General features: G+C 37.0%; 1 protein-coding gene across 2 annotated transcripts; it reads left to right on the forward strand.

Annotated features, from left to right (window-relative positions):
• The first annotated feature begins 12,461 nt into the window (after positions 1-12,461).
• On the forward strand, positions 12,462-109,495 carry GLRA3 (glycine receptor alpha 3). Of its 2 annotated transcripts, XM_076336494.1 has the most exons (10): positions 12,462-12,589; positions 33,619-33,746; positions 40,279-40,346; positions 63,681-63,904; positions 66,850-66,932; positions 82,683-82,820; positions 97,016-97,230; positions 98,834-98,980; positions 104,799-104,918; positions 108,702-109,495. In XM_076336494.1, exons 1-10 carry the CDS (start codon positions 12,462-12,464, stop codon positions 108,969-108,971), a joined length of 1,521 nt encoding a protein of 506 aa, XP_076192609.1. In that variant the 3' UTR covers positions 108,972-109,495. The 2 variants fall into 2 exon arrangements, with proteins under 2 accessions (XP_076192609.1, XP_076192610.1); XM_076336495.1 differs by lacking the exon at positions 104,799-104,918 and having other exon boundaries at positions 12,477-12,589.
• The last annotated feature ends 34,684 nt before the right edge of the window (positions 109,496-144,179 follow it).

Here is a 144,179-nt window from a genome sequence, read left to right on the forward strand (position 1 = left end):
AACTTTAAAAAACCCATAAAACCCTCTGTTAATTACCTTTACTGGGTAGCCGTACCTCTTCAGCAGGTTAGGGCATCAGAAGAGCATATCTGATCTGTTCTTCCTAATGTAAAGAAAAGAGCAGTAGCTGGGTCCAGGTTTTTTAGTTACCTTGTAAAGAACTTAATTTAATTCACTTGCTGAATGTCTGATTCTGCCTGTAGTTGCACAAGCCTCTGTCTGCAGTGTGAATTAGAGCAGAGTGGTGGGGGCTGTGGTTAAGAAGAAATAATCTGGAGACACTTTCCACCCCCAGAAGTGGTTTTTTTTGCAATATTTTATTATCAGAAATACTTCTCAAAACTCTTCTTTATAGGAGATAAATATTTGTTTCTTTAGGAAGTTTATGAATTTTAAACATATTTTGTATAAACATCTTAGATTTTGTTTATACTTTGACATGATTTTTATTAAAGTTTAAAAAAGTAGTATCCATCATCAATAGATTGTGCTTGTGTATGGTGCCTGTATGAACTGGCTGTTCAGCATTCAAAATAGAAGAATAATGTACATAACTCACATATTTTTGTACTACACATTTCTGCATTAATAAATATGTATTAGTACTAAAAAACCAAATTAAATTCAGTCAGGCATATCAAGTTGTTTAATACTTCTAGTTTGAAAACTAGACGCGAATCTATAACATTGAAGCTAACATGAGAGGAATAAGCCAATGGAGAATATATTCTTTGAGAGTTGCCATCACTAGCATATTTTTTTAAATCATCAAAGCATGGATATGGATACAATGAGCTATATACAGCGTTGCTGAGACTTCACAGCCTGGCCTTTTGTAGGATCAAAGTAGGTGTAAAGCACTACCATCTGAGAACAGAAGCTTTTCATACCCACTTTTCAACACACTTTCATGGAGACTTTTCATTTTCCTAGAAACCTACAGGTTTCCAGCAACTTGTGCAGCAAGATGTCAGGGAGCTGCAAGAGCTGGCTGACCCTGGAGGGAAGGCGAGCCAGGGGCCAAGGGCACACCCAGTGCAAGCCATGCCCTCTCTGACGGTGGGCAGTCCCACAGCACCCAAACAGGGTGGTCACAGTTACATGCCAGTAACAGGGTCCATCAACAGCGCCAGACATGGAAAGGGGTGAACCAGGTCCAGGAGGGAGATTCATCAAGGGGCAGCAGGAGATGGGCCAAAGAGGGGACTGAAGGAAAGGCTACAGCACAGGTCCAGCCAGGAGCAGCAAAAGACATGACTGGAGGCTGGCACACCTACAACCTAGCTCAGGCTGGGACTGAAGGATCAGTCTTGAGCTTAAATGGGGCTCCTGGGCCCATGTGCAGTGTTGTTCTGCACTGAGGAGGCGCTGGTTCTTTTAGGAACTCAGTAAGAAAGTCACCGACAGTTAAAACTCGTTAACGAGTTTATTAAGTGAAAGGTGGAAATAACGGAAAAAGTGATAGCAATCTTACATCCCTCCTGCTGCTGTGTGTGGCTGGAGGCCCCAGATGAGGCTGTGTCAGGGTCATTAATGCCCATTAGTGCACTTAGGAGCCTGACATGAGTGTACAGGATCACACCATTCAGGGCACTCGTTGAAAGGCTGGAAATTTTACTCCTTGCCTACTCAGAATTCCCTGTCATTTGAAATACATCACATAAATTAAGGTCAGTTAATGAATCTTTAAGTAATAGGAACACTAAGGTTTGAAGGCTGTCACACAGCTGAACTGGCCTTGCTGCAATCTGAAATATGCATTGAAAGAAACAGACTCCATCTTTCTTGCATGCTGACCCCCTTTTCAGGCTGCTGTCAACCTTATCAAACTGTAGGAGCATCTGTGTATCTACTCATGCTTGGGCTGATGTTTTCAGTAGGCCAGAAAAGCAGCTAATGACTAAAGCAATGAAAGAGTGTGTCTCCCAGTTCTGCACATTAGGCATGTTTGTCCTGACACAACTGCAGGTAGAGCAGGGGCAGACAAGAGAACCTTGGCTGCTTTGCTCTACCACCTGGAAACTCAATATAGAGTTATATGGACACTAAAACTGGCATGAAACTGAATAGAGCAGCTAGACCACACCAAGAAATCTTGCCCTAGAGTTTTATACATAGACTTAAGTCATCATCAGTTACTGATTACTACAGTACATTTCAGAATGTGATGAAATTTTTGATAAATTGTTTTAACTTAAAAGCCATTGAATCCAGTAGATTTCTTGAGCTCTGAAGAACATAAATGAAGGACAAAGATAAGCAAGACACCTAAAGTAAAATCTAACAAGATGGTCCAAAACATATGAACAGGGATATTTTTTGTTTATTTTCTATTTGGTTCCAAAAGAATACTGCATATGTCCAGAATATTGGAAAAGTTATTTTTTTAGGAAAGTACTAGGACCATTCTATAAAGTCCTGAACTGACCTTAGGCAGAATTTTGCATTTTATTCTCATCATTTAGTTCTGAGAAAAAGAAATTCAAACTGGAAAAAAAGGCGAGAAAAGCTACTCAGGAGACTGCAACAGCTTGGTTCATTTAGTAAATGCATTTCCTGAGGTAAACACAAAGGAAGGAAAAGAAGAATACTGTCCAAAACCCCACAAACAAACACAAAAACCAACTAATCAAACAGAAAACCGTATGTGAATTTAAACTTGCCAGGAATAAATCAGGGTTTGAAATTAGAAAAAAGTTTCTAATCGTCAAAGCAGTGAGATGCTACCCCTCTAGGAGCAGCAGCAGAAAAAGGGTTAGATATTTTTACAATGTAACTTAGATTTGTCAAACTGTGGATGACCTTACATGGTGCAATTACCCAAAATAGCTGTGGACTAAACCTAATGCCTCAGAAGTCAACTTCCAGACCTATGTTCAGCTTCACAGTACGCACAGAAATACCACTGCACTGAAGAAACAAAGGTTCTCATTAAGTAGAGGAATTAATGCTATGCAAGCAGGTGTATATCCCGTTCCCTTCCCACCACCTTGCCTACATGACTAATTACGCCAAGGCAGAACACCACAATAACATGGTTATTGGCATTGACAAATTATTTCAAGTATCTTTATAGATTACTACACTGAATCAGGTAGAATCATAAGTAATATCAAACACTTCTTTCAGTATATTGCTGCTCGGACCATTTTGAGAGCAGACTTCATAGGGCAGTCCTCTCTGTCTCAGACAGCAGTTTCCAATTCATAGTCAAGCCTACTGAAAGCACTCTGTGTGAAAATAGTTAAGTGGAAGCTAGGGTAAACATAAAGTGAAAATAAGACAAAATAACCATAACCATGATTAATCACTGACATTTAAATGCTGTGTTACTTTTCCAGTTTTTAATGCATTGATCACATTTAGCAGTAGTAAAATTAATATACAATAATAATAATACTTAATAACAAATTCCACCAGTAAACTATGCCACTATAAGACTATACTGAAATCAATGTGAAAAGGGAAGTTGCTAAATGTAGAACATTTACTTTGTAATGGAAAATTTTCAGTCTTTTGCTAATACTGTTGCAATCCTTTTTCTTCAAGACCTGACGCCAATGATGAAAAAGATTTATGTGAAGTTGCTTGCTATTACCTACATAATTTTGAAGTATCATGCACAATTGACTTGTTTTAAATCCTTCTTCTTGACAACTATGGATTCAGATCAAGAACAACTGTTGCCTTTTTATAGAAACTAAGATTTTAAAGTCCAGTTGACTCCAGCAAAAGGAAAAGGAAGACATTAACAAGGATCACTAAAATGAAAGTATTGGTCTCTGACTTAGAACATGAACATATTCAAAATCTTGTGAGCTATGAGGTATTTTATGGTTTATCCAGATTTAATGTATTATGCGATTAAGGGCTGGGCTTACAAGGGTTGAGGAACATCGCCCTGCTTTCGGCTGGGATAGAATTAATTTTCTTCCTAGTAGCTAGTACAGTGCTGTGTTTTGGATTTAGGATGAGAACAAAGTTGATAATGCACCGATGTTTTAGTTGTTGCTGAGCAGTGCTTACGCTAAATCAAGGATTTTTCAGCTTCTCATACTGCCCTGCTAGCAAGGAGGCTGGAGGTGCACAAGAAGCTGGGAGGGAACACAGCCAGGACAGCTGACCCAAACTGGCCAAAGGCATATTCCATATCATATGATGTCATGCTGAACAAAAAAAATGGGGGGAATTGGCTGGGGCTGGTAGGGGGGGGGCGCGGCTGCTGCTCAGGATCTGGCTGGGCATCGGTCGGCAAGTGGTGAGCAATTGCATTGTGCATCACTTGTTTTGTATATTCTTTTATCATTATTATTATTTTCCCTTCCTTTTCTGTCCTATTAAATTGTCTTTATCTCAACCCACAAGTTTTACCTTTTTTCTGATTCTCTCCCCCATCCCACTGGGGGGAAGTGAGTGAACGGCTGTGTGGTGTTCAGCTGCCTGCCGGGTTAAACCATGACAAACATTCAAGCTGAAACTGGGTCTTAAGCCCAAGTTTGACTTTTTATTCTTTCAGGCTCTTTTCACTAAACTTATTCTGCAACAAGTCTGAGGGAGATGCATTCACCTTCCCTTGAGGAAGTTCTCACTGGTACTCCCACATTTCTCTGTGAAAACATGTCAGCACTCTTAATGACGATATAGTTCACAACTTACCTTAGCGGGATTGCTCACATGAACACATTTTCAAAAATCCTGAGGTATTAAGTCACTTGCTGTAAAAGGAATGTACATTAGGGTGTGTTATAGCAATACTTTCTGCTGATAAAATATCACTTTACATACTACGTCCATTTTTCCAAATTATTATAACTTATATACTGCCAAATGGAAATGTCTAATAGGTCAGTTGCCATAGAGAACAATAAGGGATGATCTCACTTTGATCTGTTGTTCAGTTTCAGGGATAATGTTCATTTGTGGTATGTCTTGAAAGAGCTTCCAAGTGCAGGATTCTTGAGCAGGCTGGTGAAGAGGGAAGGTCAGAGAGAGGGATAGTCACACCTCAGTGTAAATGATCCAGTTGTCCAAGCCCTTATAAACAAGTCAAAATATGTTGTCAACCATTCATTCCATATAAAAAGTAATATGTATATAAACAATTTCATGTAATTATCACAAAAAACCTACGCACTTTCCAGCAAATTAATTAGCTGAAATAGGTCCATAGATGTCAAAATGTGTTTAAGAAGAGCTACTCAGGAAAAAGTGGTCAAAAATAGTTTGTTTTTCAGTCACAACTCTGAAAACCAGTTTTGAGTAACAGTGTTTATAAAGTAACAACCAGCTACCAAACTAAGCTACCCGAGGTCTTACATTTTGGAATCACTTCCTGGATTGTTATAAAAGATCCCCTACAATTTATTGAAGTAATACAGGAATTCAAAGAGTCATTGACAGTTTGTATAGCTCATAATCTTATTAGATTTATGTCTTTTCTCTGTCCTTATGCTAGATGTAGCATATACAGTCAGTGCAAACATTGGAGCTAGCGCAGACCATAGCAAGAGAGAGGGAGGACAGTTAGTGGGCGATTTTCCACTTTGGTCTACATCTTTAAGATTCACTCTCTGCCTAAATTCATACCTGTGTTTGTTAGCTTTCAGAACGTGCTGCAAAATCTGTATACTCTCCAGGATGAATGAGAAAACCGGTGTAAAGTATGGCAGGATGAGAAAATCTGGGCTCCCAGGTTTGATTTCTTCCATTTCACGTATACCTCCTGTCACTATGACTTTGCTGCATCTGTTCATGGGCACTGAGAAGTGCTTATTTGAAAGGTTTGGTTTTTTTTTTTTAATTTTAATGTAAAATACTCCAATAGAAACAAAGGTAGTCCAACACCAGCAGATTTCGAAAATGCCATATCTAAACCCCTGCCTTTAAGCACAAACACCAATGCAGCCTAAAATATAAACCACTGAGGTGTCCTCATAATAATTCCACTCATTACAAGACCCACGCATTTTCACCTGTATCATTAAAATGGTCTCAACACATACTATGTTTTACACATGCAAGCAATCATATTTCTAGCATCAAAATCCATGGCAGTTAATTTATACAGATACAATTTTCTCCTCAAAGTTACTTTTTTGTATGCAAAACTATTCCGTGGGCAAAGAAAAAAAGAATAACACTCAAAAAAATGGAAGAAACTTAAAGTTTCGCACTGGGAAAATGGCAGGCTACTCTGGATATTTAAGCATTGTTCTGCTATGATTACAAGGAGTAATTAAATAAAAAAAGAGGAGCTCTTGCTAACTAGCAGGAACTGTCTCCCGTGAGGCTTGAGCCAGCAAAACATTCACAGGGCTGCTGACTCCAGCAGAACCGCTCACTTGCTTTGAGCTAAACAGTGTTTAATGGATTGAAGCCTTGATTAATAAATGGAGCTAATAACAAAGTATGAAATTAGTTTGAAAATCTTTCTGCTTTTGATTGGTCTCTGTGCACAACGGTTCACAGGCATTTCTGCTCCTTTTTTAGACCACTGTTTGTTCTGTTCTTTTTTGTAAAACATAGAGAAAATACTAACTTCCCATTGACTCTCATTATCTAACAGAAATTTTGTTTATAAGCACATAAAGAAAAGACCAGATTTTGCTCCAAGGCAGTCAAGACACAATAGTGAATATAAACATATCAGCTACACCTCAGCACTTCTTTTCAGTGACGACTGCTTATGCAGTACAAATTTACACTGAATTTATATCCTTGCTTAGTTGTCTTCATATAAAGTGAATACATATGCACACATTTTGTAAACATAATGACTAATATTTAATAATAATGTTCTATTTAGATATTAGACAATTTCAGGGTGGTATTTTTATGTATATACCTGTTATTTACAAGACTGTGTGGTTTTTCATTGAAGTTTCCAATCTGTTCTCCCTGTATCAATATATTTTCCAAATTCTGCTGTATATACATTTGATATGTACATGTGTTACATTATTACTCTGAAATATACCACTCTTACTGACATTGGATGAGCTCTAGCACTGAGAGTAAAATATAGACCATCTATCTGCATTTTAATTTCTGCTACTACTATAACCCACCCGTACCCCACCCTGAGATTAGCTTCTCATATAGTTTAGCACAGATCTAAAGAACATGATGGATAGAAGAACATCAGTTGCCACTGGAACTGGAGAACTCCATCTGAATTAAGAGAATTAAGGCTTAAGATAGAAGGTGCTTGAGAAGAAAAATTATCTGAAGAAAAACGCATGCAATCTGTTGGTCATATCTCAGTTTGTTAAAAGGCAAATAATTTAATTAACCATGAAGTAGAAACAATTTCTTTGTATGCATCCAGAAACTAAATGCAACAGCCAACAGTTAAGCAAACCAGACTAAAAAGTCTATTTATTTTAGTTGCTCCAAGACTTGCTTTTGAGGTAACACATTTTGAAGAATGTTATGTTACAGCCTTGTTGTGCGCACCTATATTTCTTAAGGAGAAAACTCCCCACTTTATTTTCAGAGACTGAAATATGTTTCTAGGCCTTTTGTTGCTTATTGAGGTATACTGAACAACTACATTTTTCTTGTTAGTGACTTTACTCCCATATTTTAAAGTTAGCCTTTCTATTTTAGGATTGTTTATCAAAAAAAAAATCTATTCTATTTGTAGTTTTGTGTTTAGTAATAGGTCAAAGCCTGGGGGGTTTCACACTTGAATGAATTACATCCTGGGGAATCCTGTGTACTGAGAAAGCCAGATTAATTGACATAATCAAACATGTCTCAGTAAAACCGGGATCTAAAACTACGGTGATGTCATATCCCATCACAACACCCTCTTAAAATGCTGGAATGTTCAATCTGGCAGTACAAGTGTGGTAAAGACTACATACGTGAGATCTTTAGTCTTTACCATTATGATATATGTGGTTTTCAACTCTGTCAGCTTGGAAGCCGATCTAATGTTTGTAAGGTCAATTTATTGCTTTTCTAAGAAAGTAAATAACTTCAACTTTGTAGCTGAATATATCCCGACAAAACAATGTGGGTTTATAGATTCATATGTTTTAACACTGGAGCCATCGCTGATTTGAACTTCTGAATCTCAAGGCTCATCAAATTTTACCCAGCGGCTTCTGGATCAAACTGAGAACATACAGCTGACCTAGATTTAGAGACTTTAAATGGTGATCAGTTCTGCTCCCTCTTTAGTTGTTTCAATCTTTTATTTGCTTCAAAGTAGGATTTTTTTTTTCTATTCTGAATTCATCTTTTATCAGGTTCCAGTCTTGCTAATTTACTACCTCTACTTATTTAAAAAATTACCTTAACTTCACATTCTTTTTTCCATCATGAAGGTGTCTAAAGGCACCTCTAAACTTTTCTGTTTTTCACAAGCTAAACTGCTTTAGTCTTATGTTAGAAAAGTATTCCAAACTGTAATGTGCTTGTAGCTCTTTTCAGAAACCTTTCAAATTTGTCAGCAGTCTTCTTACAGAATGATTATTTAAACATGCTGAACCATAACATGTTCCAGGATTGGGCACACTGAAATGATAATAACAGCTTCTCACAACTACTACTATGATTAGTTTGTCTTAATATTCCACAAGGAGCCTGTCACACCAAAAAGTACATTCAGTAATCCTTCAATCCATATCTGCACATTGGCTTCTCTGTATGAATACTCTTGAGTAGCTAGCTGCACGATCTTGCATTCAGTTGTATAAATTGTGTGTTATTAAAGTGAGCTACTCTATCAAATTGACCTATGTTTATCTCTTGCTGAATACAAATACACAAAGTTTTTCAAGTATCCCCGTTTTGGGGACAAAAAAAAGTAAACTACGCTTATGATCCACATCAGGATCATCTCTTTCCAGTAACCTTAAAGCATTTTTGACGCCCAGGCTATTCCTGCCGAACATCTCTCAAGCTCATAAATACAAGTGGCTTACTTTCAAATATGCCTAAATACTGTTTGGACCAGAGAAAGAGTAGCTATACAGCCTGCTGGTTATGAGGAGAAATAGATATTGTTATTAACATATTTTGGTGAAAACTTTTTGTTTCAACATACTAGTGTTTTCCATCTGTAAAGAATATGCTTTAATTAGCCTCTAATACTACTGAAAGTAAATTATACAGCTCAGCTTTGTACACATATGGTATCCACATACCAGCTATCATGTTTTGAACGGTGAGCAATATTTTACGATGTTGTTATCCAGGTAGATGAGGCATATATAAATGAACAGCATTAATATTTGAGACAGATTCATACCATGGTGACACTAGATGGATTTCATTTTTAAAATGGATGTTCAAACAAGTCTCACCTTTCAATTTACTGTATCTACCAGAAGTATCAAGAGATACCATAAAGATTGGACATAGCCATCTGTTCAGCTTTGTATAATAGCAGGTAAGTCTACCAGTAGTGATACGGAAAGAATAAAAAGATGGTAATTAAAACAATAGTGAATTAAAACACTTAAAACAATTAGGGACTATTTTATCAAAGCTTGTGATTAAAAACTAAGTATGCTTCTATGCTTCTAATCTCATTGAAGTCAACAGTATGTGCTTGAGCGCTTTGTTGAACTGGAACTTTTCATAAATCAAGGCGAGTTGTTTGAATCTACTCAGAAGACAGCATTTTATATATTCAACACTACCCATACGAAAATTTTCAAAAGCTTGAAAACAACATTCTATTAGGCAGAACAAAATGATGCAACAGCAAAGTTGCTACTTAAAGCACAAGCAAGTGGCGGTTTTCCCACTGGGATTTTGAGAAATTTGAACTCTGCATGTCTAAAGTATAGCCTATATTTATAATTAAAAGAACTGTTCCTATTGGAGAACTAGAGAGTTCATGCTGGTAGTTTTAACTAATAGCATAAGAAAAATGCAATGAAATATATGAAATGTTAGACCAATTCACTGTTGAAGTACGTAACACCCAAAGATAAACAGCTCCTGGAGAAGCAGCCTCACTACATACTTATTTTAAGGGGAAAGATAAGGATCAACAATTCTGAATATACAAAGGAAGTACTCTACACTGATTCTGTAGAGCACCTGCACTGACAGACTGTCCTTGAGAAAATAGAGGGACTCTTTAATTTGTTTGCTATTATGTTTTCAGTTAAGGGTTTAAACAGGTTCTTTTCATGATCGTTGTTGCCACCCAGGGCGACAGGGGGAGGGGGGGGGGGGGCGGGGGAGAGAACAAGAACAAAAGGATAAACTATTTGCAAAGTGGACCTAGAAGCTTAAGAGTACTGAATACAAAGAGTCCCTGAATTTATGTAACCACTACTAACAAAGAAAAGTTCAGGGAACAGAGGAAATAAGTTAGTGATATTCTAGTACATTCTTCAGCCATACACTTGATAGGTATCAAGAAAGAAATCCAAAGTGGATCTAAAATGTGTGGTAGGCATTATTATTTAGTGATACCTGCTGGAACAACCTTGCAGAAGAGCCAAAAAAAGAATAAGGATATGGCAAAAATGGAAAACAGAAGTTAAGAACTGAGGTGAAAGCTACATGTGGGATATTTTTGAAACAAAAAAGACCATATACCTGGAAGTGGAACGTGATTGCCTCTAAAGACTTCTAATAAAATACCCTATTTCTAACATGCACCCTATCCTTGCATACAAGGAATGCATAAAACCCGTTTCTTCTGTCCTGCATCTCCTCTACTCAATGATCTTTTAATATCTTTTTTTCTATTTGGTGTAAAAATTTGTTCTATATTTCATTCTCTTTCTATCTTCCTTTTTATGTAATGAGTTTATTATACTTCCCTCAAATTTCAGTTTCTTTTACTCTGCTTCATGTGCCTAATCTTGCTGAACCTTTGCCTTTTTCCGCATCTGCTTCCTTCTTCAGCACTTGAGCTTTCTATAGCTTTTTAATAGTTTAAATAAGACTCTGGCCTGAGATAATGATGTAGGCTGTGCAACCAGTGGAGCTGCACAAGTAGTGGGGCTGCTATCTTACACAAATTAGTGGCTATAGGAAAAAGCAAGCCAGCAGATTATAGAGGCGAGCACTGCGAGGGGGATATGCCCAGCCAGGTACATTTCACATATGCAGAGATCTGTCCCTGAACTGCTCCCAGATTTCTCCTTCCATTGGCTCTCCCAGACATGATGTGGGTGTTCAAAGGCCACTGCCTTCTAGGCTCGCAGAGTATTCCCACTCTACAGTCTCAGACATATTTTCGTCTTCTGTCCCTCTCCAGGTATAGCCCTTCCTCACATATCTTTCATTTTATTTCATGCACAAGCCATACAGATTCCAAGAATTTCTCAAACAATATTTCTCAATATCAACTCAGAAATCCTTACCCTTTTCTAATGCAAGCAGCTTCTGGCTTGCATGAAATGTTTGGTTTCTTTAACAGTAACTGTAATCATCTCACTGTCCTGCTGTCACCTGTACTTGTAAACTCATTCTCTGTTCCTCTCTCTTCTCATGAATAACTTTCCTGTTTCCCTCTTACAACGTCCTTTCCCTTGTTCCTTCCCATAACCCCTTCCACTCTCCTCCCCCGCCAAACTTTCCAACTCTTTGGATTTCCCTATTACTCTGCCTTATGGCACTAGATCATCTCTCTTTTCTAAAAAGTGGAGTGGAACAGGATATATATTTCCTGTGTCCATCAGCACTGTACTTTCAAAGAAGAAGAGGCTGAAATACAGAGGTGGGTTTTTTTCCCCCCATTTCCTACGGAAAAGCATACCACCAGCCCTACAGGCAGAGCAGAGTAACTCCCACCCGTCTTTCCCCAATCCTTTCCGAGACCCAAGGTTCAGTGAATTCACCCCAGCTCTTGAAGGATAGCTGTCCTGTGCAGGCATCACCCCACCACCCCTCTTCCCGCAGGAGGGAAGGCTCTCAGGCGGGGCCCATTCTGAGCACAAACATCAATCACGAGCCCCGGCGAAGCCCTTCCCCGCGCCGCCGGCGGGGCCGTCTCCCCTTCCAGGGGCAGACCCTTCAGGGCGCCCCCTCGCCGCCGCCGTCCCCGGTCCCGCCCCGCCGGCCTCCGCGGCGGCAGCGCGCTCCGGGGGGGGCGGCCGGGGCCGGCCCCCGCCCTGCCTCCGCGCCCGCCCCGCCGCCGCCGGGGCCGCGGCGACCCCCGCGCCCGGGATGCGGCCGGCGGCGGGGTGCCGGCTGCTGGCAGGAGCCGGGGGCAGGCGGGCGGGGAGGTGGGCTCCCGCCGCCGCCGCGGCTCGGCGCCGCCGCCGCGGCTGGGATTAGGCTCCCGCTCGGCTGCGATGCGGAGCGGCGGGGCCGGCGCGGCGGCGCCCAGCGGGAGGGCGCGGGTCGCCGCCGGGCACTAGGCGGGCGGCGGGCGCGGAGCCGCCGGAGCTCTCCAGGGTGCTGGGGCGCCGCCCGCCCGCGGGGAGCCGCGCCGCTGCCCTCGCCCGCCGCGCCGCGCCGCGCCGCGCCGCGGAGCCCCGCCGATGCCTCGGACGCGACCGCTCCAGGGCTCCGCGGCGCCTCCGAGCAGCATGGCCCGCTGCTCCATGGCTCCATGGCTCCGCGCGGCTGTCTCGGGATTTTATCTGTGGGAAGCCGCCGTACTGCTCAGGTGAGTTGTTTTCTTTGGGGAAGCAAAGGTCCCCCCGCCGGTTTTCTCGGGCGGCTGAAATGCCCGGGACTCGCGCAAGGAGTGGCCGCGGTCACTGCCTTTCCTCACCACTAACGCCCGGCTACCTTCGGCAGCCGGGCTGTGGCCACGGAAACTGAATGCGTGGGGTCCATGCTTCGCAAATGACTTCGTAACATTGCACTGCCTCGAATTTGATTTCGCATTTTGCGAGCTGAAGGCTGTGCATTTCCTTCACCTGTTCACAGTTAGGGTTCCCCTATTTGATCTGCGAATTTTATCACTGTTTTTAGCAGGAAATGTAACATTAACGATCCTGAAAATTCTTTGGGTGCAAACTGACTATACATAAAAGTTACGGAAGACGATCTGAGTTGGGAATGTGTAGACTTACTTATTACTATAATTTCTTTTCAGTAAAAGGAAAGCGAGGGATTGCATTAGGTCATAGAAGTCTTATACAGAAACAGGAGAAATGATAGCTGGGTGAACAGAGGCTATGGTCTACAGAATTTCTCTCAAGAGGGAAAGCGTTTGCTGTACCCCTGGCAGTCCAGGATTTGTATTACGAAAGATAGCAACATATCCATACATTATGACCTGAGTAGAAGGCTGAGGTTCATACGGCTTTTTCTACTTTCTGCCCAGCACACTTTTTCTAGCTAACGTTATGATAGCAATGCAAGCATTCTTTTAATACATAGCTCTGGAAGTGTGGTGATAGCAGGCTAAAATAAACTTGAATCCTCTGTTTAAAGGCGAGGGGGAAACTTAAAAAGAAAAATCAGACATGTAAAGAAGCAGACTTCAATGTCGTCATGTATTCACTGCTGAGGCAGAGTTGGCCATGCTTGTTATCAACAAACATTCTAGCTCTGTATCACAATAAACAGACTATGGCACATAACATGACAATGCCAGACTATTTTAATGATCACATCGTTCCTTGACAAAGATAAAAAAGGAAACTTGAATTTGAAAAGTGGTTCTCCAAAGAGAGTTTGGGGATTACATGGAAGGGATTTATAACCACAAAGTTAAAACAGTAGCGTGCAGTGCCCCACAATAATGGCACACTTCACAGGTGCTCACAGGTTCATAGCAAATCTTTCCTTTTTGAAGGTAGTTTAACGAGCTGTTTTGTATCAACATATGTAATGTATCAATATCGTTGTATCAACATATGTAATGTAAATAGTTTATAATGTGATTTTTATTGTAGTTGTGCCAAAAGAAAGAGATTTTAAGAAACTGGGTCACATGGTATGGGATTAATTGACACTGTGAGGAAAGAGTAAATGCATGTATATTACAGTTTAAATTTTCCAGTTGCATTAAGAATTTAATGTTCAGAGTAGATGACCAAACCCCTGTGTAGTGTAGGCAATACAAGCGCTACTGTGCAATTATTATTCTATTTCATTGTACTTATAGGAATTATTTTTCCTCTGCATATTATTTAAATGCCATCCTACTGTTGAATGATTCAGCCTTTATTTTAATGATATAAAAACACATATTATATTCCAAGGGAAAAAAAAGTGAAAAAGTAAGTTTTGGAAAGCATACAGGTATTTTGCATCATATAATTCTGGACTAACATTTAATTGTTTCAAAATGTATACAGGCATCTTATTTTGCATAAATTCAAATTATTCTGTTCAATGTCCAAATAATTGTTGTACAGATTTTAGACACGAAAATCAAGGGTTTAAGCACATAGCACTCTATTATGTTTTCAGTGATATGTTTGAGGACTGGGAGAAAAGCTATAATCAGACCCAAAATAAAAAAATTATTATTTATTAATGACTGCCAGGCCAAGCCTCAGTGTGGTATTGAGAAGAGGGTAGAGATGGAAAAATGAGGGTAAAAGCTAGGGAAAAGAATTTAATGGAGCTTAAAAATAACTGTAATTCACTACCAAAGAAGGAAAATAAACACTTCTAAGATATGGTTTGAAGTTATAATAATCTCTAAGACTGAGTATTCCTCTGAGTTTTCATTAAAGTAATAGTGTTAACAAAAATTCCTCTGGATTTGCCTGGATTCCAAGAGGTCATGCTGAAAGCACGATCATGTTTGTACAGTCAACACAAAGATCCTATTTATGAGTCAGTTTTATGACATCTCTCAAACTTGCAAAAGCACCAGCACAGCTCTGTTAGAACTACACTGCCAGGGACTTGCCAGGGACTCTGCTTTCTCCTTAGAGAGTATGGTATACGTATTTTATATGGAGACCTGTGTATGGGGAAAGCACAGGATGAAAAGGTAGGTGGCACTGTGGAAATGCAAAATAGATTCTCCCTAGATGATATTTCTTTAGTTATCCATATTAGCATAGACCAAGAATCATGCTACGACTAGGTTATTGCCTCTTTCCCTGTTCAATTCACTACGCCATTGGCCTTGTATTGAAGGAAACAGTATCACAGACAGCTAATTGCACTTAGAGACCAGATTCCTGTGGAAAAAACCTCCATGCGACCAAACTCTGGGGCATGTCTGAGCTCACAGTTAACTGATTTTGAAATTATTCCTGCATTGCATTGCAAATTGACTTCAGATGAATAGCTTTAAGAAGCAGAAGTCAATATCCTTTAAAACAGCATTAGTTCCCCCAAATAATGAAAGAGAAAAAAACAACAGCTAAAAAATATTAAATCTGACATATCATCACAAACATCTTTGCAAATAAAGATTTGCAGATGTTCTAAGACTTCAGTAGCTTATTAATATGTTCAGAATTATACCTACAATACTATTCAAGAAATAAAACTGACTGTTAAAATCAAGATGTGAATAAAATAGGGTGTGAAAGAAAATGTAGTAATTCAAGATAAGAGCACTGAGGCACAGTACCTTTCCTCAGCAGCCCAGACCCAATTTGAAAAGATAGTTTCTGTGGGATAAATCAGTCGACAGACTCCAAGTCCTAATGAAAAAGATTTGATATGTGTCAGGGAGCAGCAAGGGAAGGGAAGGGAAGCTGGGAGTTCAGACTCACAGCAAAGCAGGCAGGAGCAGGGTCCTACCAACAAAGTTTGCGGTCCCACAGCACCTGTGCGGCGGCAGAGCAGATCCAGTCCAAACAGTTCAGATTGCCAGGCAAAGTTGGTAGTGATGAGGCAGGTCCAAAGGCAAGCCAAAAAGTCAGGTCAGCAGATCAGGCTCAGGATCAGAATTAGGAAGATACAAGGCTGGGTGAAGGTGTACTTGCACAGTAGCTTGCACAGAGACCAAGAGCATCTCCCCAGCACTCCGGGGGCGGGGGGGGGGGGGGGGGGGGGGGGGGGGAGAAGCAAACAAAGAAAAAAGCAAACGAAGAAAAAAGAAAAAAACAGCTCCTGAAGGAAATGTGCTTAGGGTCCTTATAAAACGTTAGGAGGAGAGCATCGGGGTTCCCTTGCAGGATGTACTCATAGGCAGGCATTGTACTTTCCAAAACTCAGACAAAAAGGAAGTGGGTTTTTTTGTGACCAAGAATATGTAATTCAAATTCGCTCGTATTTCAACTATGCCAGTGAAAACACTGAAATCCCTTTGAACCAAATATGAGTTTTGTCACAGGTATGAATTTGATCGGAACTTTTACTATCCATTCTATATTTCTATAAAAAACAATTATTTTTGTAAGTGACTACCATATTTATAAATTTGAGAAAGAATTATGTGTAGATTTTTGAGTTTATAATGTTATAAACTGTAAGAAAATTTAATAACAAAGATATTTCAATTAAAACCATGAATCTTTCAATTCTTACTCTGCTAGTGACATTTTCTTACTTTTCAACCTCTTCTAATTAATTCCTAGCCAACTGATGCTAACAGCAACTGAAAGCAAGTAATATTGTGAGATAAATGCTGTGCTTCTGTATGATGAAAAATGTAATAGCTCCTCTATCAGATTAGTCTTGTCCAGATATCCTAGGAATCATGATAATTAGCAAAAATGAAAATTTTTATAAGATGAGAGCTTCTTATTTTAACAGATTTAGAATACAAGCTTCAAATGACCTTACTGCGTATTATGTAATAATACCTATAGGGAATGATTCCCGCAAATCAGCTTTTCTCAAGGAATGAGCAACGAAGAGCTCTTCTGTGTGGTGTTGCATCTTCTCCTTTTTATTGCTTTTCCTACTGATCTTCATGATGTTTGTTGGAAGAATCAGTAAAAGGAGATAGGAACTAAAAAGGAGTAGTTTTTCTTTCACTGATATGTAGGCATTGTGAACAGATCAAGTAAAAGGCACCATTTTCAGGATGAGTATCAACTACCAGCAGAAAGGGAACATCTCAGAGAGCAGGAAAAGACACAGCTAGAAACTATGTGTAACAAGAATGCAGGACCAAAGCAGAAGAATGAGAAGAGCATCAGGAAGCAGAACAGTCTACACAGTAAAGTCAAGAGAAAAGAAGGCGAGAATCTTTGAGAGTGTACCTTTTTCTAGCACAGACTATAATCCATTATTTTTTATGGCTTCTGAAGCAATACGATCCTTCCTGACTGATGTCTTTAGATGCTGTGCCAATACAGATGTTAAGCAGTGTGAGTAAAAAGAAAGAATGAAGGAAAAAAGTACAAAAATAGACAGCACGTAGTTATAAAAGTATAAAAGAATGCATTTTGTTATTACTCTTCCAGTCACCTGCCTAATGAATTGCTCCAACATTATTCAACAGCAAACAGGGTAATAAAACTTGGTGTACATTGCAGTGGACTTTCTACATAATGAACACTTCCTATATAATTTTCCTATACCACATACCATCCTGTTATTCCTCTAGCCCTACCACAGGTGTACAAAATGAGCAGGGACAGGGGGGAGAGTCAGGGCTATTTCCAGGTAGGAACTTCCCTAAGGAAGATCAGTCCTCTTCAATATTGTTATTACCGAAACTTCTATTTGGTGACATGAAACTAGCGAAATGCAGTTTCCAAGGGAAAGAGTTTGAGTCTACAGAAAGTGTAGAAAAGTTCAAGGAGACTCTGGCCTGCGATAATCATGTGGTCACTGATGGGGCTGTTGAAATAGTGGGGCTGCACGAGTAGTGGGGCTGCTGTCTAATACAAATCAATGGCTATAGGAAAAAGCAAGCCAGCAGATTATCCTGAGACTGTTTCAGTGAAACAATAAAGTGAGTAGAAAGCAACCACGGGAGTACTAAATTATCTCAGACTGTGAGGTTGAGTTAATTGCTATTAACCTGTATGTGATTCTTACGGTTAAAACTAATTTAGGAAGGGTATCATAAGCAAAATCAGTATAGCTATGACATTTAAAAAAACAAACTAGGTTTTTTCCTCTTCCTGATTAAAATTCAAGCTGCAGTTATAGCTACATAACCTACTGTCTTAAGATTTTCCCTTTGTTGCATTCCATCTTTGATATAAAGTATATATATAAAAATAGCTTTGATATAAAAAAAAATTGAATATGCTACCCATCTCACCATTGCCCAAGGCTTCACATACTATGTACAGTTTGCATAAGACTCCACTATGTCTAGAACTTATCTCCAGTTTCTTAAAAAATAATTTTTTCTCCCTTTCAGAATTTTGAAAGGTAAAATATGAGCCTAATGTAACCCTAAATAGCATCTCTGGGGATCCGCAGGTACCAGAATATATCATTTCCAAGATTATTTTCTGTAAAATTGGCTGTTTGCAAATTTGTATAATTTTTACCAACAATTAAATTTAATTGACTTTAATTTCACAACTAACCACTCAGCAGAATTGCCTAGTAAATGCAGCATGGTTCTTCAGAAAGCTGGGGTTTTTAAAAATTATTATCACTTTACATCTTAGTGGGTGACTGCAGATCCTAGGGAGTTTTATTGTGAAAAGTTGGTTTATAATGTTCTGGGATACAGTGGGACTTGATTATTAAAAAGATCCTTAGATTTTGTCCCACCAAGACTTTTAATTTCATAAAGTTTTCAAAACTGCACTGTCATCTGTTAGATTCAGTAATGCACAGGAGCGTCCATGCTCTGGGCATATGCAAGCTAAGACATATTCATCTGCAGGGACCAACTAAACTTCCAGTTTTGTGAGCAACATACCTGCTGGCTGAGGGTGCCCTGCTGGATAAATAAAATAAATGTCACAAAGTGTTAACTTGCTGGCAAAAGTAGAATAAAACCTTGCATTTTTTGAAGGGAAAAATAAAACTTTTGAAGTCGGTCATGACTAAAGCACTGACTTCACACAGCTAAATTACAACTAACTACAGTATTCTAAGGTAAATGTTAATTCTGTGCCTAAGCATCTATATAACGCCTCCATGATGGGATGAGCATCTCAGCAATGTTTTCCTTGATGCTATCAGGTCAGATCTATTACTTCTGACCCAGCGGTATTAGAACTAAAATCAAAATGGGCAGATTTCAGCATCACATCTGGACTACATCCCATAAAAGACTTTTTTTGAAATCCATAGTGGGTTTTTTAATTGTTTTATTCTGTCAGAAAAAAATGCTTTATGTAAAATTTCTTTTTTTTTTTTTTCAAAAAAAAGGAAGCAGATTTATCAGTCTGCAAGATTTATCAGAGTTTGCTTTAACTCTTAATTTGCAAGAGTTAAAGTAAAATAAACTATCTTCTCTTTTCCTTCAGTTCTTGTACACTGAAAATTGGATACTCAATTGTTTTGAACAGGATATTGCGATTTTTTACAACACAAAGTGAATATGAAATGCACTCACTTAAGACAGTAATCCATGATTACAAACAGTACAATACAGTAGAGAACTGGAATTAAAAATGCTATTTGCAAGCAGTTTCTCCATACATGTGTTAAAATTTTACCCCCAAAACTTATCCCAAAATTCTAACACTGTGCAAATGAACTCTAAGAACGTATCTATGTCTTTAACTATTTTTGTTGTTCCTGTACACAGGTCTTTGGATGTACGAGTACTCAAATTTTCACCTGTAATCAAAATGTGAGCACAAATGCACTTGTTCAGGTTCCCTAAGTAATGGTTAACAGAATGGCCTTTTCCATCCTTTTTAACAGTGATGACTCCTTCAGAAGATGAAGTGTCTATCACATAATAAAGTCTGGAACGCATTCGGTCATGGTCTTTCCCTCACCCAGCACATTTCCATTTGTTTATATGAAGCTTATAAGACTCAGATGATAATTAAGGGCATGCTGGATATGTGGCATAAGCAAGACTAGTATAGCAAAGACAAAGCATGTATCTGAGGGGAAGTTTAAACACCACTTTCTGCATGTGAAAGAGAATGCGTGTGTGTGTAGTGGACCAGGATAATTTTGGTGGAAACATGAAAGGCTAGCAGCACTGTTTTTTAACCGTCACATTATTTTCTCTGACTTATTCAGTAAGGAATATGCTTCAGTGCATGCATTAGGAATACTGGGTTCTGTCATTATGTGGCATGAATCCTGCCACTCTCATCATCACCCTGAAGCTCAACCCGGTTGTTCCTTAAAGAAAATCTTACACTGAATTATTATAGTGTTGATTCTGGATAGAATTAATAAAAATGAAAAAGTTACCTAATCAATGTATCTCACGTAAATTAACACAGTTGGTTGAACATCACCATTCCTGTCTCACAGAAAATTCCAAAGCTCTGAAAAGGTTTTATAGCCTTTTCAATGCATAAAAGGAAGTTTAAGTTGCAGAAAGCAGGAAAATATCTCTGTCAATTCTGTGAGGGAGATGTTCAGAGAAGTTTTTGAAAATTAGAACCTGAGACCCCACCTTCAGTTCCCATCGACATTAGAAAACTGGTTGTGGCTGACAGAATAGAAAGGACACTGGACAACGTTCCACCCAAGCCTGCCAACATTTCATTAAAAAAACATTGAAACAGATATGTTTCTGTAAAACTCTATTTCAAGAAATCAGTATTTTTCCAACTAGAAATATTTTGTCTTAATTGAAAATTCTTAATCAATAGTAATTACACAGTAGCTACACTATAATTAGCTGACTAATCAAAATAAACAATTTCATGAGAAGTGTTTTGGGAAAGAACTTTATATTGCACTGAGTTCTATTTACTGATAAGTTTTGACTTGTCTGGGCTGTAGTCCTGCTTGTTGAAATGCTTTATTTTAAGGTGAGTGACTCTTCAGGCTATATTCAGCCTTTCTCTAACTGAACTTAATCAAACTTCTTTTGGAGAAAATGTCTCATCTTCTAAACAGCCATCTGACATGCTCACTGAAGATACAGGACAACACTGTTGTACTGGTGATACAAGCAGAGCTTCCCTAAGGCAAATGGAATAGTGTTTAATTGAATTGTGCTTCAGTCTTCACAAACCCTGGGGTTTTAATTCAAAATCAAATGTTTATGTAGTTTTGATAAACCCAACCATTTCATTCTATTATAAGATTTTCTGTGAAGACTTTTATGAATAGTAAAAGAATTGTCTGAGAAGCAGCATACCAAAGAACCTCAGTTTTCAGTTTCAGTTATGGTTTTCAACTCATGAAAGTGGATTTTTAAAGCAAAACAAGGCAAAGGAAGAACAGAAGACATGATATTCTAAATGGTCATTAATTATGATTAGGATAAATATCTTTTTTCCACAGATGCACACTTCAGTGGGCACTGCTCCTGTTTATATTGAGTGAGAGTACAGCAACCTAGTGGATGCAAAGTAAGCTGATGGGGCGATGCCACAACCATAGTAAAATATCTAGGCAGTGAAATTGAACTAGAAAACACAGTAATATGCTGCTCTACAATTTAAAGGACATTTTTGGGATGCATTCAAAATACAGGATCAACCAAGCAGCTACAATCTGTAGAATTCTGTTTTCAATATTCACAGGTTGCTCCTAGATTTAGGAAGAGTTTGCCTTGGGAAACAATAGTTTGCAGTTTTTAGCCAGGCAAAAGTCTAATTTTAATTAATTCTCCTTTCAATCTAGTGTTGCCTCATTGACATTCATTGAATTACTATTCATTATGGTGGTGAAAGACACCAGTCAGTTCCTACACAAGTTCAAGTGGTTAGAGGAATCATCCATTAATCACAAAAAATAAATGTAATTGTTCATCTCTGACATGCTTTTATAGAAGGGCATCTGGTGTTATAAAAGACAATATTCTGAAATTATTTTGCTTGGTCATTTTGAAACCTATCCATTACTGCAATAACTTTTCTTCATTATTCAGTTAATATGCAATTTAGTCTTTATAGTGAGATAGTAATGCAAGTTCAGACTACTATAAATTAGTGATTTACAGTTTCGATTTTCAAAGATATTCCATTCATTTTATCTAAGAATTATCTGTCTAAAAAAAACCCCAAAACAATTAATTGAATTTTGGGAAGATCTGACTATCTTTAATTTGAAATTAAAGTTGTCAAAAACTTAACCCATGCAGTAGGTCTTTGGAATAGTGAGAGATTTGTCAGAATTTTAATATTTGAAACATTCTCTGCTCCTTGTATAGCTGTTTGAGTCAGCTTTCTCTCCAAAAATGTAGGTTGAATAAATTAAGAAACAGCAAGAAACTAGGACCTGAGTTTAGAACATTTATAAAAATAAGGTATACAACAGATACAAAAGACTACTAAGAAAGTAGGTGTTTCTGGGAAAACAATGAACAAGTACTCAGATTACAGTCATAATTCATAAAATGTCTTAAGAAAATTCACATGTTGCATGGCTGAAATTGGCAACAACAAACTTGTCTTAAACAAGAAAGAAAAATTAGAGGGACAACCTGTAGTTTATTGACTCCATATCTTAATTAAGCTAGAAAGCCATGCCCATAGGATTATGAAGAATGCTGACAGATTAGTTTTCTTCCTTTACTCTAGGAGATTTTTTTTTTTCCAAAGGAAGGGTAGTAAAGCATTGTGCTTATATGTACCAAGTCACAAACAAAACCAAGTATATACAAATTTAGCCTCATCTAGAATATAAAGCCCTTTGACCTGTAGAATGGTGATCAGGTCAGAGTGACTTAATGAGAAGACTTAAAACCCTATTATTCTCTTTTTTTTCTCTCTGTTAAGAAAAGCCGAAAAACTCCACTGCAGTCCAAAGATTTTTTAAACTATAGTACATAAAGTAAATAAGCTATAAACATTATACCATTTTACTTCCATGACAAACAGGACTGGACAAAGACTGTAGGGCTGGAGGAATTCTCAACTGTATTAATAAAAGGGAAAAAAATATGACACCATAAAGGTATTAGGAACATCATAATAAAATGCTTGTAACCATTGCCTAACCTACAAAGAGCACTAAAATGCAATGTTATTTCAGTCACTAAAACAGAAAAATTAAATGTTCCCAAACCTGAAAGAAAAGACATTTTCAATAGTTGCGTTGAAATGCAATCCCATATATTTTTCACGTAGTTTTCATTTCTAACCACTAAAATAATAAAGAATGGATAATTAGTGATCTTAAAATGGAAATTTATTGTTGCACATAAAAATTGTTACTTTGGCTGAAATTGCGTCCTGATGTAATGCTACTTATCTCTGCAACATTATATCAAAAATTTAATGATCATTTGAACTTATTCAAAATAAGAGGATAAAATGCAACTAGAAAAATCTAAAACTGAAAAATCAGTAGAAAATCTAACTTGTCATGGAAAATATTTTAAATTCTCCTGAGGATTTTTCTTAGAAAATGCCTCTTTAAAATGTTGGTGATATAAAGCTTCTGCTCCTGTTAGTTGAAGTGACAGTCTTTTTTCTGGCAAACGTGAGTTAAGAGTTCTGTGCTTCTCTCTGATCTGATAAAATTATTATTATCTAAAACATTACAGGATATGAAAATCTGCATTTTCATTGCATTAGGAACCAACAGCTTCGTAACCTATGACAAATAAAAGAAATCTCATCTTTAACTAGCAAGCAACATTTTATCCTTCATTTGCTATCTTTGGGTTTAGTACATGTCACCCTCTTCCACTACTCTTTCGCCATTGGAAACTCACTTTTCTTTTTTGTTTTTTTGTTGTCCCTCAAAATGAAATTAATTTATTCACCTATAAACTCAAGTAGAATTATTTTTGTGCTGGAATAGAAAGGAGTTGGAAGGAAATTATCTCCTTGCATTAACCTTGAACTGTAGAAGAAAGTAATGTTACCTAATTCAGCCATCTAAACTAGGAGTTCAGTTACCCTGGGTTCACAATATAGATAATGTAAAGAGATTGAGTCTTCCAAAAGATAATTCAGAGAAGGAGCTGAATTTTGAGTCTTGTTTTGCTCCTCAGAAGAAACTCCTTCTGTGTGAGCTAGAATGGGACAGCAGTGACAGCCGAATCTGTGTTTCACATTCAGGACTGGATCTGTGCAGCTGTGACCCTCTGACACAGCTCCTGGCTTTCCAGAATGGTCCTGGCTTTTCATGAATCAATATTGTTGATGAATGGCCTCCAATAAGAGAAATCTATTTGTCTTCTGTTTTCTGTAAAGGATTTTAATTTCCAGTAGAGTGAAGAGATTGCTTTAAAATTTTATTGCAATTTTAAAAAATATTTGCTTTAAAGATATTTATCCCCCCTTCTGAGCTCCCATTCCACAATATTTGCCTCATCTAACCTGATCTCCTTCTATGACAAGGTGACCCGCTTAGTGGATGAGAGAAAGGCTGTGGATGTTGTCTACCTAGACTTTAGTAAAGTGTTTGACATCGTTTCCCACAGTGTTCTCCTGGAGAAACTGGCTGCTCATGGCTTGGATGGGCATATGCTTCACTGGGTAAAAAACTGGCCAGATGGCCGAGCCCAAAGAGTTGTGGTGAATGGAGTTAAATCCAGTTGGCGGCCGGTCACAAGCGGTGTTCCCCAGGGCTCAGTACTGGGACCAGTTCTGTTTAATATATTTATCAATGATCTGGACGAGGAGATCAAGTGCACCCTCAGTAAGTTTGCAGACGACACCAAGTTGGGCGGGAGCGTTGATCTGCTCGAGGGTAGGAAGGCTCTGCAGAGGGACCTGGACAGGCTGGATCGATGGGCCCAGGCCAACTGTATGAGATTCAACAAGGCCAAGTGCCAGGTCCTGCACTTTGGCCACAACAACCCCATGCAGTGCTACAGGCTTGGAGAAGAGTGACTGGAAAGCTGCTTGGCTGAAAAGGACCTGGGGGTGCTGGTTGACAACCGGCTGAACATGAGCCGGCAGTGTGCCCAGGCGGCCAAGAAGGCCAATGGCATCCTGGCCTGTATCAGAAACAGTGTGGCCAGCAGGAGTAGGGAAGTGATCGTGCCCCTGTACTCGGCCCTGGTGAGGCCGCACCTCGACTACTGTGTTCAGTTTTGGGCCCCTCACTACAAGAAGGACATTGAGGTGCTGGAGCGTGTCCAAAGAAGGACATTGAGGTGCTGGAGCATGTCCAAAGAGCGTGTCTGAGAGAATAAGCTAAGTAATGAAATGAAATATCTATTGGACCATCATAATGCATGCAAAGCATCGTATAACAAAGAAGGGCTGGAGCGTGTCCAGGAAGGGCTGAAGCGTGTCCCTGGTGAAGGGTCTAGAGAACAAGTTTTATGAGGAGCGGCTGAGGGAACTGGGGTTGTTTAGCCTGGAGAAAAGGAAGCTCAGGGGACACCTCATCGCGCTCTACAACTACCTGAAAGGAGGTTGTAGCGAGGTGGGTGTCAGTCTCTTCTCCCAAGTAACTAGCGATAGGATGAGAGGAAATGGCCTCAAGTTGCGCCAGGGGAGGTTTAGATTGGATATTACGACAAATTTCTTCACTGAAAGGGTTGTCAAGCATTGGACCAGGCTGCCCAGGGAAGTGGTTGAGTCACCATCCCTGGAGGTATTCAAAAGATATGTAGATATGGTGCTGAGGGACATGGTTTAGTGGTGGACTTGGCAGTGTTAGGTTAATGGTTGGACTCAATGATCTTAAAGGTCCTTTCCAACCTAAATGATTCTATGATTCTGATTCTATCTGCAAGGCTTTCAAAAGTTAAAATTGTTTGTTGAAATAAAACACAGAGAATTTAATTTCTATTCTGACACAGCTATCTCAAGTAGCCAGTTTAAACACATCACACCTCAAAAGAACGTCTGTGTCATGCTATTTGACTGAACAAATGCATTTTAATGACAAACTCTGCAAAAATTTGGAAAAACCTTAGTTTTATTCACAAAAATCAAACAAATTAGTATTGTTTATGCTTTACATTGATATTTTATTTTTTTTGCCTAAAACTGAAAGCAGTTTTTATCTTTCTGAAAGAGCAGGATTTATTATTTTTGTACAAACAAAGAAAACACTTTAGTTTGGACGGACTTGAGGCCTTCAGTGGTCTTTCTTGTCAACACTTGTTGGTTTTTTATTTTAAGCTGTCACATTCTGGAACATTCTTCTGTCAAAAAGGTATTTTTGTCAGGTTTACGTTCATTCTTGGAATAATGTGTGGAAGTTCTATATACTATAAACTCTGGTCTTGTTAGTCCTTTACCTACTTTAATTAAAAGATCAGATAATTAGAGACACCCCCTTTACAACAACAAAAAAAGCCTATGCTTCTGACCTCTTCAAACATAACGTTTGCTTTTCCCATTAATCCTACCAAATACATTTTATGAAGAGATCCATATTACACAGAAGAGTGTTTAAAGACTGTCTTCATATGACTAAATCTTACTGCCACAATCTTCAAAATGCAATTATCACGGCACTCAGATGATCAGACACCACCAATTTGAGGATCATTTCATTTCAGCAGACCTTGTTAATTACATGGTTACACTGCATAATTTTTGTTTTAAAATTGATGAATTCTATCACCATTAGTTAGTTACAGAATCAAGGGAAGTAGTCATGAGATTAATTCAGCTAGCCATTATTGGTGAACCAATGAATGAGTACCAGTTCAGATCAATTTACTGAAATGCTTTTGTGGATTGCTGTTTGTGAGATGCAACTGAGTGCATATTGGCTGGCTGCTGTTTCTGCTTTCCTTATGAGCATGTAATTAATTTCCTTGAGCTTCTCCACAAAGCTTTTTAATGTAAAGTGCATTAAAAACATTCAAACATCAGCTGGACAGAATGGACCACAAACACAAGATCCAATTGCTCCAGGGGTTTGGCCACATTTGCTGTCTGAGAGAATAAGCTAAGTAATGAAATGAAATATCTATTGGACCATCATAATGCATGCAAAGCATCGTATAACAGTTCTGTAGTATGCATTGTAAGATGAAATACAAAACTTCTACCTCTCTGAATGGCTAAGATGGATTGTGTTTGAGATGAAGGAAATAATTTATGATCAGATGAGAAAAATAACTAAGCCAAATATGACAGTAACTCGGTGTTAATATAAGATTTTCAAGATAAAATACATAGATAGTTTAACTATGGAAGGAAGAAAATGAACAAACCATCTAATTCAAAGATAATTTGTATCAATTGTATTCAAAAGTAAGTTAGTGAAACTCTGGAGACTGCTCTCAGAATAACTTGGATAAATTAGGGGACTGCTCTAACTTGGACTTGGAAACTTCTCTCTGGGAAGTTTCCAGTGGAAGGTATCATTACAGCACATCATACTCTATCTCTGTCATCCACCTGTAGCAGCAACAAACCGGGAAGAGTCAGCAAATGGTGTAAGATGTAATTTCTTCCTTCACCTCTTGTCTATACTATTCTTATTAAGCCCTTCTGGAGGGCTACAACCTTTCTTATACAAAAGTTGACAGTAGCCCATTACTTCTTTTCTTCAATATTTTCAAATAAATAGACATACTTCTAAGGCTGAAACAACACACTGAAAGTGATTTTTAAGAACCCACCTTGAAGATGAAAAGTTTAAAAGAGAGAAATCAGTGAAAAACAGTACTTTCTGTGGCACACAAATGACAAAAGTCTCAAAGGCAGTATGATTGAAATTACTTTTGAAAATATACTTTTTAAAATAAAGCATATATAAAGTTCACTTTCATTTGTAAAGTTCCTTTCCTTTGTTTGTGCTTTGGTAAAAATGCGCAGAAGTTTGGGGCAGATAGAAAAGAGACAGCTTATGAGTGATTCTCACAGTGATTCTTCAAAAACACATGGGAAAGCAATCTGATTTTTGTAGCTTTAAATGTTTTAGAGAAAGAAACATTTGTGGAGATTGTGAAATTCCCTTTGAAGAATTTTTCTCAATCATTTTCTTTTGGAGGAAGGGAAGAGAGTGAGGTTTTCTCTCACAAACATGCCTACTTTAAATAGACATTTCAGGAGCACAGATTCATGACCCATGTTTTCTCTTGCTAGCTAAATTGCAAGCTGCTAGATGAGATCTCCCATTTAAATTCTGTAGATGTTGGTGCTCTGGCTGCATAGCTATGTTAACTATATATTTTATTCAGAGTTCTGTAGTAGTAATTATTTTAAATAATAATGCAGAGGGGTTAGAAAAAAAACTGAGTCCCATCACCTGCAATCACAGTCATACATGTCACAACATCCTAATATCTAGCTCCATCTTGAAACACACAGGGCTTTTCTATCTATGCTCAAAGTGCTAAACTATTCCTGAACTGAAGTGCTTCAGTGGTTGAAAGCCTTTTAATTTATGGTCTAAATTTATCCCTGGCTTCTTCATCTCCGTTTGCTTTCATGACAACGTTATCATTTAGCTTAAAATTCTTTCCTCTTTGCAGGTGCATGTCATAGATAGAATATTAGCTCATTTTTTCCTAGTAGTGGTCAATCTCTAATTTTTTAAGCTGCCTGTAGTTTATGGACAGCTGAAGTGCAGTTTCCATTCTGGAGCTTAATTCCATACTGTGCAAGGAGCTGATGCTCATACAACTGCTGGGTAAGTCAAATACCCAGCTGTGAAAGGAATTGAGCAAAATGGGCCAACGTTACCACACATAACCTGCAACCCAGATTACAGGTTACAGCACAGGCAACTGCAAGCTTGCAACCCAGCCCCAGCATAGAAAGACCCTGAGAAGACACCATTTTCCACTTTGAACTACGCCCATTGCTTCCCTTCCTTAAGCTTTTCATGTCTGTAAAGTGTATTTTGGCAATCTGAAGATTTCTCCATGAGATTTGTAATGTCTATTCTGAATTTAAGCTACTTTTCTATATATCATAGGTCATTCCTTTTCACCGAGCTAGCCATATATGAAACACAATACCTTATATTTTGCTAAATTGTTTCTTCCAGAAAGCTGTACTGTCTTGGCTGGTATAGTTTGATCTTCTGTTAAGTCACCTTTATTATTAAACTGTGTGCCTAAATTCCCATTTGAATTTGTCTGTCTCTCATTGATTTTTCTTCTGCCTTTCTTCTTTAGATAAATGTCCGGCAATTTCTGCCCCTTTGAGGTATTTATACATTTCAATCATGCTATTTTTCAATCTTCTTTTTGATAAACTAAGCAGATTGAACTCTTAAAGTCTCTTACTTTAAGAAAATTTCCCTAACTCTCAGATCATGGTTTAGTGGCTTTGTTCAGTACCTTTCCTAATGCTTTAATGTCCTTTTAAGACTTGGACATGGACTTTGATGCAATGTCCCAGAACTGGTCTCATTAATATCATATAAAATAATAAATGACCTTCATGCTTCTATTCACTCTTTCAATCTTTCCACAGCACTGGATAACACAGTAGTGCAGTGAGAACTTTAACACAACAGTGCTGAGTCATTCAACATGAATTCTGAATCCTTCTTCAGACTCAACTGCTTTCTCCAACTCTGCCCACATTCCCAATTCATATCTCTCTTAATATCCTTCCTCTGTCTGTTTTAAACTGTTCTACTTAAATGGACTGAACTTAAGAAATGGGTTATTTTCTTGCCTTCATCAATATTTATACCTCTGTCAATTTTTTTTTTTTGCAATTCTTAGTTTTAAACCATCAATTATTTTGTGTTTTCTTTCCAGATCATAGATGGCAGTGCTGAACACCATTCTTACTACAACTCCCTGCAGTAGCTTTTTGTCTAGAATTTAGGATGTGGGTGCTGATCTAGAGAAGCTGCATCTTGGCTGTGCCGGGCTGCTTCTTACTCTCTAACATTTATATCCCACTGTAAGCGTCTTCAGCTTGACCTAACAGTTTCTGCCTCACGTATGACTTTTGGTAGGTCACGCACTGTCACAGACCTATGATTCAGGATGTTTTCCTATCTCAGTCCATGAAACTCCAACTTGACAGTCTTGAAGGCATGACGCAAAGCTCATCTCTCCTCAGATTTTAGTTGAGCACTGATTTAACAGACAGAATAGACCAAAGACAGGAGTAATTATAGTCCTGGTGATTCTAATTTTCTGTTCATGCCTAGTTTTGTATAACAGCTTATTTGGAACAAAAATTCTTACCCAAACTTTTGATGGTGTAAATTCAGCCAGTCACAAATTATTTTTTGACTACATCGTTTGACAATATTTTCCATTTTTTTCTTGATTTTTGTCCACTATCTTAGTTAAAAAATTTCTTTTTAATTGTTTGGCAAGGCTTAATTTACATTGTAAAGGTGTTCAGGATGCATTCAGGAAAGTGAAATAAAGTACTGCTTTAAGTCTGAAATTGGAAAATGGTTTAAATCTTTATAATTGTTAGTAATATTTACCAATAGCCCACAAGAACAACACAGAATCACCACCAGGGCTACCATTCTTGTTGGTAACTTCTCCTGGTAAAATATGAATAGACCAGAAGACTGGGAGGTTATAATCTCTCTCCAATAAAAGACTTCAGCAACGGGAAGCCTTCACTGCCTCTACCTGTGAACAAAAATGTACAGCTTTCCTTCTTGGTAATTTAAAATTCCATAATGACTTTATGCTAATCACAAGTCTATTGTAGCTTACTTTTGAATGCACCACAGGATAAAAGTTTTGCTGATATTAAATTCTTATAATTCTGCCTGTGAGAAAATGCATGCACAAATTCTTTAAAAAAATGCAACAGGTCAGAGTAAATTCCCTCTAGAGTTGCGCAAAGCCACTCCTGGAATTATGAAATAGTTGTGTATCAAGGAGGAAGCTATGTGCATTAACACTAAAAGGAGCTAAATTCATACTTTATGAAAGGAGAGTAATTTTCTCTAACCACTTAGCCAGAGGCTTATTTTTCAGAGGCAATGTACAATAAAACTGAAGACTCCTTACCATGAAGAATTTTTATGTTAATTTGTAAACAGAAAACTCATACTTTTCCAGGTAGGCCTTCCTAAAATCCACTGCCTTACTCAGGTTTTACTATATTACCAAGTCTTGGTCTTTTTTAACTAGAAGAGTATTCCATAAGTCAGCTTGGATAGATAGTATTATTTGTCCAACAGTATTCTTTAAATACATGTTTTCAATTAAAGGTAATTTGAAAGGGCAAAATTCTGCAGTGCTCAACCAGCTTTTGCTCAGTAACACACCAAGCTGAGAAAAAGAGAAAACATTCCTTGAACAAATATTTAGTTACAAATTACAGCTGATTTCTAAAATAAAACTTGCTTATACCTAATGTATTAATTATGCTGAATATATTGTTTTCAGAAGCAGGCAATAAAATTATTCAAGATATTCTGAGACTTTTAATCAATTAATGAAAGCAAATATTAATGATAGCATCATATAAAAAGGTAAATGCCACTTTGAGAAAATCCAATCACGGCAATTACTGTTTTTCCTATTCACTATTAGTTACCTTGATTTCAAAGTACTCTATTCCATGGCAGCCTTTAAAAGCAACAACCAAAAGTACAAGAAAGGTTTAGAAAAAGTTTGAGAAGTGAAAAAAGGACAAACAAACAAATCCTCCATTCAGAGAAAGTGGTTGATATTGAAGCTAACAACGGGCCTTTCTATATCTGTGTCCTGGAGAATTTATTTATATCCAGAATAAAAAATAGGATATATATATTGTGTAGTATAGGAATTCCATATACACTATTGAATAGAAATGTAACTTTCTTATACAAGACTATTTTATATATATATATGTATTTACACAGTATCTTGATTCTCCTGCCTTGCAAATAGATAAAATCCAGCAAAGTGTAATTAGAGACTCATATTTTATTTGCTTTATAACCACGTATGATGTTTTCAGAAATATAAATTACTATGAGTTGCAATAATGTGATGAATCAGATACATTCAGAATGATTGATAATGAAAATAATGTCAGAGGCCAATAGGATAATTTCAAATTGAACTAGAAAAAGAATATGTTAAGTACTTACTTTCTCAGAAAGGGAAATACATTTTCCAGCTCGGGGAAGAGATAAAGAACTAGGTTAGCTACTGAAGAAGATTAAAGAAACATTTTTACTGAAGGATAATACTGAAAGAGATACCAAAGTATTCAGAACAATTTAGAAATATCCAACAATTTAGAAATTTATGAACAATCTAGAAATATGGAAATGAAATTACACATAGAATAGAATAAACACTAGACAAGAAAATAAGCAGAAGGCTTAATTTTTAACCCTCTGATTTCAGTTAATATTACAATTAAAAGACTTAATTGCCGGTTTAAATTAAAATATGAGTAAACCGCAGCATTCTAGAGGTTTCTATGTTCATGTTCTGTGTGTCCTCAAATTTGTAACACTCAAGACTTAATATGAAATAATTTTTTATTTAAGATATTAAATCCAAATTTCAAATTTGAAGACAGATTTTTTAGTAGACCTTCTAAATGGAAGTTGCCATAAAACTGTAACTTTTCATGTCCTGAGTAACACAGTCTTGGGAGAAAAAAATGGCATTCCCAGTCTGCACTTAACATGGCATCTGCATACACACATACCTGTATGGAATTTTTCCATTTTGGAAAAAATCCATCCATTGTTAACAAGAAAAGTTCAGCATAGGCTTTTTATGAGATAGAAAATTCCTAAGAGTTTTACATTATTCCCTGTGTTTATTTCTAAAGAAAGGCATATTTAAGCACTGTTAAAAGAGTGACTTGGCATTAATAGGAGACAATGAAATGGGTAAGTAAAAGAGATTCACATCCTTGTGCAATAGATTTTTTACTAGATTTCAGCACAAACAGGAAAAGCTCTTTATTTTTTTTGAGACTCCATAAGCCACAAATGGTTTTACTTGCACTATGTATCACAATGTTACTCAAACTTTTATTTATATATATATTTACTGACTATGTTGTTTTTTCAATGTGTTGGCCAGCACTTGAATAAGAGTTCCACAGCAATAAAGACCTTTTCTTCGGGTCCACATGGCTGATCGTGGTGCTGATACTTTTCTCTCTTGGCATGTGCAGAGCACACTTTAGAATGTCAGTGGGAGTTCTGCATACGTATGGAGAGGAGGCTATAGGAGATGACATTTGCCATCTGGCCCTGAGATGAAAATTTTGCCCTAAGATAGTTCCTTCAGTAAGTTATGGGGTTTTTTTCCACTGCAGCAGTCACTTTTGTTTTAACAGAAAACAAACCTCTAAGACAATGTTAAAGAATACCATTTGCCAAGAGACTGTTTGGTATGTTGTATTATGTTTAAATATCAACATAAAATATTGGCTGGACAAAAATTGGTGGTGGTCGTACTATTCTATGAAAGATCCTTACTACTTTTTCTTTTTTTTTCCCCTGATCTAGGCTTCTATTACACCACACCCAGTTAAACAGACCAATCTTAGAGTAGACTCCAAATTATGACATTGCACATGCACAGCTATTTGTGTAGATGACATTATTTAACTGTGATAATGGATTGATTACTGTTGACTGGCAGTGTTAATCTCCAGAAGTCCTGAGGAAGAGGTAACAGCAACCTCTAACAATGCAGCTTAGGAAAATAAAATTTGCATATAAAATGACCGATATAAAAAGAACTTACTGCTTCCATTTCTTTGCTACAACTATTTTTGAAGCATAAACTAGTTTGAAAGGCAATATTAGCTTTGCTATTTTCCCGTTCATACAAGAATTAACTAAGTGATTGACTGTGTAAAATTAAAGTTTCCCTAACAAAATCTCTAACAAAATGTTTTGTTCTGTTTTGTTTGTTTGTTTGTTTTTCCTTGCTGTTAGCTTGGTAGCCACAAAGGAAACAGACAGTGCAAGATCTCGTAGCATGCCAATGTCGCCATCTGATTTCCTGGATAAGCTAATGGGTAGGATGTCAGGCTACGATGCAAGGATCAGACCAAATTTCAAAGGTAATTTCAAACCTAAACTTTCAGGTTTTCAGTATTTCAGTATGTCTTCTCACAGAAATGCAGTTTCTGGAACAAATATGAAAATGAATAAGTACACTTACTGGGAAAAAAAAAGTGCCTTCTTTTGCCTTTCTTTGCTATGACAGTTCATTTCAGTAGCAATATGCTCTATTCCTGTCACTTTCACAGCTGCCCAAATGCAGACCTTTTGAAAATATAGCTTATCACTAGATTTGAATTGTCTAATAGGGGTTTTTGTTTGTTTGTTTGTTTCTGAAATGCTTGTTAATGGATTCAAATTCCCACCTTGGACTACCATAGCCTGAAGCAGTCCAGAAAGCAAGTTCTGTGAAAGACAAGCCAAACCCTCATACCTGCCTGATCCTAACTAAAAGGAAGAGTGTGTTAATGACATGACCATCAGAGTCAAACTCAAGAGAGCTTATCTTAGTTACTGAATCTATCACCAAATTCTCCTGTGACATTAGGTTCCTCACTCCTGTGCCCCAGTTCTGCTTTGAAATGGCAAAAGGGACTATCTTTCCTCTTGTTCCTTTCCCTGTTCTCAGTTCTCCACTGAAACTGCAGGTTCTCAACACCTGGAATTGTCTCTTGGTGTGTGCCTTTTATGCACTTATCACAAAGGAGATTCAAACAAGACAAAGGAGATTCAAGGAAGATTGGAAGTCCAAAATTTGCAAATGCAATGATTACATCTTCCGAGGGTCTTAGCACAAACCATATTATCCAGACTCAGGCATGCTAAAGTAGAGTATTTAATGAAGGATTATACAAACTATATTATTATACAAATATACAAACTATTATACAGACAAATACCACCCCTTCTAACTTTTGCCATTGGGGAAGTTTAGAAGTTTAGTCTTCTTTTTTTAGAAAGCAAAGAGTTCCAATAATATAGTGGAATTATATTTAACTCTTTTTCTGAATCTTTAAATCAAGTTATCAGTCTTTAAATTCTCCAGAATATAAATTTTTTTTAAAGAATAAATCTACTGTGATTAAAAATTATATTATTCTTACTTTGCCTTAGCTGCCTCCTCCTATGCCTATCTTCTTGTGTCCAAGAGATTCTCTTAGCTCTAACATTTCACTATAGGGCGGGTTTTACTCCATGTTTACTACAAAACTTTTCTTTCAAGTAGACAGGCCTTCCTCCTCTAAGTCATCTGTCACTGCCTTTCCATCTTAGTTCTTATTCAGCACTAAATTTTATAATTTTTTGACATGTCCAAGTCCCAGAAACTTAAGTGGTTATGACTCTAAAGCCATTGCCATTTGCTGTTTTTGACAGAATTTGCCCAGACTGATTCATAAAGATCAAGTAAGTAGTTTGTCAAATGCCTTCCTCACCAGTAAGCCATAAACAGTTGGTGCTGTATATATAAACTTATTACCCAGAATTTACTGCAGCTGGAAAGTCTTTGCTTTTAATAAGTTAGCAGTACCGGTATTTCTCAGAAAATGATAAACATGCACTGGAAATTCAAACACACTGCTGAAAGATTTACAACACTGATCAATATCCCTGATGACCGTACAGAATAAGTCCCTTGGACTTTCCTTGCCAGAACTACTCTGAAGAATGTTCCAATGCCTGGCTTCCTGGAGGGTTAATGTATCAAACAATATTTGCAAGGTAATGCAAAACACTGTATTTCTAAAATCGGTAGCTCTTAAATTATTTTTGCTCCTTATTATCTTGACTCGTTGCCACAGTATACTCTTTAGCATGCAAACTGCAGTTTCAACCTAAGGTAAAGCTGTGCTGGGCAAAAGACCTCAGGCAAAATATAAGCACTGCAGTTTTTCTTCTTTCTTCTTTGAGTCTCCTGAAGTCCTACAAACAAGTGTTTAAAAATGAGGAGCTTACAGCTTAGCAATTGATTCGGGGATTGGATTTTGGAGCTTGTCATGGACACCATGCAATCACAATCTTCTGATGGGGCTACAGTGAAGAATAGGCAGATGGTTTAGAGATTAGCGAATTCAATACAGTACATCTTGAAAGAATAACTCAAAAGACTTAGAGCCTTGTTTTGTAACTATTGAAATTTAAAGAGACAAAACCTAATTTGACATTGTTCTTTTTCAAAAAATGCACATTCTAAATATTCTAGACAGCTATGCAGTTTGAACAAATCTGCCCAGAATAATTCAGATCTATCATTAAGAATAAGTATCTCCTTAAATGACTTTGCCACTTTCTGGTTAGTTTTATGGGTCCTAGAACAAGCGCTGGGGCTTAATGCCTTATTGAGTTTTTAATCTGGCAACAGTTTTAAAGAAATAGAACGAGGACTAATAAGAGAACTCAGACAATCATTTTAACTCATTTGTTCTTCCAATAAAATTCCTATGTAGACAAGATTTTTAACTACCATCTTTTAGTCATAATTAATCTTGGTCAATAACACATTATTATATATTTTGTCTGAGTGCTCTGCTTTTGGATAAGGAATTCTGCATATCTGGTCTTGTTCAACAGAAGTAATAGAGAAGATTATTGGTATTTATTAAGCTATGGAATAAAACAGAAAATTAAGAACTCTTGGAAAATCTTTGTTCCAGTTGCAAAATATTTTTATTTCCAGTACATCAAACCCATAGCAAGGTGCTTCTCTTACTCAGCTGTTCCACATCCCAGACTATATCTATTCCTGCAAATATGGGAAATACTTCACTGTCTTTCAAATTTGGACACAATTACATAATCTATATGTAAAAATTGTCACGGCCTCAAGATGCTCAGAATTAACCTGATACAGAAGAGGTGTTATATTCTTAAATCTATACAGTCCAGATTGTAACCTTTGATAACAATCTATTAAGGTGGAAATTTGGGGAATTTCATATGAAAGTGTAAAGTGTTCTTTGCCCTAGTATCACCAGACAATAATCGGCAATCATTAGTTTAGGAACTTCTTAAGCCAGAACTTAACTGAAAAATTAATTTACATAAATATGTTCTTCTGATCACTTCTGGAAGTTGTTTATACTTTTGGCCTTTCCAATATTTTATGGCAATAAAATCTTCATGTTTTGGAATAGTGAAAAGTATCATTTTTTGTTTGCTTTGAATTTGATGACTATTTTACTGATTTTATTGCCATATGACATATTGAGAAATGGAGGAAAAGGATTAATTCCTTTTGATCTTTACAGAATTGTATGCTTACATAGCGCTCCCTACCGCATCCCTTTTCCAATGTGAAGAGTTCTGTTCTACTTAAGCTGTTTTTGTGTGGCAGCATTTCATAGAATTTGTGATCCTTGTTTACCGTCTTGACATCTCTTTTCTCCCTAATATATCCTTTTGAGGTGGACAGAGGAGAAATTTTGAAGGATTCAAGACAGAAGTTCATGATCTACTTGTATGGTAGTCCATTTTTTTAATGTATTTCTTTGCATTCTCCTATCTTTATTGATTACAGAGCATGCTTCCAGAGAACCATCCATAATTAATCTAGCCTCTCTTTCCTATGTGGAAATCATTAATTTGGAGCCCATCAGTAGGAATGCGTAGTAAGGATTATTTGGCATTTGACTGATACAGAATTTCGTCAAACATTTCATTGCTTGATAGCTCAGTATTTTGTGATTTTTCTGCACCTCCTTGCAGTCAGCTTTATATACAACCACCCTAAATAATCTTATACCAGAAGCAAAGTTACATTGCTAGATATTCTTTTTGAGGTGATTAATATTAAACTACAAAGATTCAGTGCAGATCCATGGGGGAACTCACCAGCAATCACCTCGCACGTTGAAAAATAGTTATTTATTCCGAACATTAAATAACCTTAAAGCAAAAGGTCTATAAGAGGACTGTCTCTCACTTCATCAAGACTAATATCCTTAAAAAGCCTTTGACAAAAGATATGTTGAAAAGTTTTTGAAACTCCAAATAAACTATTTTAATTAAATTAATTATGTATTACAGCTAAAATTAATATTTATTTAAGTTAATTAGATTACCTTTGTCCACATGCTCATCAACTCTTTCAGAGAGCTTCAGTAGATCTGAGAGATGTTATTTCAGCAAAAATAGTATTAATCTATATCTCTTAATCATAACAGTTCTCATCATTTCTACCAGTTTGGCTGGTACAGAGGTACGGTTTACAGGGATAAAGTTCATTGTCAATGTCATCCACCATCATACCTGGAGTCTGTTTTTCTTTTTTAATTCAAGTTATACTTGCTGGACATGGTACACATTTCCACTGATAAAAAAACTCATACAGGTGATAGCTGACTCACAGTCATTCATATTTCCACAATTTTGCAAAGATTTTTATAGCGTCTGGCTTGATATCACCTCAGCCTGTCAGTTTGTTCCTGTTCATTTAGTCTGAAATGTCTACTACAGTCCTCATACAAATCTTCCATCAGAATGGCTCCAGTATTTGACACAGCTAGCAACTGGAGACAAATGCTGCTACAAAGACTTCATTTAGTTTTTCTGCTCTGACCTTCTTCACTTTCATGGATAGTTTTGTATCTTAATCATCTTCTCTTGACTTCACCTTCCAGGTCTTGGCAGGATTCTATTTTTAACGCCTTGCAGATAGTTATCATTGTTAGCTTTTCTGTCTCTAGTGAGTTTCACCTCTATATTTCCCCCGTCTTTAATTTATGTTCAACTTGCCTGAGTTCCTGTGTTTGAATATGACTTCCAGTTTTAACAGCTTCATTTATGCTTCTTTTTGACCATATTTTGGGAAGTTCATTTTTACTTTCAGCACAGTATCTTTAAGTAATGTCTAAACCATTTGCAAGCTGCTTTTAGCTTCTCCTTTTGTGCTCTTTTTAACTAGCTGTTAACTGTATTTTTGTAATGCTGCTTTTGAAATTAAGCATCAACGTTGTAGTGATTTAGGGTTTTTTCTTTATAAAAGAAAATGTTTGTTGATACAGAAAACTTACACCTTGAAGCATAGTATTATTTTAAACAAGATAGTATCACACCGTTTGAAACGATGACAAGTGCTACAGCATGAAAGTGTTTGAAAGGAAAGCTGCCTTGCAAACAAATTATCTGACATAGCCACGAAGTACAATTTTCTCTGTGACAGTTTTTAGTGACTCTGCCTTTGTTCATCTCCCCTGGTTTGTTTTTTTTTCCCTTGATCCTTTTCAGGAGTTGTCAATGCCAAGCTTTTACTGGATTCTAAGAAGTATTGGATATGCTCAACAGCTCTAAATAATTAACCAAATATCAAAGTGAAAATAGTGTCAAAGTGACTGCAGAGTGATACCGCCTTACCTGAGAATTTTACATGATGAATTACATCCATAGGTGTAGTCTTGTGTATTACAATGACTGACGTACACGTAGTGATGTTTTGTTGCAGTTGCCATACGGTACTTCAAAACAATTATTGCCTTGAGGAAAGGAAGCTGGATGTTCCAAATTGTGTCCTGTTGGCAGAATTTTTAATGGTGTTCTGATTCTTCAAGTATTTAATGTCAAGTTCATTGGTCACATTAGATTTTGCTAGTTGCAAACTACCAGCAGTGGCAGAGCAGCTTCTTACTTCAGCGACCCTAAAAAAGAAATATTACATGAGGGTTTGTAAGACTAGTCCTCAAATTCCAGATATAGATCTTTCATTATTAGTGACTGCTTACACCTGCAAAAAGAAATCAGGTTCTCCAATGCTGAACTGGATTATTGATATAAGAATATCAAGGTGCAGGAGGGTGACAGAAAAACCTTGTGATGGAAAAACCTTGTTTCTGCTGTACACAGACTGAAATTGATAAGAAATAATGGAGAAGTTAGCATGTTCTACCACAATGCCATTTTTAGAAAGACTTTCAGAGAAATAATTTAAAACCTTTTCCCTGAAGAGACAATTCATTGTTCAGTTATCATGACGACTGCTCTGCCACTACTGGTGCTTCACAAATGCAAGGTAAGACAGAACAACAGTTGACTGTAGACCCATGGTAATGGAAAATTCAGTTTAAATGGATTCTTAACCATTTTGTGAATTTAAGAGAAATGAGAATATAATCTGTCATTCTTTCTTATCCACATTTGTTCCTGTAAGCAGTAGAGATAAGAGCAGCAATAATGTATTTCTGTTACCAGTGATGACAGATAATATTAAAAGTAGCAGCTGCCTTGAGTAAGAAGGGTCACTTTTTTCCCTAATTGTTGTAAGAAGTGACATACATTGCTCACTGAAATGCACATAAAAATATGAAATATATATTTCAAATGGGATGTTGATTTTTTTTTGCATAGAATCATCTGTGCAAGTTTATAATGAACTTTCTTTTTTTTATTGCTAGAACTGGTCAGTCAAGTAGTGTACCTTTGAGAAAAATCAAAAGGAAAATTATTAGAAATTATTCAATTTAAGTTTGCATTAAATGAGTTTTGAATGTATCATTATTTCCTCCTAAGTCAATAAACATTGTTTCATAATGGTTTATATTTTACAGTCACTCAATAAGCAATGATTCTGGAACAGGGACTGGTGTGTTTTTTCTTTTGCAGGTCCTCCAGTTAATGTCACTTGCAACATATTTATAAACAGCTTTGGATCCATTGCAGAGACAACCATGGTAAGATGTTGTTTAAACAATGTTTAAACAATGTTTAAAGTTCAAGTTAAATATGTTCAATGAGCTCAAAAGCTAGCTAGGGCTTCTCTTCACCTGGAACTAAATGAAGAAGGAAATCCACTTCTGAGAACAGAAAGTGAGAACATTTAATTTGGCAACTGATTTTTTCTAAGAGAAAATCCATCGTTATACCATCAAACACACAAGTAAAAGTAAAGCCAAGGGTTGGTTATTTTATTTCTCCGTAAGTTTTATTTGACAGTTGTAATGAACTCATTATTTTCAATTAGATAGGCATTAGTTCTATAGTGTTCCACCTTTCTAACCTCAAAAATGTCAATTCATTAAGTTGCTTTGTTAATAATATCTTATAATTTCATTATATACAATGCATATGGGGATTTATACTTTATTAAAAAAATCCTTGTTCCATAGAGCTATTGCACAGAGATAATAGAATAACTACAATGGTGATCCGATATATAAAATTTCATTATGAATTCTAAGAGTGCGGTAAATATAAGCGGATTGCACACTTTTTGTACCTACACTTACAATTGTCTATTAAAGAAAGGCAGAAGATAGAGTACAAAAAGACTGGAGACTTTAAGGAAATAAGGGGAAAGAGAGGTCAAAGTCTAAAGATAGTAAAACTAGATATTGAACTGTGAAATGACAAAAAAAAACCTTCAATAATCTTATTTAAGAGGTGAAACATATATGCTAATAACTTGGACCAGAGATTTACTCATTAAAATTTAGTGAGAGAGGAGATATAGGCATTCTTTCTCCATACAAGTGCCTCACATATTTTGAAGAAAGGCAAATAAACAACTTTAAAAACAGTTACATAGTAATTTGGGGACAGAGAGGGTTAAAATATAGAGAGATGAAGGGAGAACTGTGGGAGTTTGTAAGATCCAAATATAGTAAATACTCTGAAATCCCAACAATTTCAGAGGTCAGGATACAGACTTGGAATGACAGAACACAGACTAAAAATAATTGGTATAGCCAAAAAAAAAAAAAAAAAAAAAAAGATAAAGGAATAATACTAAGCAAAAGCCATCCTTCTGAATTACCAGTAAGAGCAAAAATGAGACCTTTGAATGTAGCCGAGGACCTGTAGTTAGGAAATCAATAGCACAAATTCATAAAGTCAAATGCTTATGCCCCTTACCTCCAAAGTGGTATTCACAGCTGCCTGATCTTTACCTGCCTTGGAACATAGTGGTATATGCTACTGAAAGAGGCAGATTATTTTTTTCAGGTAGAAAATTACTTTAATTTGTATTTGGGCGCCTTGCCAGATTGCAAATCCCAAACAGATTGACATGGCATCCAAGGAGTTTTATTCAGGTTCGACCAGAGGATTAAGCGATGCCCACATGATTAGAATAGTATTCCACAGCTACTTTTTAATGGCTGTATGGGTGAATCTGGTGCAAAGCAGGAGACAGACCACAGAGTCAGTAAAGTGCAAAGATCCAGCAATTAGATCACTATAAAAAAGGATATTTAGAAAACTGAAGTTGCTACCACTTAAAAAAATTTTCCTGAAATCGGGAAGAGGATGCCTGAGTTCACATCTCAAGTGTATTTTCTCTCAAAAAAATTACAATTATAAACATTTCCTTTCAGTACAACTTAGTAAGTTAGTACAATACTTCTATCTTATAATGAAATTACATTCTATTCTGTGTTGCTTTGAAAGCCGGTTAAAACAGTCGAGATAGACTACAACCTGATCTGTAACAAACAGTTCCAGGTAGTATGTTATAGAAAATACCAAACCTGGTTAGAACCACAGGGTTTTTCATTCTATCAATTATATGCATTCAAAAACTGGACAACTAAGCACAAGCTTGACCTTAGGACAAATGCTGCCTTCACGATGCTGGTATTCTGTTTAAAATGTATTCACTGATACAGTTCAATTGCTTATGGTCAGCAGCTGTTGACCTCTCAGAGACTCAAGTCTTCCTTTGCAGAAGAACCAATGTTTTTGTGTAGATAGGACTTTCATTTGTGTATTTTATTAGCTTTACTTCTCCCCAACACTGAAGATGAACATCTTCCGAAAAACATGAAAATCTTTCTATCTTAAAATTACAATTAAGAACATCTTGCATTATTTTACAATCTGAAATTCTGCATTGTTGAGCAAAAGTCAATTCACTGCGGTTCGGTATTTTACCCATTGTCACTATTTTACCAATTTTATTTACTGTAGTCCTTAAAATTCAGGTAGCTATGTCTTAAGATTTATTCTAAATCTTTACACAGAGAAGGACTTATTAGAACAATGTATTAGACTCAAAAAAGGACTTTTATACTCTTGATAAATACTTTTTTCCAAACTGTAAACAAAAGACCTTAAATAAGCGACAAGTGCAAAATAAAACCTGGCCACTCAGTGGTACCTTGAAGTCTCGCTGGTACTTAAAACTACTAGCTGAATAATGGGATATGCATATAATCCATTAGCTTTAAAGAAGTCCGAGTACATCAACCCACGTCCTTCACTGTTAATTGTTCTTGGCACTGTCAGTCTCTTTCTTTTTCTCCCTCTCTGGTTCTCCAAGTCTGTCACTGATGACCAAAATCTTTGAGCTCCCTCTGCTGCCTCGGTTATGTATAACACAGTAAACAGTTACAGAAAAACAATGGGTTAAAAAAAACCAAGATCGGCTGCAAAATAGCCCGATGCCAACTTCATATTTCCGGACTTTATAGTTCTCAGTAAGGAAGAGGAGTTTGTCAGTGTGCAATGGGAACTTACAGTGTGAAGCAGGAATCGGCTTTCGGGCAAGCGGATTCTCTTAAACCCATCCAGGCCTGTTTACTGTTGTACAGTGGGGTCTAACAGGCCAGGAGAGACAGCCAAACCAAAAAAGTAGCTTAATTTGACTTACAGCTTGTCACCTCTTTAAATTGGTTCGTTCGTTCTTTCTTTTTTCTTGTTTTTTACATTTCTTTCAACTTATTAGAGTATAGGTTACAATTATTTCATATCCCCTTTCTTTGTCCCAAAAGACAAATTAGATGGTTCATAGTGGGGAAAAGGCATGCCACCTCTTGCTGGGAAGCTGTGATGCTAGTTGAACCTAGGTAATTTTAAGTGATCATATGAGGAACTTAATTTATGTCATGTATGTTCTGAGGAGGCGGAAAAAAAATAAATCACATAATTAAAACCAAACTTTCATCATTGGCACCACTTAGGGTCCAGCCTTGCCAATCTTTCTATGTTACTGAGCCAAATGGTAGTACCAGATCTGTATATGTCTCGATGATATTCACAAAGGGAGGATTTCACACTCATCCTCTAGCCAAGTAAAACTCTTACTGCTTTGCACACATAAAGGTCCAGTCTTTTGTTTTTTACATGTTGTTATTATTCTTTTTTTCACATAAGGATTTAGAAATCTTAAAGAATAGCAGGAGATTAAAAAATGTGGAAGCCCAGAATAAAATGACTATTTCATTATATGAAATTAAGATAACATAATTAATATACATTAACATCTGGAGTTTTTTATTTAAGATAAACAGCGACGTACCTAAGCACACAAGACCTTAAAAATCATGTAGAGTTAAATGTATATTGGCAATATCGGAACCATATCCTACAGGAAACCAAATCATTTTCTTTTTGGTGCACTGGAACTTAAATTTCCGTTTTTATCAGAACATCTTCAAAAGTTCCTTACAGAGTTTCTCTTTGCAGCTCAAGCTGTGCTCAGCTTGTATTTGCACTGTATCTCCTAATGCTAAGAGATTTCCTGATTGTTAAGAGCAGTGTCATATATATTGTTGGCAGTTACCAACAAAAAAGAAAAAAGAATATTCAGTCTTACAGGGTGAGATTACTCTCATCAATGCCAACATTTTCAACTACAAATGTTCAGAGACAAAATACTGAATACATGAAGCCAAGGCTACAGAGTAGTTAGGCTACGGGGCAGGTAGTAGGCCATACCAAAAAGCCTCCTTTTATTCTAGCAAATATGACTGACCAACTTCCTCAAGGTTTTCTGAGTTTTAAAGGTCAGGAACAACACTTTGATCTTAATGCAGATTTACAGCAATATTTACTAAGTATGTATTAATATCCTTAGCATAATGCATGTGCTAAAAGTGCATTGAAAGGGATGCTCACTGAGAGACCTAATGGCAAATGACAACAGTGCAGACAATAACACATTAAAAAGCATATGTCTGTTATTTGTTCCTGCCACATTTTTGCTGATGGGTATTTCTTGATTCGGTCTGAAAAGAACTGTGTATCCTGAATGTTGTTAGGAAGCAGGTGATAGATCTTTCTGTGCTCCCAGCACTAATGAGATTATCTTACATTTACAAATGAAATGTGCTTTTAACCTGCATTAACACATTTTTAAGCCATCATAATTACTCTCCTTTCACGAGTCACAGCTCTTTAATTTCATTAGCTTCATTTGTCTTCAAGTGAGCATTTCTGTTTATGTTCTATTCTACCTATTCTAGGCTGTCTTTAAATAGAGTACTTGAAAGGAGTGTTCACTTATATACATTGCAAAACTTAATGCTGAAGAGTTTCACCAAATATTTTTCCTAAATGAATCATTTAGTTGATTATCTTAAATACAAGGAAATATATGCCTTCCTTTGGTGAAAATATGCTGAAAAATTCTGTGTAATGGATATAGCAATGTGTTAATACTGAAGTGACAGGCAGAATTGCACAATTTTTATCTCAGATGAGTGAACATGCAATAAAGACCGCTTTACAGTTTCAAAATTACAAAAAAACTTCAATTTTTTTCCCTATTTAACAATTAACTCCCTTCTATCAAGGCACAGAGAAGTCAACAGATTGTTATTGTATGAGCTTGGAAGGCGGATTATTTAACATCCTTTATTTTATCATAAACTTGCCTCCGCCACCCTGAGCCTGGGTCACAGAGTCAGGAGTAGACAAAGGTTTTTCAAACTCTAGCGGGTCTACAGCTGTCCAGTTTGTTCCACGACCAGATTAATCCATGCAAAACCCCCTGCTGAACCTGCATTCTAAGCAGGTAACATCATATCACCCTCCCCAGACACAGCATCTATTTTCCATATTGTACGGAAATTCTATAGGATGCAACAAAAATGTGCTTGAAAAATCACACTGCGATGCATACAGCGTATGAATTAGCAAACAAATAGCATCATTTATTTTCAATTTTTTTTAAAAAAAGACCTATATCAGTTGGTTTTATGAGCAGCAGTGGAAAACATTGTTTTATGCAGTTCTGCTCTGAAACTTTTAGTCTAGGATAACTTTTTAGAAGGGAATCTTGGTTTTCAGATGTTGTGTGGTGGAAGGTATCAGGTAAGACGCTGGCTGGTATTACAACAGCGCAACAGCATGATGAAGCAGAGAGGGACAAGGAAATGTTAGACAAAGGTAGCACAGCCAACTCCCGTCCGTCTCACCGAGTTACAAGGTGTGGCATGGTACCAACTGCTTGCAACAGCTGATCAAGGGTGCATGTTGCATATTGTGTTGAGGAGAAGAGGTGTTTTCAGGTGCCTATCAAGAATGAGACCAATTGGAGCTGTGCATAAAAACATGAGGGTCAAGTATCTGGTTTGCTGATAAACTGTAATAGATGGTGCAGCAGATGGATCGGTTGGGTGACGCTACGCGTAGAAGAGGCTAGTACAGATGATACTGCACATAATGGTTTTCAGGCACCAATAGCTGAATTTCCAAATCTGGAGAAATCTGGTTCCCTACTAACACTGAAAATCATCCTTACACAAGAAGTCAGAAATGAGGAGAAATGATCTCACTGTGTTTATCTCCTGGCCTCTGGGAAGATTATGAGGATGACTCTACCTTTTCCTAACCTTCTCTTTCTGTGTTATAAGATGAGAATGTTCCTGTGTTCTTTCCTGGCATCTATACTGGTGTTTTTTCTCAGGAAATAACTCCAGCCTTTTGGGCTCCTTTTATGACTCTGAAAAAGTAAAGGAAATGTCAGTTTTTCCCTTTTGATTCCTTTGATGATTTATAAATGCTTCAGAAAAAAATAATAGACAGTGTTTGGATTGGATCATTCCAGAATTAAATTCCAGGAATTTGGGCAGCAAATGGGCTTTGCACTGAAGAAAATAGTTTTTACTATTATGTTCATTTTAGGTTTGGACTAGCAAAAATGGCTGATTAAATTGATTTTTAAAAATCACCAGAAGCTTTGCCTTTGCTGGAGTTAATGGCCATTGCAGAAGCTGGTGGCAGGCTTCTTTCCCTGGCCCCTCAAGCCAGTGGTTTTTAAACTGTTTTCAGAAGCAACTCTCCAGTGAGTTATTAGGGAGCAGTAGTGTTCATTCCTTGGTTAATAGAGTGTGATCACGTTATTTGAGAAAGAGGCTCAGTTTCAGGGATGGTTTCCACATATTTCATATGTTTGAAAGCCAGTATATTCAACATGGATATACAGAAAAACAGAAATATAAACTATGAATAGAGACATGACAGAAAAAAAAATGAATAAATAATCTTGTCTTATTAAACATTAGGTTAATCTTTCTTGTTTGTCACTGTAAAACAGCAACAAACCAACTCATGACCAAGTCTTAGGTTTATTTTAAATAGCATCCTGAGGCCAAATTCTGCTGAAAGCTCTAGAGATATAGTGCAATCTTACCTAATAACAGAGTGCACTTGTCTGAGAAAATACTGGAAAAACAGCAAGGTCTTGTTTTCAGGTCTCAAAACCTGCCGTTTCTAGATATCCTTTCAATGATTTATGAAGAATTGAAACTTCCTTTTTGAAAGGAAATTACTTCATGCAGTCAACATCTCTAGATTGACTGTGAAGTTACAATCACTAGAATAAGTGATAGTGTAATGATGAAAAGCTGCTTGAAAAAGTTTCGGGCATTTTCAATAGCTTTAGATGAAAGTACTGTCATAGAGGATCCAGCTCAGTTGTTAGTGTGTATTTGCAGTATTATGGAAATTTAAAAGTGATACAAGAACTGAAAAGGACTATATTCTGTGCATGAACAAATCATAGGTCTGAAAATATATCAAGTATCTACAGTAAAGCAGAAGTTCAAACTGACGGTTTTCACTGACACCAGCCATGTAATGGGCACAAACAGAATAAAGGTGTGGTCCTTTTGCAAAAACAGAATCCTTTAAAGCAGAATCTAGAAACATAATATACTGGAAGGTTTCCACAACGAAATACTAAAATTCCCATTTCAGTTGTTCTGATTTGTAAACTTCATTTTTGTGGTTGTGACCCATAATTTATTTCAACATTTTTTGGAAGAAGATTAATTGGAATAAATTTTATATTTATCCCAGTAAGGCTTGGTGGCTGAGTCACAGCCAAGTTCTGTAATGTTCTCTGGAACTTGGAGCTGAAATTCAATGGGATCTTTATGCAATATGGAGAATAAATATCTAAGTCAGAAATAAAGACTGCTGGTTTCGTTTAACTTTCCCTACTGATATGAATAGATCATCTGGATCTTAATACCCATCTGTAAGGGTAACATGACTAATTTCAGACCTGTGTGGTTCTGTCAAGGTTTCCAGACATAAATTTTATTACTTATTGTCAACAGACAAGAGGTAATCTCTTGTTTCCCAACATGGAAGAACAGTGTTTCTAGACTATGGCACGTGCAGAAGACAGGCACTCTGCGCTCATGTAGAAAAGCTGCAGTGGAGACTGGCAACAGGTTTGCTCATTTCAAAGCAGACTGTTCTTTCCTGATCCTATTTTTGTGGTGCCTGAAGATGCAGTTCCATATCTACAAATTAAATTAACTAAAGAGAACTGCATACAGATTTTTAAAAAACAAACACTGATAGTCTTCGCTTCCTAAATTTTAGCAGGTTTTTGTCATTCAGTTTAACAAAAGACTAAGACATGATGCTTTAACACTTTAGTACTCTTTGCCAATACATAAATCCACAAACAAATGTTTTCATTAATGAACAACAGCAACAACAAAATGTTAAATGTTAAATGAAATCTCCAAGATTCTTCATGAAAAACAACTAGTAGTTTATAGTCCCAGCTGTCACATAAAACATGGAAAATACTCCACTACCTAAGGCCTAGTGCTGAAAGCTGAGCGGCTGTACCCATTTGTTTGAGCTGGGCATCCACAAAATCGCTCTTCAGTTACCACCAGATGCATACAATACCTTCTGCTTTGACTTCGTAGTCCTGGGAGAAATGTCAAATCAGGTATACAGCTATCAATACCAACTTCAAGTCCCAATTCTGTAAACGTTTTAGAACATGTCAGTCAGAGTTTGTTTCACAGGTCTAGGGAACAGGCAGCGGTGGTAGTCTTACACTTGTATGCTGGGCAATGTTTTCTTAAATTCTTACTTACAATAGGGGAAATCTAGCTTCAAATATTTTTTACCTCATTTGAAGAAAAGACTGAATCCAGGCCTGCAGTTGCCTTAGTACTCTAAGCCTAGGAGTAACTGTTCTGTTTCATCTAAAATAGATAAATACTTATCAGGATAGGTGTTATAATCAGCTCTTCCAAACATATAGGAAATAATTTTATCATTCTCTCTGGTCTGTTTTAACAAACATTCTTAAAGATTTTCAAAACACTTTTTACAATACGGAAAGCTGACCAGCTCAATTTAAAGACACCAAATTTTCCATTTCCTCATAGCCGCATATTGCAATTATTAGGAACAGAAGACTGGAAGGGACCTCCTACGTCATCAGTGCAAGCACTTGCTACTGCAGACAATTTTGCTTTATAATCCTATTCATCACCTGTTCTAATGTTGTCTAAAACCCGAATGGTTTCTTTACATGCCAGCCCTTATGAAAGGTATTTCCAGAGTCTTCATCTCCTCATTCCAAGGGAGACTTAGCCTTTAGCCAAATTTTTACATCCTGTGTTTAGCTATACCCATCTGATCTTGTTCTAGAAAAGCTGGAGGAAAGTTCATGCCTCTTATTACCTCTTACCTGTGCTTGCTGCCATTGATTCTTCTTTCTCTGACTGCTCTTTTTCACTTAAAGGAAAAGCCATGACATATACAGCACTGCACTATGAAAGCCTATGGCATTACTCCCATCCCTCCAGCATTTTCTTACTTACCTTTACATTTTTATATTAGTCTTTTCAATCTGTTTGAATAGCAGCTACCAGGTTAGCTGTTGCTAAAAGTCTATATCCTGCTATAGCAATTACACAGCAAAAGCTGTGAAGATAACTAATTTGCAAGCTGAGATCTACTCAGTCACTATTGTAGAAAATCTGAGGATCTGTGAAAATAAGATTGTGGCACCACTACATAGCTCTGTTCGTATTGTATGAGGTATGCTGTTTATGAAGGTTCATATTTTGTTACAATCATACAAGAAGATTAATTCCATTGAGGTTATGATTATCTAACACTTATGATATTTCTTTAATTTAAAAGGACACAGATACCAATGTAAAGACATTGTAAAAAAATTCAAAAGACTAGCAAAAAGAAATAATTTTTCAAATATCTTTAATGTAGCTGCTTCGTGTTATCATGGAATCACAGAATAGTTTGGGTTGGAAGGGACCTCTAAAGGTCATCTAGTCCAACCCCCAGGGACATTTTCAACTAGATCAGGTTGCTCAGAGCCCCGTCCAACCTCACCTTGAATGTTCCCAGGGATGGGGCATCCACCCACCTCTCTGGGCAACCTCTGCCAGTGTTTCACCACCCTCAGCATAAAAAATTTCTTCCTTTTATCTAGTCTAAATCTACCCCCCTTTAGTTTAAAGCCATTCCCCCTTGTCCTGTCACAACAGGCCCTGCTAAAAAGTTTGCCACCATCTCTCTTATAAGCCCCCTTTAAGTACTGATAGGCTGCAGTAAGGTCTCCCCAAAGCCTTCTCTCCTCTAGGCTGAACAACCCCAACTCTCTCAGCCTTTCTTCACAGGAGAGGTGTTCCATCCCCCTGATCATTTTTGTGGCCCTCTTCTGGACCTGCTCCAACAGGTCCGTGTCTTTCTTATGCTGAAGGCTCCAGAGCTGGACGCAGGACTCCAGGTGGGGTCTCACCAGAGCAGAGTAGAGGGCCAGAGTCACCTCCCTCGACCTGCTGGCCACGCTTCTTTTGATGCAGCCCAAGATACGATTGGCCTTCTGGGCTGCGAGCGCACATTGCTGGCTCACGTCCAGCTTTTCATCCACCAGTACCCCCAAGTCCTTCTCGGCAGGGCTGCTCTCAATCCCTTCATCCCCCAGCCTGGATTGATACCGGGGGCTGCCCCGACCCAGGTGCAGGAACTTGCACTTGGCCTTGTTAAACCTCATGAGGTTCACACAGGCCCACTTCTTGAGCTTGTCCAGGTCCCTCTGGATGGCATCCCGTCCCTCTAGCATGTCGACTGCACCACTCAGCTTGGTGTCATCTGCAAACTTGCTGAGGGTGCACTCGATCCCACTGTCCATGTCATTGATGAAGATATTAAACAGTACCAGTCCCAATACGGACCCCTGCGGGACGCCACTCGTCACCAATCTCCATCGGGACATTGAGCTGTTGACCACTACCCTCTGGTTGCGACCATCTAACCTATTCCTCACCCACCAGACAGTCCACCCATCAAATCCCTTCCTCTCCAGTTTAGAGAGAAGGATGTTGTGAGGGACCGTGTCAAAGACCTTACAGAGGTCCAAATAGACGACATCTGTAGCCCTTCCCATATATGTATTTAAGCAATGGAAATTACTCTCATCATGATATATGGGGATTTTTCCTTAACTCCCATTAACGCTAATAGGAGTTAAGTCCATAAATCCCCATCTATCTCTGTAAGAATATAGCCTTTCTCCTCATTTTTGCATGAACCTGCAATTTACTAATGCTTCATTTACAGAAACAAAAGCTACAGTCAACTTTAGAATAACTGTTAAATGAACCTGAATTAAGAAAATAAAGCATTTTCAGATTGTCACCTTTGTTCCTAATTTCTGTTCTTGAGTCTAGTAAATATGTGCTGGAAAACCTCTCCGCTACAAACACTTTACATGAAGCATTAACCTTGAAATTCTTTCCTTGAATAAGTTGGAGTTATTCTGGCATCATTTAAAAATTCAGTTCTGCTCTCATGTCTTCATTCTATTCTGAATACTTGGTATTTCATGCACTCTGGGTGTGTGAAAGAGCTGTGCACTCAGTGTTTTTATACATCATACCCAGTCTGTAAAGACATATCCTAAATCATATCCAAAAAAGTTGAAACCATTTTATACTTTAAAATTAAACAGTAAAATTATACATTTTATTAAAAGAATTTGTAAGAACCTGTTTTCTACATAGCCTTTTTCCTTTTGCAAGGGAATACACAGCATGCTATCAAATATGGTCATTAACAACTGGTAGAACAAGAGGTATTACAAGACTGTGATTCAGGCTTTAATGTTCTTTAAAAGCCAAAACGATCACAGCAAAGGGTGTGCTGATATGCATTTTTTACTGACTTCCCCTTCCCTATATCATTACTGGCTTTACAATGATGGTGCCAGATCTCTTTCCCCTCCCCCGCCAAATCCCTCTAGATTCTCATGCCAATTTACACCATAGTAAAACTCAGCATCTCTCAGACAGTTTGGTTTTTTCAACCGCACAAAATAACCCTTCTGACTTCAGGATCTGTCTCACTTATCACGTAGTCCTCAGCGGGCCCGGTCATCTCCTACAGCACAGAAACTGGGTTCTGTACCTTCTCTCAATCTCAAAGTACTTTTCTTTGTCCCTTCAGCTAGTTAACCATCTTACCCAGGAAGTGCTACCCTGCCATCTAGATTCACCAGACAGGTGTCTCTAGACAGGGATCTACAGATTGTCACCTTCCTCCCTCTCTCCAAAATGCAAGTAATCCCAGCTCACAGGCTTCTCTGCTCCTCTGCCTCTAGCGCTCCAGCTTGCAGAGGCTTTTACTTCCTCAACAACTTCATCCAGGGCTTTCGACACAGGGAAGCCAACAAAAATCAGCTTCCTCTAGCTGCAGCCTTCTCCACACTTTGGAAAGGTCCCAACTTGCAAGCCTCTACAAAACATTATCAAAACCTAGGAGCAAATTTAATCCCATATCCTTCTTTCCCAGAAAAAAAACCAGCCAGCTACCTCCTCAAGGCATTTCTTGTTGGAGGCTATGAGCCAGTGTGAACAGATATTGATCAAACACTTTATCACAATCATGAAGATACTGAAGGTGAATTAAAAACAAATATATTGAATACACGTAACTGAGAAAAAGTATGTATTCACTATTTCTTCTTTACCTGTTTTTAATGACAAAACAATAATCTTCAGAAGAACTTCTGGGGAATCTGAATTTATTCCCTTGCTTTAAAAAATAAGCAGTCTTTTGCCTGATCTTTCAGTCAGTAGATTTCTTTTTCGTTAATAGATTTCCAAAACGTAAATTTATAGGAACATATGAAAGCTAATTTATTGGCATAACAGGATTAGTTGAAGAAGATTTCTAGTCTGCTTTCCACCTACAAACATTGTGTGCTACAATATGTGGGTTCTCTCACAACCTTCTTTTTAGTTGCTCTATCTTCTTTTAAAGATTTAAATTGAATGAGGGTTTAGCTACTTAACTCCTACTAGGATTGAAGGGATAGAACACTGAAAATTTGATGTTTCTAGTCAGTCTTTCTTAGTTCCCTGTTTTGCAATATTTTTTCCTTATTTTTGTGAACGTTATGAAACTGGCTACTCTACAGTTTCAGAAAACTGAATATATAAAATACATATATAAAATATAAAATATATTTGCGTGCCTTGATGTAATGTATATTATATATAATAGATAATACATATATATAAAACAACACTTTTCAAAATATATGTTTATACTTTACACTGGTTACGTCTTTCATTCATTTTGGTTAATTTTACTGCAATTTTTAGATATTTATACTAGACCTTACAGTGTAACAAGACTGTTTCCCAGCTTAGCAAAATGTAGGGAAAATGTTTCAGATTTGTGTCTGTGACTACTGTTCTGGTATGACTGTAGTATTACAAACCACAGTTTTTGAGATCTATCAAAATAAGGTAGGACTGGCTTTTCAATGAGTAACCACTACTTCCACCCCCTTCATCATCGACCTAGTGGAAGCCCATGAACTTGACATTTCTTCTTTCTCCCTTGCTACTCGTCTAGGCCCACACGCACTGGTTCACAAAGTTAATTTCTTCATGAAAGGAGCAGGTTAGCAAATGGATACTGAATTGTGTTTGTGCCTATTCAAGTTTTATTTAGTTCCCTAAGTGCATTTAGTGTTTTTAGAGGTGGCCTTAATAATCCCTAAGAGTCCCTGGGTTATCTAGGCTGGTAGACATATCATAGGATTGCAGGACAAGTGCATCTTTTTGAACCAGCAGCTGAAAGGCAGAAAATCTTAGGGCTTTTCAAATACCACTAGATATCTTTGTGTAGACAAACAAATTGTTCTCTTTCTCCTCAGTACTGGTACAGTTCAAATCCACATTAACTTTTATGTGTTGCCATAGCATCGGTGTAGAACCTCTAAAACAACATGATTTTCCTGACAGACTTCTTGGTGCGCTTCATGCCTATCAATAGATTTACAGATAACTCATATCTAATCAAGTTTGTTTAAAGTTAGAGATACATCTCTTCCCAGAGCCCATTTTAGCAGGTGTTTAAGCTGCTGGAGTTGGCAGGCCCGGCTTCTGGACTTGAACTAGTTCAGCTTTACCTTTTATTGTACCCTATTTACCCTATCCTAGACAATGTCATATTTACCTTCCAACAGAAGGAAAGCTTCAGGGAAAGTTAGTATGGAATTCTCAAATTCCTATTTGATCTAATTAGGTTATATTTCCCTGAGGAGATGAAACAGAGGATGATTTCAAATGCGTTTTCAATAAAGATTTCTACTATTAGCCCATTCAGTCATTCATTGAAACTAGTCATATTTTAAGTGCTAACATATAAAATGTATTAATAACAACACGGAATATATAGTACCAAAAATTCATCTGAACAAATGAATAATCTCAGAAAACCTCAACTTTTCATTTAGCAAGGAATACCTTCTGCTGTTAGAGCAAAAGCATCTTCAGGGACACATCCTTTATCTGCAGAAAAAAACCCAGAATCTTTTGTCAACTGAGAACATGGCAAAGATCAATGAAGACACAGGCTTAGTGCATGATGTTTGTTCATGTAATTGTCATGTCCATTTTCACCTAATCCCTTATACTACTGCTTGAAAGTGCCAACATTTTAAAAGCCCCTGAGCTAAAGCTTAAAAAAGCAATTACATTGAACAAGTTGCAAAATGTGATTTTAGTGTAATGCATTAGGAGTTGGGAACACACAACTTCCATTAAGAATGGAAGTAATATATTCAATTATATGCAATTAATAAATATCCTAGGACATGCAGTAAGAGCTGTGACAAACGTTATTATACAGCATGTCAGTACTGTGTTTAATTAATTTTTTTTAAGAGTAAACATCCTAGATATTAACTAGCTTTTGCTTTTGATATGATGATTAGTGAGCACAGAAACTAAAATCCAGCCATTGCTACTGATAATAAACCAGAAAAAAACCCAACACTAAAATTAATTAAACCTGTCCATTTTGCAATGTTTCCATCCTAAAACCTGTGGAAAATAACTTGGTTTTTGTAGCACACTGTTGGATTCAATAGATTTTGAATGCTTTGTAATGAAGACAAGGGAGTCAGAAGCTAAAAATGAAGGACTCCTCACAGAAACTACTGGCTATATTCTTCTTTTAGCTATGGGTTGAATGACAAAGACTGATAGCACTGTACTAATAAGCATCCTGTAAGTGACCCCATACTTTCAGTAAGGGAAAGACTGAACTGGAGTAGTGACAGAACAGTTCTCATCCTCCAAACCATTAACAGTGATGGTGAATATTACATTACTCAACCCAGAAGAAAAGAAAGTAAGTAACATTCGTCTGTCCCAGACAGAACGTTAACAGACACCATACCACTTCAGAATCCAAGGTTATGAAAGCAGGTGACACAACTAGGAAGAGCACTTGGTGCACAAGTAGTGTACATACTTATTTGCTGAACTCTGAATTTTGATTTTGTAAGGCAATCTGAGACATCTGATATCACAAGCAGCAATTTTGAAGTCCTAGTTTTAGCTAGTTCTTTGCCAAGTAAGTTCTAGTTCTATTGACTTCAATATGACAATTGCTGGGCAGTTATTGGAGTCAAACACTGCAAAGGAATTAGAAAAAATTTAAATAAAACTAACAAAACTATTCACAGGACACCCACATGGATACTTAGTAGTTCAGAAGCGTAAGAAAAACAAACAAAACCAACCAATCAAACACAAAACCAAACAAAAATCCCAGAAAGATTAAAAATATTAACGAACACCTTAAAATCTGCTTTTATACATCCATGGACAAACAAAGAGAGAGCTTTTCATCCAAAATCCATCAAAAATCTTTTCTGAATAGCTCAAATAATTTCCTAGAGCTTCCTGAGATCAGAGGCAAGTTAGCCCTCACCCAAATCCCCAAACCATCTGGCCTGTCCTACTCAATGGAGGGGGTAAAAGCACCCACCATTTTCAAACTAGTCTAGGATTAGAACTTTTATCCAGGAACCGAACAGCCCTTACTGCTCATCCTTAGCCTGCAAGGGCTCAAATCTAGAGATCCTAATCACCAACAAAGTGCTTAGCCAACTAACTTGAGGCAGGACTAGACAGGAAAGTTTTCCATGTCTTCGTGTATGGAACTGCATACTTGCCCTTACACAGCAAAATTGCAAGATTCACAGGATTAGAAAGAAAAATTGCAAGAGGAAGGCTTTCTCCTAAGGCCCATCGATGATGACACTCCTTTCTGAGGGAGGAATCCTGTGGTTGGAAAATTCACGAAGTTGCTTCTTACTGAGGGAGTGGTGCAGTACTCCCAGCATCTCTATGGGTTGTGTAATTCCAGAGTGAGAACAATAAGGTCACCCTTAGTTTTACCCACTGCCAAAATCAGTTCTGGAAAAAGAGCTTCCACGTATGAAATTATCCAGGGACAGATCATCAGGAAGGATTTTGTGAGTCAGACAAACTCTTTATCACAATCAACAGCGTATCTACATTGCTTCTTGTAATAAATGCCCTACAGCTATTCAGTACAGAAAAGCATGTTCTTAGGGTTGTTTGGCATTAGTCAAATCTTGTTCCTCTGACACAGATTTGACGTGTCAATTAAAGTTAAGTACTCAGCGATCAATTTAAATCACAGTTAATTTCTCTTTAGCTGCTATGGTAAATCTCTGACAGATTAATGAGTTACAGTTAATGGTGGAGCATGGAGTCTGTCGCAATTTCTTTTCACTTATTAATTGAACTGCCATACAGCATAGATATATTCACTATCCTTGCTGCAGTTCAGACCTGTAATAATGCAAAGATGTAATAAAAAACAGTCCCCTTATTTGCAATAATAAATTATGCCAGTGAAAAAATCACCAATGTTTATTAGCATGATAAGCAAAAGGATGAGCTGTTTCAGTCCAGCCTAAATTTATTGATAATTAAGGATGTTCTTGTCCTTAGATTTAAAATGTTTCCTTCCTCTAATATTTACCCTTCAATATATTTACAGATGGCAATCAAGTCATCAATCAAGTCATAATACAAGTCCTTTTTATTACTGGTTTAAAGAAATCAAACTTTTCCTGTCTACTCTCACAAAACTGGCTATCCTGTCCAGTCCTATATCGTCTTTTTCTGCACCTTCTTCTATATATTCTTTTTCTGAACATGCATGACTACAAATGAGGCCTCACCATAAATAATCCCAGTAATCATGGAATTCCAGCTATTAAGCATAAGGAAATACAGGGAATCCTTCAGATTACACAAACTATATTTACATTTCTCAAATGTCAGTGTGAATTTCAAAGGTATTCTACTTTGATTTTGCAATGACATTGGTAACCTGCATGGAAAATGACTTACTAATCTGAGGGGCTTACTTAAATTTAAATATTTGAGTTTCTATACTGGGAAAATTTCATCAAAGGCATATTGAAATAATTAGCTGAATAGCTTTTGGTCCAGTCTGAAATTTTCAGGTATGCAAACGAAAACTAAGGAAATTCCATCAATTTACCCAAAGTAATTAGGTTACCTAAAGTGCGGCCATAGTGCTTACGGCCAGTGAACAAATTTAAAAGGGAAAGATGTTATCACCACAAAGTACTAATATGGCACAGGGCATCCTGTCTAATTATACTAACCAAGGTGGCAATAAAAAGCATGACAAGTTGCATGTTTTTCAGAGACTGAAATAGCAATTTTAGAAAATCTCACCAGTAAAAATTAAAACTATTAATGTGTTGTGTAACATAGTAGCTTTTCATCTACAACAATGAGAACAAGAAAGCAAACTTGAGAGAGAAGACAACTATGACAAACAATCTGTATCTGTCAAGTCCCCACATTTTACTACTTTTGTATCAGTATAACAAAACCCAAAATCATCCTTCACTTTTTGTGACATTTTCTAAAGTAAAAAAAAAAAAATAAAATAATTCTAGCTATGATAAACCAGAAAAGCATATGTTGCAAGGAGAAAACTCATTGTAGAAACTGCAAAATAAAAATGTAAGTATTATGTTTTTACTGCTGTCCCATAGCAGTATCAAATTTAGTACTATACTGGATTCTGCAGAACCCATCTGGTTCAGAAAATAACCATTTTCTGCTTAGTTTTCCATTTTATCTTCCAGTTGTGGAGTTAGTCTTAAGTCTAAATTTTATTTTCCACTGTATTACATAAAAATTAAAATAATAAAAGGTAAAATTGCTAAGGGCTTTTAATTAGCCTGTTGCAAGCAACCTATTTAACAAATTACATCAAGATTAAGAAGTCAAAGTATTTTGAAGATAAAATGCATAAGGCAAACGTAATATTTTGTAGAATAAAGGCAAAAGATGTTTTTCATTTACCAAAGGAACAAAATGGAAAATGAAGTGATATATGCTCTACAGCATTCCTTTTTAGGTTGGTGTACCAAGGATGCTATACTGAAATATGAAACTACTAACACCTAGTACCTGAGCACCTGATAACTCAGCACCTGATAACTTTTTTTTTTTTTTGCAGGGGGGGTGGGGGGGTGGATAGAGGGAAAGGAATGGTAACACACACACATAACTGTATGACCAAATACTCTCATTCCCTATGGGGTGATAAACTAATTCAATAAAACAAATAGCCCACTATAGTTACAAAATTATACTTAATTTGAAGTGTCTTTTCAAGACATTGGTTACTTTTTAGGCCAGGATTCCCTTGGGTCTTATTCTTCCGGATACGTATTCCTCTCCCTTGTAACATCTACTGAAATCATTTAAATTATTCCCTGTGCCCCTGTGCCTCTAGTAGTTCCCTCTAGTTCTGCCTTCCTTTTACTCCAAGTCACCCTGCTAATTTTCATTTCTCACTTCAGCCTTCATGTGAGCAGGTCTGTCCAGTACCTCTGTGATAACTTCTTGGTACAGAGGATCATATTCAGCTTTCATTACAACAAAGTAAATTCCAGTCCATGCCATTGTCTGCAAAAAGCTTTTCCAGCATTATGTCCAATGGAGCTGTCAGCAACAGCCATAGAAACCTGGAAAGGGAGAAATCTAACCATTGGGGGCTATTAGTCTGTGTATGCATATAATCATATAATCATAGAATCATAGAATCATTAAGGTTGGAAAAGACCTCTAAGATCATCGAGTCCAACCGTCAACCCAACACCACCATGCCCACTAAACCATGTCCCTAAGCGCCTCATCTACACGTCTTTTAAATACCTCCAGGGATGGGGACTCAACCACTTCCCTGGGCAGCCTGGTCCAATGTTTAACCACTCTTTCAGTAAAGAAATTTTTCTTCATGTTCAATCTAAAACTCCCCTGGTGCAACTTGAGGCCATTTCCTCTCATCCTGTCACTTGTTACTTGGGAGAAGAGACCAACACCCACCTCACTACAACCTCCTTTCAGGTAGTTGTAGAGAGCGATGAGGTCTCCCCTCAGCCTCCTTTTCTCCAGGCTAAACAACCCCAGTTCCCTCAGCCGCTCCTCATAAGACTTGTTCTCCAGACCCCTCACCAGCCTCGTTGCCCTTCTCTGGACACGCTCTAACACCTCAACGTCCTTCATCTACCTAGTAGATAATCTACATAGTAGATAATCTACAAGTACAGGTCTTTGCTCTTGGTTGATTTTCAAGCACTTGCAATACATGTAGTTACTAAAATTAGTAAAAATATATTTAAACAAGTCTTTACATTTTTCCTATGATTTGGCGGAAACTTAATAAACAAATCTTTATATTTTAGACTTTAGTAAATGCATCTGCTTTCTATGCTATTTTTTACGACTTCACCAGAAACTCAAGTATTTTTCAATACACATCTTTAATGGACATGAACAAAAAATTGCCATAGTTATCAGTATAAAACAAAAATCTTCACAAGAACAATATTTCTCATAGCGCCTTCAAATTTCCTCTTAGCAGTGTTCTCAGAAAGTCCGTAAGATTTCCATGTTAAAATTCTACAGTGAGATAGAACAAATAAAGCAAGAATCATTTGACTACATTATGCAAAAGACAAATCTAGATTTCATTTAAATGGATATATTAGTCAAAATTATAATAGTATTTGGAACTGCAATAGGTAGAGCTCTGGAAGATTATTCATTTATGCATGAAAATTTGATTATTTGTTTCAAATGGCAGCATTCAAAAATTATGAGAACAGGTGATAGGCAATGTTCAAATGAAGGGCATATTTTGGAAATTTGCTTTTCTCTCTCTTTCTCAGATCTAGAAGGATTGCACGACAAGTGCCTATTAAAAAATGTGTTAAAGAAACCAGTGAGAGTCATGCAATTAATATCTTGAGTATTTGTGCAAAAGTTTCTGTAAGACAGTCTAGCTATATTCTGTATGTTATGGGAATATAGATGTCTGTATCAGTATAATGAAGAAGAAATCAACATATTCTGTAAGTATTTTAGATTTCACTGTGTGCTCGAAATTGCTAATCAAAACGTTAGTACTGGAGTCCATAATGGCCTCAGCCTCAGTATGGATAGCAAAAAGCAATTAGCTGATGTCCCAGTTTTGATTTTATTGAGCCCTATGAAGCAGATGAACAGTATCCTGACCCTCTAAGAATGTTCACTCTGTGGCTAAGGGTTTCAAAGGACAGTGGAGCAAGGGCAGACCCATAAATCAGTCTCATTCTGTAGAACCAGAGCACAGCAACTGTTCAGACGATGGCAGCCTTGAGGTTATAGAAGTGGCTGTGGAAGTCACCGCAACTTAAATGATGATTTCTCTCTCCCCTCAAGGAACATCCCCAGCACAGAGTTATTTGAATTAGGAGTCACACTTCCAGGCAAGTGGCACGTGAGAATAGTAATCCTCTTGTAGGAAAACAAATCAATTCTGGCAGTTTAATTCGGGTCTCTGTGTTTGCATCAAACAACCCTACTTGTTTAAAGCAGTTAAGCCTTATGCTCACAACGTGTCATTATAAACTGAGACCATGAATACTTGTCCTTCATGCAATAGCAGTCAAATATATCTCTTTGCTTTTGATAGATTAGGAATTTTTTTAGTGAATAATGAGAGCTAATTTAAGTCAGAATTTTCAGGGGAGAGAACAATGAAAAATAGGTTCAATTGCTTCAATGAAAAATTTAACTAGGATTTTTTTCATCTTAAAAGCTGGAAACAATTTAAACCAATAAACTTTAGGCAAACTGACATACAGAATAGCTTAATATAACCTAGAACAGATTCCTCCATTTGTCTTCCTCCATTTTCCATTTTCATTTCAACTTTCTGCTATGCATTTTTCACCTACTCTGTCTCATACATATGAGAAGTCCCTTAATCCGTAAGTAATCCCATTCATAAACTCATCATATTCTACAGAGAAAAGTCAAATAGATAGACATACTTCAGGTTATACAAAGTAAAAGGTAAAGCTTGGGTTTGGCTGAAGTGCAGATGAAGTCCTGAGGGCTGCAGTGCTCACACCCAGTGCCCCAGGTTTAGAGCTAATGTTTCCTTCAGTGCAACGTAGTCCACATGTTGGAACAGGCAGTAAAAGCCGTCACTGCTCCCACATCCTGCTTCTTCCTGGCCTTTTTTGATTTTATACAGGAGTTTGGAAGGGGAACTGGTACTACATGGTACTTGGGATATCATGCAAAGAAATAAGGGTATTTCAGAGGGTATTATGTCCTCTTGCTGCATGGAAGACACCAAAAGCTCAGTTCTATGCACACTGAGGCACAAGCTTGTCTAAGGGTTTTGGCTTACTTTAGGAAAAAAAAAAAAGAGGCTTGTTTCTACATCTGTAAAGTACAAACCCCTGGCTCTGGTTTCATCATGCCATGGTGCTAATTATGAAAAATACCAACAGCTTCCTTCAAGAACTTTTTATGGCTCTTGAGGCTGTCAATAGCTGTGATGAAAAAGAAGGGAAATTTCTTTCAGTCCCTTTCTGAAAGGGGGGTTAACAAATTAATTAACAATTTAAAAAAAAAAATTTTTGATTAACAAATCCTATGCTTTTTTTCACCTGGCATTTAATGTTATATGCTTCCATTTGATCAGAGAGCCCTTTTCATGTCTGCTGGAAACAATAATCTGAATTAATTTCATTCTCCAGGTGTAGTTTTCCACTTACTGGTTTTGTCTTGAAAATTTATAAGGTTATATGAATATAAAATCCTCTACTGGGACTTTCTCTACATGATACGCAGTATTTTCTGATTATCAAGCAACAAATGCTTGGTAAGCATGTTTTTAGCATATTTGGCTACCCTTGTTCAAGCTCAATAATTAAATTGACCAAACGAGCAGGATGCTGAAGATATAAAAAACTATTTCTCATGAGTAAATGTTGCATATTGAGGTTCCTGTTATTCTTTATTATGTCTGTTGGTATCATTTTCACAACTGTATGGTTACATGTTCCAAGTTTCGTAGGACCAAATATTGATACGACATTGGAATTTCAACAGTACCCACAATTTCTACACCAGTGGGGTTTTAACTAGTTATTCTAACCACTAATAAATACCACCCATAGTTATTGGCCAAATTCTATTGCTCAGCCTTGAACATTTCATTTCCCGTTCTGTCTCAAAAAGTTTTCTTTTTAAAATTGATTTTCATTGTCTTCTTTAACAATAAACAAGTGATGTTATTTACTTCTATTACATTTAGAAGTGTCACGTAAGCTCTGACAACCAGCTCCCATTTCCCTTCTGCAACTAATATGTCTTTGTTTCTATTTTATTTTTATCTTCTTTCATTAATGCAGTAGTGCAAATAATGAGGAAAATCATATTATGACTGTTAAAAGTATAGTCCCTATGTCCTTATGCTCAGTGTCTCAATTCTCTCAGTTCTTGATATAATTTAATGAGATGCTAATATGCACTTTTATTAAAAACAAACATTTTCATCTTTCAGAGTGGCAAAGTTTTAAGAAAGTGTGCAGCCATAAATACAACGTTGTCTCTGACAGAGAGTATATACAACTCCAAAATTACTTCCAGAAGTTTAAAGCACTCCACTTGTCTTTCCTATAAAAATACGTTTCATTAAGACAGGACTATCTGTAGGAATTAAGGTGACTCCACTTAGCTCCACTAAGCTCATTTATCATAAGGAGTTATATGATCTCCACGATATTTGAATAGAGAAGAGACATGTCTTTCTCATACAGCTCTATGGCAAGGTACTTCTCACAAAATTTTCAATAGGGAACTGAGGCACAGAAAGTCTAAGTGGTGTGTCTAAAATATGTAAGAATTAGAGAGAGAGAGAAAAGAAATTAATTGAGGTTTCCTTCCAGTGGGACAGATTCTCACTGCCTAGGAGAGGGAAGTGGGAATGCCTCTGCCAGGAGTTGAGCAGGAAAAGGTAACTCCATAAAACTCTTTTTATGCTTCTCTCATTTTGATTTCAAGACAAAGCTACTGTAGGGGTAGAGTTGTACGGAGTTGTATGAACTGTACACAGAGGTTGGATTTCCTTAGCTTAGGATTTTTTCAATTGCCCTGAAATACATCTTTATTCTTATCCATTGTGTCCCCACTAATACAAATAAGTATCATGCTGGTATTCAGCTAAGTAATTCTTTTGTCATCCATAGATGGACAGGGGATTACATGGCTAAGAAATGAAATAAAAGCTAAATCCCTATGCTTGATAAAGCTTTGCTTGTTTTCTCTTTCATTCAGGATTACCGAGTGAACATCTTTCTCCGTCAGAATTGGAATGATCCACGCCTCGCATACAGTGAATATCCAGATGACTCTTTAGACTTAGATCCATCCATGCTGGATTCAATTTGGAAACCTGATTTGTTCTTTGCTAATGAAAAAGGTGCCAACTTTCATGAAGTTACAACAGATAATAAGTTGTTGCGAATTTTCAAAAATGGAAATGTACTTTATTCCATCAGGTGAGTCTCTAATCAAATGATTTTTTTCAGATAGAAGCTGAAAGTGTACCTAAGAATTGCTAATGGAGATTTTCAGTTGCTAGTCATGCAGAACTATCACTAAAGTAAATGTGAGTTTTGAACACAGAGCTTTATCGTCATTACTGTTCATTGTTAATTATAAAATAGAAAATGATCCCTCATTAGGAATATGCATAGTGAAAATAATAAGAAAAGTATCTTTTCCATTTTAAAGTACAGATACTGAGCCTAGAGGAGCTAGGACACTTGCACAGAGCAAATAATCGTGGGGTATTATAATTTGAGCTGGCCTATGTATGAGTTTCACATGCTGTAGCTTCCAATGTCATGACAATCCAATGTTATTTCTTTTTCACCTTTTTGGATACTGCAGTTGCACTTCAACATGGAAACATGACCTGTTTGAGGAAACATGAGATTTAAAGAATAGTTCACTTACTGCTGGAGATGGAGAGAAAAGTGGAAAGTAAACTTTTGAAAAGGTTTAAGAAGCTGTAAGCAGCAATCACATATAAGTATTGACAATATCTAGTTATTCTACTCCTTTACTCTTCTCCCTACTTTTATTAATACAGATATTAGTAGGCATTTTACCACTATCTTCAAAAACCTGATCTAATGAGAGACACATTGAATATATGTATACTAATGCCCCATTAGACATGATATAGGTTTGGTATTAATACAGTGACCTACTTGTGCAAAATGTTACACTTTTCAAAATAAGTATACTTCTTGTCCACTTAGTGTTTTGCTTTGCATGTTTTTATGATACTGCATTAATGGCTAATTGGATTTTTTGAAGAGACATCAGGAATCTGTAAAACAGTTTGTATACTAAGAGAAAAAGAAAATGTTTGTGACTTGCGTGGATGTATCAGTGGCAAGGAAGTCTCCTTCCTCCCTCCTTCCAGTGCAAGTGGGCAGCGTCTTGTCAAGCTTACACCAGGAGAAAGGGTTAGGTTAAAATTCCTATAAGCATTTCATATCCAAAAGGAGGTTAGTCTGCCAGTCTGGGAACATAATCCTTCTTCAGTGTCACAACATGTATTCTGTCACTAGAAACAGATGGAAAGCAAGTAAAAAGGATCCCTTCCCCGGACCCAAGTATAAAGTAGAGCTAAATCAATTATCTCCAGACTGTCTGATTCACCCTGAGAGGCACTGGCAGTTGTTCCACTCTAATCAAATAACTCCTCCTCTTTGCCCCATTCCCTCCAGAGTCATACAACACAGAGTATAGACATCACCGCTCAACTGAAGCAAGTTTGGATTGCAACTTCAATAGAATTCAGATCAAGTCCATGGTCACATGAAATGGGGGAAAAAAAAGAAACATGAGAAATATTATAATATTAAATTATAAAAGCAAACATTGACTGTGATGAAAGCAGATGCCAGATAGCTCCTGTGTTTCTTATGGAGCCAGAAAGTTTATGTTGCCATGATTTAATTAAGAACTATTACAATTTCTGAAACAGATTTAAAATCATACAATTGGCATCTTACTGAGTTTGTATGTGAATTTGAGTCAGTTAAGCTTTTGATCAGGGGAGACATGCTAATTGCTAACGTGCTGATATTAAAAGAAAAAAAAAAGAAGATTTCTAAATTTGTTTTTTCCTTTCATTCCCTAATGTCTCCTCCTCCCCTAATTGCATTGGAACAATTCAGACAAGAAAATAATGAGAAGGTTCCAGTTCCTGATTCAAAGAACACTTAATATAAAATACTAAAATATTTACTGAAGCACAAAGTAAAGTCCAGGTGCCTCTTCTCTGAAATGACTTGCCATGTTACTAGCCTACTAGTCAGATTTTGCATTTGGAACCATTTTTAATAGCATGGGAATATGGCCAGGGTCCAAGTTTCCTCCTTGGACTCTCCCCCTGCAGCTCTGTCACTCGCAGGCTAAAGTGGAGTGACACTTAGCCACTGGAGAGGGAAAAAGTAGGGTAAAAGAAATATACAGCCATGCTTGCCGCCTACTGCCCATTTCCCTTTAGCCCCAATGCCAAGAACAGGGGAATGGGTTTAAGAGCAGGGGATTAGAGCACTGCCATTCTAGAAAAGCCATATGTGTAAGGAATTGAATTCAAGCTCCTCAGGTTTTTGAAGAAATTCTGTCAACTGAACTGATAAATGAATATGGGGCAAAATTTTCATGCAAGGCATTTTCTAGCAAGAAGAAAGGTGCAGTCATGACCCTGAATGATGAATGGGTGCCTAAACATGGCCAGTGAGGGAAAACATGTGCCTTTACCTCTTATATTCTTCTTTCTCATTCCTCCAAGAAGTACCACTCTAAAGATAAGTTATTGTATTGATATAAAATGTAAAAATACCTCTTTTGCCTATAGGTTGCAAGTATTTCACAGGAAGTATCAGGACTAATGTGAAACACAGCTGCGGTTCAAAATAACAGGCATATTTCAGACTACCATCAATATCATAAAATGTTATCATCTTAAACCTTTGTGTTGACAATTTAAACACCTTATTTTAGGACAATAACACATAAATTACTTTGCCACCATGATTCACAGCTGACATCTGTTATGAAATTCTTGCAAATATGGGTAAATTTTATGTCAAGCATTTGAAATACTGTAACAGTACAATAATTCTGCTGTAGCACAAAAAAGCATTCTGTGGTTGCATTCGTTTAGACTTCACATAAAGTTAGGCAACCCTATTGAAAAATGTGTTTTTTTGAAAATCTGTAATAACTTTTTTCCACATTGTCATACTAGGCTGAGCGAATGAAATGGGTTCAGCTAATATACATCCTTTCTGAGAGCTTTCTAATGAAAAAATGTATTTTCTTCTATTTCTAATGACTTCCAGTGTTTTCATGCATTTTTCCTGTGCAGTTCTATGGCATTTTTGTGGTATATTTTTAATATTTTTTTGTGTTCTTCCAGATTGACTTTAATACTGTCCTGTCCGATGGATCTCAAAAATTTTCCAATGGATGTGCAAACATGTATAATGCAGCTGGAAAGCTGTAAGTTTGAGTAATGTACTATTCTATAAATACTTTTGTTGGGATTACAACAACTATGTAGGAGGTAGAAAGACCCGTTGTAGTGGTACAAGAACAAATTTTTTAAAAAGAATCCTCTATTTTACCAAAAGAATCTGTGAAACATGCATGATTGTCAAAGGAAGAGATTCTTTCATCCTTATTTGTACTGAAAATCAACAAATTTGTGTAAATCTAAAGTTATTACTAAACTTAAATACCCAGTGCCAGTTTGCCTTTATGCAAAATTTATGCATATGGGGATTCACCTTTAAGTCTTCCTTGTGTTCACACATACAGGGGGACAGTAATATGGGAGTAATAACAGAGTGAGAATAACTTGAGGGTGATTTATGTGATTTATGTGACTATCCTGAAATTGATAATAACTCAGTGTCCTTAAAAGCTGGAAACAAGACAATATATACTGAGTACCTGCTCTTCAGATTCCTGCCCTAGTTCTTCAGCATGCTTACATGTTATAGCTACGTATCTGTAGCTTTTACCTAATCATCCTAGAAGGGAATAGGGAAAGGATTTACTACAAGGGAGAACTGTAGAAGATTGCACAGCATATATATGTAATATATGTATATATGTATATGCCCATGTACCTACATAAGGTATGTCACTTACACAGCGCTCACCCCCTCAACTGGGGCAGCACCTTGGATCAGTGGAACACCCCCCAGAAAATCTTGGGAAGGGCTGTAGAGCCCTTGCATTATGAGAAGGAAGAAGTCCATACAAGGTATCATGTAGCTAGGGATAAAATGTGAGCATGATCTGACCATCAATGCTAACACTAGAAAAATTTCTAGCATCTTCCAGACTCTGGGCTTAAAGGCATTTGTAGTAGCACAGATAGCTTGACATTGAAAACACCCAGCAAAACACAGAAAGAAAAAAAGACCTGATAGCTTTCTAGTGCAGAGAAGGTCTGACAGTTTGACCAAACCGGTGTTACACTAGAATTTCAATGGAAAAAGTGAAATTACAACTCCATGTGTTTTAAATAATCTCATCATAAAGCCCTATTTGCATTATACACAAATATCCTGAGGAGAGCAGAGGAGAAGGTAAAACCAGCTTACACAAGACAGGCTTTGCAGAATTATCTTTTAGTTAACAGCAATATTTTTTATGTGAAGTAAAATTAGCATTTGTTAACTCAACCCATTATATTGTACTTATCATCTCCCTTGATATCTCACTTAGAACATAAAAGAGGATGGAAAGCATACAGCAGCTATGCCATTTCAAGGCACACACACAGACAAACAAAAAGACAAAACCAAAGGTTCTGTCTGATGCTATCATCTGAGCTACCACAGGATGTGTGAGGAGGAAGGCACAGATATGCATTAAATTCTCATTTTTCTTGTTATATGAAATATTTGGGAATTGCCTTTTCCCCTGAAAATGAGAGGACTTTGGAAGAGATTCCTAGCAGAAAAATCCTCCTAATGATGTGAAGAACAAAAAAAAAAAAAAAAAAAAAAAAAAAGCAAAGCATTCTTTGAAAGATTCCAGCAATCTGAAGTCTCTGACAATGACAGGGGAAAAAGCATTGTGGTTTGACTCCAGTCGGCAACCAAGCACCACACAGCCACTTGCTCATCCTCCCCCTGCCCAGAGGGATGGGGGAGAGAATTGGAAGAGCAAAAGTAAGAAAACTCATGGGTTGAGATACGAACAGTTTCATACTTGAAATAATAATGTAATAATAATAATAATAATAATAATAATAATAATAATAATAATAAATAAAAATTGTAATGGAAAGTAAAACGAGAGAGAGAGAGAGAGAGAAACAAAAAAAAAAAAACAGGGATAGAAAAAAAACCAAGTGATGCAACCACTCACCACCCACTGACTGACACCCAGTCAGTCCCCGAGCAGCGATCGCTGCCCCCTGGCCAACTCCCCCCAGCTTATATACTGAGCATGACGTCATATGGTATGGAATATCCCTTTGGTCAGTTTGGGTCAGCTGTCCTGGCTGTGCCCCCTCCCAGCTTCTTGTGCACCTCCTTGCTGGCAGATTATGGGAAGCTGAAAAGTCCTTGACTTAGTATAAACACTGTTTAGCAACAACTAAAACATTGGTGTGTTATCACGTTATTCTCATGCTAAATCCAAAACACAGCACTATGCCAGCTACTAGGAAGAAAATTAACTCTATCCCAGCTGAAACCAGGACAAACAAATAATAAGCACCCATCTTAATGTCAGATCTAGATTTACAGTTTTAGGATCGATAAGTAAAATATTTCAGAAAATAATTTTCTGCATATAGAATGAACATACTGGATTATTTGAAATATATTATAGATATATATATTATAGATATATATATTATATATATTATAGATATATATATTATAGATCAGAAACAAACATACATAATTTGATTAAAGTATTTCTTGGGTTTTTTCTTCTTTTACTGGAACAAAGTATCATCTAAGAGAAGGGGGAGGTAATTATCTATCAGTCAGTATGTCTGAACTGTTTGTTGTATGGATAATGGTATATTTTTACAAAAAATTGCAGGGTGAGTATAAAAGCCAGATCTATCGTTCATTACAATGGACAGATGATAATATTATGCTTTCAATATGAGGGTGGTGGCTGAATGTGACAGCAGAAATTTTCTTGACTAAAATTGAGAGAGAGTTATTTGCTGCAAATGTCAAGGAATTTAGGGCAATATTATATATTCAGCATTTTATCAAAACTCCACAGTCAACCCAAGCGGATAATCCTACTAATAACTTATGCCACCTTTATAATTAATCACATTAATCATAATGTGACTAAATAAAAGGTTAATATGAGGCAGTTGTATCAGACTACCTACAGATGGCAGGTATATTCACTATATATAATTATGCTTCAAACAGAAAGTATCATAGTGTTTGACTGAACAAGCAAAAGGTATAATTTAAAAAAAAAAATGTGTTTAAAAAGTTATTAAATTATTGCTTTAACAACTTCATAAAACTCAGCTGTATTTTTCCTCTCTTTCAGCCCTTGTGAGGACAGGTCATACAACAACTGAGCATTCTTGAACAAACAGGCATCTGTTTTGCTTTACAGAAACCTTGCAGGAGCTCACAATTCCCACAAACTGCACCACAGGGAACCAATACTTATTAGTTGAACAGCACTGTAGATGTTCTACTGTATTTTCCAGTAGAGCATTTTTCACTGAAGTCGTGTTTTTAATCATTCAGTTCAGTGGGAGTAAATTCCCTGCTGCGCATTCACAGAGTAGAAAAAGGCAACGTTCACAAAAGAAGAGCAGAACAAAATACAAATGAGTGCTTCAAAATCTAGTTACAGAGCAAGATCAAATTTTATTTCATAAGGAAGTTACAAGCAATAAAGCTTTCCCCGTATCGCCTTGCCTAGTTCTATTTTACCTGTAAATCCAGACATTGAAAAATAGAGACTATGGGCAAAGTAGCTGGCCTGAGGCAGAAAATTTTGCAGCCCGTGGGAGCTCTGTCTATACCTACATGTCTGATAGCAGAATAACCAGTTAGATTTGCAAGAACAAGACAGCAGTTCCCTGAAACCGAGAGAAATTACTTTGGGACAGATCCGAAGAGGATAGGCACAGTGACATAACTTCCAAGCTCCTAGACCTTCAAGAGCAGGAATTCACCTGCCCAAAACCAGTTTCTCTATACAGGAAGTATAGGAAGGGAAATAGACACCTTGGAGGAATACCAAAAATATCTACATGCTGGACAGGAGAGTAACTAGATTAAAAAAATATTTTATATGAGTCTGACGAATTTCCAGAACTTAGAAGAAGGTGAGCAGAAACATTCAAATTCCAGAATCTTTGGCTAAGAACGGGCATCCATTTCTCTTTAAAATTATAGAATAAAAAAGGAGGATGGGTGCATTTAGCATTTTCCCAGGCTTCAGAACAAATCTCCTGAGGTAAGAACTGACATAACCCTGAGAGCCTGAATCCATCCAAGAATCTCTAATTTCTAGGCCACAGTGTCATATTCTTCTGTGGCTGGCCGGCTTACATTTTTTGGTGCACAGTGAGACAACTTAAACAGGGGGATCGAAGCACTAACCGTGGTGGTTGGTGCACTGTCCAGGGAAGTGGAAGATGTGGGGTTTCAAAACAGAGAATACAGTCCTCTCGCGTCCTGAGTAAATGATCTGGTCAGCAGGCTGTGTTATAAAAACCAAAGTGGTTGCAGGAGCAAAACAGCAGCAGCCATGCTTCCCGATGTTTCTTTTTCAAGTGATCATAATTGTTGTTTTTTCCACTGAGTGCCAAGTTGGGTAGGACATTGTACAATTATGAGTTTGCAAGGCCCATTTATCTCACAGTTTCTTTAAATTGTATCTGATCTTGCAAGCCTTGCTCCTGCGTGTGTCACTAAGCAAATTAGACTGTTTCTAACAAATCACTCATCTTTTTCTTACTCATCTTACCACCAGTTTGCAAAGAAAGGTTCACAGTCACTTATAAAGGACAGATTGTAGGTTTTACCTCTGCTATAAAATTGTAATTTTGTTTGGTACTAGATACTTTCCTTCAATATTGATATTGTCGCTCCAGCATAGAAAGCTCTAAGAGGAAAATTCATGTATAGCTTTTCTTCCCAAATGATATTTTTATTTTTAGCCATCAAATGCAATGCTTTTTCCAAGGTCAGTCTAAGCACCTGGATTTGCCCCTGGTTAAACTACTTCATTTATATCATGAAGTGTCTGAAAAATATTTTAAGTGGAAATGTCTTTTATTTTTAAAGGATTTGTTTTACCAAATGATTTCTCAGCAACTAGAATGAGCTGCTTTTGTATCTTAGACAGGAAGCAAATGAAAATGCACATATGAAATAATCCCTTCTACATTTCTATGCTTTACACCAGGGCAGCCTATAGGCATGTGAAATAATTTTAGTTTTATTCTGCTTGAATAAGATACAAAGAAATGTCAACTAGATATATATTTATTTCTGTGGCCAGTCTCCCAGGAAAGAAATGTTTTTCTTTCATGTGCTAGAGCTTGTTGTCCCTCTCTTTTTTAAGTTTCACTTTTATCTCACAGCATTCCTTTATTCATATATTACAATTATAACTTTATGTGACATTCAATATTCCTGAATTTTCAAAGAATAGTGAAAAGACTAACTCGGTTACAAAAGAAGAACTATACTATGAAAAGCAACATATGTAAGGGAGAAAGCACCTGCTCACCTCATAATTTTATTTTGATGCTTATCGTCTCTCTTTATAAATTAAACAGTGGCCTTTTTTTCCCCTTTTGATTTATGGAGGCTTTTTAGTCTTTCTAAGCAATCATCCTCCTGTTGTTTGGATTTTTAGAGAAAATTCACTCCGTACTACATGATGCTGTTACCTGAATAGTACAATTTCTTTCCTCCCAGTCTCTAAAGTGGAGATTGTGCAAATGGAAAGATCTGTAAGCAGGCTACAGCAGTATAGGCCACTGCATTACAGAAAATGATGTGCGCACTGTTCCTTTCCCACCACAGCACAAAGACACCATAAGAAAGATAATAGAACTGGCGTGTATTTCTTATCTGCCAGGGAATCTCAGGTGTCTACCTGAGTGACAGTAATTACGGACACACTAAGTTAATGCCTGCTTGTGCCTGAATGTGTGGAAACCATACCTCTTCTCTCCTTTCCATTTCAGTAGCACAAAAGTTGTCAACAACTCATCCTATGGTTTCTACTCTGCGGATGGATGTCTCAGCCCACTGTGCATATCTGAAGTGAGACCTGACACACAAAGAGCTAGATATTTGTAGTCTTTAGCTCCCGACCAACGCAGGATGAAAGGGCAGTAGTAACTGTACAACTGCTGCTGAACCCACAGAAACTAATATAAAAGTGACAGCTGAAAATCTGTAGGCTTCAGCAAGGAACATTAGGTTTGAGAGATGTGGTAGAGGCTGGGCCTGAAATGTTATTCTTCTCTGAAATTCAGGCTAAGAAGGATAAACCTGTAACTTCCAAGGGAGAGATTCCATCAGAATGACTTAGAGGGCAGTGTAAGGGGCAGACGCTTTGCAAAGCGGCTCAGAAGTACATACAATAAAATCCCACTTTCTTGGAGCTCCAGCATAAATTTAGCCTTGAAATGCATCACAGCTGATTTCTGAAGCTAGTATTTTTAGTGCATAATGTATATTAGAAGAATTTATTCTAATCTCAAGCCAAAACCGGATTCGTTAGCTCTGTCAGATCTTCCCCCTGCTATGTTGCTTGGAATTTAGGGCACAATTCAAACCTCTGCCATGTTCTTAGGAACAGTAACGTGCAGGCAGCCTATCCTGGAAGCACACTGTTGGGATTTTCACTAACAGAAAAGTAGTGAAATAATTCTAGTCAACCTGACTGTAGTCCTTGCCTCAGCTGGATACCTAAAGAACTGCTTGGTTTGCCGAATAAATCCAATGTTACTCTTGGACTTGTACCTTACTAAACATTAAGGAAATGAGAATGGAATTTAGATAAATCATTGGGATTAAAAGAACTATAAAATAAATTCTGTAGTCGAACTAAACTCTCTTGTACAAAAATGCTAGATATTCAGCTCAGTTGTTTCATGCCATTCATGTGTTTATTGAACAAGAGGAAAAGAGTTAGGTTTTAATATGCCTGTAGGTATTGTAAAATGGTACAAGGGAAGCATGGCCTTCCTGGAATAAACCAGAATGAGTAGAAAATTTACAAGATATATTGGTATTCAGCTGGATCACTAGTTTGCTCAAAAATTTTATTCTTCATGGCTTGGAATGGTACTCTAAGGGTGGTTAAAAGGAAGAACTTAGCAAGTAAGATTGTGTCAGCAGAAGTAAAAAAGGGGGTATCTTGGAATTGCCGAGACAATTGTGATTCAAAGGTGTGGAGTCTCTGAAGGTACAGGGGAACTGGTTGCCCTCAGTAACAAACCTTGTTTTTCTGTAATGGTGTAGTCCTTGGACGGCCTGGAGAAGAGATGTTAATACTTTCAAGACACTTCAATAATTCTTCAAGACAAACTTGTTGGATGTCCACTGTCTTGCCTATAAGATTATGGGCTTTTAATGCCTACAGCTGATACTGAATTGGCTAAAATAAAATGCATGCATGTATACAACTGATATAAATAGCTTGGTTCCAATACATTCTAGAGAGTTATGTGGACTGATGTTGGTTGAATGGAACCTTATTTGTTTAAGGTGGTGCTTTATTCCTATACTTTCAAAACTGGATGAATGAAAAAGGTATATTTATTATTAAGATTAATAATAGTGTTAAAAAAACCCCATAGATACAATCTACTTTTTTCTTTCGGGGACCTCTTATATGGGTGTTGATAATAATTTGTCAACACCATTTTTTAGAAGATAAGCTTTTCTGGGAAAGATGACCGAGACCAAGGGAAAAGTTTGGTTTTCTTTTTTCCAGACACTATAGTTGCCCTTGCTACTTAGAAATATTTCAGCAGGATCACATTCTTTTTCCCTGCAATCTTTCCTGAAACCTGTAATTGAACATGCTGAAAATTTTCACTCTAGCTAGACAATTTTCAGTGCTGTCTAAAGGCTAGAATTAGTATGTCTGTCTTGTCCACCTTCTGCCAAAGAGTTTTGTATAGATTAGATCGATTAAATAGACTATCACTATAGTTTCATTTTATTTGATGTCCAGATATTCAAAACCCTGCATTAACTATTCCAAGCACAAGTCCTGACAACCACTCCTCATCCAATGCCTTATCTTTGCCACCTCCTCCCTCCATAAGTGTGACCACACAGTTTTACCTTAATTTTTTCACACTTATCACCAGCTCTGTGACAGACCATTTTCTAAAGAAAAGCTTCTGCAGGCCAAATCCTACTTTCCCAATTGTTTCAGGCCCTCTACACTGCCAGTTAATTCTAAATTCTACTTAGTTTGCCAGTTCTTCATATTCATCTCAGGCAAAAGTCTCAGTCTGCTAGTACATGCTTCACTAGCTAATCATCTGGAATGACTTCAGGCTCCTAAAAATGAGTTGTTTCTTTAAAGAGAGCTGTTTGCTGAGAGGTGACAGTGCCATTCATACACACAGTTCTTGAGTTTTCCCAAGAAATACTCCCTCTGACAACCTTCTCCTCCTGGGATGATAGCCTTGTCATATAATTACCAACAATTTATGATCTGCTTCTGCGTTACAGATGTGCAAGACAGACTTTGGGTTTATATGGACAGTATTAATGTAACCTAACCAGTCCTGTAACTTCTGAACACTGCTCTTCAACATAACAATGTGTTTTTTCTGTCCTTTCTTTCCAGTTCTATGATGACACTGCTTAGATTTTGTGTGATTAGTAATATCTTTATAGAATTAAGAGCAAACACCTGGACAGGAGCCAGACAATAACAAATAGAATCATAGAATCATAGAATAGTTTGGGTTGGAAGGGACCTCTAAAGGTCATCTAGTCCAACCCCCCTGCCCTGGGCAGGGACATCTTCAACTAGATCAGGTTGCTCAGAGCCCCGTCCAACCTCACCTTGAATGTTCCCAGGGATGGGGCATCCACCCACCTCTCTGGGCAACCTCTGCCAGTGTTTCACCACCCTCAGCATAAAAAATTTCTTCCTTTTATCTAGTCTAAATCTACCCCCCTTTAGTTTAAAGCCATTCCCCCTTGTCCTGTTGCAACAAGCCCTGCTAAAAAGCTTGCCGCCATCTTTTTTATAAGCCCCTTTTAAGTACTGATAGGCTGCAATAAGGTCTCCCCGAAGCCTTCTCTTCTCTAGGCTGAACAACCCCAACTCTCTCAGCCTTTCTTCACAGAAGAGGTCTTCCATCCCCCTGACCATTTTTGTGGCCCTCTTCTGGACCTGCTCCAACAGGTCCATGTCTTTCTTATGCTGAGGGCTCCAGAGCTGGACGCAGGACTCCAGGTGGGGTCTCACCAGAGCAGAGTAGAGGGGCAGAATCCCCTCCCTCGACCTGCTGGCCACGCCTCTTTTGATGCAGCCCAGGATACGATTGGCCTTCTGGGCTGCGAGCGCACATTGCTGGCTCATGTCCAGCTTTTCATCCACCAGTACCCCCAAGTCCTTCTCGGCAGGGCTGCTCTCAATCCCTTCATCCCCCAGCCTGGATTGATACTGGGGGCTGCCCCGACCCAGGTGCAGGAACTTGCACTTGGCCTTGTTAAACCTCATGAGGTTCACACAGGCCCACTTCTTGAGCTTGTCCAGGTCCCTCTGGATGGCATCCCGTCCCTCTGGCATGTCAACCGCACCCCTCAGCTTGGTGTCATCTGCAAACTTGATGAGGGTGCACTCGATCCCACTGTCTATGTCATTGATGAAGATATTAAACAGTACCGGTCCTAATACGGACCCCTGCGGGATGCCACTCGTCACCAATCTCCATCTGGACATTGAGCCATTGACCACTACCCTCTGGATGTGACCATCTAACCAATTCCTCACCCACCGGACAGTCCACCCATCAAATCCCTTCTTCTCCAGTTTAGAGAGAAGGATGTTGTGGGGGACCGTGTCAAAGGCCTTACAGAGGTCCAGACAGACGACATCTGTAGCCCTTCCCATGTTCACTGATGTCATCACTCCATCATTGAAGGCCACTAGGTTAGTCAGGCAGGACTTGCCGTTGGTGAAGCCATGCTGGCTGTCTCGAATCACTTCCCTGTCCTCCATGTGCCTTAGCATAGCTTCCAGGAGGATCTGCTCCATGATCTTCCCAGGCACAGAGGTGAAACTGACTGGCCTATGGTTCGCCGGGTCTTCCTTTTTTTCCTTTTTAAAAATGGGGGTTTTGTTAAAATGTTTCCCCTTTTCCAGTCAGTGGGAACTTCACCAGACTGCCATGACTTCTCAAATATGATGGATAGTGGCTTATCAACTTAATACATTGCTAACTGCAAAGGCAATGCAAACACTTCAGCCACGGTAGCTCATTTGTGTCCCGTAACACACAAAATTTGGCATCTCTGCTTCCTTTCTCAGCCTTCATGCATTTACACCCTGCAAATGCAAACCCTAGCACACTGAGTTTCAGTGACAGAAGTACTTACTAATCTACCTGATTTAGTTTAGGTTGGCCTGGTCCTGCAGACCACTATACTAGATGATAACCTCAATTGCTTTCAGCTATTTCTGTAGTATAAAAGGGTCACCTTTTCCAGCATCAATGAAAAAGTGAGCTGTACCCTCGTGTACTAACCAGGCCAGTGACTCACTGTCCTTTTTTCAACACTAAATGTAGCCACTGTGACTTTCCTCCATAACACTGTATTTCTCAATCACCGGTAATAAAAATATCTGATAGCAATTTATGATAGTCACCAAAACCACCTCACAGTCAAAAAAGAAAAATTCCTTTTTAGTGAGAGACTCAATATCATGTTGGGCTGCAGCAAATGCAAATAAGTAAGAGATATTTATGTTCTGCTCACAAAACAGCAGCAAGGGAGATGGTATAGTAAGACTGAACAGCAAGAATTTACAAAGAATACGAATAACCATTATGCAGCAAAAGTTTACCCTGAAAGACAGGTGTGCTCAGAAATAGATTCACAATTTTTTTCTTCCAGACACATAGACTGGGACTCCCTTCAGGCACGCACAACACATTTCCTATGGAAAGCAGAAAACAATGAAAGCAAGGCACAGAGAGAAAACATCTTACACTCAAATCTTAGCCCAAGAAGAAGTCAGGATTCAAGAGCTAAGCTCTTATGTCTACTACAGAATAAGCTCGATACATCTATAAGCAGAGTTAATAAACATTTAAATTTCTGTGTAGTTGATAAAAGCACTCTTCTGATTTGGCTTTGAGTCACCTCTTTCTATACTCTTAGAGTTGAGTAGAAGGACACTGAAATTATTTCCCTAGGCAAAATATAGTGCCCTCCTGATAGAAACATTAGAGGCATAAGAAGTGTGATTAAGTATTGTCTTTGCTATTTTTGCAAATAAAAAAAAATACAAATAAACTGCAAAACTCATCACCGCATTAACATTTGGCATGGGCTTCTGTGACATAGCAAATGTAAGAAGGAGAATCTAGAAACAGGTATTGTCGGGGAGATAGGGCTTCTATAGGTGTGAATCTCAACTTGAAAAACTGCAAGGGACACGATTCCTGATTCTGTGGCATTGCTGTGTGTTGGTTCCTCTATTTCCTCAAATTCAGGTTCCTAGATTGTGCCAACTCTCCTGCCAGCTAGTTTCTATGGATTCAGTATTTATGGACCTAACAACACAATAAAGACACCATTATCTTCCTTATCCCTTAGAATCTGTGAAGAGAAACGTCTTGTTCTTTATAACTACTACATATTTCAGTGCAGTTCTTACAAGATGCAGAACATATTTAACAATATAACACACATAGTGCAAGTTTGTACTGGTAACTGCACATCTGTACAGAATAAAGTCTTCACATTTCAGGCCCACAGTTTGTTAAGAAGGTGATATGATCATATAACTGTTCTTTACTGCTCCATTTGCACAGTGATAGCCATGTAATGGAGTACAGCTTCTCAGATATTTTATCACACAGGCCAATTGGAAAATATACCCAGTGTTTCTCTAATCTTTGACAGCGGACCAATATCAGCAACAGGCATTTAGACTTTTACTTAAAGTTACATTACTGAATGATTTTTTTTAAATTGCTTCAAAGATAATGCACATTTATTAATGAAGTAACACAGGAAGACGAGTAGGAACCAAAAGCTCAGGTGGACTTCAGGTTTAGTATTTCTGGAATTTAGTTTAAGATGTTTTGCCTTATTTTAATTATCATGCCTTCTGATTATTTCATGAAAAATTAATGCACTGGATTGAACCTGTAATATATTTATCAATCATTGGCAGAATAATCCATTCCTAAGATATTCTGTTTGAACTGTTTCTGCGTATATTTACCCAACAAACTAGCCCTTTCTGCTAGCGGTGCCGTTATTCAAGAATATCAAAGCAAAATTTGAGAGACCACACAAAGATATCTGTCTTATTGAATTTTACTATTTGGGTACTACTGCATTCAGATAAATTATTTTTAATTGCAGTTGTGTCTCAGGAACACTCAGCTTTAATTATGAGCTTGATCACTTAGATTGACTGGTGCTGCATAAACCTAGAACAAAAAGAGCACCATCACTCACTTCTCTCATCTGGCTTTTCTCAGCTAATCAGTTGCTAATCTTATACAGACAATGAAGTAATTTATTTGTTTTCATTTTTGTTCCCGTAAAACTCATTTCAGCAGTGGATGGCAGAGTGTATTTTTTTCATCTAAATGAGCAAGGTAAATGCATTTTAGCAACGACCAGCTTTGTTGCAGCATCTAATCAGATTTCCATTTTGCAAATGTAGGCCTCAGTACTGCAAATACATATGCATGAATGATGTATATAGTCCCACTGAACTCAGGCAGTGGCATCAGGATTTTAAAGTTATCCACGTAATTCTAATACTGTAAACTTTTATGACTGGCAATTCTAGGATCCTAAATCTGAAAAATAACACTCTGCCCTTAAGGCTTCAAAATTTTCATTACCAAAGCTCCCTACGCTTCTGTTAGTTGGTGTGCACTTAGCCCCCCCCTGCCCCCGCCATTGATGGCACTAAGCAATTTGGTCCCTTATCCATATCAGGATCGTAAGTCTCTGTTGCTGAGACTGAACCTCAAGGTAATTTCAAAATCTGTCATGATGTCTTCTCGTGCTGCTGGGAGCCCAGCCACTTCAATAAGGGACACTAATTACATTAATCAGCAGAGCTCCCAAAATTAGGGTGCTGGAGGACGAATTTTTAGGCTCATATAATACCATACACCCAAACTCTAATGGTATATATGCTACAGTATGGTAACCACTGAGTGTTTTAAAGGGCCATTTCTATAGAAATTCCTTTTTGCCCTTATGCAGAGCGCACAAAATACCACGAACATTCTGAATGTTAAGCACTGTGATATTCAGCAGGTCTTCGTCATAAAATTAATTAAAAAACAAAAATATTTTCCTTTTTTTCAGATATTAAGGCAGCTCAGTTAGCTCTATTAGTACTGCTGTTCCTCCTGAAAAATTTCTAACACAGAACAATGTGGGTTTTAGCCCTTTTGTGCATAGAATATCCTGGGATGGGCCTAGGACGTGAGCTGCAGTTTGTTCTTGCAAATTCTCTGATTCTGTTTTATTTCTGCAAGTGACTAGATACTTTCCACTGTAGTCTTTCTTCCTTTTCTCCATGACAAGAAGAAAGAACAATGCAGTAGTTGGAAAAAAGAGAAAGATCGTCAGTTTATTTGGAACTGTACCAAATAACGAAATATTTTCAGTTGGAAAATCAAGAATACTCGTCCTTGTTAACACTGCTCACTAAAGAAAATTTAGAGACAAGTTTGTGTTATTAAATAGTTCAATACATTTAAATAATTTATATTTTCTCACTTCCCCAATTACAGGACTATTACAACATTTTAGGTTTCCCTAATTCAATGGGCACATTTGATTGGACCATGTATTTCACGTTTAATAAAGGGCCATAAATTTAATAGAAACTAAGTTGATTTAATTTAACATACGTAGTGGAAATATATATATTATACTATTTTAAATTTCTTTGGTATAACATAAACTCACATCTCCATTAAGCTCCTCTGTATTTTAAGACACATTTACTTTGTAAATATGATCTTGACTTACAAAACTTAAGTTACAGTATTGAATGCTAAAGCTATATTTGGGTATTTAAAATGTAAACATGATAAAAATGAATTACTACAGCAGCATTTTGCATACACAGCTGTTATTTCTAATAGATTGCACTACAGAAGAACTAGTGGGCAGGGTAGATAATCAAAATTAAAAGCATGCATTAGAGATGAATGAATCGGATTTAGTGAAATACATTTTGACACAGCAGTTGTTTCTTGTCAGTTCAATGAGTTTTACTTAGGGGATATCACTTCTGGCCATAATCGACATGCTTCAAATGATAATCTGCTTTACACACAATGGCTTTTTGTCTGAATTCATGCAAAGTTTAATAAGAGCTATACTTCTGATTTTTCATGGTTTATGGCATTTAATAGTGAATTTTAAGACTGTGTTTATAGAATGGCGTGCATTCAGGAAGACAGAAAAATGAGAGTTTCCTTGCACAGTTAATATATGCTTGTAATGACTTGAGTAATGTCTGATCTCAATTAATTACTTCTTTAAAAGGATATGGTCCCATTTTTAGCATATTTATCCAGATCAGAAAGGATGAAGTGTGTCTCAGATTTGAGGTGAGCATATCAGGGCATAATGACTGAATAGCATTTATAGATGTATTCAAAGAATAATGAAGTCACTGAATATAACGGGAAAGATTTATACCCACACACCAAAGCAGTTATTTCCTTCACTGGAACTCAAAATGTCAGTATTTGTGGGCAGATAGTTACTCTTAGAAAGTTCTGAATAATATACTTTGAACAATAATTTGTTACTGAAAAGTTAAAAGATATTTCCAATTATCGGTAGCTTATTCTCAACAGCTCATTAGCATTGGACTAAAGCAGAAAGGAAATATTGCAAAGAAGCAAAATAGATGAATGAAAGCTATATAATTTAGATGTAAAAACTACTCCCTGTTCCTTCTTGTTCAAGCTATTATACGTGGCTCAAGTGTATCCTTGTCGTTCAAGCTATTACAACAATAGAAACCATCTAGTTTTAGATTTCAACCTTAAAATCTTACTTTGTCCAAATCTATTAGATTCTGAGAAAGTCTTAATGAAACCTGAATGAGACTAGAAAGCCTTTTATTTTTTTTTTCAGTTGTCATAACCAGATAAAATTTATTCAGAAAAAGTTTGGAATATACATCCAGGGATATACTGGAAAGTTAGTATATCACATATTGAGAGGAAGTAGAGCTATTTTCCCCGATGATATCCCATGCAAATATTCAGCTGAGAGAGGGAAATAGAAGGAAAAAATACTTGTCCTTTACAAAGTCTGGCCCTTGATTAGTACTTCTACTATGGCTTTTGCTGTTTTATTTAATCTTATACACACCTGCATGAGGTACAGATTAAGTGCAGGAATCTGAATATTAAAACTGAATGCCTTTTAATATCATAATATGCCATAGTCAGCCAACGTGGGAAGATTACAGTCAATTGCTTTCCCTTGCTGTGTACCAGTTTCAGAGAAAAGTATTTTTTCAATTCAATTAATACGTCGCTCCTGCAGAAATTTTCATTCATTGTTCTCTTTGAAGAATTTGTACCTAACAATTCAAAATGACATAAATCCATAAACATAGCTTTGAGAATCCACCATTTCACCTCAAGTAAAAGGAGAAAGTTCTGAGAGTGAAGGGCCTATTTTATCCTTCATGGGCTGGGGAGGGTAAGATTTTCCCAAGCACCCAAGAGAATTGGATGTTTAGCTGATTTTGATGTTTTTGTTAATTCCATTAATAGACTACCTGACTACTAAGATTTCACAAAGGATGCATAAGACTGGCTTTTTTTTTTCTAGTTCAGTATGGTTTAGAATGGCAGATAACACTTTTTGGTTAACAGCTACAAGACCCCCTGTATTTTCTCCTTTTTATGACATTTAATCAAGTCATCACTATTTGGTTTGTCCCGGCTTTTCAAATTTTGCAGCTGACTTAGAGTTTATTTGCACCTTCTTTTTTTTTTTTTAGTTGGATACACAATGAATGATCTCATTTTTGAATGGCAAGAAAAGGGAGCAGTTCAAGTAGCAGAAGGTCTCACTCTGCCACAGTTTCTGTTGAAAGAAGAAAAGGATTTATGTTACTGCACCAAGCATTATAATACAGGTAGGAAAGCCTATTAGTGATTAAAACTGGAAAAATATTTAACATTTATTGTTATTTTGGAGAGTTGTGTTGGGTTTTTTTAAATATTGTCGCTGAACTCACGAGAAGATTAAAATGTACAGATGCATTGTGCAGGATAATGCAGTCTTAAATAACTGACACAATGAAACAAAACTACATGAAGGCTGATCAAACTTCTATTTCAGTAAGCTTAAGAAAATACACAGTTGAAATAATTCAGAAGCAATTCACCCAGGAGTTCTATTTTTACAGTGGGTGCCATGACCACACCTACACTGTGGGATATGAAGCACTGCTGAAATCCAAAGGTCCATAAGCTGTGCACTAAGCATGGCTTGGCTCAGTCAGGAAAAAGGGACACAGGGTTTCCAAGCCAGCTATCCCTGCCCTAGTTCATACAGCAAGGGGGCAATGCAAACAAACTGAAGGCATCCTTAGTGTACAATGGCCAGGTGTCCAAACTAGATGTGACATTTCTGAGTTGAAGCCTTTGTGAAACTACTATGTTTAGCTCATCATCTCTGGGATTATTTGAAAAAGCGGGGGAGGCGGGGGGGGGGGTGGGTGTTAACAATAATATAGTTATTTTATTTTTAATTGTAAAAAAAATCTCAATAACTGGAAAATCACAAGCATAATAATCCCCAAAAAACATGTAGCAAAGGCTAAGTATGCATAGTTTCCATCTTCTCATGGGGGAAAAAAGCTAGAACTCTTTCATTCTAACCCATATCTCTTAATTTCTGCTGTCCAATATGATTCTGGATTAAACATATCTTGAAATTTAAGTTTAGAATGATTTATTTGGATTCTGCTGAAATGGCAGAGGAGAGAAAATTCAATAGGTGGCGTTCATAAGGAATGTCCTGTTGCAATCAAAATTAAGGAAGAGTTCTTTTCAACACTGAGTTTTATCAGAGCAGCCATGGTGCCCTAAGGGAGGGAAAGGTTCTCTAATAATTTTCATTTAGAGTGGGGAAATATTGACAGAAACATTTTGAAGTGTTCCCTAAAATAAATCAGAAATACATAACATGCACTTTTACTGTCCAAATACTAATATCTGGCTAATCCTTAAAAACCTTCCAAAAATGGAGATACATATCCTATAGCAAGGTAATTTTTTCACTCAAACATCCCTTTGTTAATGATAACAATGAAATTCATATTATTCCTTTTTTCTTTTTACCATAATCCTTATGACAAAGAAGAAAACTTTGTTTTCATTATTTTTCTGTCTCCTTTGAGATATATAGGCAGCCTCTTCTTTCTTTTTAGGACTCCTCTGCTTCTGTGCCATTTTAACATGTGCCTGTAACTGTACTTCTATAACCTGTTTAGTGATATTAACAAATGAGAATTTGTGGTAGAAAGTATTCTCATTTTTCCAAAGTTCATTTGGACAATATGATGTATCAAAAATTTCTAACTGAGGAATTAAAACATTACTGTGGTACTTAATCTAATATTGAATGGAAACCTGGTTTAAAATGTCAGACTTTCTGGTGATTTCCAAACATCTCATCCAAAGCTGAATTGTACTCATTCATTTGTCTGAGAACTTTCATTACAATCATCATCATTTAAACCTTTTGATTTTGACTGAAACTTCATGAAAAAAATATTTTTGAGCCATTACCTTTTTCTTCATAACCTGTGTTTCAAGCCTATTTAAATTGGTACTAATTTTCTTCCAAGCAGAAATAGAAAAACATGCTAGACATAACACACTAGGTTGCATGGGGTCAGCTTACATCTACTGTCCTTTTCACTGTGGCCCTAAACTGATCTGAGAAGTGGAAGCAACAGATATTATTAACTGCATGTGAGGTCTCACGACTCTCAAAATGTGCCTGCAAGACAAGCGCGCTTATCCCTGTGAACTGCTGTCACATTTAGGTGGGAGAAGGGGTTCACTGTCAGCTCTAGAGGACAGCGTAGCCAATCATCAGTCTGTTATATTTCTGTATTGCTTTGGCCAAACTGCATTGCTGTGGCCAAACAGGTGCTCTAAAATGTGAGTGCAGCCCACAACCCTGAAAAGATGGCTGAACTTCATGCCTCTACTTAAAAAAATCATTGGGCCATTTAATTTGTCTGTAAAAAGTCAAGCCGTTTACTAATACAGAAAACTTGGAAGCCTGCACACAGGCACCCACCATACACTTCAGGATGGAGACTTTAAAAGACCTCAGCAAGCAAGAAGACAATTGCACAGCTGTGGGACCTGCCTATGACTGGCAGGGGGAAAAAAAATGCAATGCTGAGTGACACCGGCTGCAGACAGAAGGGTATGTCCCCACCAGAGTGGCCTGCTCTGAGTTACAGCACCAACATTACAGGTACAAATCTGGAAGAACTTTGGCAGGGCAAACCAGAAAGAAAAGATAGTCTTACTCATGCAGGACTACGTGTATTGTGACATTCTCCTCTTTTAAGATAACTATTTTCTCCAGTGTATTTATTTTTTTATTCAAGTCTTCAGTATGAAGTTAATTTAATCAAATTAGAGGGGTTTGGTTTGGTTTGTAGGAGGGTGGGAGTGCCTTTCATTTCTTTGTTACAACAAGTATTATTAACTACCGTGTGTAGGCTAAAAAACCCTAAACATTATATTAAAAGACAACAACAACAACTAAAAGTTTCTTTTCCTCCATTATGTCATATAATAGAATCATAGAATCATAGAATGGTTTGGGTTGGAAGGGATCTTAAAGATCATCTAGTTCCAACCCCCATGCCATGGGCAGGGACACCTTCCACTAGATCAGGTTGCTCAAAGCCCCATCCAACCTGGCGTTGAACACTTCCAGGGAGGGGGCATCCACAACTTCTCTGGGCAACCTGTTCCAGTGTCTCACCACCCTCACAGTACAGAATTTCTTCCTTATATCTAATCTAAATCTACCCTTTTTCAGTTTAAAACCATTACCCGTTGTCCTATCACTACACTCCCTGATAAAGAGTCCCTCCCCATCTTTCCTATAGGCCCCCTTTAAGTACTGATAGGCTGCAATAAGGTCTCCCCGGAGCCTTCTCTTCTCTAGGCTAAACAACCCCAACTCTCTCAGCCTGTCCTCATACAGGAGGTGCTCCATCCCCCTGATCAGCTTTGTGGCCCTCCTCTGGACCCGCTCAAGCAGGTCCGTGTCTTTCTTATGTTGGGGGCCCCAGAGCTGAACACAGGACTCCAGGTGGGGTCTCACCAGAGCAGAGTGGAGGGGCAGAATCACCTCCCTCGACCTGCTGGCCACACTTCTTTTGATGCAGCCCAGGATACAGTTGGCTTTCTGGGCTTCTAGTGCACGTTGCTGGCTCATACTCAGTTTTTCATCCACCAATACCCCCAAGTCCTTCTTGGCAGGGCTGCTCTCAATCCACTCATTGCCCAGTCTCTATCCATGTTTGGGATTGCCCTGACCCAGGTGCAGGATCTTACACTTGACCTCGTTTACCTTCATGAGGTTTGCATGGGCCCACCTCTCTAGCCTGTCAAGGTCCCTCTGAATTGGCATCCCTTCCCTCTAGAGTATCAACTGTACCACTCAGCTTGGTGTCATCCACAAGCTTGCTGAGGGTGCACTCAATCCCACTGTCCATGTCCCCAACAAAGATGCTAAATAATAGTGGTCCCAATACGGACCTTTGAGGGACCCCACTCATCATTGGAATATATGACCAGTAATATGCTTTCTTAAGGCTCCTGCAGTGAGATACTGTAGACAGATACCCTTTTAGGATACTCCACAAGAAACAAAAAAAATCATTTTTAAAAACTAGAAATAAAGCCTATTTCTCTAGTCTACAACAGATTAATTGATGGATTCTTAAAGGAATGCTAAGCAACTGCAGCTGGTATGCAATAAGTGACCAGAGAAGAGGTTTTAATTTAAGTTTAGCTGACGGAAAGCTTTTCTGAGACATCCTATAAAACAGAAAAAAAAACCCCAAAAGTCTCCCTGTGAAACAAGTTAACATGAATCTTCAGGACAGTATGTGGAAACTCATCAGTGCATGTCTCATCAGTGTTTCATGCCCAATTGAAAATGGATCACTGTAACCACAGCTTGAAAAACAAACTGCTTCTAAATATAGGGACATAACAGCTTCAGCAACAGTACAGCATAATGGCTCATCAAGTGTTATGTTCTGAAGTGATGCAACAACATTTCTGATCATTTTCATGGTTTTGTGTCCACTGGCATATCTGCAGTGACAAATTTGGGAGGTGAAGTAGAATCATAACAACCAGAAAAATCACACCATGTGAACAATTTACATTACAAGGATGGTCTTGCTTTACCTCGTCCTCATTCAATTCCTGTGTCACATGCATTGCTCCTCTGGGCTTTTATGCAACACCCAATTTTAATTTCAATCACAGCTGCAAAAAGCCAATATACAATAGCACGAATTTATATATAATAGCATTGGCTAACAGGCACAGACAGAAATAGTCCGAATCTTGGCTTTACTCCTGCACCATGGATAATGCACTACACCTGCACTTGAATGATGCTGCTCAGAACCGTCTTATGTCTATTGATGGGTGTTGGCTCAAAGTATTGGATGTGGTGGTCCTGGAAACAGTAGAGCTATGGTTGCTACACTCGCCACCAGAACTGATGGGTTCTGTATGTGACTCTGTATCCTTAAATCTGAGGTCTCGATGAACGGCCAACTTCCTTAACTGCACATTCTCCATTCTACCTCCTAACACATACATCCCAAATACAATCTTTCCTCATGATCCCTTTGGTTCACCCTTAAAGTCAGACAAGTTGCTTAACAACCTGTAGATTGTGCCCTGTCATGGTTTAACCTCAGTCGGCAACTGAGCACCACACAGCCGCTCGCTCACTCTCCCCACCCCCGGTGGAATGGGGGGGAGAATTGGAAGAGTAGAAGTGAGAAAACTCATGGGTTGAGATAAAAACCATTTAATAATGGAAATAAAATAAAATAATAATAATAATAATAATAATAATAATAATAATAATAATATACAAAGCAAGTGATGCACAATGCAATTGCTCACCACCCGCCGACCGATGCCCAGCCAGTCCCCGAGCAGTGGCCCCCCCAGCCAGCTTTCCCCCGGTTTACGTACTGAGCATGATGTATGGAATGTTTCTTTGGCCAGTTTGGGTCAGCTGTCCTGGCTGTGCCCCCTCCCAGCTTCTGTGCACCTCCAGCCTTCTCAGTCGGTAGAGCATGGGAAGCTGAAAAGTCCTTGGCTAGTGTAAGCACTGCTTAGCAACAACTAAAACATGGGTGTGTTATCAACATTATTCTCATCCTAAATCCAAAACACAGCACTGTACCAGCTGCTAGGAAGGAAATTAACTCTATCCCTGCCAAAACCAGGACATGCCCCTTCTAGGTCCTACCTTCAACTGACTTAATGCCTTATATTGGACCATTTTGCTGCCAACATGATAGTGCTTAAAGGAGACATAGCTTTGATGCCTTACTCTGCCGACCAGAACTCAAACTCCTACTTGTTTTGACAAACACCTAAACCACTCTTTTTGAAACTATAGCAGTCTCAAAAAGCCATGGCTTTTTAACCCCTCAGGGTTTTTACATAGACCACTTCTCAGAAAAGGAAGTTTGTACTTTCTATCCAGGAGGTATTCTATGGGCATGAAATCTCTGAAGCTGCTCATTCCTTCACTGAAAAAGGAGAAATTATAAACACTTTGAAAAACAAACATAGTCTATGACAGGCTGAGGACATGACCATCCCTAGACACAGAAAACAGCACTGCCTGGACTCTAACAGGGCATTTTTTTCTGCAGGAGAAGAGACCTCAGTTGTCACCCCCTGCACTTATCAAAATTTAAACATTCTACCATAAAGATTCATTGAATAAAAATTCATCAGCTGTCCTGGAAGTAGAGACATTACATCTAGATGTCCTTGCTATTTATGTTGCTATCAGATTCTCCTTAGTTTCTACTTGTCCCCTCTCTGCCCCTGCTAACACAGTGCAGCATGTGACTAGTCTTACACATCACAAGACTTCAGTTCAACTTGATATCTGTTCTGGGGACTTCTGTTCAACTCGATATCTGCCAGGCTCCCAGGCCTTTCCTGCAGAACTGCTACCTACCCAGTCCATCCCCAGCCTGTACCAGTGCATGGGGTTACCCCATCCTCATTGCAGAACCGTGCATTTGTCTTTGCTGATTGTCATGATGTTTCAGTGGGTCTGTTCCTCCAGCCTATGGAGGTCCCTCTGAATGCCAGCTTGGTCCTCCATTCTGAGAGAGATGGGACTTGCAAGTGCAAATTCATCAAGCTGAAAAAATAAGTTGCTCTTTTCCACATTTAGTTTCAACTTTCTTTTACTGCAGTCGTTACCAGTCTTACACAAATGTTAAGTTTACCACCTGCGCCAGTATCTTTTTCCAAAGTCACTTCCTTCCTGACCAAGAACTTATGTAGTCAATGGCAGGTGGCAGCACCAGCACTGATATCCCCCAGTATGCCCCTGACATCCGCAGGCTGTGACTTGAAAGAAAAACTGAATGGTAGTACATTCCTACAGTTGTTTTGTGAATCTTGGCTTTAGATACATAGACAGCAGCCATATATATGAGAACTCGGCTAGTTTTACAGGCCAGACACTCGAAAAACATCATTTCTAGTCAGGCTGCATGATCATAGACACAACCTGAATGTTTTACGATGAGGAAAAGGCAAGTACTTTTATAAGCAGTTTTTATCTGCAAAATATACTCAAATTACAATTTATATTTCAGTGCAAATTGCAAAAAGTGTCTGGAGACTGCACTTACCAAGTGATGTTTTATTACCCTGTCTCCTTCTTAGAGAGGTATGAAAGTAATTTCAGCTAACTTTACTTATATGTAATCAATTTTATAGACACAGTCTCTTGAAATAACCAGCTTTGCACACACACATAATTTATGGAGTGTCTTGTTTATTTAAGAAATTTTATAATGGAAAGGCAAAAGGACAGAAAGTATTTAACTCTATTTCAGTAATAAGTAAAGCAGAATGCCTCTCAAACGATGGTGTGACATTCTGGGAGGAATAAAAAGGAAGTCTTTTTACTGAATAAGGTAAACTCAGCTAGACTGCTTGCCTAGTGGTGATTCTGATAATGACTCAAACAGGAGAGAAAGTAAAAGGAGCAGTACTGCCTCATGGAAAAGTCAGTTTATATATTTCATTCTCCGTCTTCATGCTTTCTGTGAAAATCATCTGCAGTTATGATTGCAGTGTGATACATAACACACTACTTTATCGCCAAGAGAGGTTAATTGTGGTCTTATTTTAGCAGATGCAGAACGAAAAGAAAGCACATAACAAAAGGCAGAAGGAAAGTGCTGGTCATCTATTTCATCCCTCATATGTCAATACAGTTTTATTTCATTCTGAGACTATGTCTTGTTTTCAGCCAAACAGTTATTTCAGTTAGAACATAAAATTGTCCTCAGAAAATTTATTTCAATGTTAATAACTTTAAAACTAAAAAGCTTTCTATTTGGGGTTTGGGTTTTGGGGTTTTTTTGCATTAATCCAGGTTGTCTGAGGACACTTGGAGCCAATACCCTCACTCTCACTAAAGACAATAAGCAACCTTTGCCAGGGTGATTCCATCCTATGTACTAGATAACCTAAAACATTAAGGCTCACATATGCAGGGCACTTAACAAAAGCCTTGATTACATCATGAATGATTTGGTTTCAGGACAATACTGATCAAAACTTCATCTGTCTGGGGCTCTAACACACACATACATAAAGGACTAGCTTTCCACTACCTAGCACACTGAAGTGTCCCAACTCAGGATAAGATGAGTGCCAGAACCAGCCTTAAGAAAGGGCTGGAAAAATACAGCAAAGGGAAAGACTATGATGGCCTGCAGTTAGATCATATTAGGTTGCGGCTGAACAGCAATCTAAAAGCCTCTCACAAGCTATTGTCAGTGTGTGTTGTCCTGCGAGAGACATTTGTTTTGAATAAATATTGGTCCTTTTTTCCTCCGTACAAAGGTACAGAGAGTAGACAAGAATATGCAAAGCATTGCAATGGCAACTATTTAGTGAGAACCTGGGAATCCAAGGTATTAACCATTAGAAAACAGTGAAAGTCATAAAGTGCAGTAGCCACATTGCATCAACCCATACAAACTCTGATTATTCAGTCAAACAGCATCTTGAGAATTGCAGTTACTCAGCTACCATTTGTTCTGATCCTCCCTCTAGGGCTACCATCACAGTACATTAGAAATATAATTTAATTTGTACTGTTTCTCCTTTGAAGCTAGAAGTAGAGCCTCAGCTAGATCTTGCAGGGTGTGGGATATTTTTCCCCAAGATTTTGTTTTCTTTAAATAAACAATATCTAGACATTCTACTTTATCCATACAAAGTGCTTTCAGTTCCCTGTCTATAAAACCACTCTGCAGAGAAACTTATGTGCAAAGACTATAGTACCAAAACCATATATCCAGAATCTCACACTAGCATCGGGTAACTGATTTTATCTAGCTAATTTAGATAAAAACCAATTTTATCTAGATATCTCAATAAAACTAGCTTTTTATCTATCTACTTTAACTAATCTCTTCAGTGCTATCTTATGAGATAGCAAACATTAATTAGGCAATTGGTATGACTATATTCACCACAGTACCACAGTAATCTGTACTGCATTTTCTGTTCCTTTCTCCTGTCTCCCTGTTTCTTAAGTCCACCTGTTGTTTTGTCTTAGAAGAAGAGTCTTTAACTTTTGCTTTTAGAAGAGAGGACTGTCCTTACTGTTCTCTCTATAGAGAAAAGTGTGTCAGCTGGCTTTTGCAATATGTTATCTTTTCCACATAAAATGAGGAACTGTGATTTTTACAAGTCTAAAAATGGTAAACACTGCAGAGGTTCAGAATAGCACCTAGAAATAAATACTCTGTCTAACACAATTTTCAAGCTCAGATTGATCTTGAATGCTTAAGATCTTTATGGGGAGTAGAGGAATTGAGCTGCTTAAGAAAGGGATTTCCAGAAGACAGACAAATGGGAGAAGCTCTATATTGTGTTAAGAGATCTAAATCTAAGTCAGCCATTTAGGCTGAGCATATCCTAGCCACTGAAGAACTCTTACTCTCCCTTTCTCCTTTCCTGCTGTCTCTCAGTATTTAATCTCATGTTAAACCTGTGTCTCTACCTGTTTTTCAAGGGGGGAAATGCAGTGCTAGAGGAGAGGACCATCATCACCGTTCAGTTGCCCCAGGACTCTGTTAACAAATCTCCACAGCTAACAATATTCTGGCCCTTGTTGGTCATCAGTCACTGGTAAAAACAATTGTATAGTCTACATCCATATTCACAGATATCTTGGAATCAGAATATAAAATATCCGCTTCCCAGATCTAAGACTCATACTCTGCAGGACTCCATAAAGATTTATTCAAATTTGTTTAACTTAGTTTAGTTCAATTTTGCTAAGCTTTGAACCATTCTCTATTCAGCAAGTATAACATCCTTATTTTAAGTAAATAGTTTAATGTAATTTCATTAAGCTATATAGTCTTTAGGCCACAGTCCTCTCTAGATCCATAAAATATTTCACAATAGATCAGATATTAGCATTATCGATGGCTTTTCTTAAAAGGAAAGCCAGACTATGACTTACTAGTATCTAAAGTAGAATCAAGAACCAGCACCTACAGCAGATCTCTCTCCATTCTGCATGGATTAACAGTTGAATCTCTGCACATTTAGTTCCTTTCTTTTTTTTATACTTATTCATTTTATATTTTATTATGTTTTTAATTTTTAATTTCATAGTGATTTAATAATTATTATTACTCTGATCTTTATTAATTGTTTCTCAGGCACACTATTTCCTTGGCTCAGTTTCCTAAGGCGATTCTCCATTATGAAAACTTTCTATGTAGTTTCAGAAACAGCTACTCAGCCTTCCTGGGAATGGCAAACACGACCATGACATTGTAAGGGTACAGTAAGAAGAGCTTCCCCCAAGGGATACCTTAAGGGTTGCTAAAAGGGGACAAATATATTTAAGTTCTACCAACTACTGCCTCTGGAGCACTTTGAGGCAGATGAAACTGGAAAGAAGGACCCCTTATGGTCTGAAAGCTACTACTTATGTTTGATTTCCCTTGTACATCCCACAGTGCTGGCAATGCCTTTTAATCACATAGGCATACTGCTACCTGCATAACCCACTGCTTAAATAGCACCTGTCATGGTCCGAGGAGGCTGTGCAGTGTGAAGGTGTGCTAAGGTAGAAAATTGCTCTTCTTGGGTTACTCACAGTTAGCCACAGCAGCAACAAGCAAAAAAAGATGTGACCTAGACACTGACTCCCAAGAAAAGCTACTTATACTTTCTGGGGGAAAGAAAAATCATATAGACTGACTGAAATACACATTTTTTCACTATAGTATTGGTTTCAGTGTGGACATTGCATCGAAATCATGCCAGCCCAGCAGATCTGACATTGTTACCAAAGAACATGTGTAAGAGAGAAAAATGTACCATCACATGCATATATACCAGTACATTCACTTCATATGCATAGGTACAGCATTCAGCAAGGCAGCACTTTTGGTGCCTTTATCACACGTGAATCCCTGGTTAGGCTAGACTTACAAACACAAAGAACAATACCTCTGTTTCAGGGAAAAAATGCTTATCCTTTAGGAAGCCCTCAATAACTGTTCTTTCTTTTGCATTACAAAAATCTGTCCATGGTATGGATTGTGTGCATGTCTATATTTAGCTCTGATCTGAAACTAGCATCATGCCTTAATTTGTTACTCAGCCTCAGCAAAACCACAATACCACACAGGTTTCATATACTCCTCCTAGCCACTCTCCATGACATTTACAGTGCATATCAGAATGAACGAGAGCTTACCTTTTATGTACTGCGAATGAATTGAGCAATGCTCTTAGCTGCTTGTCTGTCTCCTTCCCCAGCTGAGATGACTTCATGGGTACGTCTCTTCTGATCCATTCAAGCCTCCAGTCAAATAGATTAAACCACAGCTTAACCTGGCTTTGAATTCGAAAGGAAGAGAAAGGGGGCCGACAGCTGGATGCTGGCTTCAGCTGGGAAACAACAGCACAACCTCTGCTGGCTCCCTCCTAGCTGAAGCTCACATCTGCTAGTGCAAACTTTTTTTTCCATTCTGCTTCATTAGCCAAGTTTATGCAGGTGGTTCTGATCTCAGCCAAGAAGGGCAAAAACTAACATCAACCCTTCCACACTTAGACCAGCAACTGCTGCAACTGCTGCGACTGCAGTGCTGAGACTGACTTCCAGCTGCTGCCTTTCTCCTCTGCTGTCTTCCACTGGCAAGAAAGCCAATAGTCAGCAGCGGAGTAACAGAGAGAAGCGTCTACCTGGGTAGCCACCAGTCTCCCTGGGAAGTTGCCACATATTAAGTTAATTTTTCAATGCTGCACTGGAACTGAGCAGATGAGGAACACAGTGGTCTTGACTGGGAAGCAGTGGACATATGTCTGGCATGTCCATAAACTCACTGGGCCTAAGACGAAGGCAGGAGTCTAAGTCACACATTCTGTGGAGTTAAGCAAAGATATTTTTCCACTTTGAGACACACTTCCCTTTCTTTTTTTTCTTTTTTCTTTTCTTTTTTTTTTTTTACCTTGGCCAATGATGTTTACAAAAATACAAAACCAAGCAAAGAAATAATTCAGTGTAATTCCTCTGACACATCACTCAGTCCTAGTTCTGGCTTCTTCATAATCCCACCTCTTTTCTCTCCTTTTCTGTGGTTACAATACATTCCATTTGCACTCCTTTCATTCAGAATCTCTTTCATTTTGTTAGGGTTCTGTTGTCCACAGCTATTTCTCTCTTTCATCTTAGTTCAGGCAAACCTGGCAGACTTGCAACTACTTAAAAGTAATCCACATCAGAGCTAATATATTATTTATTGCTCCTTGTTTAAGACCACAGTATTTTTGTGCTGAGAACTCTGTAATAATTCAAGCCCACTTGAGTACTCAGGACAGAGACTCAAATCTCTTATCCCACCTCTCTCTGGAGGACAAAAAAACAATGTACAAGCAATAGCCAATGTTCACTGACACTCCAATGATACATATATTACCCATTCTGAGGCTCCTTAGTTTTTCTTCCTAATTTGTTTTGAAAGGAGAATATAGGACCCTATAAGAAGAAAATGTTGCATGTTGAGCTGTAATTCTCGCTGATGTGATGCCAAATAAAATGGCTTTGCAAGACACCTAGATTTGATTGATACATTTCTGTCACTCCTTACCACCATGATTTAGTGTGATGTATGAAAGAGAGACGGTTGCTGTCCAAGGCCGCTGAATTAACAGAACAAATGTCATAAAAAAGGAGTGAGGGTAAGGACCAGCTTGACGTAAGAATATGATTCTGACAAAGGCCAGTCAGAGCAGAACTGCTAGTTATGTGGGTTTTATGAACTGCTAAGTAAAAGAATGTATCATGTAGATATTCTTCTGAAGATCCTGGAAGAGAAACATGGGGGAAAATCCTGGCCTTTTCTGAAGTAAACACCAAAATTCCCATTCACTTTGTTAAACCGGGACTTAATTCCTTGATTGAAGCAGAAATCAGTTTTGAAGGTGGGGGCAACAGATGGCTGAGCCAGGATTTGGGACACAGATTTCAGGAGTGTAGATAGGATTCAGAAAACACCGGCAATTATGAATGGAACTAATAACTGAGCTGGCAGATATAAAACTCCTGAGATATATCATGTCATTTTCAAATTGAACATCATTAACTACTGTCTTTCTAAATATGGTTTTTTTAGTTTCTCAGTAGAATAAAAATTTCATACAATCACATTTACTATGACATCATAGAAAGAACTAATGGCCTGTTAAAAGAACTATTTTGAAAATAATGAAATTCAGAAGATATTTCTAAGCGTTTAATATGCCTAGAATAAAAACATTACAGTTTGACTTTATCTGAAACTCATTTCTGTGTGTCTAACAATAATGTCACAGCATAAGATCACAAATAAGTCCATTACATAAATTTTGTTAATATGATAAATATTAAAGCACTTTTAATGTGCAACAATTTGCTGTAAAATGGCATTTTGACAAATAAAAATGGATTAGCAAAATAACTATCAAAAACTACTGGTAAATATAACCAAAAAACTATATACCACTTAAGAAATAAAAACTACATAGCTTTCCATGTTAAATTTAGAGTTAGGAAATGCTTTCATTCAAATAAGGAAGAAATCTGTATATTTCTTGCTGTGAGAAACTGTTTCGCGTATACACTATTTATAGTAACAGCATTGCCTTCAGCACTATTTGTATGTGACTAATATGAGCATTGAGTAGAATTAAAAAACCTAATGAGACCAGGTCAAGATCTGTGAAATAATCTACAGTTTACAGGGTAAAAAACCCAATCTGGATAAGAGAAAAAAATGGTATGAGCAAACAATAGATTTTTTTGTTCTGGTTTTGTTAAATTAGTGGAAGTTGCTTGATGTTCAGTATCTGGAAAAATGAGGCCATTTAATCAGCTTCCTAAAGTTGCCTAATCTCAAGACCTCTATTTCTGTTTGAATCTCGGTCATTGTACTTTTGAGTTGGAACAGTTTGAATGGGGCTAAAGGAGAGATTTAGCAGAATCTCCTATTGATAACCCACACTGATCTTACTACATTTTTCCCAAATTCATTGGATTAAAAAAAATAAATTTAAGCTTAAAATTGAACCAAAAGATAAAGGAGATTTTGTACAATGGGAGATGAAGCCTTTTCTTTGAATACAGCAGTATTTCCAAACACTAAGTGGGATAACAAGTGTGATTGCACAGAGGAACTTTCCTATGTCATAATGATTTGTGTTTCAGTCATCTCTTTGTTTTTATAAGGAAAGAAGAGTTCCAAAGCTTATCGAATTCTTAAATTTTCAGTTTTTCTGTCTGCTTTCTTTCCAGTAAACACTCCTGTTATAATGGGGACTGTACGTATTAAAAATCACTGAAGAGAAATCAAAACATTCATCTTTCATTAGACAACAAATATATTTGATGGAGTGTAAATTCTTTAGAAGGTGCACTAAATGTCGACAGTAAAGAACATTCTATTTCTATTGAATATTTCTTCTTTGTTATAAAAAGGAAAGTTTACATGTATTGAAGTCCGATTTCACCTTGAGAGGCAGATGGGTTACTATCTCATCCAGATGTACATACCGAGTCTCTTGATCGTCATTCTCTCCTGGGTGTCATTTTGGATCAATATGGATGCAGCTCCGGCCAGAGTGGCTTTAGGCATAACAACTGTACTGACCATGACAACACAAAGCTCAGGTTCACGAGCATCTCTTCCAAAGGTAGGCAGAATTTCCTTTGTTTGTACTGCATTAGTCGTAATGCTAGGTGGCAAATAAACACCTTCCGTCAACCTTATAATATGTGTTTTAATTATTAGCATTTAAGCGTCTTCTAAAGGAGATAAATAACTTTAAAATATTTAGGGGTTTTTTGAGCCACCAATCAAATATATTCTGTTTCTCTCCTGTCTCAACTATTTAACCAACCACATATCTACTAAATTCCATAAACCTCAGCAAGCGATGAAAGCAATGTTACTCAGTACCACATAAATGCTGCTTGTTAGCAATTGACTAGCTCATCCTTTTCCAGATCCCAGTATCTGATGGCATGCTAGCAAATATGACTGAATTTCTAAAGGTCATAGATTCTAACCTGTTCTCAATGATATTCCTTTCCCCAAACCTGCCTACATTATGAATTAACTCACTAGTTACAAACACACTTACATTAAAATGTAGGAAAATGCGAAGCTAAATAGCTCCAAACAATTGTATAAAGAATGGTTCACTACACAATGTAAATAGCTTAAAGTGTATTTCTATCATTAACTATTTAAGTTTTCTGACTTGTCATTGCTTTAAAAATTTTCTTTTTTATTTTAAGAGTTATTCCTTGACCATCTTCATGTGCCATTGCAGTTAATAGAAATAAAATGCATACAATAAAAATACACAAAGTCCATTTCTGTATTAGTTTTAACATGGTATTTTTAGGTTGGCTGATTAAATTTTTCTCTAAGTAAAATAGGTACCCTTAACAGAGGTGAGTGTGCTTTGCGCCTCAAGTATATGGATCCAAATGCTTCAGAATGTAGCATCAACAGATAAGAAAATGGAATACCATAAAAACTCAGAAAAGCAAGAATGTAAGAGGTTACCAAAGAGAGCTACAGATGTTTTTGTCACATTTCTGTAAGCCTGAAGCTAGCTACGTTGGCTTATATGACAAAGCTTTTGTAAATCTGCACACAGAGAGGGAACAGGCCCTACTTTCCCAGTGCAGATTATGTCCTGCAGCTGAGCTTGGCAATAAAGGATTGCAATGAGTTCATCTACTCTGCAGTTGATTTTCAGTACTTCCACTGTGTCAAAATTACAGGACTAATTTGAACCTATAACTTTGATTTACCATGCTATACTAGCAGAGAATGAACATATCAGAGTTCTCCATCTATCTCCCTTCTTCTACCTAATTTCTATTCCAGGAATTTTAAATCAGATCAGTTATAATACAGGAATTCCCACTATAAGCTATCCTCCGGTTCCTTAGTATCATTCACAGATCTCAGTGGGACAAATGGAGGAAGAGCATGTGCTTCTTGTGGGTTATTTGGTTTGTGATAAAATACACAGTAAATTATGAGGAACTGTTAATGTAAACAGTAAACACATTTTGTGAAAGACTACATTTTAAAATAATATTTAACCCTTATAGATTGAGTTGTTGTCCTTCTTATTATCTAGCTTTCATGTTAAGTTTTGTTTGATAAAAATAGTGTTGGGATGTGGAGATATTAATGCACTTTTTCCTGACGTGAAATACTAAACTTCACATCTGTGGTTTTAACATATTCAGTTATCTGCTCTATTCTCTCCATAGGTGTCATATGTCAAAGCGATTGACATCTGGATGGCTGTGTGTCTGCTCTTTGTATTTTCTGCACTTTTGGAGTACGCAGCTGTAAACTTTGTGTCAAGGCAGCATAAAGAACTTCTGCGATTCCGCCGTAAGAGGAAGAAGAACAAGGTAAAAGTAACAGCATTCACAACTTTGAAAGAGAGTCTGAGATTGATTTATACCAGGATATAGGGTTAATTTGGTAAACATACTGCAGTTTAAAGTGGCAATATAAATAAAATGGCAGCACAGAATGAAAATCACTGTAGGCAGAGTCACTACAGGACTATGCACTGCATAAATCCAACTTGAATTCTAGAAAGAGGGATTAAGAGGGATTTAAATGAGGCATGGGCCATGTGGGAGCCATCTGCACAAGCATGAATTTCACTCTGTTAGAAGAGTCAGATTATACTTCAGTGGATGAGTGTTACTGGTACATGCAGCAGTTTGTACTATATTGAGATTCAACAAATAATGTTTCTAATTTCATTCTAGTATTCAGTTCAAAGGCTTAACAGCTGTGTTTCATATAAATATTTTTTTAATACAAAAAATACTTATTCAGTTAATATTATTGGCAGAAGAACAAACATTTTACTTTAAAAGGCTGAGAAGTTTTGGTTTTTTTCTTCTGTCATGTTAATTTAGTGTAAATTGTTCATACAACTAGTAAGAAATTTTACTACAGCAACAGTTATTAATATTTATTTTATAGCTGAAGCTATCTAGACTACCAGTAAAATAAGTCACTACTAATGTGCAAAGCCAAACAGCTAAGGCTACAGGTTTGAATTCTGAAGTCCGCAGTTAAATAAAGCAATAAGCAAAATTTCTTACAACAATATGTAACTCCTACTTCCGATTTTTCAAAGAGTAAATATTTCTCCAACCTACTCATTAAATGAGTACCCACCGCTGATGTCACAAAGAGCCTTTCCAGTGGCTTTCAGTCACTATCTAGAATATTATTGTGGATGAAAGTCTGACCGTAGCAACATGACTCAGTTCAGCCGTCTTTCATTCTTGAAGACGTTCCTCATTTTACTGCTTACATCACAAGGAGAAGACATTTTGCATGTTGTTTCCCTTTTACTTAGAAGATACTGAAAATCTGTAATGCTGTAAAGCCTACCTAAGCAGCCTCTGCTAGCAAGACTCCATGTTAAAAGGCAGGCTGGACAGTCAAATGAAAATGACATTTTCATACATTTGCCTGTTTCCTGTGTGTCGAGTCCTAGACTTTTTCAGGTGCAGAGAGAAACTCATGTACTGTAGCCTAGAGGATGATTCAGACTGCATGTACCTGCTTTCAACATTTGTCCCTGTGAAAAATGTGCTTTTTTCTTTTCGCTGACAGTAGCAGAAAAAACACTTTCTGAGACACACAGGAGGAAAGCAGCATGTTTGTGACAGGGTGTTTGTTTTTGAAATATGGCATCTCTCTGAAAGCTGCTTAAAGGTTTGGAATGGGGGGAATGGGATGGGCAGAGACGGATAACCGGACAGGGGACAGGTGAGCCACAACAAATGCATCATGTATCAAATACAAACAGCTGTGGTGAGTGATATATTATGTGACTATACTTTCAGTCCTTTCTTTTTTTCACCATCTATTATAGTGTCTTCTGCATCTCAGGCAAATTCACCATATTCGACTTTAGTGATGTCTTTTCACTTCCTTAAATACAGGTCAATTATAACCACAGGGTTAGAAACTGGCAGGTAATACCTTCCTTCCTCAGAATCAAACCAAAGCTCTTTCCAGCCCCCTCTTAGCAAGACTTCAGACTCACCAAAGACACTTCTTCAGCAATCACAATCAAATTTCAGTTTAGAGGTATGTGAGGAAGGATCCACAATATACAAAGTACTTCTAAGAGAAGACCACTTAACAAAAAAGTATGCACGTGAATAGTCTCACTGACTTAAGTGTTCTCCTGGATCAGTGCTTGACATAATGGCATTTTTGAATTCACACTTAAAAGTCCTTATTCTAATTTTACACTTAACTAGACAGTCTTCTAGCTTCAGGTAGGTTGTCTGCTAGGTTCTCATAAAATTAGAGGATTAGACTTAGAGACTGCAGGGTCTATAGGAAAGTATCAAGTACTCCCCTTAGATTCTGAAGGATGAAGACATGCATTTCGATCCTTTTCTTCATAACATACCCAGGTGAGGGTATTAACTGTATTCAGGCATATATGGCTTTCCCTTCCTCCCTCCCCTTTCCCTCCCATCCGTATGTTTCATCATGAGACAGGTTTCTCAGCCTAAATTTACCAAAAAATTCTTTGTTCCCATACAAGGTTATGATTTTGACAGACATTTTTCTGAAAAGACTGATTTAACTGAACTTTTCTTGACTGACTCCAATTCTGTGTAGAGCTAGAGCTCCTGGTCAGAGTTAACCTTTGAGAATACACCTGCTCAAGCTCTAGAGACAGCTCAGCTAATTGCTTCTCTTTTTCTCAATGTTTTATTAAACCATTCCTTGCCCAACAAGTATACTAGAGCTTGAAACGTTACAGCATGGAGATTTTATCTCTTCAAAAAATTGGATCGCATCCTAAACCCTCTGGTATACAAATAATAAATAATGTCTTATGGATTAAGAAAGCAGTTAATAACTAGCCTTCCTTACCACAAATGTTATTATTTATTTACCACAATTTCTAACATGAAATGCAGGCCCTAGGATCATAAGTCAGATTAACTTGTGTTTCCTTCCTCTTTTGTCTTTTTCAAAGTCAGTTATTATAGCTCATGATTATAAAGTTTTGTATGTGTTTGTTATCCCTTTGGACTAGGTCAAACAGCCACTGGCTCTCAGGAATTAGATTGTATTGACTTTTAAAACTACCATGTATAAAGAAATGTTCATTTGACCACAAAGTCAAAAGACACGAAAAGAAGTTAGGTTAAAAGGCTACGTTTAAAGTAAACTTCAGGGGCTTCCTTGAACGTTAAATCCTCTTTCTTTTCAAAGTGAAAACTGCTATTCTAGTCAGTATTTAGGTCCAAATGGATTAGAAATAGAGCGGTTAGGATAAATTATTAGACTTTTTCATCCTATATGCTTACCATCTTGGGACATTTTACTAGGATTAGGCTTTTCTACCAGGTGAATTCCAACTGATGAATACAAAATTTTTTGGCACTGGCATTTTATCTGCAAGAGTACAGCAAAATTTCTAGTGATTCAACTGTTGCAAAAGTCCAAAAATAGATGGGTTTGGAGATGTTTCATTTCAGGTATATGTTGACAGAAGAGAACATGTATGAATAATATATAATTGCAATAGGGCAGCTGAAGAATTTCCAAAGTCTATTTTCTTTGTAATTAAAAAGGCATGCTTGTTGCAAGAAATATTTACTTTTACCAAGTAACCCTAGCAATGGTCAGACGATTGAGTTTCAGTGCCGGAATGCCCTTGGGAGGTCAGTGAATCCATTTTCCTGACCTAAGTCAGGATCAGTTATACCTAATTCATCCCAGTCATAAAAATTCCACAAGCTCCCCTGCAATCTATTCCAATGGTTTAGACAGTTTTTTACTCATGCCTTTTTTGGCCTCTCATAGCTTCTCTAGAAGGGGCACAGAGAACTTCATTCCTTTATGTGGCCATTTGCACATTTCTATTCAGTCTTCTTTTCTTTAAATATTCCCAGTTGGTACAATCTTTTTTTTGCTCATTCTCCTTCCCTGGAAATTCTCCTAATAAGTCCATATAATTCCTCAAAACTGTGTTTGCAACATGAAGCTTAGCCAGTAACAGTTGAGAGCAGCCAAAACATCACATCATGCAAGTTATACACTGGTTTATCCAAACCAGTTTGCCATTTGCCTTTTTAACAACAGCATGGTATTGACCCATATCAAGATTGTGACCTTCCATAACTCCCAGGTCTTTTTCCAGAACTACCGCAGAGCCATTCATTTTCCATCTTATGTTTGTGAATTTGATTATTCCTGGCTAAATGTAGTATCTTGTATTTGCACCTACCGACTCTCCTGTATTTTTCAGACTCTTTGTCCAAATCATTGAATTCAATTTTAACTCTAAACGTATCCTCAAACAATTTTGCAGTTTTTCCAGGTTGGAGTCTTTTGTAAATTTAATTAAAACTATGGATTATTCCTTCTCAATACTGATTAAAAACACAGGAGAACTGAAATCTCTCTCTTAAAAAGCATATGATAGAACTTGGATAAAACCCCTGCAGTAAACGAGTGTAGCAAACAAAATAAGAGCTGTTGAGATTTATGGAAAATTATACAGTTATACAAAATGTAATTAGGTACGGAGCTGTATCAAGACATTTTGGCATCCAAAGCTCATCTATCCTTGCCATTTTCCTTATGCCTTTTCCACTTACAGTCACTGCCTCTTTCTGACACCATCTAGTACATCTGCAGCTTCCCTTCGCAGACAACCGTAACAGCAGCATCAAAGGCAATTCTTAGGTATAACTGCACCCTCTGGCTATCGTTTTTTATGGTTGTAAGTATGGACCTCGCTCAATGATTCCAAATAACTGAAAGGCAGATTTCTTTTCAGAGGCCCAATCCAATTTGTACAGAATTAACAAAAATTTTGAAGTGTCCGGGATTGTGTTATAAACACATTTATAAATAAAAACTGTTATTGCAACATAATATGCAAACTACTCATTGCTGTTTTCCAATAGGCGTCACAATAGGTATAAGATATTGTCCTGGTTTCAGCTGGGATAGAGTTAATTTTTCTCCTAGTAGCTGATACAGTGCTGTGTTTTGGATTTAGGATGAGAATAATGTTGATAACACACCGATGTTTTAGTTGTTGCTAAGCAGTGTTTATACTAAGTCAAGGACTTTTCAGCTTCCCACGCTCTTCCAGGTGCACAAGAAGCTGGGAGAGAGCACAGCTGGGACAGCTGACCCAAACTGGCCAAAGGGATATTCCATACCATGTGACATCATGCTCAGTATATAAACTGGGGGGAGCTGGTCAGGGGGGCAGCAATCGCTACTCGGGGACTGGCTAAGCGTTGGTCGGCAGGTGGTGAGCAGTTGCATCACTTGTGTTTCCTGGGTTTTGTTTCTCTCTTTCTGTTGTTTTCCTTTTCATTAAAATTTATTATTATTATTATTATTATTATTATTATTATTATTATTATTATTATTATTATTATTATTATTATTGTTGTTATTATTTTATTTTATTTTAATCGTTAAACTGTTCTTATCTCTACCCACAAGTTTTCTTATTTTTGCCTTTCTGATTCTCTCCCCCATCCCACCAGGGGTGGGGGGAGGGTGAGCAAGCAGCGGTGTGGTGCATGGTTGCCGACTGCGGTTAAACCATGACAGAGATTTTTCAGAAAGGGTCTCATTTCTTCATGATTACACAAATGGCATAGTGAATCCTGAGAACACGGGAATTTTGGTTCCCAATTTAAGACTTCATTTGGTAGTCAGTATATGATCCATAGTGCTTTGTCTCCGTCAGAGAAAGAAATCTGGCCAATGAACACAACTATTTCATTACTATTATATTACTAATGTGACGGAAACATTCCTTCAGAATGAATGAATATTAATTATTCATTTACAGTTACACTCCTTTTGGTCTTGAAAGACAAAAGGAAAAAAATGGCAGAACTAGAAGTCATAGAGGGATACTGAAACATACCTATGATCAGTGCTTTTTCTTAGTTGCATTTACATTGTACAGGGAAAAACATGAACTGTGTGCATATACTGAATAACACTGATTTTAGATTAGCTTTTAATATACTTAGTTTTCAGGAATAGTCAGTTTTTTAATTCTACTATCAAAAATCTAAAGATCACCATATCTTTAATGAGGAAAGTAGACATGCAAACCAGATTGTCTTTAATGGTAATCACACCTCTTTTCTTTTGTTTTCTTTTTGGTCAACCCATCCGTTTTGATGAAAGTATTTTGAGGGAGTTCTTGATGGAAATGAAATCAGTGAATCATTGCAGCATAGCAATGGCTTGAGATGTACAGGACCTATAGACGGGACTTTGCCTCAAATCTACAGTACAAATTTAAGGGTAAACTATGAAGAAGATGTCCCATTTGTCATAATGTGATATCCAATCATTAACAGAGGCCCTGTCCTTTTGTCTGAAATAATGTCGTCCCATGTGAACTCCATATACCTTCATTGCTACCTGTATGTGATGACGTGAAATGTTGATAAAGGTATCTGTCTTGTTAATTTCATAATCCATTTTGATCTGTTTAAATCTGGATTAAAAGATAGTATTAAGATTTTACTTTCTGCAACTTCAAAGGAACAGTGACATCAGTTCAAGGAGAAATCAGTTGCTACCAGATCAGCATTTAAACCAAGCTGTTTGTAGTGCAAAACAATTCAATAACACTTTTCTTCTCAAAAATGAACAGTAAAAAATATAGTTTTCAAATAACCAAAGTCAAGGCTTCAAATAATTCTTCAAGCTGTTACTACAACCTGCAGTCAAAAGGCTATAGAGATATTTTCAGCCTTTATGCATATGACTCCTCAAGAGAAAGGTATTAAATATATGGACAGAAAAAAACGTAGTCACACAGCTTTCTAATACTTTATAGCTAAGTATTTTGTAGAACAACGCTGATACAAAAATAAACTAATCGAAACTATTTCCTTCAGGCCTCCAAAGAATTCTAACTTTCTAAATAAAAATTGTTATCTAAATTTACTTCCATTCTTTAATTACAGTCATTTTAGTAGAGATGGTAAAATATTTATATGTAGCTGTATGCAGAATATTGTTAATTCCAAAGCTGCATGTGTGAAAAGTGCATTCATATTAAACCTTTATTAAAGTTCATTCATAATAAGATTTTAAAAGCTTTATCAAAAATCAATAAGAAATCATTCATTTTCTTTTCTTCAGTGATGATGCACTAAACAACTACACAAAAGACCAAAAAAAAAAAAGCTTTCTTATTACATTTAAAAAAAAAATTTCAACCAAAATGCAGGACTTCTTTAGGAAGATTCACTGTCCAGAATCTCAACTGAGACATACAAGGTATTTCCATTAGATGATTTCACCCGCTGTGGACTCGAACACATGCATTATGAGAAATATTTCTAGTCGAAAAGAGGGACGGTAGCCAAGATAAAAGCAAATGGAGTGTCACTGACATTTTACAAAAATGCCTTCGAAAAAGCACTCAAGTTAATATCAATAAAAACAGTAACTGCATCTTTCCCACTGTGCACCCTCAGATATGAACCTGAGGCCAAATTAATGATTTTTCTGCATTATGAACCTGCTGGAAAACTTGCAGAAGCACATTTTGGATATACCAGCTGGTACCCCAGAAAAAAAAGTATGGTGGTACCTGGCATGTTACAATGCTCCGGCAGGTGCCCTTTCCTGCAGATCGATTAGCCCTAGCACTTTGGTCTGACTTGGCAGGCTCCAACCATCCTGCCTGCCCTCACGGAGACAGCATCCCACAGACACTGGGCAGAAATGCTAGACTCCTAGAAAGACCTTCACATCACTTCCTCACCAACAGACAGCGTTTCCAAGCAGCCTGCTTGCAGACTAAATTCAGGATGTCTGCACGCAAAAAAATAAGCAGAGACCTGGCCTTTAAAACCATTCTAGGGGATTGCTCAATTCAGGTAAGCATAGAACAAAGTCAGTAAAGTCTTAGGATATAGTGCCTCATCCTGAAAACACACCAACTGAAAGCTGCTACTCAGAAGAGTTATTTTATTATCTTTTTGAGCCTGTGCAATCATAAGCATTATTTTCTGGAGAAGCATGGAAAGATTTAAACCCTGAGTAGTACGTATGAAGGTGCTTAAATGGCAAGTTTAGTGTACGTTCTCACAGTCCATGTATTTGTAACTTCTGTTAACTGGAATACAACACTACGACTCTTCTGGAATACAACTACTATAAAGATGTTATTTCCCATTCTTTTCTGACAGGAGAGGAACACTATTGTAGTAATTGATCTTTATTTTATCACGTCATCAAATAATGATCCTATCATTTTGTATTTCTGTTATTCATTTCCATATTGAAGTCAGTGATTTTTCCTCCTCCTTTTCTTTCATGTTAACTTTTCTTTATTTTTTGTTTTTATAGGAGAAGTCTAATACAGATTTGAAGTATAGTAGTTTCAGTGAACTACATTAGTCTATAAGTTTATTCAATTTGCATATATGAAAAAGTACTGCAGTCGGGTAATAACTACAGCAGTTGGGTGGTAACTACAGCTCTGCTGGATGCTCGTGCTGATTGCCAACTAGTTCACTTCAAACTTAGAAATTGATCTGCATTCTTTTGTAGATAACTTATTCAACTAATATTGATAACAAACATCATTGGAAATTTTTTAAACAAAGTAATTAACAATGGTTCTTCTAGCAAGTACTACTTAATCGAAACTTTAAATGTGTTTAGAATTAATTCTCCATTCCAAAACATTTCCAGATTTTCCAAATGTCACAGGCATTTTCAAAATGAAAAATTTGGAAGTTTGGATTTAAACTGTGTTCATTAAGAAATTACATTTGTATAAAGTAAGAGGTTTAAATAAAACAAAAATTCTTCAGAATTACTGGACTGAAACACTAATTATTTGACTTGCTTTGGTAAATAATTTTTTTTTACCCTTTTAATTTAAGCTAGAAAAAGCTTCAAAATACCAAAAATTCTATTACAAAAAGAAAATTTACTGCTGCTCAATTGTTTTTTTAATACTTATGGAAATTATTTCCCAAAATACTTATTTAAGAAATAACATATACATAATACTTTGTCATACTTCATAAAAGTCTAGCATCCTAAAGCAACTATGCTAAATTAGACATGAATTTAAAATGAGTATTAGAAAAATTGTGAATGCCATCAAAATTTATGACTATCCTTGAGTAGCATACATAGTGAAGGAATACACTGGAATATATTTCAGAACCAAATTTGGCCCTGGCTTCACAGTCTATGTATCATTTATTTGCCTGCACTTGTACCTCCTTTATTACTTGAGAGTACCTATAACCAGGTAAAGAGAAGTACAAAATGTGTCTCCAGACAGAAGCCACATTCTTGAAATGAATGCTATGGAAATATGTATATCTTCAGACCATCTACTTTTGTTTCTTTGCCACGTGATTAAAAACCACTTTCTCTTATAACTCCCTGAATTCAGAATGTCTTTGCCAGTTATCCCCTGAATTGACAGAAGAATGAGTCAGAAGAAAAATCTGGCCTTTAGCTTTCATGCACTTTATTTTAAACTAAGACACTTTACATACTATTCACAGGGAACGGCAGAAATAAGGCATACAGATAAGATTAACTAAATATACAATGACCAAATGGGCAGAATTCTCGCTAATATAATTAACATGAACATCATTAGTGCTTGTATGATGAGTATCTCTAGAGGCCAGGATCCCATTTTGTTAAGCAACGTACAGAGCTAATGGCTGCTGTCTAAAAGAACAGTGTGAAGTTTGCCCAGTTGAAGACTGCGGATATTTACGGTAAATGGGGAAAATCAAACCAAATCAGAAGTTGTGTGCCTGATTACCACTAGTTTACTAAGCTTCCCCTTTTCTCTAAATAGATTAAAGAATCTATAAACATATAGGAAAATTCTGTGCTTGTTAAAGCTGCTGCAATATTTTTGACAGACACTGATAGGGCTGGAATTTCAACCAGTTAAGATAAACTGTAGATTCAAGAAGTCACTGAGGTAATGGTGCAATACTTGCTATTTAGCAGCTGGTGAGATTTCTGTTATTAAAAAAAATTCTTGCTTTTTTCCTTTCTTTTTTTTTCTTTTTTTTTTCTCAACAGGATGATGACGTAAGGGAAAGTCAGTTTAGTTTTACAGCATATGGAATGGGCCCATGTCTGCAAGCAAAAGATGGAGTGACACAAAAGGGGCCAAATAATCCCGCTCAAGCTGCACCAAAAAGCCCTGATGAGATGAGAAAGGTATTCATTGACCGGGCCAAGAAGATAGACACAATATCCAGAGCTTGTTTCCCATTAGCTTTTCTGATTTTCAATATTTTTTATTGGGTAATTTACAAAATCATCAGGCATGAGGACATTCACCAATAACAAGATTAAGGCTTTCTGTTAGAAATGCACATCAGAGGAGTGATTAGGGGAGTTAAAAGCATTGAGGGGGGGAAAAAAAGATCCTGCATGGTCTGCAATGCCCCGTCACAGTGGTATGGAAGAATGACACCCAGAGAAGATACATCTGCTATTGCAAACTTTTTGTGTCAAACTAAATATTAACTTTTTCATTGTAAATCACTCTCTACTAAAGCTTTACTGCCAAGTATTTATACATACTGTTACATAGTAGTATAATTGTACAGGTCTCTCTGATGTTCCTTAATTTTTTTAATTCTGGTGTATTTTTAATTTAAAAAATGGATCCAGAATACCCTAGGTAAATCCCACAGTATTACAGAATAGATTAGTATTTGTAACCTTTCTTTCAATTTTACAAGATAATGACAAATTACTGATTTGAGATTACAGTTTTAAGGACTTTTTCTTGTCTTGAGGACAGTACCAGTGATTTTGAAATGAGCACATTTGACACATTTAAGTTACATAATTTATTCAATGTACTTCATATTACCGTTCTCCTGGAAGGTGTATGTTGAAATAACCTCAGACAACACAAGGTATCTACAGCCTAATAGTCTGCATATCATATGGGAAATACATAAAAATTTGTAAAGTACTGATTCCTGCAAAGGATTTTTTTTTCTTTTAATTACCCACACTTTGATAATTGAAACTTATAATATTTTTTAATCCTTTTTATATTTTTGAAGGGGTTCTTTTCTCAATTGATATAACTCATACAGCTTTTGAGATAGACAAACTACATCAAAATTTTGCAATGCTTTATTTTGATTCAGTGCAAAGAGATCTTGGACCAAAACTAAAAGCAAAGATTCAACTGCTTCACTGAAACATTTGGAGGACGAGTACAGCTGTTTATGCATATTTATCTCCTACATGTTACATAAATACAGGAAGTTTAATTTATTAATATATCAAGTTTTCTGTCTCATTCTTTGAAGTATATTGATATGACTTATATACTGGTTAAGAAGCACTTCACAACTTTGGAAAAATATGCAGCTCTTCTAAAACACAGAAAAGGAGCTGGATGGTCTTTTACATTTATTGTACTTCACATTAATAAATAGGAGAGCAACTATTAAAACTCTTAGAGGAATTTTCCCTGTTTACGATTAAATAAGTCATATTAGTTGCTTCTTTGAATTATAACACAATAGATCACATTTATGGCATAGCTTGTAGGCAAGAGTGTTTACTGTTGCCAATCTTGTCTATTGAAAAACAAAAAATGCTACAATATGGAAATCTGACATTTAGAATTACTAGATACTTTAAGTCCAGTAGCAGAGGTTGTTTCTCATTGCAAAATATTTTTATTTTGAACATATTTTAAATTTTTGGTTTGTTGTTGTTCAGAATGTATATACAAAAGCAAAATACAGCTGAAGGCAGACATCTGGTGCACTGCCAAAGGCATGGTGCATATGAAGTAACAAGCAATGTAACTTTGCAGTGAGGATTATAACATAGCAACCTTGGGTTTCGTTGGGTTTGTTGTTTTCCCCCAAGGATTAGTTAGAGAGATTCTAAAATAGTAGCTCTCAGATTTTGTTCATATGTGCCAGAAAGAAGATGTATAATCCTCCTTTATTTTAAAACAGTATTTTTTTAATAGTTTTGCTTCATTTATGATTTGAAAAGAATTCAGTTCTCTTTAAACAATTATTGTTTGCTGAGGTCATGTCTTGGTTTTGTTGATTTCCTTATGTGCATGTTCCAAAAAATCCTGTTCACTCATGAAGGTGCTCATCTGTGTGTGGGGGTACCATGAACTAATGGCTGACATTTCAGTTGGGTTATATGCATCTCTCTCAAAGTTGTCATTAGCTGTATTGTATGAAAAGGAATGTTAACTCGCTTCTGCTATCAGCGAAGTCAACAGTATTGTGTTTAAGGACTGTTTGAAGTACTGGATCCATAATCAAGAGACAATCGTAAAAAATTACATTATCTTTCAGGCTCATCTCTCTTCTTTCCTCCTAAAATAGCTGACTTGCATTCGATAAAGAATTCTTAACTGAAGGGGTAAGTGCATAAAAAAATGCTGGTCATATCAGAATAACTCCTAGTTATTCTAGTTTATAACACTTGAGTACCTGGTTCACATTGCCTCTTTCCCAATCATTCAATAGTCTGTTGCTCTCGCACATGTAGTACTACCTTATTTTGAAAACATTAACAAATGTGAGTGATGCAGAGCTGAACAAATTTAGCCCTAATTTCTTTCTTTACTCTTTAAGGCAGAAAAGGTCTATGCTCTCAAATAGAGAAATCAGACAGGAAATCTTGAAAGTGATAAAAGAGAGATTGGATTACAACACTGGCAAAATGTCACAGGGACTCAGAAGGAATGTATACTGTTAAGCAAGAAGGACAAGATCCTTCATTCATATATGAACCTATTACCTCAGTGAGGGGGAATAATCCTTGTGTCACATTTCTCTTTGACTAGAGTATGCTAATCTAAGGAAAAATTACAGCATATAGTATATATAACGTAAAAAGCATATATGTATATTATAATTCTTTTCCGACCTCCCTAATGGATTGTTACCTATATGTTCTATTTAAAATAAATGAGATCTGTAGGTTTAATGACTGGACCTAGTGCCTAGTGTTGCCTCTCAGGATGACTTTCTTCAGCCATGCTCTATGGTGAGAGACAAGAAGAGGGTCTCAGACCTGGCCAATGGAAAGTATATCCCTTCCTCTATGTAGTTATATTTCTCTTTCATAGGCCATTACATTGGGAAGTTGAGCATACCCTACTTCTATACAGAAAATGTACATATAATGCTCAGTCTTCTAACAGAGCACATTGAAGATAAAGAGAATTAAATATGTTTAAAACATCATTATGAAAACTCTACAGTGTTGCTGGAACATTTTTTTTTATTTAGCAATCCATTAATAACAAAAGTATTTCAAACAGAGGGCAAAAGCAAAAAATGGTTCCATGATGATTTCAAATGCACAGAACATTTGGCATGTCATTCTGCTGCCCTCAGGTAAGTAAAGATTTTCTATTGCTATGTAATGGAACAAAGATCTCTCCTGAACTGATGGTTTTGTGTTTTTTCACTGGAACCATAACATTTGCCAAAGTAACAGAAGCCTCTGGAGTCCACTAGATAATGTGTTTTTCAAAAGAAAGCAGCTCTTAAAATTTAAATTTCATTTAGATTATTCCTAAATGACTTAGTGTAAAGTCACATGGTAAAGAAAGAGAGAAATGTCATTTGAGATGACAAGAAACTTCAAGGCACAAATGCCTGCTATTCACCACTGACTAGGGGAAAAGTCCAAAAACGCCAGCAGGCATGCCAGTCCTCTGTACAAAGCTAGAATCAACAGCTACTGTCATCAGCTAAGATTAGTATGGGAGATGATTCTTTTGTAACTGTATAATGAAGTAGCAGGGAATAACATTAAGAGGATACAAGAATTGAAAGCTACTCTGCAGTATTTATCAGACTGCAGTATTTATGCTACAGTCCTGTGAAAGAGGCAGTGGAGAGGCAGAAAAATCCTCATCAAGGAAATAATGCTTGAGGTAGATGCAACCTAGCAGGGCTTCTCCTACATCTAAAAAAGACCCCGTTCATTAGGCTGAAGTAGATAGCTACCTCACCTCACTATCACTGAACCTGGGCTCTGCAGGGTACAGGTCCTTAGCAAAGCCACACAAGAAGGCTTCTTGTAAGCACAACCCCTATGTGACAGGCTAATGCAATTAATCCAATTCGTTATTCACCATAGGTGCAGACTCTGTGCCGCTCAGGTCATGTTTTTGTGGTCTCTGTAGACCAGCCCTATACTTCAAAAATAAAATACTGGCACTAGAAGATCATTGCAATACAATGAAAACAGAGGGAGAAACTGCAGGATCTGGAGGAATACTCCAGTAACACAGCTACCAAAGAGCTGACACAGACACCATAAAGGGGAAAGAAGGAAGCATGAGGCATCCTTACTACTTTTCCCCATCCCCCAGTATCCTCTCCATAGGTACACTTGTTCAGGTGGAAGCAGTAGCTGCAGGGGGAAACAATTTATGACAACTGCTGCAAACTATATATTCTCTTGGGAAAGTAGTTTCTACCTGTGCAGATAGATAATTGACATCCACACCATCCGCTTACTTAATGGAAAAAGCGGAGCAGGAAGGTACAGGATGAAAAGCATGGGCTGTACATAGCATAAGAGGGACCACAGGGAGAGAGAAAGCCCAAAGCAGTACCTGGAACCTCTCATATGACTGTCTTTTCTTCCTGCACTAAAGAGAGAGCTGTGTCCAAATCCATGTCACCCCTCGTAAGGCCAAAAATTTCAGGACCTTGAAAGAGGATAAGAAAGGTCCCTTAGAGGTGCAGTAGATGTACTCAGCTACCACAGTACCAAACTCCTGCTTAAATTCTGAATAGCAAAATGCATTTTATTTTTAAAACCATATTCAAATATCAACAAAATAGGCTTGCATGGTTAGAGGGCTGGCTTTTTTCTCTATAATGCTGATAAATTAGAGGAGGCTTGAAGGAGAAAGGGCAGAAGGGGTACTAGTGTTTTACTGTTTAGAATTTAGCTATTTTAACACCAAAATAAAGCACATTCTACTTTCAAGGAGTTTTGACAGCAAACACTATTCTTCAAGCAGGTTAGTGGAATTCAGGAAGAACATGAGATTTAATTATTTTTTCAGCTCAGTCGTATATTGGTTTTCTTTGGATTCTCTTTATTAATGTTTGTTCCAAAACCTTTTTATAGGCTGCTTTATAAAGAATCCTTTGTGATGTGTGAGAGATGATTCTGTTTACTCACTAGAAAGACTTCTATTTAGGCAATTTAGATGTGCACTTTACATTTAAGGAGTAAGGTATTGCTTCCACTTTGTACTATAACCCCTTACAGAACTGTAGGTTGATAATGTAGATAAAAATAGAATATAATAAACTGTACAAAACCTTATATTTTTAACAGTAGGGAAAGATAAAAAGTCTTCCTTAACTTTAAAAAAAAGTATTATTTTTTAGCAATAACTTTATATTAGATGGAATTGAATTTATTTATATAGTTCCCAGCCCAAGCTGAGATGGTTGGTTGCAAAAGACAGATACACTTTATATGCAACTTCTGCTCTCATTTGAGCTATGATAGGAATTAATCTAATCCAACAGAGCAGAATTTGGCCTTATACTGTGAAACTGCTGAATGAGCTATTAATTCTTACGGTACCCCTGTGAGGCAGTAAAATGACTTTATCCACATCTTACTGTACAATCATATGGTTATTTAGATGAGAACAATATCAGATCATCACGGCTTTTTTCCTTTTTGAGACAACTAAGAAGAAAAATATAAATCAAAAACTAAGCTACTTGTTAATAATAAAATGGGTATTCTATTTTGGAGTGGTTATGGAAAAGGTGCCTTCAGGCAACACACGTCACCTACAGTAGTTACTGAAATGCTATCAGTTTGGAAGGCTTGTGGAAGCATGTTAGATTGCTAGAAGCAGTGGGTTAAATGCCAGAAAAATGTTGGCTCGTCCTGTATTCTTGACATTCTTGAATATTACTGCACTTCTTCACTTTCATCTTTGTGAAATATGCAAGAAATTTCTTATGTTTGTATTTTAATGTATGACAGAGTGCTGTTAACAGATGAAATGGACTAAAGTAGCTACTGATGTTCCATGAATGTGTAATTGTGAGCTGTATAAAAAAAAATTGTGCCATAAGCTTTTGACCTAAAGTTTTAACAAAATATACAGTATTTTGTGTGTTAGTGATCCCATCTTTTTAAAGGCTACAGCAAGAAAAAAGAAAAAAAATAGTATGATAGTGTATTAATAAACTGTCTGTGAGTTTTCAAAATATTCTCCTGTGAATTCTGTCTGATGGCAATTTCATCTCAAAGTACTTCCTTTTTGGTAAATCTCTATAAATGTGTTGTGCATGGTTTTGATTAAATTCCTTTTTATTGTATTACAGTATCATATTGCACTTAAACTGACATTCTCTGCAGACAGAAGTGTTAAAATATGTGAAATTTATGGTGTCACCTATGTCATTGTAGATATTTTGTTCAAAAATAATAAACTTTTTTCAGAAACCATGCAATTATTCTTATGATATTTTAGGCCATGGGTTTAAAGTCACAGGAGGGACTATCAACACCATTGGAAAAAAGGATTAAACCCTCAGCAGGAGTTAAGGTGCATTACCATTAAATATTTCAGGAGTGAAAACGAGAGAGAGAAGGAATAGAGTGCCTTTAATTGTTTTATTATTCAGATTAAGCTTCAAAATACTTTAACTGCATTAATGAAATATACAAAGAGGTGTTTTCAGGGAGCATGACAGAGGATGGCAGGCACTGAATTAGGAGTTTGGTCTTCCAAGGCTTCCTTTACAGTGAGTGGACAGAAAGAGATCTCTCCAGAGGACAGCCAGTGGATGGGCTCTAGTTCCAAAAAAAGCCCTTTCTGACAACTCAGGGAAAGTTATCTTGATAAATGCCTGTTGAAATAAGTACAGCCACCCCAAAATAGTCCTGCTGATCTTATTATCAAAAAGGCAAAGAATTTCACTTGCAGCAAAATAGACTTATGGAAACTTTATAGATCTGTGAGTTTTCTTAAGTACTCCTTGACATAAAAATTATTTTAAGAAAACTGAAGTTAACAAATAAGAAGTCCTTTGAGAACAGTCTGAGTTCTGCTAATCTGATTACAGCAGTGTTAATATGCTTATAAAGAGCATGCAGAATGGTCATCTCAGTAACAGCCACATGTCAATGTGATGCCATTTAGACTAGAAATCTTTAGCAGCCTCAACGCAGATGCTTTGCGCTCCCTGCCCCCATATGACAAAAAGCACCATCAGTTTACTCCTTTCAACTCACTTTTCAAGTCGATGGGATACAAACACAAGAACTTTGCCATACTCGCAAATTAAGTATTTCCATTATCTGCTGCTAATAATTCAGTTCAGCAACGTATGGCTTGGAGCTTTATGAAATGGAAATTTGTCAAAAGAAGAGCCAAATATAACAAAAGCACCAGTGGAGCAGAAATCCTGGGTGTGCCCTCCTAGAGCCCGCAGAACTGCATGATCAGACCCCTGCTATTTATGACAGCTGTTGCTCCAGCAGGTCTATACCATCTTGTCTTCCCAAGACCAAAGCGTAACTGGTACCTCCAGCCTTGTTCAGATCTGCTCACAAGCGACAATGTTATGAAACTGCTGCAGTAGCAAATGTTTTCATGCTGGGGTGCATGGTTCCCAGAGCATGCAAACTGCAAATAGACTCTACCCAGTGTGCAATAAGCAATTAAACAAGAAAGTAACAGCCAAGTAATATGACCTGAGAGTCATAGAAAAAAGAAGTAACAGATCTTAAAGAGATCAACATGTGATTGTATTGCATAAACTGTGCAGCCCTTTCAACACAGAATTCTGGAAAAACAGATATCAAATATCTTCTTTTTCATGTTTGTATATATAGCTACCTAATTATATTAAAAAATGAAATAAAGATTTAATTCCATGTGATCCACGCAATTGATTTTATTTCTAGTATCCTACCCTCTATAAACTAGCAGGATCCGAGAACATTTTTTTCTGAATAAGACACAAGCATGTGAATTTAAAAACCTGGATGACAATCCACCCAAGTCACAAAACTAGAATTACAGGGAAAATTTCATTTTGGAAATAAAAGAAACTTTTTCAAAATTTGAATAATATACTTCCAAACTTTTAATAAACAAATATATATTTTATATATAATATTTGGTCATTGATAAAAATTAGATATTTCAACATTTACTTCACAGACTCACAAAATCACAGAACGGTTGAGCTTGGAAGGGACCTCTGGAGGTCATCTTGTCCAAACGCCCTGCTCAAACAGAGCCACCTACAGACAGTTGCCCAGGACTATGTTTTTTTGAATATCTCCAAGGATGAATATCTCCAAGGATGGAGACTCCACAGCCTCTGTGGGCAACCTGTGCCAGTGCTCAGTCACTCTCAGAGTAAAAAAGTGTTCCCTGATATTCAGAGGGAACGTCCTGTGTTTTAATTTGTGCTCATTGCCTCTTGTCCTGTCACTGGTCACCACTGAAAAGAGCCTGGCTCCATCTTCTTTACACCCTCCATCTAATTTTTTTACACAAATTGATGAGATTCCCCCAGAACTGGACACAGCACTCCAGGTGTGGCCCTACCAGTGCTGAGTAGAGGGGCAGGATCACCTCACTTGACCTGCTGGCAACACTCTTAATGCAGCCGAGGATACCATTAGTTGTCTTTGCCGCAAGGGCACATTGCTGGCTCATGTTCAGCCTGGTGCCCACAGGACCCTCAGGACTTTTTCTGCATACCTGCTTTTCAGGTGGTCATCCCCCAGCATATACTGGTGTATGATGTTATTGCTCCCCAGGTGCAGGACTTTGGACTTTCGCTCACAATACTGAAAAAGCTTTTCTTGTAATGTTAACCTCTATTTAAGTAATCTGCATTTAAAACCTCTACTGAGGTAATGATCTCAGCCTGATACTCACTTATGTCATGTTTTAATTTCTCTCTTAACAAGCCAAACACACCTGACCTGCCTTGAAAACCAGCGTGTTACTTTGGATATGTTTAGTTATTCTCATTAGGCATGTTCAGTAGGTACAGAAGACATTCAAACAGTTGTTTTTAAAAGCACATGGTACTGCAGCTTGTTTGCCATTCAATGAAGTAGGAGTAAACCTCATGTAGTTATATTAGATCAGAATAAGTCCACACATTATTAGAATTTGGCTGAACTTATTTAAAGTAAGAGGATATTGGAAATCCTTACAAATTTCAATTATACTTGATTGTCATTGTTTAACCTCAGCCAGCAACTAAGCACCACACAGCTGCTCGTTCACTCCCCCCACAGTGGGATGGGGGAGAGAATTGGAAGAGTAAAAGTGAGAAAACTCGTGGGTTGAGATAAAGACAGTTTAATAGGTAAAGCAAAAACCACGCACACAAGCAAAGCAAAACAAGGAATTCATTCACTACTTCCCATCGGCAGGCAGGTGTTCAGCCACCTCCAGGAAAGCAGGGCTCCATCACGCGTAACAGTTACTTGGGAAGACAAACACCATCACTCCGAATGTCCCCTCTTCCTTCTTCTTCCCCCAGCTTTATATGCTGAGCATGACATCATATGGCATGGAATATCCCTTTGGTCATTTGGGGACAGCTGTCCCAGCTGTGTCCCCTCCCAGCTTCTTGTGCACCCCCAGCCTGCTCGCTGGTGGGGTGGTGTGAGAAGCAGAAAAGGCCTTGACTCAATGTAAGCACTGCTCAACAGTAACGAAAACATCCCTGTGTTATCAACACTGTTTTCAGCACAAAACCAAAACATAGCCCCATACGAGCTACTGTGAAGAAAATTAATTCTATCCCAGCCCAAACCAGCACAATTATATGCAAAACAGGTTTCCCTTCCCATCAATTTCTTGTTTCATTGTAGCAATAGCATCGTCATTTCTCAGGAAAGTATAAATTACACCACAAGATGGCTCCCTCTCATACGAATTGAGGGATGTCATGGATGTTTGCATTTCGTTCAAGGAGATAAACTAGCAAAATGCATTCCTCACGTAGAAACTCCAGGCACTGGCATTCATTATTACGAAGGAAATTTGTAAAGCATAAGCACTATGCTTTATAAATAGTGCATGTAGTAGCATGTAGTATTCACGCTACAAATCACACTTCATTTTGAAAGTGACGCAAATGTTTTGAGGTGATGCTGTCTTAGAAACAAAAATAGCTGAGATGTTAATTTATTAAGAACAAAACCCAAGGGCTTATGTCTAAATACACATATGAAAATGTAAAGGTTTGTGTACCTGAATATTTTAATAAATAAAAATGGCATTTTAAACCAGAGACCAATAATTTACTCTTTCAAGTATCTGTTGATTGTCAAATACTTATTGCTACAGATATGATTTCGTCCAACAGAAAATGAATGGCTAACCAATTTTTAAAGCAGTCTTTAAAAAAACTAAAGAAGAAATCAATAATTTACACTCTGCTCCTAAATCTGCTAAAGTTAGGAGGTCTTTGGAGTAGATTCCTCATGTTAGGGATGCCTTCAGAGCACGGTTACAGGTACAGGTACAAATACATCAGTTATTAGCTATGCACAACAGCTATTCCACTTATTAACAACATGTACGCTGTTACACTGTAATAAATACAAAGAAGAAAGCATCTATAGCTTTCACTGGGGAATATATAACTTCATATTATCTCATATCTAAGATGAGGTGAGCACATACACTTCAGCACTGTAAACAATGTAAATCTGTAACTCGGTCTGCCTTATGATAGCTTGTCATGTCACCACCCTCTCGCTTTCCTAGCAGACATCACCCTTTTACACATTCACTGAACAAATATGGAAACAGCAGTAAGAACACACTGAACTTTGGTCTTAAATGATACTAATGATATTATTATAGATAGATACTACAGAATAGTTGCAGACTAGAGTAGCTACTACAGTGTACCACTAACATCCATTTACTGTTTGTCCTTAATTTCTCAAGAGAGCACAACATATATTCTCTTTCATGATTTATCTGCAAGTTAAATGGGAACACAATGAAGACTATTAATTTTGAATCTAATTCTAGTTAATACATTGTCTGCCAAAAGTTAAAGAATTATATACTTAAGATTCATAGCAGTATTTACAATTTAAAAATCAATGAGTATTGTGTTTGTTGTACTCTTTTTTCCCCAGGCTTTGCAGGCTTTCCTGAATGATGACTGAACCGAATTACTTTGACGTAACAACCAACTGCTTTATATTTAACTGTATTGGCAATAAAAGAAGCTCAGTAAAAATAAAACAAGGAGAGAATATCTCAGTTCAACAGGAAACCTTTCAATTTTACACAAATGTGGTCAGAGGTAACACAGAAACAGTTTTATACCAACATAGAGTTTTGAGAAAATAAATTTAAAAGCACTTTCAAAAATGTCCTATCCCCTTTTCAGTAGCCTCAGATTTACTTCAGGTTTCTAAATAACAACCCCCCCCTTGAACTTTGTTATTGCAAATATACGAGACCAAGTAACTTTGTGAAGAGTTTTGAAGCAGTACCAAAACAGTTTCTAGGTGAGGGAACAGGGAAAAGGTAATAGGTCTTTCCTCTCTCTCCCTTTCTCTGTCTTTTCTTCCCAATAGCTTTGTATCTCACAGCAAACCTGATCCATCTGGGAGACTAGGACATTCATGGAGGACTTCGTTCAATAGTTGCAGTGCAAGATAACATTGGTTAAAGTTCCACCTGGGCTACTGGTTGTGGCAGAAGGAGTTCAGTGTTCAGGTAAAGTCCTGATGGTATAAAAAGGCCCCTTTCTGAGAGCTCCTTGCATAATGACCTGAGCTGATTTCACCCCTGCATTAATTCTTTTATTCCTTAATGACACCTTCAGAATGCTGCTCTAATTTGAGAGGTGGTACATTCCAACACCGCCATCTGACATAGAACTAAATGGATTGAAGTGGTTTGTTATTCCTGCTCCCCTTCTAATTATTTCTCCCTTCTGATTAGCATCAACATTTCACACAGCTGCTCCACTTGTAGAACAGTTACATTGTCCTTCAGATTATCAAACTTCTCATACTTCATTTTTACCTACAATACTCACGGTTGTGCTCCCACTCCAGCTCTCCCTGTAAGGGAAAGTATGGACCCAGCTTAACATGAAAATCTGTCCTCTTCCCTGAGACCCCAGGAAATCACTTGGGATAAGAGTGACAAGAAAATTCAGGTACTTAGATCCCTTCCTCACCTCTTTCCTTCCTTTACTACCTAATCCTGGAAAAAGTTCAAGCTCAGTTTTCAGTATTAGCATGCCCAAGTTGCCTAAAGTCTTCTATAAGCACCTTCTTCACTACACATTTTCAAAGTATCAAACCTATGTCTAAATCCTATCAGGATTTACAAAATTTATTTATTCCTTCCCTTGTTTCACCTGAAGGGTACAGTTCCTTTGGGATGCCCAAAGGGACTGCTAGACAATCTCTGTAAACACACAAAAAATCCTATACACTGTCCTTTCCTGTCCAAGCTCATAAACTCTCCTGAATCTGTACTAGCTCTCATCCAACCATATCACATTCTCTAATATTTATGAAATGGCTACAGGGTAATTCCAAGGCACAGCCAGTGTTTGCTGGTCTGTGAATTTTACAAGGTTACTTAACCTTTTTAAAATTAAAGCAGAATATTTCACTTGTAGCAACCAGAGCAACATATCCTGCATGCTTCTTTTGGCATGTGCAAAACCGTCCAAAACAAAAATATTTTTTCCAGTGCGATAGCAAGTGTTAGTGTTTTCCATTATTTGTTCCATGTCTAACAGTTTTCTAATCCAGGATCAAATTTAAGCCCTAGTAAGCACACAAGTCCAATTTGCTGTGTGTTTGTTTGTCTCTGCCAGGCTCCACATACATCAGTCACAATTTAGATATGCATCACAATTTTGCAGCTCCAGGTAGAGCAGATCTATTTGTGGTCACAAAATTTGAGTGTACAAATTCATAAGCTATGTTTGCATATTCATTTTGAACAAAAGAGGATAAAAAGTTATTCTGTCATTGATTTTTAGGCAGCATGATCTAATTTTCATGAAAGCACATGGTAAAATACCTACTCATCCAATGGAAAATGATTCTGAGAAGTTGTCCTCCAAAGCTTTATTTGCAGCTTCCTTACCTCTCTTGGTGCCTTGCATGTGCCTACCCAGATGTTCCAGAGCAAACAGAGCTTTTACCAGGAATAAAGATAAACTGTGGGAAGTGTACTGTAAGACACCAGCCTTAGTGAAGTGCTGAAAATGGTTTGTTTATATTCCCAACAGAGCATTCATATGGTACTTTGGGTGCCTGTGAGTGCACTAAAATGCAGAAGGATACATTTCCAAGAGAATTGTCCACCCACATAACATTTTTACAGAAGTATATTTAAAATATGTCAAAAATCCATGTCTTTGCCATTTTACTTTTCAAAAAACACCAAATAGATTTTTTTTTTTTTTTTTTTAGATAAGCACTGCTGGGGAAGGTGCTGCTATGCTTGCTTCTAGCCCCTGTTAAAAAGTACAGAAAAGTAGCATAACAAAGTAGACTGCCCTTTTACCCAATATTTAAACCACCAGAGGAAGAAAGGCTAACATGTAACTACTGTGTGAAGCCTGTCACAGGTCTTTGAGATGAAAATCTTTAACAAGATAACAGGCATTTTATTTGTCTTATTATTACTCTCAGGATATCAGTAATGTCTTTGAACCCTGCCAGTTTCACGGTATCTGATCACTCTGAGCTGCCTTCCTGGGAGAAAAACATCCTAACGTTACCTCTGAGTGGGAAAATCATGGAGGATATTAAAACCTTACGAATGTTACAAACTATGCATCCCCATCCATCTTAATCTCTATGTCTCCCATGAAAAAGATATAATCAGTTTTCCAAATTGTCTAGTCAATAGTTTAAGATCAGTGAGTGACAGAGTTCATTCTGATGTTGCAATTTTCTGAACTTAATATGCTTAATACCGTTTTAGTGGCTGGAGTTTCTGTGAATCTGGTTTGAACAAGAACTTGCTGTCAAGCCTGCTTGGGTAGTTCCCAATAGCCCTGTTCTATAGGTCTGAAGTCAATGGAAGAATGTCTACGGAAATTGGATCAGGCTGGCCTACCTGCTTATAAAAGGCAGTGGTTATATATCTCATTGCAGCTGGAACTTTAATTATTACTTTTCCAAAGGAAATTGAATCACCATCTTTGACATAATCACTCTGAAAAATTTCAGTTTGCTTCAGACCTTAAACAAATGTTCTGAACTCAGGGAGTTAAGCAAATTATGAATCCTTTCCAGTGTTTAATTGTTGTGTGCCTGCAAGTTAATCAGCTATTTAAAAAATATTCTGTTCATAAAAATAAAGTGCGGCAGAATCTAAACTGAACTTGAACATCTGAACCAAACTTGAAAGTCTGTAAAATATGCTTGCCATCTTGCCTCTCTTAATTCTGCTGCAATCCAGTCTTGCTCTGTCTGAAATGGAAATGTTTCTACTGACCTCAGCAGTGGCTGGGAGAGGCTTTTTAAGACTTATTCGACTCATACATGTGTAATTTCAATAGTTTCAATTACACTATAATATTTTAAGTAGTAAAATAAACACGGAAAATATTCTCAGAGATGGTAAGATAGTAATCACGCAACATCCAGAAACACTAAAAAATAAAAATCCCATTCATTGTACAATTCTTTGACCCTTCTTTTATCCTCCAATCTCTTTTTTTTTAAATTCTCAGGATAAAAGCCTATGGAAACAGACTATATATTTTTGTTTGTTCTGTTTATATCCAGACAGTAAATAGTTAGCATAGAAGTCAAAACAAGGAAAGAAATACTTAAATCCCCTAGCTTTAGACAACGTATTTGAGTTGAGATCTAGAAAAAGATCACTTAATTACTTTTTATTTATCCTGTTTTAGAGAGACTCCATAACTATTCCCAATGGTTTGTGCTTTTGTTCCATTCCCACTTGAAAGTCTGAATTCAAATTTTCTCTATCAACATTTTAAATCAAGCAGAGGACAACAGCTCTTGCCTTTTCATGGATCCCTGAAGAGTAATCTTCATTAAAATAAATCTTTATTAAATCCCTTGTGGAAGGAAGTGGACTCCTTCAGAGTCTGGATGCCTCCTCCAAACAGATATACCAAGGAACAGAGCTGGTTTTAGCACTGCTCTACGTCCAAACACATAAACTGCCTCCCTGGAGTTTCTGTGCTGATAGAAACTTATCTTTGATCAGATCTCCCCAGAGCTCATGGAAAGAGAGGGGAGAAACTTGCCGAAGTGATTAAACAGATTTTACCTGTATTTTAACTGCTGAAGAATCACTCTTGGGTGTTGTCGCCCTTTTCTGGAAAAAAAATGCAAAACCTTGGAGACCTCCTTTTCAATCAGCTCTTCTATAGCCTGTTTCTCCTTTATATGTATGAGAACTCTAGCCATTTAACTGCATTACTACACTATCCCTAAGATTATCTAGACTGGAAAAAAGAGGAATCTGGTGGATTTATCACTCCATAGATGAGTGTGGAAATAAGGCAGACTCTTGCTGTGCTTCTGTTGGGAGATCAGTTGATTCAGAAGGGGAAAAGGGTAGAAGAACAATGTGTAGATGTGTTTCCAGTCCTTTTGTCTATACAAATAAATCCATAGAAGGTAATTATTCTTGAGCAGTTAATTTGAAACCTAGCCCAACTAGCCAGACTCCATGGCTGCATCTACATGGTTCTGAAGGCAGCAGAATCAAAACAAACACTTGTGTTTACTCAACAGGAACATGTAATTAACTCCATTCTGAAATCATGTAATGGAAGTCACATCTCACTTGTGGAGAAGAACAATCTAAGATGTAAAGATTACTATTGTTTACAGACTGATCAAAAAGCTATGAACTGAATCTCTTCTATGGCACCCATGACAACAGCTCTATGAATCTTCAGCGTTTTACAAAAAAGAATCAGTTAGCTACAAAAGAGGAAGAACCAAATTATCTTTCCTGTTTCTCCAGGATGATTCCCATGAAATAACTGGAATTGTATAAGAGTAAGAGAGGATAACTCGGGCCCATTCTGATCTCAAAAATAACCTTATTGCTATTAGTTAGACTCAGGGCCACATCTGTAGCATAGATACTAATCAAACATATTAAGTGTCTTCAAGTCTTGGTCACCGTTGCTTACTTTACCTCCATGGCCCCATGACTCTTGCATATTAGCTTCATATTAGTGATGGTAGGTACAGACTCAATCTTCACAGGACTCATGTTGCCCAAAGTATCACAATATCAATAGTTACAACCTCATTTCAAAGGACAAAAGGCCAGAGCTATTTTGGGAAGTTGAAAGTAGGAATCTCTCTTTCTCACAGTAACTGTCCATTCCCTGACCTCCTCAGTCAGGCTAGGACCTGTATCTTGCAGAACGTTTACAATCCCAGTAGTCTTCAGTACAAGACAGAACTGAGACCTCCTTCATTTTTTCCACCCCGTGGGGTATTGCTTTTTCTACCCCAGCTCAGCTCGCCCTATCAAATGTTCCTTTCCAGAAACCCAAGTCCCCTGCACACTTTGCTGCCAAAAGGGAATAACTTTATCAAGCTGATGTAGGGTTCTTCACACAACTGCTGGAGTGGTCTGGCCATGCACAAAATACTACCTGACACCCTGGAAAAAGAACCAGCAGGAGGAAGCAGGAATACAGTGGGATGAACAATAAATAGTAGGGCTACAATGAACCAGGCTGGACTGCACAGGCAATGCTGTCATAACCCAAATCCTCTGACCACTCTCTCGCAATAAAATTTTATAAAGCTTATCCTGCTCTTAACACACCCACACACATGTACAGAGACACTAGCTGTTTTAGTTGCCTGGTGAACTAAAGAACATGTGGAGACTTAATATTCCGTGTGAAATAGATCTGTCTGAATAACTGATTTTCCTATAGCTGTGCAAAACAAAATTTGAACAAAAATTCACCCTGATGGTTGCTTATTTTTAATCAAATTAAAATTCAGTTTCATGTGAAATTAAGAGTTTTATTGGAAACAAAAGTAAGTAACAAATTTGTAATTACATTGAGTAAAACTCTAAATTATAACATTATTATTTTTAGATTATACATCTAAAATATTCCTTAACTAAAAGTTTCAGTTAAGAAAAAAAAGGTCTAATACCATTTATATGATGCAAATTCATATATTCATTCACTGTGCCTAAAATTTGCATTGTAAGTGAACATAGAATCACAGGGGTAATAGGGACTTCCGCTTTAAGATAGAATCAGATATGTATGTTTGGACAGACACTTGTTAAACCTGTTTTTAAAGAACTTAAATTATTTCAGCTTCACAGTTCCCCAAGGCTTTATTCCAGGACTTCATTATTCTTACTCTTAGAAGTTTTTTCTAAATATCTAATATAACTCCTCCTTTTTGCAATTTCAGGTTATTATTTCTCATTCTATCTACAACAAACAAGGAAAACATATTATTCCTTTCCTCTTTGCTAATCGTTTTATTACCACATTCCTTCTCCACACCATATTCCCTTATTCTTCTCTTTTTTAAGACAAAAAAAATTCCAATTCACTTATTCTTTCCTCACAGATCATGGTTTCCAGACTTCAAATCACTGTTGCTGCTCTCTTCTACGTGCTTTTCAGCTAGTCCTCCGCCTATCTTGGAGAGCAAAACACAGAACTGAACAAAGTATTCTAACTGAAGCCTTACAATTGCTGTGCAGAGTGGAGGGATTACTTCACGTTTTGGATATACAGTTCTGTTTTTACGTTTTCCTTTTCATAGCAGCATGCCTCTGTTGATGCGTGTTCAGCACATGAGCCATACTAACCCATAGATTCTCTTTTTTGCACAAACACTAGTTAGCTTCTTGTTTTGCTTACTTGAGCAAAAACATTTTGCTCACTTCTAGTGTGAAGGGACATGAAAACAATGTAATCTGAATCTTTTCCAAGGAACAAGAGGCCCCTTTTAAAATTCCTTCGCCAGTTTCACAAGACTTTTCAAAATGTTTTAAGATTGTCTGTGTCAGTAGAGCTGTCCCCATCACTCAATAATAATAATAAAGTATCCCTGTCACAGCCAAGCTACATATTATTCACATGCTGTAATAACAGTCCTTTTAAGGAAGAAAGCATGAAGATCTCAAGTAAATATTTTTTTGATGCCATTTCTTGCTTTCAGAAAATAAAAAACAGATTTTCTGTCCTTCCCTTTTTACACATGTACACTCACAGGCACAAATTAATTTATCATGGAGGATGCAGGATTCTGTCACTCTTAGAGAGCTGTTAGAATACTTTCAGCATATAGCTGGTGCCTAGAGAAGAGGACTTGGTGTTGTTGAATGGAAAATTTTTGTGATAAAAGTTGGAGGAACATAAAACAAATAAATGATTATTCTATTATTTTGAATATAATTGGATTATTCAAGAATTTCAAATAAATACAATTTACAGGTTTGTTTTAAATGAACTATCTTGGTTTATTTTTTATAAACAATAACTTTTGGGGATTATATGAGAATTACTGAGTAAGCAGATAAATGAAAAAGTTATTAAGGAAAATAATTACTTTTGTGAAATAATTGTGGAGTTTCTATGTTCTGTTACTGCCAAACCAATTACGTAATTTCTCAGGAATGACAGCTCGAGGTCAAGGTAAAACCAAGCTAATAGACTCATGGAAACAATACCATTGCAACTGACATTATACAAAAACTGAGAATAACAGTGTGCTGCTCAAAGCATATTCATCTTTCCCTGAACATGTCCTTTGACTCTTCACTGGCTCAACAGCCAAACTTACAGCTTTTCATCTCTGGTTATTAAGGTTACAACTAATAAGGAATTAAAAACTGTTCCTGAAGAATGCCTTCCAAACATCAAATGATAGACAAGTTATTTATACATTAGATTTTCCTCTATTAGCATAATTTTGAAACCTTTTAATATCAAATTGATTTACACTGACAATTCTCAATTTAAGATTTTTCACCTATTCATAACATAGAATAACTTCTATTGGAGGCAGTTCCCTGGTAAAAGCTAAGCTATCATTATATAAGAGATTTCTCCTAAGAATATGGAACTTCTTAAGGTTATTTTATGCATTTCTGAGGCCACAGTTAGCAAACTCTGTGAAATTTGATCTCTTACATAGGCTAGTTGGTTAGCATTCATTTAACAGGTTAAGAGATACCTTACAAGCACCTAACAAGAAGAGAGAATTTACTGCCACAATAAAAGACTTCAGTGACAATCTATAAAAATGATAACATAAAGGTATTATTTATGATGAGTAATGATGAGAGACATTCGTATAAATAAGTGAAATTGTCGGCTTTCAGAATGCTAGGAAACTTGCCATCATTGGATAAAGGTAACATTGGCACCATCACATCTCATAAGGGAAAGAACAGAAAGCACCCATTTCCAATAAGCAACTGAGATGTTTTAGCCCATTTTCATGCGAGTATCTATACACAGCCTCCAGGAGAACTCACTGTAAATGAACCTAATTAACTCAAGCGGCATGACCTACTGCAAACTGGCAATAAAGGTATTATGGATTTTTGGGATAGCTTTCATTCCTTTGGGGTGTTGATGATCAGAATGTAAACCGGTCTTGCAGCCTATGTTGCCCAGCATCTCTCTCTCCACCCTTTTGTTGTTCAAAGTGGTTTCTATCCCCCTGAAGCTTTACCTGGGGATGGTGGAGAATAAGCCAAACACGGCTTTTTTAAATGTCATATTCTCATCTGCATAGCACTGGTTTATTCCAAAGACATTTTGGGTTTCCCTATTGCAGAACCTTTACATTTCCTCTAAATGAGTTTCAGCCTTTAGCTAGTAGGGAAGAAAATATAATAACTTTCTAACATTCTTTGACCATAGTCCCTACAGTTATATTGATGTTATCCCCAAAAGGCAGTGTCAGTTATGGAAAGACAGCTGGATCTGGTGAGAAGAAAAGCCTTTGCAGAAGGTGGATTCAGGAAAACTGTAGTACTGCGATGGACAGCTGTGTTTAAAGTTATTTTTCACTACTCTAAAAGAAGATGTAGCTGAATTTTTTGAGTTTTTGTATAATTGTAGTAATCTAAAATGTAGTAAAATACGGCATAACAATTTAATATCCTTACAGCTGGGTTTACAGTACTTCTAAGAGCACACCCACACCGCTTTTCCCTCCTTCCTGTTGCTAAGGACAATATGGTCAGAATCAATACTTATTTTTAAAGGACATTTTTCTCTGAACTTGCCAAACTTTTCAGCATGTCAAGAATTATTAAATGGGATTGCCAGTTATTTTGGAGAGCAGATGGGGAAAAAAAGACCTATATAGTCTTCCAAAATCATGAAATGTCATCAGATCCAAACGCTTCCTTTGATGTAATTTCAAACATCTGAAAAACATTATTAACCCAATGCTAAGGATTCTTCTTAAATCATTAAACACACAAAGAAGATAATAGACCTGATTCTCACTGTTTTTTATCTCATATAGTTACTAGCTGTGTAAAATGTGTATGCAAGAAGATGTTAATTTTAAAATTGAGAGGGAGGGCAGTGAAGTATTTCACCTATCAAAAGCAAGCCCTGTGGTGTAAGTTGGAGGCTGATTTGATATTAGCTGGCTCAGGTTCACTGTGGAATATTTCTTCTGTTAAGCACTTTCTAAAGAATAGATGTTAACTATTAATTGGTGAAGGCGAGTTGTCCTTTTGCTTCCCTCTTTCATATCAGTTGCATCTCTGATTGCTAAGTGAGAGAGGGAATATGAGGTTGTGTGCCCTGTGGGAAGTACAGTAATTAGCAATGAATAATATATTGAGAATTTCAAGATTTCAAGAAAAGTCATTTGTTCTCTTCATCTGAATTTTTTTTCTAATAAGGTTCTTGTTTTGTATTGTGGTTCATGCTTAATGGCTATCTTGGTTTACTAGATATATTGAATTATGTGACAGAATACTATTTCAGTAATGCTATGTCTGCAGTGCAGAAAGACACGTGTTCCGTTGAAAAAGGAATGCAGATAGAATGCATTATAAAGCATGGTAGAAAGCATTCCCCTGCCTTTTTTTCTTTTTTTTTCCCCAAGGGGTCTGGCATTATTGTATTTACTCATACCTCATTCAAGAGGTTGATGTTATTTTGACTTTGCTCTTTTACATGCTTGCAATAGTGTAAATGACTACAAAAATACAAGGTAATAGAGAAGAAGGGCTGGTTGTGACCAGGGACAAGGCTGGCAGAAATTCTTTAGCCAAATAACTGTGAGGGTGTTGCTCTGAGGAAACCTCTCTGAGGATGGGAAACAAAATAACTACTTGGAAATTAATTGTAACTTTACAGCGATGTAACCATTTGCTTTGATTTTTTTTTTTTTTTAAAGCCATTAATAAAAAGAAACAATAATAAAAGTGAAAAGAGAAAAAGGCATAACTGGCTGAATTTTCCATATAAGTGTGAAGCCTCAACAAAATGCATTACACTGAACATGGAAATTCCCTCGGTGGTTCTGGACTCTTGTCATGCCAGAGCCGTTATCAAATCATAGGCGTACATATTCCTGGTAGCAAAAACTCTTTCTAAGAAGTAGATGCAGTTGATTAAGTTACATTTAACAGCTACTGCCCAGTCAATCCTTTGACTACCTTAGAAGCACAAGGCACAATGCCAGATCAGCATTACCAGGACATGTGGTCTATCACAGCAACTTCTGTAACTCTCCATTAGTGTGTGGCTTAAAATGCTGTTTCACAACTTCTAAATACAGCTGTGTGGAAATATGTAAAACAGTTTCCATAAACTTCTCAGTGACCTTGTATACTGGAGAAGAAGTGAGGAACTGATTTTCATTCCATAGGATAACACAGAAAGTCTTAAAATTCTGCTGTAAACTGGAAGCTGATCAGCTGGAAATGCCCAAGAAGAAGGACTTAAAGATGACTACAGAATGATAGTAAACTGTCATGCATTGCAAGTGAGAAAAAGGCAAAAGGAATCCTAGGAAACATCAGCAGATACACTTTTATTAGGAATAGATCCCATTCAACAGTCCTGGAACTGTTCTGAATGCATATGTTCAAAAACCTAAAACAGATCCAGAGGAGGACTACTTGGATTACAAGAAGAATATGAAATTTGTCTTTCACATGAGAAGGCTCGAAGAGCTTAATTTTTTTAATCTGGTAATAGAAACAGCAAGGATATATGACTGATCTCTGGACACTGAGCATATCCTTATAATCCTGATGAAGGATAAACACCAAGAACAAAGAAGAACTCTTTAAGATAAGAAAGAATGTCAGGAAAAAAGAGAATAAAAATAGGCATTAGTATTTTAGGCTTTCTTATAGAAGAAAGAGTTCTAACCTATACAGCATTCAAGAGTTGGAATAGACTTCCAGCCTTCAGAAAGAGAACTACTTTTATGGAACATAATGTGATTGCTTACAGCAGAATGGGGTTTCTCTCAATGACTAATTTCCTTCTAGTCTATTGTTTCTATCACTGTGTGAATATGCACTTGTACACATACATACATATGATATGTATATGCAGATAAAATTTCCAGTACATAGAAACTACATGTTATTTTATAATGCATTTTACCAATGACAGTGTGTAGTGTTTGTTCTGACTATGTACGTGTGAACAGTAAATAGAGATATGTGAAATGTTGGCTAGGAATTAAATGTCATAACCTCTTGTCACTGCAAAGCAAAATATGTACTTTGGGTGTATAGCCCTGAGTCAGTGTTTTTATTGACTTTAAGTTGTTATACAATATTTTTATATTAGATAAACACAACGGCAAAGCAAGAACAAATATATTTTTCCAGGAACTAATTAGGATCTAGTGTACCTTAGTATACCCTGAAAAACAGTGTATAATTTAGGAGTGACTCACTAGGGCACCAGCTTTAGAGAATATGTTCAATTCCTGCTCTGCCATGGACTTACAATTAGTCAGAAGAAAGCCAAGTGGGGCCTATTTTTACTATTGTTAGTTCAGTCACGGTGTTGATGGAATTACTGAAATCAGTGCTAACTCGCTTACTACGCTGTGTGCAGCATAGTCTTCAAGATGGTGTGATAAAAATTAAGTCAGTCCAGCAACCCACTGACAGTGAAAGAAGTGATCTCATTCCTTCCACTCTCCTCCCTGATACCCAGATACACAGCCCTGCCCTCTCCCTCATGCCAGCTCTGTGGCTGCCCCTCAGAAATCTAATTCAGCTCACTATTTCTGTTTTACCAATAAAAACAGGGAAGGAACAGTCAATTCCAGCTGCTCAAAGTCAGGACCATGGGAGAGAAGGTTACGTCTTTTAGTATAAAATGTTTTTCTACTGGTTCGGTCATCTGAAACTGTATTCACAATCTTCAAAAGGGATGAAAACCCCTATTTCTCAAGAGAAATAACCCCCTTTTCTCAAATCTCTGTCAGGCAATCATTCTGCCAAAATGCTGAGGAGCAGAAAGGAGAGGTAATTTGTCCAGGATTATACCCAAAAATGCACTCATTTACATTTAGTATATTTCTAGCAAACTATTAATCTTTAAATCTCAATTTCTTCTGGATACGTAAAAATGTGCATGTATTTGTGAGTGTATTGTATGTATATAAATAAAGAAGAACTGAATTACCCATTTCATATTTCAAACCCCATGATTAACATTTATAACCAAAAATACCTGTGGCATTGGTGAATTTCGATTCTGGATAAAGAGGGGAAGGAGAAAGAGTATACACAAACTTCTTTGTTTAATTGCTTGGGATTAGATTTGTCTTGTACTGACAGGAAATTCTCATGAGAGAAGTTGGTATGTTGAGTATAAATCTCAGGTTGGTAGGAATCTTAATATTAGTGACAATTAGCCAATCAACATGACAAGTAACCAACCATAATACATTGTTTAGTTACACTGAAATAGTCATTTATGTAGTTATGTCTATCTACGTACAGGAACACAGCAAAATATTCATTCCACAGTCATCATTGACCAACATGAGCCATTACAATCTCTAAATGAAGCTAAATGCTCCCAGCATTTTCCTACATAAAGATTGTTCTCAGCTTTGAGATGATTATTAGCAGTGTTCATTCAGTTTATTCAAACTTTTAAGTAATAGACAGAAAAGACAACAGAAAGTATCTCTGCTTATTGACTTAACTTTTTAATTGGATGGCTAAAGTGAGATTCCTTCATCACTAACAAAATGTCAAAATAGAAATAATCTAATGGCTGCTGAACACTTTTATTTCCCATTAGTGACAAAAGTAATTTACCTTATTGTGTCTGACATCATGTCTACAATCCTAATTCATTTCCATTTATTATTTATTTTCATGGTACATCTTCTTTAGCAGCAACAACAATTTTTATTGTCTGTATGATGTAGCAGAGTATATTAAAAATAGACATGGTTATTCTGGAATAATCACATAAATAGCAGGCATCTCTTAAAGGCCCTGTTATAGACAATGCCTGTGCAAGTTCTTTCACACTTAGTATTAGGAGCAATGAAAACAGAAGACAATCAAACTGGCTAGAGCTACTGGCTCAGAACTACAAACAAGGAAACTGATTCCAAAATTTTGTTTAATGGACTCCATAAACAAACAGGTCTGAACCAATGCATATCATATTCATCCCAAGAATTCCCCCTCTGAATGCAAAATAGCAACCAAGATAACTACCAAAAGAAGCAACAGTATTTGCTCTGTAGTACTGCAGGGTTTCTTGAATATTTCTAAAGGAACAAAAGAAATTATGTCATTTCTTGAACCAGCTGACAAAGTCCCTAATCGAGGCCTTTCTCAGGCTAGCGATCTGTTAGCTCAGTTCCTCAAGTCCCTAAGCAGCTTTCTTCAAAATGATCTGGGTTAGTTTAAACAACTGAACTTTAACTGGTTCATTTTGATTGAAATGATCCCAGGAACGAATACACGAATAGTTCAGCTAGCAGAGCTGATAGGACAGTAGTCTCTGGCAGGACTTCATAATACATGTCCAGGATTAGGGTACTCTCTTCTATCCACAGAGCTGCTACTGAAAGAAATCAAACCCTAAATGGCCAATGTTTAATGCCATGTAATAATTTAATGCCTGTAATAATCCAGGACAATTCTAGCCAGCCTACCGCTTTTGTGATGAGGAACCACTGCCTTAAGCCCCACATGAGAGGCAGGGATAAGACTGGTGGCTTGTTATATCCAGCACACCCAGGTAGTTAAACCTGAGCTGTTCAATCACTGCTACTGCAAAATAGAATCTGGACATCATCACTAAAAAAGCTGAGGTTTTTCTACATTATATTCTTCATTTTTTAATTGTATCTAATTGGTTTACAGATACAGTGTTTTTTCTACAATACTGATCACCACATTATCTAACAGCTCCATTTGTATTTTTACAGTACCTCTGTGAAAAAAAAGGAACTTTTTTTCTATTTATGAACACAGAAATGATGAATAAGTACCAAGAGAAATTATTTTAAAATTTCAAAATGGGAAAAACCCTAAAGGAGATCAACAGAGGACCTTACACGGAATCAATAGAAACATCAGGCTCCATCCTTAAGTTTTTAAGTGATGCAATGATAACAAAAAAACCACTGGATTCATTTAATGTTTTACTTTACTGCCTTCATCCATCTTTTTTATGCTCAGTTGTATTAGCAAGAACAGAGTACTCTCAGCCACTCCCAACGCAAAAACCCAGTAAGATGTAGGCAGTTGGAACAACCTTCCCTTCTCTTCCTAATGACTGAACAGCTGTGTACCATGCATTTGAATAACACAGTTTTTCAATGCAACAAGGTAAGTTTGTGTTGATTTATTTGCGTTTTTTCCTACCTAACTGATAGAATAAATACTACCACAACAGACTATGCATATACAGCTCTGCATGACTTTATTCAAAAGCAATTTCACTGGTTTTCTTCTCTAGTTCTCCTTTTTAGTAATGTTATGTTGCTTGTACTTATGAGAGTTCCTTGCCAAAGAACTAAATGCTCTCTTTTTCTGGAATGCTAAAATGACTAGTTATCACCAGACCCATGGGTCTACAGATTAAGCTATGATTTTGTGCCTCAGCAAACAGACTGTATTCAAATCTTTATGAGTACCATGCATTTCCATTTCCCCTAAACTCTCTAGTTTCCAATTCCATAGTTATTTTTGTTGAGAGGTTTCCCATTGTGAAGGGATTTACATGAAAAGCACAAGTGCTGGAGGTGTATTGAGGAAATATTGTTGTGCTTCGTTATGAGTCAGACTGGATGGAGTCAAAACACATGACTAGTTCTTAAGAAACACTGGCTGAAAATAATGGAAATCCCAGATATACATCTGCGTTTATAGAGTTTATAATATCTGGGCTGAAATTCTTCCATCATCCAACTGCAAGTGATAAATATTCTCTTTCCCTTCCTTCATTGGATCTACTTTAAACTACAAATTTATTATTTTTTTTATCTTAGAAAATATACAGAAAAATCTGGAAAAAGATTTCTGTGCCTACAGTCAGAATAGCTTCTTCTTTTGGTTCCTCTTTCACACAGAGTCAGTGGCAAGATTTTGTGTCTTCATGTGACTTCAGAAAGCTTTATCTCACACTACAGTAAACACAAAGTCCAAAAACTAAGTTATAGATACCAGCTTCCTTATCAGTGTAATTAAAGCCAGTGACCTTTGCTCTTCTTTCTCTTCTGGTATCTTTAGCTGTATTCTGAGCTTGCTGCCGCTTCCTCAAACTGCAAAACTCAAATGTGAATTTGTTGCATGAATACCATCCCTTTTTCACATGTTTTGGAATGTTTCATGACAAAAAAAAAAGAATCATAAAATTCACTTTTCTCAAAAGGGCTGAATGCAAGTACTTGTGCAATTTTAGAAAGACATTTTTTGGTATGGCACAGTGTTTTAAACCTTGCTTTCTCACAATCATGGCAATTGCTCTTCAGAATATACAGTGTCAGAATGGGGATTGCTGTGAGAGGGGAGAAAAATTGGAGACCAAACTTATGGATGAAATGCCCTGTGGAAATGGAGGTTTTTGAAGCTTGAAATGAATTATTCTCTTTGGGTAATTCAGAATTTTTCCTTGAAAATGCAGAAAGATTTCACTTATTTGTTGTTTCCCTTTTTTTGTTTTGTTTTGTTTGTTTTTAACTTTTACCATGGAAAAGTCTGAATGAGCTGCCTTCCCCATTGACTGCAAAAGTGATATTTGCTAGATTCCTTGAAGAGTGTCTTTTAAGAGAGAACATAGTCCAGGAAGTTAGTGTACAAGAATTTGACTTCATGTCTTCGGGGGTATGAGGGACAGTGGTGGTGTGCTTGAGAGAAATAAAACTCTGGTACAAATCAGAGAGACAGATCACTTCTCCTGAACCTTTTTCTTCTGTTTTATCATTACCTCACTAGCTTCATCTGCTCATTTGAATGACTTGTCAACTTTGTATCAGAGGGCTGATGGACTCTCGCTTGATCCTGTTACTTGGCAGTTTTTGGTGCCACTGAAGAGCCTTCCTACATGTGATAAATAGCTCATTTCACATGGTCTAGGAGAATAGGATGGAGAACACTTTCACCCTGAAAATTCATGTGACAGAGGAGGAAAATGGTATACAAAAGATTCTGCAAAATAGACTTGTTTCTTGTGGTCTTCTGCTCAGTTAAAACAAACGTCTCTCAAGCCTAAAGCGATCTCCTAAATTTAGAATTCTCTTTGCCCTCAGTTGTGTAGATATTCTTGTGGACAGTATGAAAACCAGAAGTATGATAAATTCATTGTTACATGTTAAATTTAGACTCAGTAAACTTGCCAAGAATGTTTCCAGTTGACTTAGAAATACGTCAAGCTATTGCCTTGGAAAACAGGATATTAAAATGCTTGCTGATAATTTTGTTTCCCCTGAAAAAAAAAAAAAAATTAAGGAGAGAAGCCTTCCCTGAACTGTCATATGATGATAGTGACTATGTGTTTCAAATCACATCTAGTTCTTGTTAAAACATACATGAAATTGATGAATTACTGATATGCATAACTGTGTCTGCCGACTTCCAAAAATAAAAAGGTATGCTTCTTGGTTCAAAACACCATTAGCTCCAAGATTTGTTGTGCTATGCTCTTGCCATTTTGTGCCCATCATTACTATTATAAATAATTATTTGATGCTATTAGACAAAGAAAGTAATCAGTCTAGTTGAAAATGTTCAAGAACAGGAAAGCTTAATAGGATTTTTATTTGTTTTACAAGACTGACATATATGAGAACCTGTTCATACTGAAGACATCTTTGCTTGGGGACTGCATAAAGCAAGGTTACTTCAGGTTTTACAATCCAAATGATAATTATAATGAATAACCTCATTATTGCTACCCTTCAAATTCGGCTTTTTATAAATTCAGTAGTTTCATATGGACATGATATATGACATAGCTGACTAGAAGTTAATTCCCCTACCATGAAATATTCATGGAAAGAAGACTTCGTACCACAGATGATAGGTATTTTCCCTCTAAAGAAAACAATAAACCCTTTTCTAAGTTAAACTCAGAGGCTGAAGTTAGTCTTTGACAATACCTTGCTGCACTTTGCCTTTCTGGCTAGAGCTAGTCATATTGAGATTTTTTAAATTATTTTTTCAAAAGAAGAATAATAAATATATTTCTAACAACAATGAGCATGAGAGAACTGATATTCAGGGCAGTGTACAACCACTCTATTGTTAATACTTTCCATAATCATATTTTTTTATGTAAGGAGTCAATCTTCTGCATAAATTTCATCTTTATAACAATATGGTTGGTAGGAAGAGTCTACCTGCAAGGTATAACTTGCACTTTAACACACAGTGACAAAAACTCAAAGAAAATGGTGTGAAAACAGGTCTACTCTTCCACTTGACAGGTTTGTAAAAATTACTCTGGAATGGAGTTGAAATGATGTTTGGTTTTGCTTCAAATAATAATAATAATTAACAAATACAAATCTAGAATTTTCTAAAGTCTGAGAAGAAGGATTTAAAGATAATTGAGCCATGCTACCTAAGACCAAAGGTCCATGTAGTCCAATAGTCTGTCTGTGACAAGAGCCCATAGTACATGCTTAGGAAAAGTAGAAGAACAGGAAAAGCACATAGCATACTTTCTGTGATTATTCCTGATTACTGATTGTATGCAGGTATCTCCAAGTTGTAGGTGATTGCTGCATATTTAGAAATCCCTAATGGAGTTTTATGCTGTGAACTTGTTCAAGTTTCCCTTGGAGCAGATAAAAATTTTGTTATCTACAGCATCTGTACGATGGAGTTTCATGGTTTAACTATGCAATGCAAGAAAAATGTTTCTGATTGGAATTCAGGAGTTACGATTGATTATGAGACCAGGAATTTCTTAGGTATGGATTGTTTTCATGGTACAACATAGGGTTTTGTTTTATTTTGTTGCTCAACATTCATACATGCAAAAAACCTAAATTACAATAACATACATTCTTCAAATATCTCAGGTCACTTGTTACATAAACATCTGTAAGTCAAGAGTACCAAATTGCCTTAAAATAAAATAAAGTCAGACTCTTAGCACAATTGTCACATTTCTGTGTACCTGTAACAATTCCAGGTTGCCTGGGCAAAACTGCATCGAAGACATGTAGGACATTCTTCAGGTGGTGCTAGTAATTACAATATAAATACTCCAGAGTTCCTGTCTATGTGCTCTGGTAGCAAGCGCATGGAAAGCTCATATTGCTACTTATCATTGCTAATATCTACAGTGCATACCACTATTGACATGCTATACAGTACTATACAATACTATACATACTATACAATAAAAATAACATCAGTGTGGTACCATATGCTGAAATTCCAACTTGATTTTGTGTGCAAGCTTTTCTCCCTTTAAAAAAAGACAGCCTTTTTTCGCCTCCAAATATATTACACAATGTCTTTTTTGTCTACTGTGACTTTGTACTCCTAAAAATTGCCTGGCCATGACGACAGCTCTTGTTTTGTAAGGCAGAACTAAGTAAAATATTGCAACGGAAAAGCATTTGTTTCTCATAACACTTCATCTTTTCTTTTGTGGTTGGTTCCTTAATCCAGTGTTAGCCTCTCAAACACCTATGGTTTACCTCTGTATATTGAGAAACAGCATATAAGAACACAACCCAAGAAAAAAATGTCCATTCACTGTGACACTAAGGTCACTGTTGTCTGAATTTACTGGACACACTCCAGTTTCTAATCTTATCATCTGTAAAACTTCCAGAACATACACAGTTTCCCCCACTGCTCTGGGTGTGATTCAGCAGTGTTATTGCTACTGAAAAAGCCTGTGGAAGTCCCATCAGGTCTTAGATATAGGCTCTAAAACATAATGAATATTTCAGTATCACACACATTTTTTCTTCAGCTCATTTATATAATCACAAACCAGCCAAAAAAACATCATAAGTCCTTTCTGAAATTCCAAATATATCATTAAAAGCAGGAATTTCCTCTATATCTTTAATTAAAAACCAAACCGAGGCATATACAGAACTAACAAACAAGTTGACTCACAACTGCATCAGGTCCCACACACATTCAACTATATAAATTGCTGGGCAAACTGCAAGGATGAGGCTTCACCCTATATGCAAGTTCGTATTTAATTTAGTTCTCTCTCTTTCCAGAGATTCCATGGTGATTCAGTCTCACCAGTTAGTACTTAGCCATTACACAAACTAAATGAAATTATTAGGCATCGTATGATCTAGATTTTTGAAGTCTCTGTGTACAGGACGTTAATTTAGAACATTGACTGTACCCTTGATGTGATATATGACCCTTAACAGATAATTACTCTGTATTTTATAACCTGGAATGGCTATGTGAATATAAACATAGCCTCCTACATAGAAAAGCCCTGTTTATTGGACAATTTGACCAAGGCAAACAATGGGTTTGGATGTTTTCATAAAAAAAAGTGTAACCAAAAATTGTAGAAAAACTCAATATTTTAAATAAACACTTTCATTTTCAATTCATAAAATAACATATAGTCTTGTAATTTCAAGGAAATCCAAGAGAAAGTCAGAGTCAAATTAATTTAAAGTTTTGTTTTACACACAAAGGAAAATGCAAAACAAAAGGTAAGTATCCCCATTTTTCTGCAAGAAGTGATCTACACCGTATCAGCATGATAACAACACAGCATCCAAAGTGAGATTAATAATAAAATGTTCTGGTTCTAAATGAGGACACATAAACAATTTAAAAGAGTTATCTCCTTTATGTTTTACACCAGTTTAATTTTCTTTCAAATAACATCTCTACTGAACAGTTCATATGAACACCTTTTTGTGAAAGAGCATTGTTGTCTGTTCCCTTTTTTTCTTTTCAATTTCCTGACTACTTAAAAAAAAAAAAAAGGATACTTGCTTGACCTTACATTTAAGTAGATGTATCTTACATTCTACAGTCAAACAATACTGCTTAAAGCAAGGTGTGTAGCACAATAAAAATATTTGGCCAGGATACAGTATCAGATCAATTTACATAACTCTAATCCTGGATGTACTCATCACTTTCTTGCGAGAGACCTGTGTCACCATGTGTACAGTTATCACAGCAAAACTGTATCTCTTTGACAATTACTGTTGGAGCTTTCATTCACAAGTTTCTCATTTGCTTTTCACTAGGCCCAGTAGGTAGATTACTTAGATAAGAAAATATATAAAAGCATGATTTTTTCCACACTGATATTAACTGCTATTTCAATGCAAACAAAAGTACATGGTAGTTGTTAAATGAAATGCACAATGACAAAAATGTTATCTGCCACATTTTATGGCTTGATTCTGCTCTGTGTAAAGACAGAGTATATTTTGAGCAACCATCTCACTTATTAATCTGACTGGAACACCAGTGCGAGCACAGAGTTGGATTCTGTACACCCTACCTTATTGTACAAGCATCCTCCAAGAGCTAATGTGAAGCAGGGTGGTTGTTTTTGTTGTTACCCAGATTTTACTGACAGAGAAAATGAGATAAGCTAGAGATCTTACTAACAACTTCTTGCAGCCTACACAACAAGTCAGAGCAGGTCAAACAGCTTGTCTTAGACCAAGATGTCTTACTATCACCAGAACTGAATGACCTTGACTTCATAGTCCTGTCTTAGCATACTTTTCTTTCTGCTCAAGTAAAGAACTTTCATAAATTGAGTACATCTATAAACATCAATTTCACTTTGTATAATACCTTCATGGGTATCAAAAAAATCTCTCTATTGCCAGTTTTGTATAGATGCCTATATGTGACAACTAGGTTTTGATTAAAAAAAAATAATAATCTCTTGAAGGGCTCCATGTATTCTACACTTGTTGTCTTTCTTCTTGGATCAGAGTTAAGAGTGCTCTCTATCCTCCCAGAGTGATAAGGAGTCAAAATATTGCTCCAAGATGTTCTAGTATTGAAGTAAATTAAATTAACTTCAGCATATGTAGAATTTAACCTTGAAGAAGCAATGTAAACTATGTCTTGTTTTCACTACAATTATTGATCTGAAAATGTGAGACTCTTCAGAATACCTACATCAAAACCAGGAAAAATCTCTCTATTTTGGAAATATAGACTGTCATGCTAAATGTTATAGTGATAATTAAAATGAAATGTTAAGCATAATTAGATAACTGATAACAGACTGACCTGCTGCTATGCTGCTATGGAACCACTGATTCAAAACACACAGTCTGCAAGAAAAGAGGAGAAAAAAAGAAATCAGTTTCTATAATCTTAAGCCTATAAGATGTTGTTTTATAATTAATACTAATTAAATTAATAGTTGCTGTTAATTTCATTTAATAGATTAATTCTTGAGCTATTATTTTGATCAATTTATGTTTTGTATTAATTTGTTGAATCATTGATACTCATAAGACAAGGTGAGAAAACAAATTGCTAAATATCTCCTAATTATTTTGAATTGTATTGTTTACATACATCTATGTATGTGTATGTTTGTGTGTGTGTGTTTATATACATGTACATAAACAGTATCACATATATTAGCTACTTGAAATCTTTGTTATTCCTATAAGTCTGCAGGAGACAGCAATTATTTAGCAAGAAGTCAAGAATTTCACTCTGTAATATTAGGAGACCGGAAACATATCTGGTGCTATGGGCAAGTTACCACTATATGATTGACATAGAAAAGGTGAAATTGGATTGACAATCTCTGTCAAGACTATCTGCCCTAACTGCAAGAGAAGTACCTTTCTACATCCTCAATCCATTCCTATATCCCCTGCCTTCTCACAGTCATAACTGGCATAGCGCGACAATGTTTCCCTATGTTGTTTGTTTTCAGTCTTCCATAACAGAAAGAACTCATGCATTATATTAAACAGTTATTGCAAAATGAATCATTATCTGTCATACATCAGAAAAAAAAATATAAGATTAATTATGGCACGTTCTAGCTACAGCATTTGAAATCTTGCCATTTGCTGATTTTGTTTTCAGTTAACTTTCTTGAAAGAAGTAAAAACCCACTAGTTTTGTTTAGATACTGGTTCCTATCAGTTTCCTTAACAATCTTAGCTGTGTTGTTTATCTACCCTGCAGCGTCATTAATATTTGTTCTTTAGGTTCCACAAACTTTCTACCACAACATGAACATACTCTCAAGCAAATGAACAAACAAAAAAACCCACTAAAACAAACAAAAATAAGCAACCTCTTGCTAAAAGGAGAAACATTAGCTATATAAATTAAACAAAACCCTACTGTATACAACTCTCTAAGCAAAAACTTTAAAGGTCTGCATAACACCATCTTCATAAAGGTCTTGACAGCAGGCTCTCTCAAACTGATGGGGGAAGGGGAAGAGCCTCAATTTCCAAAATGTAGGCTGTGAGCCACAAAGCATTTAGCAGCTGCTTAATTTGAAGCAGGCAAGTAGTCCAAATGACTGTAAGCTCTGTGTGCCTGGGTCTGCCTGCTTACTTACTTGTCTGCCTGCAGCTAGCGAAACCTTTTCCAAGCACGGAAGCCGTTTTCATGGAGGATATGTCTTCGCTAGGAAACTAGGTGTGTCTTCACCTATGGTAACAAATGCCTAATAAATTCCTAATGAAGACAGGCAATTTGCACCTTTCACATATTAGTAATTCGCCATAGCAGGTTGTGCTGCAGCAAAGGTCCAGCTTGATCTCCAAAGTCATGTTGAAATTATGAACTGACTTAGCTTCATTAGGACTTTACTTCATACTGGTAATCTTAGTTATCATATGCTAGCTAAACTGAGTAATGAACACCTTGATTTTTTTGAGAAAACAAGATGTATGAGATAGCTCATCTGTTTTCCTGAGGTCTAAATTGGGACTCATCTGAAAACAAAGAAGTCTACTAATGATTACATTGAGAATAGTCTGGTGATCTTTATCATCTCAGTGTTACAAAAGAAGGAAGTTTCTCAAACTTTTAGGGAGCAAATAACTCATAATGACCCCTCAGGCAGGTGGACTATGTGTGGGGATAGATATTGGTCCTTTGTCGAGGACCATTCTTGGCAAAATTTGCTAATTAGACTGAATTGTATAAGGTTTTTCAAATAAAATAATTTTTTTCCTGGCAAGCAACGTGCAGGTTTACATTCTTTTAAAAATCTAAGCCAGGCTTCTGGTGATTTGCCTGATTTTTCAAATGAAACATACACAAGTAATGTTCCTAGAATCCTGTTTGTTTTGGTTTGGTTTGGTTTTCAGTGAAGATAATTTCCTGCTTTATTACTTTAGAAAATGGTAATTTGAAAGGGATTGTTTTTTATTGTTGTTCTTGCTTTGTTTTATTTTTACATCCAGAGTTACAGTCCTATGCTGAAGTAGAAGCTTAGTAGAGGCAAGATTCTACAGTTTTGCCTTTAGGTAAAACAGATCAGGTCAGCAGTATGCCTTTAGGTCTCTCATTTTTTTTTATATTTATTTACCTGGTAGAAAAACTGAAGTTCCTTGTCACTGCATGCATTTTGCTTGTAGTAATTACCCTGAGGTAAAAGCTTACTTAATAATGAAAGCCAGTCTAAGGTTTTTATAATTATGTTTTTTGGAGTGGTGGTTGCATGGAGTTGGTAGAAGCCTGATGCTCTGGTAGTACTCTGAAATTATTTCTGTTTAGTAAATACTAACAAGTTCCCTTTTCCCTTCCAAGAGAATCTAACATGGAAACGAGTTAACTTCTGTGTTGCTTTCATATAATTTTTTTCTCAGATCATGTCTCTAGGTACATTCTGACTAAAAGTTTAAAGCAACTCTGTACTTTATCTTACAGTACCACACCTTTACCATGGCTCCTGAACAGAGCAAGCAAAGTCAGTATAAACATAGAAGAAATAACTGCACATGAAAACTCATACGCAATAATTATTAAATGGACTTTTTGCATATAAGTTTAATTATCTTAATTTAATGACAAAG

This window comes from Aptenodytes patagonicus, chromosome 4, assembly GCF_965638725.1.
Source record: "Aptenodytes patagonicus chromosome 4, bAptPat1.pri.cur, whole genome shotgun sequence".
In the NCBI taxonomy this organism is placed as follows: domain Eukaryota; kingdom Metazoa; phylum Chordata; class Aves; order Sphenisciformes; family Spheniscidae; genus Aptenodytes; species Aptenodytes patagonicus.

Bases quoted from the DNA above. Each gene is read 5' to 3' on its own strand.
- GLRA3 (XM_076336494.1), top strand. From the start codon at position 12,462: ATGCCTCGGACGCGACCGCTCCAGGGCTCCGCGGCGCCTCCGAGCAGC. The intron at 66,933-82,682 runs GTAAGTTTGAGT...TTTTTTTTTTAG, and splicing joins TATAATGCAGCTGGAAAGCT to TTGGATACACAATGAATGAT. The intron at 82,821-97,015 runs GTAGGAAAGCCT...TGTTATAAAAAG, and splicing joins CACCAAGCATTATAATACAG to GAAAGTTTACATGTATTGAA.